Source organism: Strongylocentrotus purpuratus, unplaced genomic scaffold, assembly GCF_000002235.5.
Source record: "Strongylocentrotus purpuratus isolate Spur 01 unplaced genomic scaffold, Spur_5.0 spur5_scaffold_9, whole genome shotgun sequence".
NCBI classification, from domain to species: Eukaryota; Metazoa; Echinodermata; class Echinoidea; order Camarodonta; family Strongylocentrotidae; genus Strongylocentrotus; species Strongylocentrotus purpuratus.
The window spans coordinates 30,123,874-30,268,052 of record NW_022145615.1 but is presented as its reverse complement, the minus strand read 5'-3'; the positions used below and the strand labels follow the sequence as shown (position 1 = coordinate 30,268,052).

Here is a 144,179-nt window from a genome sequence, read left to right as displayed (position 1 = left end):
TGCATTTTATAATTCAAGCTCTCAGGTTTTGCGTCAACATTTCTGATTCGAGGTCTTAGAAATATGTCACCGCATGTACACAGGGATCGAGCGGAAGTCACACAGGCCGTGAGAAAGTTATTACGAGAAGTAGTGCAGGATGTGCTTGTCGGACAATTTTGTAGGTTTTTCCAGGAACTAAGAAATGAGAAAATGTAGGACTGGGCCCTAAGGATTTAAAAAGTATAATAATATATATTGATATAGTCGACGATTTTGCGGTAGGACTGTGTATGTTTAAACCCTGCGGTAAATTTTAAAATAACATCAACTGCTATTAATTGTTTTTTAAATGCTGACCAAATGTAACTTGGTAAACTGTTGGTGATCAAAATATCTGGGTTGGTTCATAGGAACATAGATAGCAGACACAATAGTTTCATTTTCACTGAAAACTGAAAATTAATTTTACAATCATTGTAGAATCTTTCCCCTCAGCAAAGTTCTCTTTGGTGCTGATAAGGAAAAAAGTTGAAATAGAATTATAACTCAACAATTATGCATTGTGGAGGAAAAGAACAATTCTCTGTAAAAGATCAAAGATCCTCTATAGGAGAAGATGCTGGAGTTCCCTCACAAATAAGCCGAGATTCATAACTGTTCATCTGCTTCCAAGAAAGCTATTTTGTCCTTGTTCACTTTTTTTAATGAATTCAGCTTACACGAGAGAAGAAACGAAAATTCTAGTTGAAGAAATTTTAATGGAAAAGTGCACATGTGTGAAAATATTCCTCAATAACCATGATGTGCGAATTGGGAATTAGAATAAACTGATGAGAATTACAATGTCCGAAATTATTAGGTCAGAGATGTTTACAGTTATGCAAAAGAAGACAAATGTCTATCTCGTCTGAATTTGGACTGATTTATGAAAACTCTTGGGATTTCATAAGAGTGTCCAATATCCTACATCTATATTGGGTAGAAATCAAATTAGAACAATTTTTTTGAAATTCAATATTCTGATTTATTCACACGTTCTTGGTTTGTGCCTATTCGGGTCTCCATTTCTCACTTTATTCGGACAGAAAAATCAATAAATTAATATCAAAATCATATTAAAACATACACATCGGTTTTGAAACGACATAATAATCAACTATTAAGACACATCTCTTAACAAATTTCCAGTCTGTCTCATAAAACCGTATAACTCACAAGTACATAACAATATTTGACTGTAGACATTATTAAAACAGAAATAATTCCACTTAATAATGCTTTTATCACGTTTATTCTCTTACGTTACATAATAAGCAAAAAAATAAGGTAATATATGAACCTACTTTACATATAAATATTTGACTTTAATAATATATAGCGCACAACTTTCAAACATTGATGAATACTTTTTCATTAGATAACTTTAACGTGGATAAGAACAAGTATCATACTATTTTCGTTAATATGCACAGTGATTTTGAGTCCACATGTCAAAGCCTGACTCCTGGAATCCATTAGGCTGGTTTCAACGATGTCAGAGAAAGTTTCATCAAATTAATATCCAAAAAATGAAAAAGAACTAATCAGAACAAACACCTATGAAATGGGACAATTAAATGATATTGCACAACAGTTATGAGGTAAAATACCGAAACCATTACTTCATTCATCACATTAATGCTTGATTTAAAATTAGTATAACAATTGTACCTACACAATGTCATCAGACGTACGTGTATGAATAATAATGATTTAGATAGATTTCTTCAGTCCCAAATTAAGGAAATATAAACCGAAATACATGTATAACACAGTTTAGTTTTCCCGCACACATCAATCAACCGAATTGATTTAGGTACATCATAGTAGGTCCTTCAGTTGCAATAATACGTTTGATATTAAAGATAAACTTGAGTTCTGGTAAAAAAAAGAAAATGAATTCTCACAGAATCTAACGAAACTTACACTGAATGTTCAAGATTACAAATAAATGTCATGTGCCGAACAATTTTGGAAGAAAATGTATACTGGCTGAGTAATGAGCATAGAAAGATAAGGAAATCAGGGTAGTACTAGCCCCGACACCATGTGTGTTGTCCCATATACATCTTTCTGTGTAAGTGATTGTTACTTTACCAAGACTCTGCTAAATTTATGATGATTTTAATGACTCCAGAACCTTGCATTACACACCATTACTTACATGTTATATGATCAACTTTTCTGATCCATTCCACACCTTTTCTTTCACAATGCAATCGCATTACCAGAACTCAAGTTTATCTTTAAGGAGAATATAGATCGATCTTTTCAATTTTGTTTTTGTGACTTTTATATTTGTACGTGCGATTTGCTCATATAAATTGCTCATACAGATTTGAAAACACTTCTACTTTGTATTTCATTTTCAGACTGACGCCAAGCATGCAATCTTCTAGAGTGACCAATTTATTTGATAAGATGGAAGACGAGATGACCTGCTTTAATACTGACCCCTCTGATCGGTCATTCGATGACCAAAGGCAATTCTCATATCGGATTCTAGAAAGCTTTTGGTTACATGTACATAGTGATGTTGTGTTTTGTTTTTTAAATAACTTTTTCACCGTTTGTTTGGTTTTATTTGAAATTTTATACTCATATCTCAAAAACACAATACTGATGTAAATAGAACAATATTTAAAAATTGCTAAAGTGATACATTATTTGAGTGTTGTATTAAATGGGTAAACAATAAGAAGAAAAAACAATAGATTATGCTGCAAAAATTCGTTTGTTATACAATTCAGGAACTTAGTGATATCTTTCTAAATGTTATTGTAATGTTATCATGAGACATTTATTATTGCTAGCAAGGTTGATTTCACAAGAAAATATTGGCAAGGCGGGGAAAATCCCTCTCGACCGTTATCCCTGTGACTTGACATATATCTTCTCTCGAATGACCAAAGGACCTGCTTTTTACTGAAGTTGATATGGCAAACAATAATTCTTTTTTTTTTTTAATACAAGGCAACGATACCTTTGAGTAAGTTCTTTTCAAGATATGGAGTTTTCATTGTGTCCTTGAACATTTTCTAATACTTGGTGAATATTGTAAGGAATAACATTGTATTCACACCCGACCATCTCAAACAAATAAACACACACACACACACACGCACACCTTTTCCCTACAAAATGTAATGGTTAATAGCCAATCCAAGCGCCATTTCTGCATTCTGTAGGAATTGCAATAGTCTGTCCAAATATGAAACTAGCATGTAAATTGGATTCGGTGTCCATTGTGTTACATGCGTGTTTGTATGATTTCTACATTATATTAGGGGACAGTCGGTGACAATTTTGAATCGAATTTACTTTTGAATTTGAACAAGGACGCTGTATTTTGACAGCGTGTTGCCTTTCATCTCCATTTTCAAACACATATATGGCGCTCGTCGTAATAACATTTCGCAACACAACTCATGCCTTCTTTTGACGGTGACATAATCAAGAAAGAAAGACAGGGTTATTGTCTTCTTTAGATATCAGTGTTTCCCTGGGGATTCCGATGAGGCCGATCCCTACTTCTGTATGGAATACAATCCCCTCTCTGGCTAACGACCTCTAGCACTCTGCTTCCTATCCTTTCTTATTTGCGGTTGTTTATTATCTGTTTTCAAAAAATTCTTCTTTGGTACATTCCGCACAATTGACATGGTTGTGCATTAAATACAATAAAGAAGTAATGCTACATGCGCTTCGACATAACACAATGTTGTTTGAATATACGGTTTTATTTCGTAAACAATATTACCCTAAACCCAACATAATAATTAACATTTTTCTTTGAGCTTTCCAGTTAGAATATACATTGCGTCCCAGGAAAAAAATAACCCAAAACAAACGGATGTTGTGAAAAAACAATGAGCTGTATGAATATGATCACAGATCCCTTACTTTTCATGAATTAGAAGTAATATGCTTGCAATGGAACATTGATGATATTAATCGATACATGGTTCACCGAACTACATCGTTTTGAAAATGACATGGCAAAATCCATTTATGCCGAATTCGGGTGACACAGTGAACAAAGTTAAAGACGTTAGAATCGCACATAAAAAACCCTAACATGATGGATTCTTAAATAGTTTTCATCTTTTTCTTGTAATAACGACGACAATATAATTGGAATCATCATAAAAATTGAAATAAAGGATAGTGGAGAAATATTTTCGATGGTTAGGGTAAAGCTGTAAATGTTGCACTTAAATGGGTCTGCAATTGCCATGAAGAGTGATTTAAGCATTTATGATAACTGCAAACTTTTTCAAGATCAAGGCAGACCGTCTGGAAATATCTCCAAAATAATCAAAATAAAGGGGCACCTTACATTGATGATGGGGGAAGGTATGGTCCAATGGGCACATAAGCCAGAAAAAAATCGTGATAATTTTAGGTCATTTTCATCTCATAATTGGCACCATTTTCAATCAGTACATGTGCACTTTTTCATCGACCGAGGGCTATTTATTTTGGGAAAATATGAGCTTATACGTCCCTGTAATCCTGGAAATGGGTTAATTTTCCCTGTTTTAGGTAGTTGATTTAATTTAAATGCACATCGTCACACAATGGAAATCTTGGATAATCATCTTTTAAAGTTTACATTTCCCCAACGCCGTGTCCGCCTGCAACACTAAGGTTTTTACTGTGTGACATAAATGGATTTTGACATTTTAAAAACAATGTTGCTCGCTGAAATTCGTATGGATAAAAGCAATCATAGTACTGATTGAAAGCATATTATTTCTACTTTATACAATTTATACAGCTAATACTTATCTCACAATGGCCGTTTATTTTCGGGATTAGCTTTTTCCCTGGAGCGCAAAATACTTGCGACGAAATAAATGGCCAGCAGTACATTGTATCTTGTCTCTCTATGAGTTCTGTTTACATTCTCAATATATCGGGCATAATTCTTCCTATGGCCCACTTTACCAATATTCTCCTTCAGTTTTTCATCAGTTTTTCATTTGATAACAACACGTGTACATCATCTTTCTGATCGAATTTGAAGAACCTCGTCACGTTGACATCGGTAAAAGGAAACATTGTCAAGAAAGCGAGCAATTGGATCCATTCGCCTCTGCTCTTTTATTCTCCTTGGCTCGAATTTGTTCTGAAGGATATAAAGATGACAAGAATATATAAAAAAAAACTTGAATAACACAAAATAGGCATAAGAATAGTAATAAAGGTAAATCGCGTAACACATAAAGTAGATGGCATTCTGGGGTCGAGGACGTTCATTCGTTGTTGTAATAGTTCCATTGCCGGATAGGATGATAGTGAGAAATCAAAGAAACCAATTTGACAGTTTGTCGGTACCATCAGATCTGATTTGTCATTCCATTTTGACCTGGGTACATTATTTGTCCAGGGTTTCTAAGAGCAGTGGTTAGCCCTCAACCAAGAGTCGGCACAATGTCTGCAGAGGTTGACATTTTACATGTTATACGGGTCTCTTCGTGGCCTTATTAACCGATATTGCGTATATAGCGTGGCACAGTTTATGAAACCCACTTTTGTGGAGGAGCCAACGAAGTGTCGTTATTGATTTGGTGGTGTGATACACATATATAAAAGCAATCGAGACTTCGAAGTATCCATTACCTCACAAGCAGGGCAGCATATTTATTTGATTTAAAGTATTATATCATAAAATATATAGGCCTATATTGCGTAAATGGTGCACAAACTTAATAAATGCAGAAGAAGCTTTAGCATTGGGGTATCCCATAACGTGGTCAATCGACCCAGCTAAAGCTGTGATTAATTTGTTTCTTTACCGTTAACAGCGATCCTCGGACTGACATTTCTAGAGCGATGGTCTCAATTTATTTATTTTCAACGTGACATAGCATACAGTGTCTTCGTAATTTATACACATTTGATAAGTACGTATCAACAAAAATGTTTCGCCTTATCCAACTTATGTGTGTACATTCGGGCGAACTTACAATTCGGTATTCATGGTTAAAAAAGGTACATGTATGTGCTTTTCACTTATACCTTACTTGCGTCATTCCCATCTCGGATGACTGAGATTCTTCATTTAAATCCTGCAAAATATCTATCTTGCTAAGTTTTTGTTTATGTATACATGCATGTATGGCTATACTGGATGTACTGGCATGTGATGTTAAGAATTCATTGTAGAAATATAAGAACGCCTGGAAACGTGCCGTTTCTCCGGTGTGTTTTCTTCGAGGAACAGCGTTATCTATCGGTGCTTGGGTACTTGAAATATATCTTAAGTCTTGTAAGCTTTATATTGCTAATTGTTTGAATCAGTAATAAATAGACTTTCATTACAGGAAAGTTGTCAACTTTTATCTACTTTTCTTTCAAGTTTTTCATGTTTAAACTGTTGTTTGTAAACTTATCTCTTATCATCTTCATAATTTCACAGTTTCCTTTGACGCAGTGAGCATTAATCAACTGATATATGGACAATAATTTTGGCTTTCCTAGCTGCCATCATCATAACCATAATATAATGCAAATAAGGGATCCGGTAACTTTGTCTTAGATCCTTTAAAAAATGATTTAGCTCATGCTGCAATGATAATTATAAACCTTTAGGTCAGTCGGGAACCCCTTGACTTTTACAAGCCGATCGCCTGTCTGATTATAAAGATATTTATGATTGAAAATCGAAATTAAATTTTGCGTTTGCTAAACGGTTTTCATAACACTATAGTCTATTGGGGATAACGAGTATTGTAAAACCAGTCACTCAAAGGTTTTTACTTTTTGAGGCACTCCTTGATCATTTTGAAGCACAATTTGTGTAGGGCTTCAATATAACACCATATAACAGACACCGACAACACGTAAGACCGTGCATCTCAGAGTTAACATTGTTAAACGATCCCTTTAAGTTGACTTCATTGCAAATCTTGGCAAAAGGACCACAAGATAAAACTAAGAGCCGATTATGAATACAACCTTTAAACAAAATAGGCCGTCTAAGTTGGTCACATTTATCAGAATGCATTATACAGCAAGAGTTGTGAAAAAATATTATTATTCATGATTTTCGATGAGCGTGGGATAACCACTGAAGAAAATAATGTAGTTAAAGGAACCTGGGATTATCGCCAAATCATCACTTCTCACATAACGACAGCTAATAGAAGGGCAGAATTAAAGTAAAGAAATACATCTATTTTGAAATGGTTTTTAAAGAATACGTGATGAAAATCACAAAGAGATCCGTACAAAATTGCTTTCCATATTTCCAGACTTCTCCTTTCCATATTCACTTCATGCCGCCCACGAGGACTGATCCTCAGCTTGCAAGTCGTAATAGCTCTTGCCCTCACACCACTTTGTGCTTTTTGTTCGTTATTCTTATAAAATATTAAATGTAAAGTTTCATCTTAAAGTCGCCAAGCAAGTCATGTTTTCTCGGTGGTATCGCAAAAGGGGCTCGACTTACCAGCTAACTTGTTGCAGTCAATGTTAGTAAGACCTTCGTAGAGTTCCTTGATTGGGTTATCCTCAAGCCCATGCAGCCAAATCAACATCATACGATAACCATGTTCCTTCCAAGCGTGTTTGCCTGCAAACAATAACAATAATTTGATTTATTTTTTCCTCTCTCATGCGGGCAATTTTTCCCATTTCTTCGGTCTCGCCAGGTTCTTTGATAAGGCAACTTGATATTTTCGCTCTACGAATTCCCAAATGTAATAGGATTGGATGGAAATATAAACATGTCACCTCTGGTTTATACAATTTTTGAAAGGGTATATATATTTCATACCGCAGACATAAACAACAAACACGCGTGCTCCCCCACCCACACACACAAAATCACGCCCACTTACGAAAGAATGTGGTTTTAGTTTTGGTCTTAATTGTCATGCCAGTCCCCCCAAAAAACGAAACTTCAAAAGCAAATGCTATCATTGTCGGTAGATCAGTGAAATGTACAAAACAATGTTTATTAGATGGTGCAAAGCCAATAGTTGTTAAAGCCCTACTGTCCTACTTGTAGCTACTTGCTCCCTCTATATAGAAAACTTCCCCAATCGGTGCCTGTTGGTCCCCCATGATCCTCTTTTTCTTATGTTAGTTGAGAGCTTAGTAATAATGAGATAGCCACCTGTTAGTGACCTCGCTGTGTGGTCTAATCCTATCTGGCCCAGTAGAATTGACGGTCTTTAAACTAAATTTAACATAGATTAACCACTTGACCAGAATCTCTAAGTCTTAATATACTTTGTTTCTAACAGGGTTAGTCTCGGGGTTCGTTAATGAGATTGCAAATCTAGGGTAGTGTTCCACATTGGACAATATTGACCGCAAGATCCATTTAGTCAAACCTACATCTAATGCTATGGACAGCGGATTGAGACGACTAGTCGCTGTCTATATCTCGGCGTGCAAAGAACTGCGGCCTGAGAACTCACATCCACAGAGAACTGTGATTCAAACCGACTCTGATACTGATCAGATTGATCAGGTCATGTTTAAAAAGAAATCGTGTAGACAGTCATGTTCTGAGTCAAGTCAGTAAAATATCAACGAGTAAATTATGTCTTTTAAACAGCATACACATTAAACAATAGGTTTACGGTTGAAACGTGTGAGAGAGAGAGAGGGGGTGGGGGAGGATTGGGGAGTCCTGAAAAGGACTGTTGGTAATCAGCATTTAGCCGACACATATATCGGTATTCTCACCTGTTTCCTGTGTTTCAATGGCCTCAATATGTTCAGGTTTGAACCCCCAGTAGTAGAAGAGTCTCTTGCAATCATCCTTAGCAAGTTGTTTCTGGACAAGCTTGTAGCAGATAGGACGCATAATTTCCTGTAACTCGGGGTCCTCTTTACGGAACTGCAGAACGTTCAGATCAGGGATGGCTCCTGGTCTCTTCTTGTGCTAGATGTGGTGACATTAGTTTTTAAGAGAGACGTGGAAACAAACTTTAAATATTTGTATTGATGGAGTTAATATAAGAAGTAATACGTGTCGTGTAGTACAAAAAGATTAGTAGGAGAAGAAGTAGCAGTAGTAGTAGTAGTAGTAAAAGTAGTAGTAGAAGTAGAAGTAGAGGAAGTAGCAGAAGTAGTAGAAGAAGTAGAAGTAGAAGTAGAAGTAGAAGTAGTAGTAGTAGTAGTAGTAGTAGTAGGAGTAGTAGGAGTAGTTGAAGTAGTAGAAGAAGTAGAAGTAGAAGTAGTAGTAGTAGTAGCAGAAGTAGTAGTAGAAGTAGTAGAAGTAGTAGTAGTAGTAGTATTAGAAGCAGAAGTAGTAGAAGAAGTAGAAGTAGAAGTAGAAGCAGAAGTAGTAGTAGTAGTAGGAGTAGCAGGAGTAGTAGTAGTAGTAGAAGTGGAAGTAGTAAAAGTAGTAGTAGTAGTAGAAGTAGAAGTAGAAGTAGTAGTAGTATAAGTAGTAGAAGAAGTAGAAATAGAAATAGAAGTAGAAGTAGAAGTAGTAGTAGTATAAGTAGTAGAAGAAGTAGAAGTAGAAGTAGTAGTAGTAGTAGTAGTAGTAGTAGTAGTAGAAGTAGTAGTAGTAGTAGTAGTAGTAGTAGTAGAAGTAGAAGTAGTAGTATAAGTAGAAGTAGAAGAAGTAGTAGAAGTAGTAGAAGAAGTAAGAGTAGAAGTAGAAGTAGTAGTAGTAGTAGTAGTATAAGTAGTAGAAGAAGTAGAAGTAGAAGTAGAAGTAGTAGTAGTAGTAGTAGTAGTAGTAGCAGCAGCAGCAGCAGGAGTAGCAGTAGTAGTAGTAGTAGCAGTAGTAGTAGTAGTAGTAGTAGTAGTAGTAGTAGTAGCAGCAGCAGCAGCAGTAGTAGAATTGATAGTCTTATATTTGTATCCTAAGCACACCAAAAAAATCCAAGTTTGTATTCTACATTCTTGGCTTTATCATTTCCACTACCTTTCCTCTTTCTGATATTCGTCTTTCTCACTTAAAGGGATCCGGTAACTTTGTCTCAGATTCTGAAATAAAATTCTGGATTTAGCTCATGATGCAATGATAATTATAAACCTTTGGGTCAGTCAGGAACCCTATGGCTTTTACAAGCCGATCGCCTGTCTGATTATCAAGATATTTATGATTGGAATTACAAATTTTTAAAACCGTTATTCTGACGGTTTTCATAACACTACAGTCTATTGGGGAAAACGAGTATGGTAAAACCGGTCACTCAAAGATGTATACTTTTTTTGAGGCACTTCTTGATCATTTTGAAGCGCATTTTTTTTAGGGCTTCAATATTACACCATATCACAGACACTGATAACACGTAGGGCCGTGTATCTCAGATTTAACATTGTTAAACGATCCCTTTAAGTGCTCTGTTCATCTGATTTTCTTTCGTTTCAAGAAATGAATAAACCAGCCATCACGACGATCTGCAAGTCGTTTCCATTTCTCTTAATTCCTTTTTTTTTCTTCTTCAGATTGCCTAAATCTGCTGTGATATTTCCTCACCTTTATGAAGTATCTGTCTGCTTTGATGATCATATCTACGATGGTGATATTATCTGCCCTGGCCGCCATTGATAAAGCTGTCTTTCCATTCTATCAACCATACCAGGGATAATAGGAAGAAAGGATACACTGATTTGAATTTTTAAAAATAGTTTCTACTGCCCAGAAATTGATAATTAAATGACAGCCCATAACAAAATTGTTTATTTTGCATGCGATTTCAACTATTTTTATCATCATCAGGAATAACTGTAATGCCTACTTTCTTTAAATTCAAACTATGCCAAGGAATAGCTAAATATGTATGCTACTGAGTATATCAAGAGAAAAACTCTCAATTTACTAAATCCTCCCTCTCTCTCTCTCTCTCTCTGTCTTTCTCTCGCTTTATCTTTCTTTATGAAAAATCCTAGAATACTCGAATACTAGAATAATTACATGATGTAATTCTGAATATGATTCCAATGTAATAATGTTCATCTCTGATAACATATTGCTCCACGAAGTAGTATGTATTATGAGTTAAGACAGAACAGATATTTACGTCTGTAACGAAAGGATCTATCTTGTTGTATAAACAGTTCAATAAAACATAGATGTTCATTGTGTTTTCCAAAAAATATTCATATATGCAAATATCTTAAATTTAACAAAGTAAAAAGGCAACATGAGACTATAGGCCCGTTCTCACATAAAAATTAGTGCTATTTGGATCGCGATGCAAAAATCGACCGTACAAAGACCGTACACACACAGGCATAATTGTTGATCGACGGCAAGCATGCGTAAATCCCGACGATGTATGCGCGCTTGGAATCCTGGGATTAAATAAATCGATATTCGATTCTCGATACCATTCACCTGACACACAGCGCCCGGCAAACTATCGCGATTATTCTGAAAAATCGCAAGACTTAGTGCAAATTGGCTCGCGCTGCGAATCGCGAAGATTAGTGAAATTATTTTGTCCACACATACATTTGTTAATCTCACTTTTTCTGTAGGTGCGAATGCCCTTAATGACGAATCGAGGTTAACTTGATTTAAGATTATTTTGTTGATGTTCTCCTCATTTCCCATTTTACCCTACATCCTTATTTCTCTCTACCGTCTGGAATTTTGAGCTGTATTTGATATTTGTTTGCTTTTATATATTCTAGATCGTCTACATCTGTTCTGTCCATCCGACTGTACCTGATCTAGACACGTTAATACCGCTGAAGCGTTAGGAAATGTTATTCAAAAAGTAACCATAGCAGAACGACTTGACAAGCACATCAATTCCCCTGAAGTCATTCGAAATCGAATCTAAACATTATTTTCAAAGTTCAGATAACTTCCAATTAAGAGAAATGGGTCAACCGAATCTTGATGTTTTACTAAATGTAAATGCAGAGAATAAATTAATCATAAGCGCATTAAAAGTACTTTGTCCCATTTGCAGGCCAAAGAAATAAAAAAGGTAAAGTTCCTTCAAAATAAAAGGGATTGAAAATGTCTTTTTGTGGGAATATAAATTCAAATTTATTCATGTTTCCAACATAACATTACAACTTAATTATAAGCATTTAAAACAAATTTAAGAAATACATGTTAGTTGTCGAATCGACTTTAGGGATTGCAGTCCTTTTAGTAAGTAGTCTGGTTTTCAGATCCTTGAACCCAATGGTCGTATTTTTTTGGCTGCGCAAGATTCGATCAGTTTAATTTCGGCTATTACAAGAAGTGGGTAATTGATGAAGACAAATGCCAATGTACCCTAGTACAGCTCATTTTATGTATGTTATTACCAAAGAAGAAGAAAAAGCCAGTCAGTCACTCAATAGTGTCCGACAGTGAAGTCTAAAAAGTAAACGGGTTTCCTTGCATAATTCAAATACTAGGACACTGCTAACGTTTAAGTTTCATAGTTCCTGAAAAGTTCTACAGAAGTCAATGTTGGCTTCAAAAGGAATACAATACCTTTAAAGCCAGGAATAACACCTTCAGACTGGTACTTGATAAGTATTTCGTGGTACATGGTTGATATTGACATTTGCTTTGTTTGAGCATTTACTACTAAAGTTATCTAATTTGTAAGAGTTTGGAAAAGTATACTGAAAATCTCCAATCAAACCTAGTATAGTTACATGTCCCAAACAGAGTAATCTCTCTCTCTCTGTTTTTTTTTCTGAGTGCCATTCTTAAACTCACTTGGGGTTTTTGAAAAATATTAATAAAATAAGTAATTTTTCAAATGAGTATTTCACCCGGTAATCTTCGTGTGTAATACTAAAAACGATAATTCGCCATGGTGTGATATATGAAATACTACATTGTACACCAATATAGTATCAATCACTTTTTATTTAATTGCTGTATGTAAATCAATTCGCATATTTTAAAGAAGCGATCATGTACTTTATGAGGAGAGAACATTTTCTCCCTTGTTTTATAACTCAGCTTGGAAAACGTAAGGATGACTTTAAGCTATTGAAAATGTATGTCAATTGAGGTCCTTAAATAGACAATGCGTGGGTGACGTTTTCTCTCCTCCACCCCTTCAGTTTTCTGAGGTTTTTAAAAATATATTTCATATATATATATATATATATATATATATGAAACTTGTTCTTTATATTTGAACAATACTCTCTCAGTATGACGTCTCGCAAGATAAATAGAAACTGTAATTGTTTTTCGGTATAAACGACACCTTATGGGGGCAGTCCTTACGGTGCCTTACGAGACTCATTTTAATACACAATTGTATGTCAATTTTCGTTATATATACACACGCCCACGTACGCACTCACGCACGCACACACTCACACCCACACACACGTCCATGACGCCCGCACTTATTTGCAATCAACCATGCAATCAACCTGTCTCTGTGGCTTGGTGTGTTTATCAAGAAAACCAAGTTCAGTTTCTGACGCGGGCGTTTTTAAATCGTTGCAGTTTTCCCAGAAGGTTTTTTTTAATTTAGGCATTATTCACTCTTTTCCTGTTACATTTGTTTCTCGCTGCCAATGCTGCTTGTATTGATTATTTCATGACAAATATATATCTGTCTATATATAGAATAATTGTTTAAAATTAAAAAACTATTGCTTCATGATTAACCACCCAATTCAAAATATCAATGATAAACGGATTACACATATATTTTTATATTCCTAAAGTAATCTTGTATTTGTGAGCAAACTCGTCTTGGTATTGATTTTTGGACATGTATGCATGAATACGGAAATATGAGATTGTGCGAAAACCACAGGCAGGCAATATGTTTTGCCTCTCTTTTCCCCAAATCAGTATGTCACAAATAAAACATTTGTTCTTTATGATATAATCTAATATCTCTCTATACGTAATTTTGACAATACAAGTTTGATAAATAAACTGAAATTTCCAGGAATGCCACTTTTTGATGTTTTTTTCTTCAATCGCTCAAATGCCGTATATCTTCCGTATCAAAGCAGTGTATGAATATTCGTTTACACGTTTTAGCACACATGCCCCCCCCCCCCCCAAAAAAAAAATAATAATAATAATAGGAGAAATCTAATTTGTTAAGAGATTAATTAGGGACAAGTGTGACACCGTTATTCTATCTTTAAAAGTTATCTTTAATGAAAGTCAAAATATGGCCCCATCTATCCCATTCATTCAACTTCATGCGCCCTTGAAATAATCACATTACTGAATCCAATCTCACATCAGACAGAAATCGACTATAAACTATATTTACTCATTACGATTAAAATGGGGCAGCAATGCTCATGGGTGAAGTGTCTGGATCATCTAAAATCCTGAGAGTTTAACAAAATGACAGGTACACGAACTTCACTTTCTGTCGTATTATAAATCGAAAATGTTGAGACATCGTATGAGGCACAAATAACGTTTTTGCTGATTTTCTTTGAGCATGTAGACATCACCAGAGGCTTGAGTACATGTTATACGTGTAAAGGATATTCGAAAAGTGCATCCCACGTTTACACATCCATTTTTGAAGACAAAAGTAATATGACACTTTTTACGACATGACCATAAACTCCCCTTCATTACATGAGCGTTAAATTTGCATTTCTAGTAAAAGTGCCAAACATATTTTACTGATTCAACCGATCAATTTCCAAGGCTTTTATTTATTTACTTGGTTTTTATGTTTTTATTTTGGGTGTCGTGTTTTGGGGGTGGTGTTTTATTCTTCTTGAATTTGCCTGGATAAAGTGTTTAAGCTCATAGCTACAGTCATGCGGGCATCTATCTACCTTTTTTTCCTCCCCCTCCACTAATTTGATCTGATTTGATTTGATTTGATAAGGTTTTATTCGAATATTCAACAATACAGCTGGAGGCTGATGCAAGTGAATTTACAAGGTAAAAATAATTCCATAGACATATAAATATAATTATATGTTTTCACACTTTTAAATGAATTCACCTCTCTCTCTCCCTCTCTCTCTCTCTCTCTCTCTCTCTCTCTCTTTCTCTCTTCTCTCTCGTACTCTGTCTCCCCTCAAAATTCCCTTCGATTTTTCATATCAGTAGTCAGTTGTCAGATGAGATTATTCCACTAAATATCATCTACCGGAATGAGATGACTACATTTTGGGGTCCCAATTTCAGATTCCGGTGCCTTTTCACATTACATTTTTGGGAGGCGTAATCGATTGAATTTGTCATATAGCTCCAGCACTATTATTTATGTATCGATATGAACTATACTTTGACACGCTTACTAAGCTTGATTGGGATATACATTTCTCTTCGCGGCTATTGATTTTTCAATTTTAGGAAACCCTGTCCCTCGACTTGTTTTTGAATTTCTATTATACCCTAGATTTATCGAATTTTTCCATGCGACATCCTAACATTCCGAAAAAAAGAGGTAGACAAAGTATAATCAATTTAAAAATACTTTACCTCATCAAATGAAACAACGATTTATCACAAAGTTACACAAAATAAAACTAATCATTCCCATTTAAATTGATGATACACTGTGAAAACAATACTTATCAGCCTATGTATCTAAGTTTTGAAGAAAAAAATGTTGTTATATTTTATTCCACTTAATATTAGTCGTCTTAAAGATACTTTGTCCCTTTTGCAGCCAACAACAAATTCTGTAGAACTTTGCAGGAATTATGAATATGTTATGTATGTCCTATCTGTGAAATTTAAACATTAGCAGTGTCCTAATATTCAAACTATGCAAGGAAACCCGTTAACTTGCTATACTTCACTGTCAGACACTATTAAGTGACTGACTGGCTTGTCTTCTTTTTCTGTAATAACATACATAAAATGAGCTGTAAAGGGTACATGAGCATTTTTTTACGTCAATAACCCACTTCTTGTAATGGGCAAAATTAAACTGATTTAATCTTTGCGCAGCATAAAACGTACGACCATTCGGTTCAATGTTCTGAAAATCAGACTATTACTTACTGGCTCTATAGCTCTGAAGTCGATTCGACAACTCATAGTCGTTATTTTCCCACTTAAAGACATTTTCAAGCCCCCCCCCCCCTTTTTTTAAATTTTTTTTTAGGGAAGATCTAAATTAATGTTATCTTTCAAATGCCGTTGGAATTTAACCTTTTAAACCAGAGGACTGTGGATCAAAATAGTTGGCGGTTTGAATCCTCTCTCGGAACTTACCGGTTAGGTCTGGTAGGAAAAATCCTTGAATGATTGTGCACCGTATCACAGAAGCTTTGCTAATGAAACGGAAATGATTTGTACTTACCGGAGATGGATTGTGTATAGTTACCGCGCTGTGTAAATGCATTCATATTTACTTTTAAATACATCATCTTAAAAGAAAACATAGATTTTGTTTTGTTCAGTTCTTAGGAAAACAGCAAATGTTCCTAACACATCATCTTGAATAAAATGAAATATATACCTACATTCGGACTGGAATCAATGTTCATTAAGCTGTAATCTGCTTCGAAAACATCCGAGACGGTATCCTATTTCCATCAGGGAAATTCCATGAAGTATACTTCCTCCCTCAGTGATATAATGTGATGTACGCATCGTATGAGTCTGTGTATTTTACGTTTTTTTTAAATGTTACTTCTTTCCATCAGGGAAATCCCATTGAATATACCTCCTCCCTCAGAGATTAAATGGTGTACGTATTGTAAGAATCTGTGTAGTTTTTATTTTTCTCTTTAAACTATGTGATTCTGTAAGCGCATTGGTACTTTTTGTTTAAACACTCCTAAATAATCAATAATATTGATTTTATTCACCTGTGCTTCTTCTATAAATATAAGCCATGAACGACATATATACATTTATATGCATTCAAATAATGTCATTAATTATGGCTTGTACTTCTGTCAGGTGAAGATATCGTAATGTTTATAGAAACGCCACCTTTCTTACCTTCTCTTGTATTTGCACATTAATTCCAGCCACGAGTAGAAGTTCCACGATATCTGCAAGTCCGTTTTCAGTCGCCTCGTGAAGAGCCGATCTTCTCTTCTGCGGAAAGAAAAAAAAATCAGTACTTTTGTTATTGTTGAAATTTGTGATATAATCTATCCCCTTTCATCTGTTACCAGCAAACTGTTCTGGCTCCCCCCCCCCAAAAAAAAGGGAACAAAGGCATTAAAACAACTAAATATCATACTAAAATGATATCAGATAAGACAAAGGTTTCATGGTCAGTAATGCATTATTATACATGCTTATTCTATTAAATTAATTGTTTCCACGTATCTTTAATATGATTTCACCATGTATGTAATTATGCTCATGTTAAAATATCAATATAAGTTTTCTAATAAATACAAAATACAAAATACAAAATACATGAAAGTTGCTTTGAGTAGTTGAGTGATAGATTACTAATGGTGCATGGAGTGTAAGATTGGAAGTAAGATGGTGGAATGAAGGGGGAACGTCAGGTGTTGTTGGTGATGGGTGCGGTTGTTGCATTGATTGTTGTTATGGTGGTAATTAAAGTGGTGTCAATGGCGATATTGTTGGCGGTTGAAGTTTAATGTTGTTGATGGTGATTATGGTAGGATGGTGTTGTTGTTGGTATTTGAAGTGCTAGTAGTGGTGGTGGGTGTGGTGGAGATAGTATGTTCTTTCTGAAGGAATTATGCATAGATTTGAAAGAAGAGCGGACGTCTCGTTGAAAATGCGATAAAAGACCTTGAATTAGCCACAATTCTTTCTATGGGGTTTTCAAATGTTTTATCGGAGGATTTTTCAAAAAGGGTCCCTCTCGAGACGATCTTCCCGATTTCAGGCTTTCAGATACTCAAGGAAAGATTTAAAGCCGAGCCGAGCCGCGTCGCACCACGACCTGATTGTTTAAGTAAAAGCCCACTCCAACTTGATTTTTGGAGTGCAATCGCGAAAATAGAAATAAAGGAGATGAAGATCGCAACAAGAGGTTCAAGAAAAGAATAGAGGCTGTACAGGCGAATAAATGTTTTACGCAAGGCCTAACAAAAAAGATGTTGTATTGCCCTTTGCGACCGACCTAAAAATTTTGAAATCGACGATCGGCTTGAAATGTATTCAAAACTGAAAAATATCAGCCCAAAGAGGGAGTTTAAAAATTAAAAAAAGTTTTTAAAAAAGAAAGATTTCCGACCGACCGACCCATGTTTTGGCACCTAAAGGGCAATACAATATCTTTTTTTAGGCCTAATAGATGGAGACATATTTCTCACAAAATCAGAGTAACCAAGCACTGCCAATAGTTATGAAAGACCGGCCCCGAGACAGGATTTGTGGTCAACAAGATGACGGATTGTCATTCCTCAGACACCTTTCTATGATCTCCGTATCACCTTACACGATTCATCAGTGTCATTAATAGGCTATTGTAAGAGCAATATCTAGTCTGATTGATTTCTTGATAGCCTACGGATAGCCCTCGGAGAAACTTAAAAGAAACTGTACATAACGAAATCCATCCAATGGGTCGCTTTAAAAGAAATCTAGAGACCTGTATAATATAGCCATATCACGGATATCATGCAACATCTATGATAGCCAGTGTACTTTTATGGAAAAAGATATGACTCGTGCATATTGCCAATCTATATAATCGTGTGACCCCCCCCCCCCCTTTTGCGATCTAAAAAGCAGGTTGTTTGTTTTCGGGGTTAAAGTTAATCGCGTACCAATCAAGGATTGATTTCCTAAGCGAGGCGAAATGAATATTTTGTTTACTTGGATATAGCCTGCCTGTAGAATGACAAAGAGTATGGACAAAAATTATGACAAATGTCAAACTTTCTTCATTATTCGAAATTTTTGCAGAAAATGAAAAATAAACTTTCTTTGATTGTTGATTACTCTAGAGAGGAAATAAATCAGTTCTTTTATAATTGTATATATATATATATATATATATATATATACATATGCTGAGCACCTAAACATTACGAAGTAAACAGTACGGTGGGCTGTACTGCAAGTAAAGAAGAAGAAATCTCTCATGCCTCGTTCAAATATATGTACATTGGTTGGATGAAGTCATCATATTTTTACTGTAATACTAATGGCGATAGTGAAGGAGTTCTTGAATCCTTAAAGAAAAAACAACTTCTTGTTTATCTTTTTAAAGCTTTTGTCGCGCTCTTATTGGGCATTTCTAATATTCACGTATGATAGACCTATGTAGGCTTATCTAAGACTATAGGCACGTCCGAATAAATAATCGATATGATCGACATTTTAAACTCTAAGTATGTCAGGAAATCACCGCTTATTGCATGATCATATTGCATAAAATATGAAATTTGGACTTCTGTAACAAAACATTACATTTAAGGAGTTAAACGAATGTAATATATAGTAGGGGGTCATACATTTGCCCAACACTTTTGATTGGGCACGATGTTAGGCCAAATTGTGTGTCCAACCAGCTTAGTGCATTCCTGGTACTTTAATTTGGATAATCTTTTGTCCAGTTAGAGTGAAAATACAGGGCAATTACTTCAATTAACAAATATTACCAAAGTTGAGCAGAAAAACAAAATGGATTGTGATGTAGTCATTGGACAACTCTCCCGTTCTGTCGTGTACAAAAATAACATTAATTTCATTTTTTGCTCAAGTGCCTTCTACCTTGGGCACTACTCAAATATATTATGGATGGAATGTCCCAAACTGGTTGGACACATAATCATTCTAGTGTATTTTTAAGAGTGTATATTTTCAATAAAACGACATGATGTATATGCCTCTTTCATCAACTAATTTTAGGTATTACAAGTCAATATTCGGTTTAAATTCTATTTAGAAATACGGAGGGTCAGACAGGTGTCATGTGTCAAATTTTAGCCCCAGGCGTGGTACATTGCTTACGATAATGATGTCAACAAGGCAATTGGTCATATATTTATAGCATCGTTACCATTTTTATTTCAGTTTACATGACTTGTAAAAGAGGTTGAGATACAAAAAGAAAAGTTTGGATCTGGCAATGGCAGGAAAAGTCGAAGAAAATGGGAGAAGAGAAATAAGAATTGTAGGGAAGTCTGTGGAGATGGCTGGAGAACAAAGGAAAGAAAGACCTGGGTAAGAGGGAAGTTCATGGCAAAGGCTTGAAAGTAGAAACAGAGAGTTGTGGAATGGCATGGTCACCAAAGCAATAGATGCGGTACGTAGAGATGGAGAGAACGGCATGTATATCGGTAATGACTGATGTCCTAGGGGGTAGTTATCCGGGGGTGATTGTCCAGGGGGTAATTGTCCTGTGTGAGGTAGACTGCTCATCAAATTTTACGACCAAAATTATATGATTATCAAATTATTTTTTAAAAATGACCTCTTTGAAACCTGCGATGTGTAGATATGCAAAAGTAGAAGACTGAATTATTATATATTCCACATAATTCTAAAATACTGATGACTATTACAATGGGAATATCAAATTATGACACAATATGTAATGGATACTATCAATTAATATTCTGTATTTATCAATATTCGGAACACAAACCATTCATACATGTAGGTGTTTGTTGTTATTATTATTATCATTCATTACTAAACCTACAATGACTAAGTTTGTCAAGCGATGAACGCTAGTCACGGACATACGTGTACAGCATGGCAGACCCAGAGACGGAAATGGTCGTCCCTCCCTACTGCAAAAAAGAATGGTGGTAAAACTAATATTCCTATTCTTAAAAGGGCTGTCAGAGACTTGACGTTTCTGAAAGTTGTCAAAGATTTCGGCGACACGAATGTTGGAAACTCTTTCGACCCTTAGGTCATCTTCGGTCGTAAGACATGGACTCACTGTGTAAGAAATTAAAGGTTTCATGAAAGACGTTGGAAAGTCAGGCATAATGTTCAGGTGCGTTGTTCATGTTGCAATAACATGAATAATCGATGTGGTTCAAATAGCAAGTATAACTGACTCACTCATAAACGGAATCGACACACAAGAGGCAATTTGAACACGGGAAATGTAATTATCTACCTCTGCCATCGATAACTTCCTCAAGGTTCAAGGTTCATTTTATTTCTTTCTTTCACAACATTTTTACATATAATAATAGAACAAAAAACAGCATAAGAAAAAACAATTTAAGTGCAATTTTAAGTCGATATATAATCCAAATGAAAGAAAGTGGAGACCTTAGAAAAGCTGGGCTTGTAAGAGCAAGGTCCCCATATAATAACATAATCCATCAATGTTTCACTTTTAAAAACATGTTAGCACGCAAGCGTATCACATCTAATCCATTATGACGTCACATTAAATGTGGAATGATGGGTAATTGGTAGGGCATTCAGTCGTGTTGTTAACCCTTCAATAATGTGCTAATGGCGTCTTACTTAATGGACCTTGGAGGCCATGGGGTTATTATGGGAAGAAGCGATTCATCAGTCTTGAAAGGAAACTGTATTCTGCCTCTTTAGGGTGTCCATCTTGTCTATTTTCTTAAACCCTAAGTGTAAAGTTTGCCTTGATTCCCACGATATTGATTGTTTGATTTACCCCGTGTTTGCCTCGTTATCGTTTTCTCTCCGCATGATGAAACACCCGTCAAGAAATAGCGGGAAAAAAATATATTCATGGCTAGAGTGCCCAAGTCTGTGATTAAGCGTTACTTCTAATAAAAAATAGATTACGTAATGAACACAAAATACGTATTCAACAACAACCACAAAAAAGTAAATATCTATTGAATCAAGTTTGATCTTAAACGCGGGTTTCCATTCGGACCACTTGTGGAGTTGCGTAGTGTTGCGTACCAACTACGCCGAGCGTACACTGCCCTACACGCAATCAATGAACATGTTTAATTTTTCGCGTACTTTCGGCGTAGACACTAGACGCGAAAAGTACGATTTTTTTACGCAAGTCTACGCAACACTATAAGTATGCTACTATACGCCATGCATACGCAATAGTACGCTACCCTACGCCGGTCCGTTGTGGCGTGCGCCTGTAATCAAGCCAACAATGGAAGTTACAAGGACGCAGGTTCGAAACTGAGTCACGCCTTTCGGATGGTGACGTTTAAAGGTCGGTCCCCAGACGTAAATATCATATCTGATTGATACACGTTTGTAAAAACCCAATACACACACACACACACACACACACACACACACACAGTGGCGTGAATGCCCTGCCTTAGTTAAGTACAACTTAAAGTCAGTATTAGTCTTTGTGAAACACTCCCCTGGTCGTGAAAAACGATCAAGTGCAGATTTACAGCTTTAGAATATAAATATCCAATTTTATTCAACTTACCTCATTGAGTACGTTGACTTTACACCGACAAGATAGAAGCGTCTTTACACTCTCGATGTGACCCAACGTGGAGGCAACGTGTAAAGGGGTGTTGTCGTACTAGAAATATAAAATGTCAAATAGAGGAAACACCTTTTTTATCATGGGAGACGAAAGAGTTCAAATTTTGTCATATCTACATCTACATAAAAAATTACCGGAAGGTTATTTTGAATTGGAAGTGTCGTTGTGAGTTATTATTGTTATCATTATTATTATAATTAATATTATCAATATTATTTTGATGATGATGATGATGATGATTGTTATTTTTATCTTCCACTCTATAATTACCACTATTATCATTAGTATAATAATGATAATAATAATGATAATAATAATAATAACAAAGATAATACTATTATTACTTTTACTGAGTATAGTTATGCTAATTAGCATTATTAATATTAGCGTAGATATTCTCAGTAAAAGTAATGGTAGTATTATCATTGTTATCATCATTATCTTTATTATTATTAATATTATTACCTTCATTATTATAATTATCAGAATTATAACTATCATTACTCTTGTTATAATCATTACTATTATCACTATTATAATTATCATAATCATTATTATTATTTTCATCATCATTTTCTTATCAGTGGCGTAGAGAGGACTTTATCATTGGGGCCACCGTTCCCGAATACAGTATTAAATTTCCTATATTGGAAACACTTACCATTGCCTTACTGTTGAGATTACACCTATTTGAGGCTAGGACCTTGATGACAGAGGGATGATCATTTTTCGCTGCAAAATGGGCTGCCGACATGCTTTTCTGTGGAAGAAAATGTTATTAAAATCTTTAAGCCTTTGACTAAAAGTGAAATACTGTCCGCAAATTATGCTCCTGTTTGTATAATTGGATTCATCTTCATAGCGTTGCAAAATGAATACTGATTACATAGTTACATTATCAGACAATTACTGATTACACAACTGGATATATAAGTACTTAAAATTAATACTGATTGCATAATTACATAAACACTAATATTTCTTATTTACGAACACAAGCATAAGGACACAACATCGTCAAGGGGTAACGTCTTTTTCTCAAATTACTACTGTCCCGTTTCTCAATTTTGCGAGAAAGCAAAGCAAGCGAGCAAATGTATTGACATTTTTCATAGAGACAATGCCAATGCGCCATTAAGATGCACCATAGATACGATGAACCAACCCGCTAACCGAAAAATTGTTAAGCGACTGTTAGTAATTTAAAAAAATTAGAGGACTTCATACATGCACCTCCCCCCAGCCTCCGGATCGGCCACATACCCCTATGACGAAAAATGAGCTGCCATTATAGCCATAGATACTTCACAATTTTGTTAGCTTCTGTTCTTTATTACCATTTTGGGGTTAATAAACTGTTCAGTTACACGACGTACTACTCACACGTACTTCTAGAATGATGCAATTAATCTCACTTAACGAAATGAGAACTCCGTGCTTTGCTTGAAATTTTCCAACTTTACATCAACCAGCGAGTCTTCCGTCACAGACTTTGATTACTAAACATGTATACAGCGTCCCGAGACAACCCCAAAGCAGCTTCACAATGGTGTAAATATTTAGAATTGAATGGGAAGCGCGGTAATAACTGAATAGACCCTGTTTACTAATGTAGTTAAACATTTATGCAAGTTTCTCTCCTGAATCCTTGGTTACCAACTAATTTATTCACCTCCTACGCATTATAGCATCTCTTTGGATGGAAATCACTTTGCATTGGAATCTAGAAGTTGTTATGGTATGGAGGGCAAGTTAACGCGTTTTATTCGTCAAGAGAAACTTTTGTTCAAAAGGTATCCATAGGTTTTATAGTAAACAGGTCTAACAACAACAACAACATGGTTTAATATGTAAGCATACGGTAGGCGATTATAGAAGCGTTAGTCTCAGATCGGAAAGTTAGGACCCTGATGGGGGGGGGGGACGTTTCTCGAAACCGTCATTAGTCTAACTCCTTAGACATCCCATTGGAACGTGTTTTATAGAATTAACACGCGTTTCTATGGGATGTCCACGAACTTAGACGTAAGACGGTTTTGAGAAACTTGCCCCTGTGTGCTGTGTGATGAAGTAAGCGTTTGTGCATGCAAACTACGTCTTACGAAGAAAGTGCATCATCCTTCTAAACCCAAAGTCGGTGTCAACGTTAGTATAACACATTATTAACTCTAACCAATTAACGTCAAACAGTACGTATACAGCATCAAAAACGTTCTAGGGCTACGTCAAGAAACCACTAACAATGATAAGCTGCTTGTTTGTTGAGCTATGAAAAACGAGAAAACATGCGTGGCATGACGTCGCATCCATCTTCAACATTAATTTTTTGAACATTAAAAAGGAGACATTGAACTCTAAGCGGTGTGTGAGGGGATGGTTAATATTGATCATATTGGCCCGAATTCACAAAGGAGGTTTGTCGACAAACCGAGGTTTATGTACGTCATATGACGCGTTTTGGCGCGTTTTTTACAAACCTGGTTTGTAAATAACAAAAGGAGGTTTGTCGATACAAGAGGAGGTTTGTCGACAAACCTCCTTTGTGAATTCGGGCCATTGAGTTTGTCCAAAAAAAGCAGTGCGTTGACAACCAAAGAGCAAAGCTTTAGACTAGACCGTTTATCTTTGTATCTCTTTTTCTTAAAGTCTCTCACACACTTTCCTGTTTATTTTCTTATTCCTCTCTCTCTCTCTCTCTCTCTCTCCCCCTCTCTTTACCGTATGTCTCTGTATTTCTCTTACTCCTCCTAACACGTTCTCTTACTTTCTCTCTATCTCATCTATCCCCTAGAATTTTAAAAAAAACTCAGGTTTTTATTTCTCCCTCCCTATTTTGTCATAAATCGAGTTTACTTCCTCACTCGCCTCATCATAATGAAGAAAAAAAATCCCTAGAGATTAATAACCATGCAACCGCGAAAATATAATCTCCGTGCTGCAGTTATTACTATTGTTAACCAATACTGGAAACATATCATATTCCCGGGTTCTTTTACTTCTAGGGCGAAGAGGAAAGTCAGTTTTGTTTGTTCTCAATTTTCCTATCGTAGCAGTTAATATCTAGATCTGATTTTGTAAAGACACGTCTAGTATTATACTGTGCTGTGTACCAATCTTGAGATAATTATGGCCTGAAGGGGAAAAATTTATTGTCGAATGACACTTCTTATTCTTATTCAAAATCAACAAGTAAATGTGCAAATTGTTCAGAGTCTGATGAACGTTCACAGGAGGAGGTTGATGAAAACAGATTTGTTTTTAACAAAGTTATTGATTTTAAGACTAACGGTATGCCAAAAAACAACGACAAGAACAAAAAAAATACACCTCACAAAAAAAAGAAAGGAGGGGCAGCTAGTTAAAAATAAATTGCAAAATATATGGCAGGAAAAATGTTATGAAGGCACGTCTAGTTGTGTATTCACGACATTCTTTTGGTTATAAAACCTTGTAGTTGTAAATTTAATTTGGTTATTTCGACCAGACATTCTCCTTCATATTTCGCGATTCAATAAACATTCTTCCTCCCCCCCCCCTTTTTTTCGGGGGGGGGGTCAATTTCTAATAAAAGGTTGTCATGATTTGGCGAGGCAACACCAAAGTGGGGCATAAAATTGGCCAAATATTGATAACACAAATATAATAATACAGTGAGTGATGTATTGAGGAAGCAACACATTGTACTCCTGTGTATATATATATATATATAAGTGCTGAACTCAATCCTCTCTCTTTCTTTTCGTTCTTTTTATTTAAAAAAAAACATTTTCCTTTCTCCTCCTCCTCTCTCTCTCTCTCCCTCCACTTACTCTAATCGGTACATTTCGATCTACACGAATTTCAAGAAAAATCTTTAATATTCTTTAAACTATCCAAACAACGCCCAAAGGAAGAAAAAACGGCGTGAATAACCATAATTTGCAAATCACATGAAAAAAAATGAAATTTCTCCTCCCAAATGAAGAAAATATGTAAATTGAGATACAGATTTTTATCCAATAAGTTCATAATCCTGCGTGCCCTTTGGCACGCTGGATATATGGGTTATGCATGTATTATGAGTAAGTGTTACGCCTTTATCAAAGGTGTGGTATTGTAAGGCTATGAAAACATGAGTAGTAGTAGCAGTAGTAGTAGTAGTAGTAGTAGTAGTAGTAGTAGTTGTAGTAGTAGTAGTAGTAGTAGTAGTAGCAGTAATAATACTAGTAGTAGTAGGTAGTAGTAGTACAACGTAGTATTAGTAGTAGTAGTAGTAGTATAGTAGTAGTACAATGTAGTAGTAGTAGTAGTAGTAGTAGTAGTAGTAGTAGCAGTAGTCTAGTAGTATGGTATTGGTAGTAGTAGTAGTAGTAGTAGTAGTAGTAGTAGTAGTACAATGTAGTAGTAGTAGTAGTAGTAGTAGTAGTAGTAGTAGTCTAGTAGTATGGTATTGGTAGCAGTACTAGTAGTAGTGTAATATAGACGAATTCTTATCTAACAAAATTATATTTGATAATGTGAGCAACTATGTACCAATATTGGATATAAATGCAGTTTAAGAAACATGTAAAAACAAAAAATAAGCAAATTTCTTTCTGTTTTAAAAAAGATTTATACGAATTTTGTTCGCGATTTTCTACGACCTACGCTCTCTGAGTACAGAATAGCTTTATACAAAATTGCAGAAGTTTAATTTTCATTTCAAACTGGAATCAGGTGATTTAAAAAGTCTATAAATGGATCGGATGATAATGAACATTATGACCAAGAAGCTGTAGGGTGTCTGAATGAGCTAATAGGGACTTTTAGATTTGAGTGGACTGATACGTGTGACGTCCATTCAAGGCAGTGCATTAAAAGGACGTCGATCGTAGCAGTCCAAGTTGTCGTTGTGCAAATCTAAAAAGTCCCTAATACCGCGCTGGCGTATTCAGAAGAAATACTGCTCTAGATTGCAAGATGGTTGATAACGAATTGTTTAAAATAGACTTATGCAGGAATGCATTTAATTGATGGACTAAGTTTTTCATTACACCTATTCTAATTCACTGATTTTGCAAGCAAATTGACGTAAAATCTTGAAAAATGAGACAAATTGAATTTGGATTTATATTACAGTAGTATCATACTTTGATCGACATTCAACGATGCAAATGTATATTATAGGGCGGACGGAATTCCAATTTACAGATCAAATTCTGTAGGTATTGTTATAAACTTAACAAGAAAGCATAAACTTTATCATCTTCAAAACGAGTACTTTTCTCATCCTACTATGTTACCTATGCTCTCCTCGGTAGAGATGGGCAATTAAATGTGAGTCTTTTCCCGTATTTCAACACACATTTAGGGAGAATTTCATCGTGTTTCTTGCTTTTGTAATGTTAGCGGCAATGCTAGTCTATGGCTCTGACGATATTCTAAAGCCCCCCCCCCCCCGGTTCTAGAGGGACGAATTGTCGTCTACCCATTGTCTTTGCTATCACTGTTCACGGAGACATCAAACAAAATAATGTAGAGCGAAATATCGTCTTTCTCAGCAAGCCGTCGACCATTGTATTATTATTATGGCAATAAAAAGCATGTTTAGTAAAGACGTTTTTGATTACATGTACGGAGACGAAATGGCTTTCTTCATGGCGCATTATTTTTGAAGAGTTAACCCTTACAGGAAAGGACCTACTTTTAGGGCTAAATTGATCACAAAATTTCTTCAATTTGGTAACAAAATGCTCTTGTAATGCTACATTGTTAACAATAAAATGTAATGTCTCTAAAAGTAATGTACATGGGCGTCGATGTTGTCGAAAAGTTTTTTTAAATGGCAATTTTTTTTATAAAAACGGTAATTTTGAATCTCTTAACATGTTGCCAATTGAAGGATTTGAAAGATTATTTCACATTGAAAATTGATGGTTTGAAACGCAATATAGCAATGAAACAGAAATGAATGCAGTGTGTGCAAAAATGTTCTCCCTTGCCCATGCATCTGGCATATTTTTAAATCTCTGAATCAAAAGTTATTGAGCCAAACCACAAAATGTGGAATGATTGTCGCGAAAGGGTACATGGACTATGCATATAGCTTTATCATGCACTGAATCACTACACGCTATATAGAGCTTGTTTATCAACTACTGTAACACTAAACATCAACTACAAGAGCCTAAACAAACATTCATCGTTTAACAGCACTGTCTATTCCACTATTAAATTATGGAGTACCGAAGTGCTAACGACATATTCACTCGTCATCCTGGTTATTGTTTCAAAACAACAGAGCCTGTGCATGAGGTTCACCGCGACATCATTCAAGCAACGGGCTGGAGCAGGGCAAATTCTGTGTTTGGCGGTGGTGTGATCACCACACCTCTATTTGGCACAAAATTGTTGGGACCACCAACCTTGACATCTTGACCAGTATGACGTCACATTTCGGTACTCAATCTATAATCATGATACCACGCCGATTGATTACTTTTATATTATATGTATTTGCATCATACCTGGTTATTATGATACAAATATCGGAGTGTAAATCCCCCCAAATCATTATTGTCTCATTTGGGAGGTAAACACTTCAACTGAGTGCTTGGTGTGGCCAGCTTTTAGACTGATGAATGATTATTGAAATAATGATGTGCGATGAGTCATATTAAGCGGATTAGTGACATGTATACTGTTAAAACAACAGATGGCGCTATATATCAGACACTGGCAGTGTCATCGCACCATCTAACCGCGGACCTACTACAGTCCATGATCTAACTCGGTTTTAAACACCAACTGTTGCTTTGTGGGTCAGCAAACAAGGCAAGGTTAAGGCTGCATGTAGTGCGTGTAACTGAAACTTGCATGTGAACTCTATTATTAGTGTGGTAATATGGTTCCCTTCAATTATAAAAAACTGTGTCGGGTAATGATCAATAAACATATTTTTCCTGGTTGATTTCTGCTACCCAACCTCACAAGGCCATCCAGTTTGTTAGTCATCACACACCAACATCAATAATCTATAACTATTCCATATTACTTACCGCTCTTTCCTGTTCACGGATCATGCAATGGAAATAGATATTACAAATAAATATATAGCACCGTTGCCATTTTTATGACATAATGAATAATAGTTGCTTGCGTAAGAAGGATCGTTTTCATGGCGGTTTACATGATCAGAATTGATTGATTTACTGATATTCAATTTGGAAATATCACGTTTGAAAGTCAAGGAGTTCGTGAAACCTTTCTCTGAACACAAAAGTGAATGGTTGCCCCGATATCGCACCTAAAGATAAGGTTAACTTCTGGTAATGATAAAATCGAATTCTTACAGAATCCAACCAAACTTACACTGAATGTTCAAAATTACAAATAAATGACATGTGTCGAACACTTTTGGTAGAAAATGTATAGGGGCTGAGTATTGAGCACAAAAAGATAAAGAAATCAAGCTAGGTAAGTAGGCCCGACACCAAGTGGTCAACACAGGTCACCATGTGCAAAATTAATGAGAGCTGTGGTTTTATTGAAGATGATTTCCAGCAAATTTGTGTGAGGTTGTTTTTATTTTACTGGTTCAAACGATCAAGCTAATGCAGAATAAACAATCCAGAATGAATTATAGCCATGTTCTCTCGACATACGATGTCCATACCAGAGCTCAAGATTACCTTAAATTCTGTCAAATGTTGATAACTGGATAGACATTTATCGAATCATAATTATGTTAGCCTAATAACAGCAGAGAATATCGTTTCGAAATGACATCAAACAATCATAATGGAGAGGATGCCTCGCAACATATTCAATGACATTATAAATGGAATCTAGATCATTTGAAACATCATCTTTAGAGAAGTAATATAAGTGCCATTAACAAAATAGTGGTAGATTTTAAAATTGTGAATGAGTGCCTGTTTGATTGATTGATTAACCAATTTATTTTATTTAATTTTCATGAAGTGACGGTAGTGAGGAAAATCGTAACGCAAAGTGAATGCAATTTGTATTCACTACCGTCACTTCGTGAAAATATTATTGATTAATCGGTTGACTGATTGATTCATTAATTGAATGTTTGGTTGATTGGTTGACTGACTGTCTGAATAAATGATTGATTGACAGACAGGCACGCAGACAGACTGAACAATGAATGAATAGAATAATCATGAACTTACGTTTGCTTGGGCATTGCCGTCAGCTCCCTTAGAGAGAAGCAGTTCAACGATGCTTGCATGACCCGATTCGGCAGCCATAAGAAGAGGTGTTTTCCCTTCCTGTACTCAAGAGATATTAACACATTGAATTGTATAAGCATCGCCTATGTGAATTTACTTATCCTTAAATCAACATATTTGGAGGAAAAATGGAGATAACGTAGAGTTCATGAAACGGATATAAATTAAATGGACAATATCTGCATGCATGTTGAGCATATGATCTCATTAATCTTCAAATGAACATATTTGGAAACTGTGAAGATGAGTACGTAGATTTCTTGAAACGGATATGAAACCAATATCTGCATGAAAGTTGAGTCAGTCTATATTTTATCATATTTATGAAAACTAAATTTATTGTGTTCCACTGTAATTCTGTGAATGAAGGCTAGTTTCGTTGCACGAGTATAGGCTAGGCATTTCCAGTGCAAACCAAAGCATATTGGCTCAACCCTAATTACAGCTATAACCGTATGATAGATTAGAAAACCTATATTATAACCCTTGGATGCAGGCGTTCTGACCAGTTTTAAAAATATATTATAAAACAGAAAATAATTCCAAAACCCAACGAATGATTTTTGTTATACAACGTACCTCATTTCTAATGTTAATCTCCAGTTCATACTCGAGGAGTGTGGAGACCATGTCAACATGACCATTACCCGCCGCTAGATGGAGTGATGTAGAACCATCCTGTTTGTGGAGAGAGAAATATCAAACGATACTTATAGCTTGAACAAAATGCCTATAATTAATTATGTATTTAAATTGTGAACAGTATAAACAACAGTTTTCACCATAGTTTTGTTGTATTATAGTATAACACGAAAGGGAAAAATATAACCCTAGTTGGTGTCAATAGGCAGAATCGTCGTTTAATTCGGGTGATTGAATTGAAGTAAAATTATTGAATTTTTTTTTTTTCCTTTTCTTTCTTAAAGGTAGTATGTCCCATTTGCAGGCCAAAAAAATGAAAAAGCTAAATTCCAACTGCATTTGAAAAATAATACTAATTTAGAACTTCCCTAAAAAAAGTGGGGGTTGAAAATGTCTTCAAGTGGGAAAATAACGACTATTAGTTGTCAAATCGACTTTAGGGTTATAGAGCCCAAAAGTAATAGTCTTGATTTTCAGACAATTGTACCAAATGGTCATACGTTTTATGCTGCGCAAAGATTCAATCAGTTTAATCTTGGCCATCACAAGAAGTGGGTTATTGATGTAGACAAATGCTCATGTACCCTTTTACTCTTTTCATGTATGTTATTACCAAAGAAGAAAAAAGCCTGTCAGTCACTCAGTAGTGTCTGACAGTGAAGTCTAGCAAGTAAACGGGTTTCCTTGCATAATTTAAATATGAGGACACTGCTAACGTTTAAATTTCACAGATAGGACATACATGACATATTCATAATTCCTGCAAAGTTCTACAGAATTTGAGGTTGGCTGCAAAAGGGACATAGTACCTTTAACGTAATTTCATGTTCATGTTATAGCTGTATTAAATTGCATTCATTCAAAGTATACATGTACATCAGATTACACTAACAACTACAGCATTATGATCAATCATTTCAATTATTAATCAGTCTTCATGTATGGAAATGTGCATGAAGATAAGTAGTGATATAGACCACGCCTAATGACATTTTGGGAAAATATGCCGAAACAGTAATTAATTTCAATCTAAAGATAAGAAAATGGAATGATGTATAGTGTGAACTTACGTTTGCTCTTGCAAACTTGTTGCATTTGACTTTAGCGAGATACTCGAGAGCTGAGACTTGGCCGTGTTCAGCCGCTACGTGAAGAGGAGATTTTCCACCCTTGAAAATACATACAAATAAAAAGGAATGGTTGAATTAGAGTCATAGTAATTGCAGTCGACAATCATATTTATTCATCGTAGGGTAGTATATGAAAATGTACGTATTAGTTAAACACTTTCATATAATACCTAACGTGCCCTTTAATTTTTATAAATGCGTTGTGGCCTTATATACAAAATAGTAATACGATCCTAAATTATTCATCATAGTTTTGGTCAACCGCAATATGGAAAATGATTGATTAATTGATAAATAGATACGTAACACATGTTTAATTAAACGTGAATATTATCGGGGGAAATTATTGCAAATCTCATAATGCAAATATATCATTGCATCACAAACTTTATACCTTACTTAAAATTTCATTTTTTTCCCACAAATATAATGTAACGAAATGTTGCGAGTCATTTGGAACTACAGTTCCTTATGATTAAGACTAAAAATGTGAAATAACTCATTTTACTAAAGAAAGGTGCTAGTCTGTATTATGTCATTTATTCATTTACAGCTTTCTTTTAGAAGGTCTTTATATATCAATTATACACAAATGTAAGTAGTGTTTCTTCAATCAAATAATTATTTATAATGCAGTATATAAGAAAACTGATACAGGCATAATTATTTTAGCGAAAGATGCTAAATATGTGTTCATAGTTACAGCTATATTGATCGCACAAACCTCCAAATCTCTACGACACAACATGCTGAAGAACAATTATATGCAATACAATGATCTCTCAAACAATATAAATGCATTGTACGATACGCACTACAAGTTGACATTGAATTCGGCAAGGAAAACATGTTTGACTTATGCTAATTCCATCTTACATGAATAAATGAGATCATGCAATAAAAGAAAAAAACATAAACAAACCACGATGATAAGTAAATAGCGCAAGGGAGAACACACTGAGTCCTTAAATTGCATAACTGGGAAATAGACTGAATTAAGAGAAGGAAGATACTTTTTTCCATTTTGCTATATGCACTTAAATGAACGTATATAGCTTCAATTGCATTTCTTCTTATAGTCAAGAAAGTTTTTTTTTTTTTTTTTTTTTTTTGGGGGGGGGGGGGTATTTTTTTTGTAAATTTAATTTCAAATTGAAATTGTTTAGGTAATTAACTTAATAATCTGCATCTTACACATATGTGATAATGTTCTAGGACAACCGAACTGTACCATTACCACAAGCTTTGTAGGCCTACGGATGTAACAACAATTATGGTGATGTGATGGAACAATCATTTGATGTGACGACATGCTACAGTATAACACATTCCTGACACGATGACATCACGGCTACATTTTTCAAAAGAACACATCGTCATGCAATACCAAAATGAACCCCGTCGACTGTATCCGTACAACGAAGACCCGGTCAAAACAGCGACAAACAGCGACATGCCGGTAACAACCGCGTCAAAGCATGCGGTATACCTCCTTTGATCTCTTCTCCAGTAAGGAATCGGACCGACGCCTTTTCTTTTTCTTCTCATGCGGTTCCTTTTCAGGTTGCCACCGTCCTTTTCTGACCATTCTCTGTGAGAACGACTCCTCACGCGGTTGCTCTGGTGTGTAGTTGTTATAATAATCATAAGCCTCACTCAGTTCCTGCACTGAAGACTCATTCAGGCGACGGCAGAGGTTGGGATTAGATGAACTTAGCTCACTTTGAGCCGCGATCAACGACCAGCCCGATGACGTCGCGTTGTTCGAGAGGCAGTTCGCGGCCAGCGATGACCGACGTCGAATTTGGTCGAGTTCGTTTGGATTTAACAACCTCTGATAGTGGGTGTTGAAAGTAGTATATTTAAAGAGAAGAATGTAACCTAAATGTAGCTCAAATTTGGGTTCCACAATCCCAAACTCCATAAAGAAATATTTGATTTTCATGTGAAACAGAACATTTTCATCACGAACCTCGTGTTAAATTCTTTGCGGTTTCATAAACTTTGACAATTATAAGACTTATAAGAGGGATGGTTCTCAGTTTCAAGTATCTTTAAAAAGGAGGAAAAGATAGGATGAAACTTTTCATGCATGGACCTACCTTTTTAAAGTAACATTTAAAGTCTCTCTCTCTCTCTCTCTCTCTCTCTCTCTCTTTCCACGCCTCCCTCACCCTCTATCTCTCCAAACGGTTATTAAAATATTTGTAAAAATCCACAGCATTTCAACAAAACACAAATAACACGAAGAGATGTGGATGATGGAGTGAAAAGGGTCACGTCACACAAATTAATACAGGTGTCTTAAAGATATAGACCGATAATGTTAAAATTGCGGTTCAAGGGTTTTGGGTGCAAAATATCCATTCAATATTGTTTAGATATTGCCTTCAGAGGTTTAGATGTCAATATCTCAACCTAAATTCGCAAAAAACAGAAATATATGACCAAATGCTCAATATTGAAGTGCATAATAATTTACCAAATATATCAATTAGTAGGCGGTGTCCTGGCAAAATTTGTATCATCACGTATTTAGTCAAAACATATTCTTTCACATGATTGGTAATAAGAGCTTCCATTTCATTTTAAGAGAGGGGGGCGTTTCCAAAACTGGTCTATACCTTTAGACTCACAAAACACCAACAAGTGTATACTTACCATTCTGTAGATTTTGATCAAAAAAGTAATTACAAAATGTAATAATTATTTAAAGATGATTTCTTTTTATTATATATAATTAATTGGTATTTAGACTCATTGGCAGCTTATGTTTTTGTTCAGTGGCATTGTAATTTACTTAGCAGCAGTGTAAAGTTAAAATATTAAACTGATCAATAAGACAAGGCAGACTCTCTGAATCAAAACTCTCTACACGAAAACACTCTAAATATGTTCACTTCTGTCCTGCAATAGACATAACGAAATATAGCATAAACATCAGGTACATGATGAACACAGACCTAAAATATCAGATGTGGTTTATTGCATCCCCTGTTTTCGTAATGAATGTGATATCAAACATTGGCCTGAACAAAATTTCAACATCTTTGATTATGACGAAACCTATTTTGTCCATGATTTGAAAGCAAACGAGAAAAAAATAATCAAAACAAATGATCATGAGTTAATTTATGAACTATATAACTGACGACGTTATAACCCATAAGGATTGATAATTACCTCAGTCCAATGTGATTTTTAGACAACATGTACTGAAATATATGTACAGCAAACTTGATAGTCGCCATCGCACCTCTATTATGTAATATTCATAACATTATGAAATAAAATGAATAACCAAAGAAACAAATAATTGAATCAAAATCGAACGAAATGAAATCAAATTTTAGAAAAACTTACGTCGTCTTTGTTTGTTTTTTTCTCCGCGAAAGAATCTACGCTTCTGGTCTTCTTCTTCACTTCTGTCGGTTTACCCATGGCCATGTTGCCGATGTTGCCCATCATGTTGCCTGCTGCACTAAACAAGCCAGTCACCTTGTTTTGTATAAGTTAAACCACCACAATGTCCACCGTGAAATGGCGAAGTTAGGTAACCATGTACCAAGAAGATATGTTGTAAACCATGATGTTGTGTACCATAATGTTGTATATCACCAACGTGCACCATGGATTTGTTTTTATAAGGTTTTGTACCATGATGTTGTTCACGATTACGTATACCATAATGTGGTATACCATAATTTTGCACATCGTGATGTTGCGTACCATGATGTAAATGTATACCAAGTTGTTGTATAGCATGTTGTTGTATAGAATGTTGTTGTATATGTGTACCACAATTATTGTTTGTCATGAAGATGTATATCATGATAATGTTTCACATGAAGTTTTGTTCAATGAAGTTGAATTAAATGAAGTCGTATACCGTCATGTTGTGCATCATTACGGTGTTGTATACAATGATGTTATAAACCACGATATTGTATTCCATGATATTTAGGCGAATGTTTTGAATGAAGTCGTGAATTATTTTTGTATTATGATGGAACGGAACACGACACATTACGAAAACAAAATGGTTGTTTACGATGGGCGTGGTGAGAAAATTACCATGCAACAATACATGACAAATATAGTTACATCAAAGACGAGTGGTATAGAGATGGTGATGTTAGATAATTGTTTTAATAATGTTGATGATGGTGATGACGTCACGGCAAATATTAAAGTCATTATTGTCCATGCAAATATTTGTTGAAAGTTAGTGTGTGAAGTGTTAGGTTTAGACAGACAGGGCAAGAAAAGGGAAGAACAATTGAAAACGTTCAATTAACATACTGCAAAGAATACACTTATACCTATTATATATGATACTCAAGAAATATAAACAACTGCATGTATATCTTATAACCTCAGTACACGTAAAAATCATAATTTATACACACAAAAAGTGTTCTATAATTAGCAAAACTGAAATGAACATGACTAATATGACAGCAGGCGAACAAGGAAATAATTATGGTTATGACTGGGTGTTTTTTTTTATCTAGCCTCTAAACAGTCTGTTGAATAAATGGTCCATGGCACGATTTTGGCACTTTATTTGCCTAAACAGTTCAAATTTGTGATATACCAAATCAATGATATACCATGATACCAGAGAAATGTCCATGATTGTATATAACCAGGTTATGTAGTCGTGGCCGACGGTTCCGAGTCACAAATATTACTTTCAATTGGCTTTGTGCTCGTGACTCGGTCCGATGCCAAGACCTGGGGGTGTTTCACAAAGATCCTAAGTCAAACTTAACTCTAAGTTGGACTTAAAAATTATGGAGAGCCATTTGTAGCCTTAAAATAAAATATATTCAAAAGCAAAATTTGAAGTATTTTAGACTTTTCATAAGTTCCACATCAAGAACATTATATTTTTTTGACGACAGAAAAGATGGATGATTTGAATCAACATGTTATGCCTTTTAAAATCATTTTTACAAAATATTTTCAATGATGCTAACGGCTTCCCATAAAAGTCCAACTTAGAGATAAGTTCGACTTGGGATCTTTGTGAAACACCCCCCAGGACCACTAAAAAATATGCCATCTAGGCCGGACTCGACGACATTTCTAGAAGAGAGCATTCAATGTCATTCATGATTATGTGACATCTTTGGTCATTCAATGATATATTGCCCTTATAATCAAATCACATATTACATGATATCAAAATAACACATGATATCAAAATAACACATGATATCAAAATAACACATGATATCAAAATGACAGTACATCAATAATCTACAGCTTTGGCAGATTCCAACATACGGTCAATATCGATATTGCAAACATATTCCTGTGAAAATATGGCAGTGTACTGGATATTTTGGTACCCAAGCATCCCATATATTGCATAATTAATAAGTGCCATTATAAGCATGGCATAATTATGAAGCAAAAGATTAAAATAAATTATGCACTTTTATTTTGTTCAGCAAAAGCATGGAAATTCCATTATCAAGCAACTATGAATATACAATCTCAATCGCAAGGTAGCGAGCAAGAGCATGCATTTGTTTATATTTAAGAATCGAACAAAGATGTACAAGTAGCACAAGAATTCATTGTATGAAGTGAAATTTGATAACAGTATTAAGCAAATTAAGTATATTTATCATATTTGGGCATTTAACATAATCACAATCGAAATAGACATGAGCAATGGTGTAGGTGCAAAGGAAAGTACACCCATCCCCTCCACCAAATTGCAAAGCAAAAAACATTTGTATGAGGTAAAGAGAGAAAGACACGTTGACGTGATAAAGTACAAAAGAAGGGCAAGGAATGAAATATGCTAAATGTACCCCTTCTCCTACCCCCCCCTTCTCTGTGCCGCCTGGTTGCCGTGCTTCCTCGCGTCGCATTGTATCCACCTAGAGAAGGATTCGTACACCCCCCCCCCCGCCTCCCCGACATCCAGTGGCCCCTTAACGCCACTGCAAATGTTATTTTTTTTTACACAACCAAGTAATGATACAATAAATGCGAAACAAATAGATATAGTCCTCTTTTGCAGCAATAGTAAAAACACCAATCAATGAAGCACTAAGCAACAAGGGCGAAAAGCATTTTTGAAGACCTTTATTTGAATGAATGGCATGTCTACATGATGGGGATCTTACCTGTTAAACAAAATACGTGAAGCCTCTTACAAAAAAAGAATGTGAACTTACATTCATATATATTTTTATCAATTCTTTCTGTCCCTCATCAATTTTTAGCTTTCCCTTTAGAAATATGATTTCAGTTCTTTTAAGAACTAACACATCTCTCCAAGAAACAATATCCCAGTCATTAGAAGGACTACACACATGGTGTACCTGTTTACAGTATCCTGACTCATCTCCCTCACTATGCAAACCTATAAAGAACACTTGAATATGATATTCATAACCATTGACGGAGCTCCATAGGATAAAGGATCATAAAGACCCTTCCCCCCCCCCCCCCCAAAAAAAAAGAGAGAGAAAGAAAGGAAGGAAAAGAGGGAACATGGAAGAAGATGAAAAGAGCATAGGATCATTATGACCCCCTCCCCCTCCCCAATCGAACGGCGGGGGAGGCAAAATAGAGATAAAGAAAGGTAGGGAAGGGGAACATGAAAGAAGATGATACTGTAGAAGCATAGGAGCATAATGACCCTTCCCCCCCCCCCCCCTCCCATCGACCGCGGGCGGAAGGCAAAAAAGAGATAATGAAAGGAAGGGAAGGGGGAACATGAAAGAAGAAGATAGGAGCGATCGCCATGAAATGAAGCAAACCAAAAACCAAAAACCCGCCTGATTTCTTTTCTCCTCCAGAGGAACCCTGATACACCCAATGACTACCGATCACCGACCGATTTTTACCCGATTCATATTTGACGTAGGCCGTGACAAGTCTTCATGGCTCCCACTCCTATTGTTAAGCACAGATACCACTCCGGGGAAAAAACTTGAAGTTAATGCTGACGCGATATCCTGTTGAGAAAAAGTGCCATTTCTACTCATTCGTCATTATTCCAACACCACATGTGTCTATCAGACGTTATAGCGGACCGGTAAGAAAATGAGAAATAAAGGTGAGGAATCCCATTTCGTGCAAGACATTTCCAAAATCAAGAAGAAAAAAACCTGCCGCAAAACATTGATGAGAGTCCGAAAGCTTCGTTCTCTGACGTTTATACCTCCTTTTTTGTTTTTTTGTTTTTTAGTTTTTTCATTTTTTTAACCAATGAAAGATAAAAGAATCGATAAACCTATGATAAAACAAACAACTAAAATAAAACAGAAAACGTAAGATGAAGCCTCTGATTTCTCATCATTGCTTTATAGTGTTTTGTATAATTTCAGAAAAATTTCTTCCCCAGATTTTTGTGCAGGGTAAATACAAATGGAAGAGAGGGAATCAAGATTAGTAAACATTCCATTTCACCGCGCCTTACCTTTGGCTTTTGAAACCTGGCAAGATCCTGACGATATTTCTCTTTAGCCTCTTCCAAATCAGTCTTGTAAAATTTGTCAATAATACTATAGTTATTCGTTACAAATATGACTTTTGTTTTCTCAACATTGTATATATTATATCTACATAATCAGTGTAAGCATAACGACGGGGGCGTGGCCACAGGAGTGTGACCCTCCCATTTGAATTTGTTTACATTTTTCTGTTCGTAGCACTTTCATTTAATTTCATTTATTTTGAACATTGTTTCAAAATAAACACTAAAAATGACCTTTTCAGCCTTCATTAATTTCATTTCCTTTCCTTTTTTGGGGTTTAAACAAGATTATGAAACACTGCAAGCGTGGTCAGAACATGTGAAAATCTTGATAATGTAAAGTTCTTTTTTTGTCTTGCCTGGAGGGGCTTTAAGCTGAATTTTGAACAATATACATTGTAGGTCCCCGCACATTCAAAATAGTAAAGCGACTTCCGTCACCATGGAATTGGAAATAACATGTTATATTCTACACTGTTTTCAGTTGCAAAAGACCAAATGGTTGAGAAGTTATATGAATTCTCGGGAAACACTAGCAAACAATATTCGTCATGGTAATATTTTAATAATGATAATAATTAAATAATAATAATTAAAATTTAATTTCCGTTGTATTTGGGGGAACGGTAAAAAGTTTTCAGAGGAAACAAAATAGATATAATAATGAGCGTCCTGTAAAGAAGTTTTTTTTATTAATATCGCAATTGCATTCTAAATAGACTTTGATCAATATTTTTAGAGCACTCATGAAGATGCTAATCCTATTTTATTTTTTTTGCTGCTAGCTTTAACGCAAGAAATATTAGCATCATTAGTCGCAGAGAATAAGAGACTTTTCACGCACAAATCTCCAGTCAAAAGTCTTCAAGAGACGAAAAATCCAATGAGGATCAGAGATTAGAGATCGACTGGTTAAAAATATTAACAGAGATTAATCAGATATAAGAGTCATGTTAAGGTAAAGATAGCCGACAGAAATATTTGGGGTCGAAATTACTTGATGATACGTGAAGTATACATTGTTCACACCTATATGATAGTTTAGACATGGAAATAGTAGTATGCTATAGACAGCGACAGTAATAGTTTGGATCGAGATACGCAAACTAAATAGGATATCTCTACCTATATGGTATATAATTCAGACAGTGATATATCGTAAGCGACAGAAATACCTTTGATAGAGATTATATGAAATTGTATCGTGTTTACAAATCTGGCAGTAAATAGTACGTTTCTATTGAATGCATATAGTTTAGAAAAGGAAAATTATTATTCTATAATTAGAGACAGAAAGGTTTTTTTGATCAAGATTATGTAATAGTTAACCCGCAGTTAATAGTCTTTATACCAGTGCAAGATAGTTTAGACGGAAATATTTTGCTATATTGATAGCGTGAGAATATTTACAGAAATACATAATTGCTGAAATTATTTTGTTACAGCGTATTGCTTTATAATACGTGACAAACATGAATAGGCAGATTTCTCTATGTACGATAATTTAAACAGGGAGATTTTCACTTTTCCCACATTGACATTAGAAAATTGATAAAAATGATAAGAAACTTAATTTGTCAGCAGGGCATACTGCAAGTGGCTAATTAATGGGCATAGTAATAAAGCAGCGAAATCATGAAAATGTCCAACTCGATACGTAAGTTTCACAAAGTAATAAGTGGAACCTGACAAATCATCCAAACCGGTGTAATAATTATTACCTATTATTTAGGTATAAGTTTTATCGAATTTACCTCCAATCTCTTACATCATATGGGAATACTGAAATTGTAATTGGTTAAACGGACACCTCAGTTTCCACCCCCCCCCCCTGAATGTGGTATGATTCATATTACTTTAGCAGAAGGGTTACTCTTGAGGATAGAATTTTCTGCAAGTCTTCCAGCTCTTGAGATTATGATAAAATGTGAAGATTATCTTACCTTTCCCGACACAGCATTGAGACTGATTCCTCCACCGTCATCCTCTTCGTAGTCGCTGTCCATCGGGTCCTCGTCGAGGAGTTCGCGTACGATGTACTCCAGGACGTTACGATGACCTCGCGATGCTGCACAGTGGACGATATTCATCCCTTGCTGTATGGTTAAGCAAAGTTGTGGTAATAATGACAATCTTCTTGATTGATAGAGCACCCAATGGTATATCAAAGCGTTTACAAAACATGACGGTAACCCCTGTCATCAGATTTGAGGCTCGCTCACATACATTTTGGGCACATTCTTCACTCCATGGGGAGCAATACGACCAGGGAGGTGTTTCACAAAGATCCTAAGTAGAACTTAACACTAAGTTGGACTTAAAAGTTATGGACAGCCATTGGAGCCTTAAAATGAAATATATTCAAAAGCAGAAATTCAAGTATTTTAGACTTTATTTATAAATTCCACATCAAGAACATGAAATCTCCTCGATGATAGCAAATATGAATGATTTGAATCAACATTTTATGCCTTTCAAAATAACTTTTACAAAATATTTTCAAAGACGCTAACGGCTTTCCATAATTTTTAAGTCCAACTTAGAGACAAGTTCAACTTAGAATCTTTGTGAAACATCCCCCAGTTGTAAGTTTTCAAACACGCATAACGTTAACCAAGGTAAAAGCAAGGAATTATGTGTTAATCTCACCGGATACTTATTTATTTATTTTGGTGACAAGGAGGAATGTAGATCATTAACTGAATAGAATATCATGATAGTATGTGTTACACTTGTATTTGACGAGCATATTTGGATAAACCACAAACGTTTATAATGCAAATGCATGATTAAAGAAGCTTACCTTTTACCAGATACTTTCTTATTCTTCAAATTTATATCTATAAGTTAATAAAGAAGTAAACTAACCTTGTTTTCTGCTTTAACGTCGGCTCCTGATCTTACAAGTGCTTTCATTGCTTCGTGCTTCCCAAACCACGTCGCCCACAAGAGGGCGTTCATCCCAAACTAGAGTAAATAAAACATGAAAGGAAATATAGGTATGTGGCCTATATATTAAAGTAGATTTAGGGTGATAGATTATGCAGCATGGATGGTGACTTTATTTCACATGAGGATAATGATGAGGAGGATGATGATGATAATGGCGAGTACTACGATGATGATGATGATGAGGGTGACGATGATAATGGCAATAATGATGAGGATAATGATCACGGCGATGATGACGATGACGATGACAACTATGATAAATATGATGACGATGAAGATAATTCTAATGACAACGACGATGGTTTGGAAGTTGTCGTTGTTTTTAATGATAACAATAGTGCTGATAAGGAAGAGATGGCGGCGAAAAATGATGATAATGAGGACAACCAGGACGACGACGAGAGCGCCGAGAATGTCAACGATAATGAAAGAGAAAATGATCGGGAAAATGAAAATGATGGGAATTATATTAAATCATGATCATGATTATGTTTGTGATTATAGGCTACCTCCTTACCTTATCTGCCAAATCTATTCTAGCATCAGCATCAGTAAGCGATTCAATGACCTCCGTATGCCCTTGTCCCGCTGCCAGCTGCAATGGTGTACGATCCCGCTGTAAAGAAATGGTAGGTAATAGTTTTAAAATAGCTTGTATTATTATTACCTATTTTCTTTATTAACAAGATTATTTGCTGTAAATAGTATGTGCAATCTGAGTTTTATACAGGTTTAACTAACAAACTTTTTAGATGTACATCTGACATACATGATTTGTATATTATTCTATGAGGTTAATTCAATCGAGATTCTCAAGCATAAAAAGAAAACAGAATGAAAGAGAGAGCGGGAGGGAGAGAGAAAATAAAAGTGTTCTCCTTTCTCCATCCATTATCACCTTCCATAAAACCATTATGGTCCATAAACTCCAGCAATGACAACACCACCACAATGCATCATCATCATCATCACACTCGACCCAGGTGAGGTAAATGGGTACCTGGCAGGTATTAAATCTCTGAAATGCTAGTGCTAAAGCTGGGGTAATAATTGTCATCATCAAGTCTGACAGACATGAGAGCTATACAAGAACCCACTATTATTATCATCTTCATCATCATCATCATCATCATCATCATCATCATCACAATAGCTAATTTATCCTAAATCATTAGGGCACAAAATATCGCCACAGTTACCTCCACCGCAATCCCCCCACATCATCTCACAAACAACACTATAAAAATCACTGTTTTCAACAGTAATTTAAAAATAATTTAGATATAAAGATCAGTACAGTTGTTATAAATGTTTGTTATTAAATTCCTTTTGATAGAAATGCGAGATTGCGCGAAACCAATTACCTCGGAAAAGATCTTTCTTTGATTCTATTTGATTTGTGTTATTCCTTTCCTTTCGAGTTTCAAGATATTAAGGTATCCCAAGAGACACAGGAAACTTGTTTCCGAAAAACCTTCGTACAAAAAACGAGCAGGTTTGTCAGGACAGTGCCAATTTAGAACTGACAGGACTTGGTAACCTGGCATAATACTATTCTATCTTTTTTTTTTAATATTATAATTATAAAAAAAAAAAAAAAAGTAACTGCCAAAAAACAAAAGAGAAGTCAGTTGTATTATTACATATGATTAAAAAATAAAATTTTAAAAATTGTTAGTGATAATAGTCAAAATTGACTGATTGCCATAAAACAATAATCAACTTAAACAGTCAACATGCAATCACCCCTTCTCTTGATAATGATAATTATGATGCACTAGAGCAGGCCTTCTCAACTGGCGGCGCGCGCGCCACTTGTGGCGCTTGCGGTCAGACGAAGTGGTGCGCGACTGTTGCAACAACAAAACAAAAAACAGAAAGAAAGAATATTTTTTTGAGAATCAAATACTCAGTTAAATCAAGCAGTTGCAGTCGAATTTGAGCCCCAAATGCCTGCTTAACAAACAGGAAGAAAGTGGAATTTATCGTTTTTTACTATTTTATACGACTCTAAACCTAAGCTCTGAATAACAATTAGCTTACGATGGGTTACCAATTTTAACATTGCCAATCTCTGGAAACATCTTGTTTTTTGTTTGTTTGTTTTTCACTTCATTTTGACATTTCCCGTGTTTATTGCACACAACAAACTACATATAAATATACCTCCTGTGTAATTGTACACAGGAATTGTACTAATTTTGTTCACATCAATATGAAATTATGATTGATTATATTGTGGAATGAAATGGTGCTAAAAATGCCCCATTTGGGCCTTTAGAAAGCCCTAAATCCACCAGCTTCCGGGGGCTCCGCACCCTGCTACCCCCCCCCCCCCCCCCCCCCGTTAGGGCTTCGCATCACAGTCAACAATACAGGGTGGCACTTCAACTACAAATTCTTTTCGTTTTTGGCACTTCTAATAAACTAGTTGAGAAGGCCTGCACTAGATGGTCTTACTTCGTCCATGCAATTCACGTTGATTTTCTGTGCAATCAGGGCGTCCACCAGCGCAAGGTCCCCTGTCCTAGACGCTTCATGAAACTGCTTCTCTTTGGGCAGAACTACAGGAAGAAAGGAGGAACATGAAACAAGGAAGTATGATATAGGTACAGTGAAACCTGTCTATAAAGTCCTCCCAAGAGGGACAAAAACAGTGGTCTTTATAGGCAGGTGATCTTTATGTACAAGTTCCTTTAGTACACGTTTCAATTAGAAACCATTTTCAAGGGAAACACAAAATGTGGTCTTTGTAGACAGGTGGTCATTAAAGCAGGTTTGACTGTATTTTTTTTAAACGTTACCTACATTAATGCTTATATAATTATACTCCAATGCAGTTGTATATAATTATGTACTATTGATTGGTATTTCTAAGGAGCTTCACACATTTATTGCTTTTTCATGTAAATATGTTCAAATGAGACGAGTAAAATTCGGGTCAGATTGTTTTCCCCAACAATATGAAACTTAGCATATCGATCATGTCGATAGAAAGGATATGATATTATTTATTTCAATTTACATTTCACATACAAGCACAGTTTTTTTTTTTTTTACTGTAATCATTTTTGACGATGAATGTCTATTCGAGTAATACAGCAGAAGCGCAATCTGTCATTATATTTAACATGTTCAGTATTCACGTAACTTTCTCAACATTATGAAGAATTATGAAGTATAAGAGATTATCTGGGTGTGACAGGTGTGATCACTGGCGTACCTATGGGGGGGGCAGGGGGGGCAGAGTGCCCCCCTGACGGGCTCCAGGGGAAAAAAAGAAAAAGGGGAAAGAAAAGAAAAGAAAGGAAAGGAAAGAAAAAGAAAAAAAGAAAAGGGAAGAAAAAAAGGAAAAAAAGAGAAAAAAGGAAAAAAAGAAAAAGGAAAGAAAAAAGGAAGAAGAAGAGAAAAGGAAGAAAAAGGGAAAAGAAAAGGAAAGGAAAAAAATGGGGAAATTTAAAAAAAAAAGACCATGGCCGTACGCACCAGGGGGGGGGGGCAGTTGACCCCAGATATTTTGAAAACGTACAGTTTTTTCCTGAAAATGTAGTGTAGGCCTATACCAAATCCTTCAATTCTACTTTTGAAAATGCAAAAGTACCCTCATGACCAGTTCGGTCGCTCGAACTCCCTTCACTCCTTTTGCTTTTGAGATTCTTCGAAAACTTTTAACGCATCTTTCCCCCTCCCCCACCAGAAAAATATTCCGCATACGGCCCTGAAAAATTAAGACAAATGAAAATAGGAAAATATAAGTGATATAACAAATTCGAAACTCTTCGCTGGCGCGAACTGCTTGCTAGCCTATTTTGTATTAAATGTTTTCACTGGCTCGTCCCCCTAAAAAAAGAAAAGGATTAGCATTGCCTAGAATACAATTGTGCCTGCCCCGACGGGCCCCGACCTGCAACCATGGCAACAATAACACACAATGTATGTACCAAATGTTACTAAAAGAGAGTAATTCATTTTTCTCGCTCGCTACACTTGCTCGCGAATAAAATGAATAGATATTGCTTTGGAAACAATTGTGCCCACCCTTGACCTGCAACAATATCATTAAAAATGGAAGAGTTTTTTCGCCCTCTCGCCAAAAAGGAATTGAATCGCGTTAAACGCGATTGCGTCCATCCTGACCTGCACCAATAAAAACAAGTTTATTTATTAATTTCTATTAAAAGAGAATTTTGTTTTTTGCTTGCTCGCTATGCTCGCTCGCCAAAATGGAATTGACACCGCTAACGTGCCCGCCCCAACCTGCAACAACCAGTTAATAATTATGTACCAAACGTTATTCAAAGAAGTTTTGGTGTGCTCGTGCTCGCCAAAACGGAATTAACATCACCTTAGACATGATTGTGTAAGCCCTGCCCTGCAACAAGAAAATATGAAATTTATTATCATTACAAAAATTTTGCTCGCTCGCTACGCTCGCTCGCCTAAAAAGAAATAACACCGCTTTTAATAATCACGTCCCTGACATGGAACAATGAACCCAAGTTTATGTACCATATTTTCCCTATAAAAGAGAAGTGATTTTTTTCGCTCGCTCGCTACGCTCGCTCGCCAAATTAGAAATAACACCGCTTTTAATAATCACGTCCCTGACATGGAACAATGAACCCAAGTTTTATGTACCATATTTTCCCTATAAAAGAGAAGTGATTTTTTTCGGTCGCTCGCTACGCTCGCTAGCTCGTGGAATTATGTGCCCACCACTAACCTGCTACAATATCATTAAAAAGAGAAATGTAGAGGGTTGCCTGCCCGCCAAAATGGGATTGACATTGTCTTAAACACGATTGTGCCCGACCCCGACCTGCAACAATGAAACGAAATTTATATAGCAATTCATTGAAAGATGTATTTTGGCTCGCTAGCTAAAATGGGTATAAAATCACCCTAAACACAATATTGTTCCCGCGCCCTGCATGGGACAATTGAACCAAGTTTAAGTGGCAATTATTAAAAAAGAAGTGATTTTTTTTTTCTTGCTCGCTACGCTCCTTTGCAAAAAAAATGAAATTAACGTCGCTAACAAGTGAATGTTCCCACCCCCAACTTGCAACAATACCAGTTTATATACCAAACGTTACTTAAAGATTTTTTTTTGCTCGCTCGCTCGCCAGAAGTGAAAATTAGCATCGCCTTTTTTGTTTGTTTCGGTCGCTTGCCCCCCCTGACGGAGTACCCCAGGTACGCCACTGGGTGTGATGTACTTTTCATATTTCCATCATGAATATATACTTCACATTTCAACAATTAAAATCTCGCTTTTATAATGTTATTGAATAGATTTGCAATTTTATTTGTAAATATATAACATTCTATTTCATATTATTTCTCACTTCGTTGAGAATTTTGATGCAACGACGAGAACAACAATAACAGTTAAGTCTATATTCATGTAAAATAAAAGCAGGCATATAGGCCTACAACTCAATGGGTTCATTAACACATGCATTTAATTGGACGTAGATACAATTAGGAGTATTACCTGTCAGCATGTGAAAAGAAAGTTCAATAGAACTTGGAAAATAATAAACAGGTACTCCGTCACGAAATATTGGGATACGAACTTATCTGTTATAATGATTTACACCTGTTGCTGCATACTGATTACTCTCATTCAGTTTGTTATTGATGATATTCAATTATTATTAACGATTAAAAAGGAGTAAAAATACTTACGAATCTCATCTTCATCGTCATATTCCTCCTCCATATTCGACACTTATCGTCACAACTTGACAAACTTGTAATGCAAGTATATAATACTATTTCATTTGCTGGTCCCACCTCATCAGATTGGTGTCATGTAGGAAACCCACCTGTTGCTGCGATCAATTATTAACAAGCATATGAATAACAACAGTTCGTATGAGACATGTAGAATTGTTTGTCCTTTCTTTTCTCGAGGCAAGGTGCGTAAAAGATTGTATCAGGTAGTACTATGCTGAAGAAATACTCTACTTTTCCTCTAATAAATGCCGGTACTTATACAAGATAAAGAACAAGTTATAGGAAATCTACGTTGAGTTAAGGCAGTGTGAGATATTATTGAATGCCAGGATTTGTACTCATTGTGACGAAACGCAGTGAAGTGTGCAAAGAGCTGGAGAAAATTCCAGCGGAGTTGTCTATTGTGTGAGCAAACAATAAAACTGATTTGCATATGAATGATGTATTTGTTGTGTTGAGTGGGACAATCCTATAATGTATGTATGGACTGAGAGGTGGGTCGAGTTTCAGAGGGAAAGAGAGAGGGTATCGAGTTGGAGGGGAAGGGGTAAGAGGGGAGAGTGGTGGAGAGACATTGCATGTGAGAGAGGATGAGAGGGGGCAGATAGATGGAGAAAGAAAGCAATTGAGAGAGAGAGAGAGAGAGAGAGAGAGAGAGAGAGCGGGGTAGATATATAAATCAATATAGAGAGACACACATACACAAGGAGAGAGAGAAAAAGGGGGTGAGAGAGAGCGAGAGTGAGAGAAAGAGAGAGAGAGGGAGAGAGAGAGAGAGGGTGAGAGAGAGAGGGAGAGGGGAGGGAGAAAACAGACGGACAGACAGGTAGGCAGGCAGAGAGAAAGAGGGAGAGATAGAGAGACGGAGTAGAACAAGTGAAGTGAGAGAAAACCTACTAGGTCCATGGTTCAATCAACAAATACAACATGTCTTTTCTGCTATTCTCTCATTAATCCCGTTATTCATCACATATTCATGGATGCTGGCTGATGTAGTTATCGGAAAAATAAAGGAATGTATGGTTGTGGAAAGAGGTGCATGAACCAGAGTGTTACCAGACAAATGACATGCCCATATTATATAGCCACTTCTGGAAAATTACGCAGAGAGCTAGACAGAGATAAAAAGAAGTAATGGAGAGAGGGGGGAAATTAGGGCAAAAGGGGCACCCTGGAGAAAAAAATTAATGTCACGGAGTAAACAATTTGGCATGATTTCCTTTTTTAAAATCTGCTCACTTTAGCATGTTTGGAAAACACGCGAATAATCAAATAGAACGTGACAACAACCTGTTCTTGCTTTTGTTTTATTTGTTGCTCTAAAATGTACCATGAATTCCACAATTTTCTGTTTATTTCGATGATTCAATTTGATCATATCAATCAAGGCCTCCATGTGTAGCCTACTGACCAGGTTTTGATACTGACACGTAGATCAGTGCTCTCTCTATATCCACGAGCTATGTCTCCAATTGAAATAGCGCCATCAGGGGTTCTTCGAACGACGGTTCAAACCGAAATGTTCGTCTTAAAGGTACTATGTCCCATTTGCACGCCCAAAAAATGAAAAAGTTAAATTCCAACTGCATTTGAAAGATAATACTTATTTAGAACTTCCCTAAAAAAGCTGGGGCTTGAAAATTTCTTCAAGTGGGAAAATAATGACTATTAGTTGTCAAATCGACTTTAGGGCTATAGAGCCCAAAAGTAATAGTCTTGATTTTCAGACAATTGTACCGAATGGTCATACGTTTTATGCTGCGCAAAGATTCAATTAGTTTAATCTTGGCCATCACAAGAAGTGGGTTATTGATGTAGACAAATGCTCATGTACCCTTTACAACTCTTTTCATGTATGTTATGACCAAAGAAGAAAAAAGCCAGTCAGTCACTCAATAGTGTCTGACAGTGAAGTCTAGCAAGTAAACGGGTTTCCTTGCATAATTTGAATATCAGGACACTGCTAACGTTTAAATTTCACAAATAGGACATACATGACATATTCATAATTCCTGCAAAGTTCTACAGAATTTGAGGTTGGCTGCAAAAGGGACATAGTACCTTTAACTGGGATTTAAAAAAAAAAACACGAATAGACCCCCCCCCCCTACCAAAAAACAAAAACAAAAAACAATTATAATAATAATAACATTATGAATTTAAAAAAAAATAATACTAAATCTATCAAGCTAATAAATAAATCGTAATTGTAAATAGTATAGTAATAATAATAATGATAATAAAATGATGATAATAATAGCAATAATAATAAAAATAATAATGATGATAACAATAATCATTAACACGGGATTTGGGGTGCAGTGGGCGTATGTTTACAATGAATAGCTTATACATTTCGTGATACCCTAGAATGTCCTTTTCTCCACGTAATTAAGCATTGCTCATCATTATGATCCCGTGTGACAATGTCCTCTGCGCTGTCTTTTCCCCTTTCATCTCCTATCTATATATATCCATCTGTTGGTTTAATTATGTGGTTTTATGCCGCAATGTCATGAAACTATATTAGATAAACATATAATTGTTTGTTCAATGGTACTTTCCGTTTTCACTTTAAAAACCTTAACCTGTCTACAAAGTGGCATTGACCACTCAAATAGATCACAGATATGTAGATATATATATATGTGTGTGTGTCTAATATCACTTTGATCGAATTCAGAGAATTAAAGATTGTTGTAAATATAAAATAACTACATGTTTCTTTAACATATAGGAATAAGCTCTGAGTGGTGAGCAAAATTCAGTGAAGTTCTAAATCACAAGCTTCCCTCGATTAACGGGGCTGGTGGATTTTGAGGATTACCTGAATAATTTTGTATGAAGTCAAAATATTATCTGTATAATTATAGGAAAATACACTCAGGAATTTTTTTTTAAAGTGGACACTACTTATAAGTAAGATTTGTAAGTAGACAGTTGATATAAACTCATCTTTTGTATATCAAAATAAGCATTAATTAATCAACTTAAAGATGGTATTCAATCGGAATCATTCCATTCACGTATGAGTGAACTTAGCCACCTAACAATAAATGAGTCTCTGCAAGAAATTGCCAAATATGGGGAATTTAATCATTTAGGTGTTGATGAGGATTTCCATCTAGTACGTTCAAATTAAAATAATGAAGACAAGAAAATCACTAGAATCACGAAGGGATACTTGGGAAAATCTTGCATTCCTGAATCCTGAGACTGCAGTGGTTATCTAGAGAAATCAGAAGCAGGAAGTCTTTACTGATTTTTCTAAATCCAATTTTCTCTCATTGAAAACATGTTTCAGTGCAAAAGAACTGTACGTACTCAACTCGCAGTAAAACTCAATAGAATGGGAATACATGGATTAAAGAAAATATATATTTATAAATCCTCTAAAAAATGTCATTGGGTGATGTGTTTAGGATGGTGAGAAAATGCATGCATGCACAGATTTTTGTTATTTATAGTAAGATAAATGTTGTATCTTCGAGAATTTTAGAATGAAAATGTCAAGTTTAAAATGTTTTTAATGTATTGTTTGCATGTATTGATTGTATAACACACTGTACATAATTTAGTACTCATAATTTCGAAATGAAAGAACAATTTTGACATTTTTTTCCCAATGCATAGATTAGCTCACATTCATAACGATACATCGCCTGATCATACATTATGAGGAGTACTTGTTTTACTATCCATGCAGTCTCCAAGTACCTAAAATCATAAGATCATCAGAAAATTATATTAAATTCGAAAGACAATGTTTGTCTGCTTGTTTGTTTTATCTTAGCACTGTGGCATACTTCAGTCAAATGGCTGTTCTTCAGCATGGCCGTACATGGCCATGATATAGACCGGCATATGGTTAACATTTTATTTCTAATCTGTAGAACCAAGATATATTTTTGTACTTAGAGGTTATTGATCAATACTATATCCTGTTATTAAAACAAGAACGGCTACCCGCGTGCCCAAAAACAGGAAATTTCATACATTTCGATTTGCATTTTGGTGCATACACTTGAAGAGATACATGCTGTGTTTGCAACATTGCAGGGGATTTAAATTAAAAACAAATTATGAAGAGAAGACCAAAGCAACGCTTATCATGATGTACCAGCTTCTGACCGTAATACGACAAACAACCAGTAATATGTTTGGGACATTAAAAGTGTGCAGCCCTCGTCGCACAGCAAGAACGCGTAACCTTCTTTACCATCAAACTCTATATTTTACAGACAGAAACTAACATGTTTGTAAAAATGAAAAATGAAAAAAGCGAAGCAATATATACTTTGCTCTTTAAAGTTTCCGTAAAACAAAAGTTAACTCTATAACTCTTGCACAAGGATAGCGGGTATCCCGGAAATATCCCCAGGGTTCCGCCCCCCATATATCAACTTTTGAAATATAGGGCAATAACAGAGCAAATGGCAAAACAATCCCTTTCTCAGCGCCGCCCCACCCCCTAAAAAAGAGGCCCATAAATATTGGCCTCCTGAAAAAGCCCTTTAATACGGTAACGACGGCAAGTGAATTTAAGTAATTTACCGACAAATAGAAGCCTGCATGCCTTGTCGGAGAGAGGGGAAAAGAGAGAGTTAATATTAGAGAAAGAGAAAGAAAGAAAGAAAGAAAGAGAGAGAGAGAGAGAGAGAGAGAGAGAGAGGGGGAAGGGAGGGAGATATATTTTATTGCAACTGGTAGATCGCAGAGTTATATTTTGTATCTTTTATGCACAGAGTCGGCATTGACATTGATCTCAAATAGAGATGAGATTGAGCGCAACTCACTATTACTTAGACGGTGAAAATTGTATTGCCCATGAATCCCTTTCTTGTAGTATAAAGACAAGCGCGAGAGTTATCATGTTTAGAGCCAAATAAGATAATTCAATATGGTAAATATAGACTTTTGGATATTTCAGCAACGGTATAACATCAATAATACTTATATTGAACATCCCTGGCTGAAGCAACTCCCTCGTTCTCTCTCCTTAATATCCTGATCAATTTAGAAAGGCAAGACAGTTGCCAAGTTCGAAGGAGGGTGTGAGGAGAGGGGAGGGGGGGGGGGGAGGAGGAGATAGGGGAGGGAAGATGGTGAGGGGAGGGGAGAGGTGAGTTGAGGTGGGAGAGCCCTAGAGGGGAGGGGAGAGGAATATAGAAGGGAGGGAAGGGGAAGGGTTTTGATGTTGATGATAATGGTCAAGGCCGGGACCCCATTTTATCAGACTATTCATTAGACAAATTTGACAAAGAGTATCTTCATACGTTGGAACTCCCCCATCGGGATCCAATTTTGGGGTGTAACTTATTGTGCAGGTCTGCAGGAGCACTTCATTACGTTGTATTATATCAAATGAGGTGTTTAAAGGTGTTGTTTGGATGGTCCAGTGAATAAGTCTTCGGACTGTGAACTAAAAGGTATGGGGTTCGAATACCTGAAACAACGCTATCGTCCTTTGGCAAGACGTTGATCTTCATTTGCCACACTCTACCCAGGTGAGGTAAATGGGTACCTGGTAGGATTATTCCTTGGAATGCACTGTGCGCGGATAACGGCTGCCTGAGGTAGAGCTAGGGTAATAATTCATTTGGAAGCGCGTAGGGACTTTTGATCAATGGGTTATGCGTCTACAAGAACGGATTATTAGTATTATTAAATAACGCGATAGTGTTGTCTTTGAATATTAGATTGACATCGACGACAGTTGAAATACCACTTTTATATCTTTTACATTCTTCTGTTGTTAATTCCTCAGTGAGTATATGGGGTCTAATGTGGTGCTATGTCGGAGCAAAAGTCTGGAATTCATCTCAAGATAACGCACAAGATGCCTCTTGTAATGTATGTAAAAGAAGAAAAGAAAAACAGTTTAAACGTGATTTTATGTGACAGTTACGTAAACATAACAAAACATGATCTATGAAACTTTGTTTGTAACCTCATTGTGTAACTTTGTATATATGATTTAAATCATTGTACTCATGATCCATATTGACTTGTTAATGTTGTTATCATTGCACGGCCTTTTCATTTCCTCTCTAACGACATTGAAAATCATGAAAGAAACCATAAGTTAAATGACATACATTTTAGATGTGATGTGAAAAGGGCATGGCTAGGGAGGATCTGGTTATAGGTACGATAAGGAATTTCCGTTGGAGACAGTTATCTTATTTCCTGTTTCCGAATTAGGAGCAGTTACACAATCTCTCTAAAAGCTTTTAGTGTATTTGAGATGTTCGATTTTTATTTAGGAGTATACCGACATAGCATTTCCAAGTAAATAGAATATCCGCAGATTTCCGTGTGTCTCCGCCTGAGACAGATGTGGTCGCTAAGTTAAAGTGGGTTTAATTGTGTTTTTAATCGTGTGTGTGCTTTTAAAGGGATAGCTCAGTTCTTGTTTAAGACTGCAAATGCCTTCAAAGTGCATGGTCATTCCTCTTAATCTTATTTATGACATTTATAGTGCCTTTAAGGACCTAAAATTGTTATGACGGTAATGTCAGACCCCAAAATGTGTGAAATTTAAATTAAATACAATCATACCATTTCAGCCCTATTACAAAAAAAACGGTGGCAGTTAATTAATGTTAACAATACAAGGGTTGGCTGGTTTTTCGTATTACAATCAACCCGAAAAAGCCAACAAAAAGCCAAAATTGGGATTGGCTGGAATAAAACGTATAAGGCGCTATCTCGTTTTTTCAACGGATGCCGGTTCATAATTATTGAATATTTTGTGGGGCCCCACAAATATTAGAAATGGTTATATTTATGGGTATTTTAGCCGTCTCTTTACCGATTTTGAACAAACAAAGATGATTTTGTTATTTAAATTGTATGTTTTGTTCAAATCTGACACTCAGTTTTTCATTATCTTACAAAAGAATATTTTGTGTAGCGCCCTCTGCAACAAAACTCAATTATCCCTTTAATGTCAGGCCTCGTTCTCTTTATATTTTTATGAAGTCTGTTATAGTTCGTGTTTTCATTTATCCCTTTTCAATCGTAACCTCATTGACACATTAAGCGGTATCTATACTATTTACCATTAGGCCAAACACCACAGTCAGGATATGCAGCTCACCACATCAGCTCTCTACTATTGATAAGATTTCCTTAAATCAGCTTCTCAACCTAAGATTACAAATATTGGCTCACCTGAACCAATTCAAGATTAAATAAGAAGGAAAGTGATTAATTCAATGAGGCAATATACTCCGCCCTGTCGTTAGGGAAATGTTGCAGACAAATTGATCTGATTAACAACAAAATCTAGGTTAATAATTTGCTTTTTGGCAGGTATTACTCTATATCACATACAAACAGGACGCACCCAGCGTGTTAATAGTCTAGCGGGGCATTGAAAACAAAATCGTCATGATAAAACAAAAATAGAAAACAGCAGGTACTTTACTGGGTCATGTAAACACCACTAGACACGGTTATGTTCTATTTACTGATTTACTTGCAAAGTATAAGAGTTTATACCTCCCCTATTTGCTATGTTAAATCATAGGATTATTGAATTTTTTTAAAAGGATTTTCGTAAAGCAGTCTAAAAACATAACAAAAGTGAGCGAATCGTGGTGTCACTCGATCCCCCTGTCCCCTTAAATCAGCTTCTCATATTTTGTCTCATATTATTTTCATATTCACTTTTTTGAATAGACCTATTATCATGGAAACGCTGTCTCAAGAAGCATCGACTGAAATAATTAATATGAAACACATGCAAGAGGGAGATGTTCTTTCATGTTCTATTTTAACAGCATGAATAAAATCTGGAAGGCATATACTAGTAGATCTATTAAAAATAGTTCATTATTGTGTCATTATTATCATCAAACACCGCAAAGACAATGTAATCAAATTCTCTCATTTCGCTTTTGATTAGCAAAACGTTATTTAAATTTTTGAAAACCCCTCTGCACTAGTTTGGCCAGGAGGGATTAGACCTCCCTGCAAGGTCACTGACAAGTGGTTATCTCATCAAGAAAATGGGCATCATGGGGGATCAACGGGTACCGCTTAGGCATTGTTGGCTGTAAAGAGGGCGGATGTAGCTATACGTAGTGCAGTGGAGCTTTAATAATAATAATAATAATAATCCGTTTTTATATAGTGCTCAATACACCGATCCAACGATGTGCCTAAGCGCTTTACAGATATATCATTACCCTGGTCATCGGATTCAGGCTTACCCGAACACAGTGTGTGCACATTTTCCACTCCCTGGGGAGCATTCCAGCCAGTCGCCATTTTACAAGCGCACACTTGCTCGTCAAACCACATGAACGTTCGCATCCTACCGGGTACCCATTTAACACCTGGGTGGAGAGTAGCAAGTGCAGGTAAATATCTTGCCAAAGGATATTAGTGCCGTGTCGGGATTCGACACCCTCGACCTTCGCATCTACAGTCAAGCGCCTTAAACCAATTGACCACGACACTCCCATATTTGCTATTTTGGTTCCTCAAAGGTACTATGTCCTTTTTGCAGGTCAAAAATGAAAATGTTAAATTTCAACGGCATTTGAAAGACAATACTTATTTAGAACTTCCCTCAAAACGAAAGGGTTTGAAAATGGCTTTTTGTGGGGAATAACGACCTGGTCCAATAGTTGTCGAATTGACATAAGTGATTGCAATCACTTAGGTAATAGTCTGATTTTCAGACCCTTGTACCGAGTAGTCGTACGTTTTGTGCTGCACAAAGATTTAATCATTTTGATTTTGGCCATTACAAGTAGTGGGTTATTGATGTAGACAAATGCTCATGTTCCTGTTACCATAGTTACAGCTCATTGTATGTATGATACTACCACAGAAAACAAGGTGTCAGTCAGTCACTCAATAGTGTCTGACAGGAAAGTTTAGAAAGTAAACGGGTTTCCTTGCATAATTTGAATACTAGGACACTGCTAATATTTAAATTTCACAGATAGGATGTACATGTCATATCCATAATTCCTGCAAAGTTCTACAGAATTTGATGATGGCTGCAAAAGGGACATAATATCTTTAAGCCTCTATTTGGTTTCATTTCCTTATATTATATAGGAAAGTGAATGCTAGTTCATTCATGAATCCAACTTTGATAAATTTGCTGTATAAATATCCCAGGTGAGGTCGTTAAGATTGACAGGAAGCGCGCCCTATCTAAAACCCCCGGTACAGACAAGAGAAACATGTCTCTGTAGGGTTAATAGCTCTCATCATTATCTTCTTCTTTTATAGTTCGTTCACATTTTGTTATGAGTACCGGCAGACATTTTGATGTTTCCTCAACCAAAAACAATAACGAATAATAAAAACTGTTTCCTATTTGCATTTCGCGTGACATTAAACAGGAAAGAAAAGTGTTTTTCACATTGAGAAAATATTCCTGTCTACATTATATATGACCAGCAATCAACAATATAATATACCCTAAGTCGGTATATAGAGCGTGGGGCACAATATTAATGATTCCAAGTGTCTCGTCCGGATTTTTGTCTTCAAAAGTGATTACGGGGTCCATGTTGTTTAATATTTTTCCTGTCTAACTGGTACATTCACTATACGCAGGCTTAAAACAAGCTGAAGGTGCATTTTGTTAATGATTTCTGTTAACTCCATTGTCTAGAAGTTCTGAAATTCTTTTTATATTTCATTTTAGAACGGTTATCACATGTTATATCAACAAAGGAGGAGGGGAAGAGAAAACTAGATGTTAATTTTGCGTATGTCACCTTAATGTCATATCTATCAGTGACAAACCATGACCATGACGAGAAAGGAAGGGTTTTTCAGAAGGTGGCTTTCATGAATCATCGTGCGATTCCTCTCATCTTACAGGAATATCGTGCTGTTCGCTCAGCTCTGGCTCTCTAGCAACCCCCTCCATCATCCGTTCATCTTCAAGTTGAATGTTCTTCCCTCATTAAAGGTAAGCGTCATATTGAAGCGATTAAATGAAACTGATCAAGTTCTATCTCACAATTTTAAGGGACACAAATGGCCCATGCCCATTTTAAACTGAATTTCTCAGAGAGAGAGAGAGAGAGAGAAACGTTCTGCTTGTCGGAGATTTGTTAGGCATCGTAACCCTCTCCTTTTCACAGAATACAGGATTTTCCAAAGGGGGGGGGGGCGTTAAATTTACGAAATTGCGACCTCGACGGAAAATGTATGTGAATATTTCTTAGCATTGTATTGTATTGAAGCGATTGGACCATTAGTGCCCTATGTTGGTAGAAAAGTGCACACTCTGCACCATATTACAGAATCAGACTGTCACATAACTTTACCTAGATATTTCAAAGGATTCCCTTTCTTGATATTGTATAACAAGAGTTGAAGTGTTACTATCTCTATCCCATTAATATGTATGTGTTTTTTTATTGGTCTATTATAGATTTATAGTGTCTCAATATCCACGGGAACGAAAATTGTCTTTGCAAAGTAAACATGTGTGTTTTACTTTTTTGGCGTACAAAACGAAGTAAAATATTCAACGCCCAAACAAATATTAGAGGAATATGTTGATAAAAGAGTTGATACATAACATAACATGTCCATTCACCAATGCACATAAACAGTCACGATAGTACTAAGAAACCTGCATTGGTATCACAGGAGCGGGGAAATGGATGATTTCATTTGAATTATTGTGCCATTGAAAAGGAAATCATGAAGAGTCTACATTTTCACATTCATTGAAAACACAATAAGTTGATTTATCCATGTGTTCATGTGGGCATTTTCCTCAAGGCTCCACTGCATAACTCTCATATCCCTGGCATAACTGAACTCAAAATTCGGCACAATGTATACTTTAGTTCTCTTTCATGGTTCTCCCTTCAAAAATACCCCCACTCCACCCAAAGTTTGCCCCTCCCGAGGGATCGCCTAGAATTCCTGCGTAAGTAGGGGTAATCATTCCCCCCAAAAGAGAGTGTGCGTTCGCTTTAGGAGTGCTCCCCGCGAGAGCACGTACAGGGGTGCATTGTTACCTCCGCTATCCTGTATGTGTTTCATACCGTACCATGCCTGGAACACGGCGAGGAGTCCATGCATTGCTGTGGTAACGATTGGATAATTTGAGTTAGCTGCAGAAAGAGACGCGTTCTTCTTCGATTTTTCTGCATCTCGCAGAATAGCGGAGAAGTTTACTCCACATTAATTGAGGCATCGAGTGGAAATACTTCTGAAAGATTCAAGGTCCAATTGTATTGGAGGGATATCTACCCATGACTCTATTTTGATAGAAAGTGACTGATAATTCTTCTCCAGTTTCGGCGTCTCTCCATCAACTTCAGGTTTACCTCTTTATACCATTTTATTGGAGAAGAAGGGGAGGAAATCCTGTATAACCAGGCGAGTGCTCGGAGCTCGGAGATAGGTTCAACCTCCAGGGATAAAAGGTTTGTTTGAATGTATCTACTTGTATTTGTAAACTGATATTTTGTTTGGATTTATGAGGAATTCAATCGTGCATTACAGTCGATGTAAGCCTTAAATTTTAAGGTTACAATTTTCAGCCCTGAAAACTTTGCACAGGCTAATAAAAGTGATAGGTTTACAATTTTCACTACTCTAGCTAGTTCTTCGGTCTAAGAAACTTAAGCAAGATGCATTGTAATCATTATCTTAGTTTAATACTTTATGCAGTCGAGTTTGAAGAGATGAAGTAATTAGTAAATTAATAGAAAAGTTCAGGAAATCCCTCGGAGAAGCCATGCGGGCCTTGGTTCGGGAAGCCATGCAGGCATGGGTGAAGCATGAAGAGGTATATAAAGAGTAGCATCGCAATGTGAGAGAACTCAGAGAAGTAGACAAAGAATGTTTGTTTTTATTTTCACATACACATGACAATGTGTTTTAACATGGCTTCTTTATACATATGTAAGCCATAAACCGAAGAGTCGATGAAAGCTGGATGAGTGCAGGAAAACGCAACCAGAGCATTCTTCCGTTTCGTCTATATACATCAGGCAGGAGGCCTTGTGAATTGTTTGTTATCTAGATTCCATTCTGATGGGACTCACTGAAGCCCTGCGTGTTCTCTTTTCGTGATTACTTTCACAGACACGCTTCACGCTACCGATCTGAATGACACATTCTGCATGACAGTTTATTTGAATCTCTGAAAGAAACCTTGGTATTGGTAAACCAATTTCCTATTTGTGTTTATGTCGAACCTTGTTTTTCCACTCGTGTCTTACAGCATGCAGCATTGTGACATAGCCGCGGCCTACAGCGATTGTTTTCTAAATGTGTTGTTTGAAATAGTTTCATAACTATTTCAGTTCTTCCGATTTCAATTCATCTAAGTTCATTCAGTGTTATAGTGAAAGTTTCCCCGTAATCCTTTCCCCCCCTTTTTTTTTCTTTAGTTTATTTTATTTAGTATTACATTTTCTTTGTCGCGGTTCTTTTCCACTTTTGCAGCATTTTAGACATAAAACTCCTCTCCGCTCCTGTGTACCTTTTTGTTTTTATTTGTTGGAACTTACGTTTTCTCTAAATTTTGATTATATTTAATGAAGGTGAGCATTTACATGTAGTATGTTTCAATTTGAAAGCAGGTAAAATAATGTTCATGATTATATTGAGTAAACTGCAACTTATTTATTGCGACGCTGTCATGTCATCACTTATGGTGTCATGAAATACGCATTTTATTCTTGTCTCCCCTTTCTTTCTTTTCAATCACCACCTTTTAAAGAAATCTATCACTATGCAATATCCCGAAGCGATCTGACTTACAATGTCTTCCCTTTCTGAAGTTTCTCCCCCCCCCTCCCCCCAAAAAGACAGTGGTAGAATTCGTTTTCTGTTCCACTGTAATATGCTCACGTAATGCTTTATTGTGATAAAAACGAGTCCTTTTATCCCAAAGCTAAAGTCTAGATCTACCTCTCTTTCATCTCCAGCACAGGAGAGCCTTATGTGTATTTGTAAAAGAGGTTTTTGCCCCCTTCACGATATTCGTTCGGCAAACATACCGAGCCGAAGCCCTTTTCCAGGGAAGCCCGTCAAACATTAAGTTTTTTGTAAAAGCGAACCAACATTTAGATTGGGTCTCCCTGAACAAACAAGTTGTGTTAGAGGGATTAGCAGAACTGGTGGAATCTCCTAGGCATACAAAAGATGGGGCAGAGTTGTGCTCCCAGCTATACCGCAATGGACTCTGGGAGCTCGGAGAAGGGGTACCAGTGTGCAATTTGGCTACCCGTCTACCATATTTATTTTTAGTTTTACCCATTCATGTGGTAATCTTGTTGGTTTTGTACTATTGCGCTGAGTTTTCCAATAAATAAATTGTGGTATAGTTCAATGAATCGTTAAGCTATTATATTACGTAAACGTGATGCAAGAACCAGTTCGTTAAATGATGAATCAGTGCAATGAAATACACTCAAGGAAAAAGTTCTCATTTCCCCTATTTCCCCCAAGAACATGATAAATTTAACCCTCGAAAGTTAGATTTATTTTGTCTGTACGACCAAAAACCACCCCAACAGACTTCTCCTCCATAAAATCATCTTCTTTTTTCTATTACATGTACTGTAGATTCCCCTGTAGATATGAGGACCTCGTAAAGGTCCATTATAAGAGTGAGTTGTTTGCCTGTACTTGTGTACACCTGTTGGTAGGGGATGAGAGATTTGCTGTTCGTTTGAAGTTGGAGCTAGATGAAGTAACCATCGAGCATCTTATGGAGGAGTTTCGAAGATGAGATTTCATGAAGGGGTGGTCATGAGGTCAGGGAGCATTTGACGTTTCTTCATGGCACAGACCTTGCTTTTAACTCAAAACTCACTTTCTGAAGACCCTCGTTTTTCCATTTTGAAGGAAGATTTCATAGTGGTCGCTCCACTGAGGCTGCATGATTATTTACTCAGTTAAACCAAACCAGTTTCAGAAACATCTTTGTAGAATCATGTTATAGTTCAGTTCTCGAAAGTCATTTTCGTCTTTCGTTTACTTGGTGACTATCTAAAGATTTAGATATAGTCACCAAGTATACAAAACAGAATTATCAGTATTATGTTTGTTCAGTGTAACAAGAATAGAACGTAATCAATAACAAATATCTCACATTATATTTCAATAAATTGACCTAAGAAATTTCTATATTATCTGCGTATGGAAATTCTATGTTCAGGAAATGTACTCACTGCCGTCAAAATCAGACGAAAAATGCTGATCTTAAAAGTAGTTAGCGCTATTTACTATTTAAAACTATTAGTGATTTTTTTTTAGTCGATAGAAAGTGGAAACGGTAATGGTGCAATATCTAGCGGTGTAGGGCCCTGTTTAAAAAAAAAGTTGTGATCGATATCGATCGTAACGTTGTAATAGATAGGAGACTGCTAATTTGTGATTGATAAGAAGACTTGCGATTGATTTAGAGCAACCGCAACTCTTAAGACGGGGCTTAAAATAGAATACAATGTAGTCCTAACCTAAAAAAAAACTTTAGACGTCCATTGTAAAGTGTCCTGTACCCATCAACCCGCCAACAAGCTATACCAGCGGTATTTGAAGGATTTTACGTTTAATTGCTGGGGGTTTTAACATTCCAAAAATGATGTCAAAAACTTCGCAAGGACACGAAACAGGTGATGATAAATTGCTATGCAGATCGTGGTTGACGACCTTTCAACGGAAGTTAAGAAAGTTGGTCTCAAAAGTATTTGGGGAACTTTTTGAAATATGACGACGAAGTTTTGCATAGATTCCAATGAAGTAGGCCATAAAATTACTAGAAGACAACATGTCAGAGATGGGGAACATTATACATGTACAGTACACAGTCGATGCTTAAACCATGACCAAAAATACTTTCAATAAATGACCTCAGGGTTATTTCAATAGTCAATACCTATGCCATGACATGGTTAGTATTGCCTATATTATAGAAATCCAGTTAACATTATGTTTTATATCGTTGTAATGTTCGCACAGTAAATTACAATCATGGCTACTGAAATTACCTTAGGTTGTGTAATTCGTGTATTTAGAAAGTGTGTGCGATCGTCGTCTAAGCATGTTAAATGATATTACAAAGGGGAATGTATGAACGATGACGGTATAGGACCACTTCTGTGTAAGATATAATATAATGTACCCGTGTTCTGTATTTGCTTTACCTGTTATGCTTGTCAGTTTAGGCAAAAGTGGTTATCTCGGGCTGACCTTTTCCAAGAACAACCCAATATTATGAGGATTCATGATTATATTCTTTACTAAGATCACCATAACTGTAAGCCATGGCCCATCGTGATACAGGGCCATTTACCACCAAAAACTCTACACCTTGCCTTTAACTTCAGTGCCCCGGATGCCCTTCCAATTTCAGCAAGGTATTTTTAGTCCCTCGTTTACGACCAGGTTATAAAAGGGCAAGAAAGCTAAAATAAGACCTTGAGATTCAATTTCAGAATGTTGTGCTGTCAGCAAGAAATTATACAAATTCAGTTACCTCTCTTCTCTTACCTTGAAAGTGCATGCGCCAGCGTAATTAATTTGTTTTTTAAATTATCTAAATTTGTCGTCAGTTACATCGTGGACCTAGGTCCATGGTTGCTTCAAGGGGGTACATCCTCTTGAAAGTGTAGTGACGTAAATGTCTCATTTACTCGTTAGATGTGTACGACCGTGCAGTCATACAGTAAATCGTCTTTCTAGAGCGAGAAGGACGTTAGCTCACCCCATTTTACACAGAGGCAACGCCCTTCTGGTTCCAAACAGATAAAATTGTGGTGGGAGTTAGCCAATCCATGAAGGTAATTATGGTCGTCACTAAACCACACCAGACCAGGGCCAACTTGAGCGGAGTATATTGTGAGGGAGGTTACAGTTACATAGGTCCATGGTGTGATGTGAAAAAAGCAATGTCCTTCCGCATTTAGGTCCGGGTGGGATGTGCGTGTGTGTGTGCGCGTGTGTGCGGGGGGGGGGGGGGTCGCAAAGTACACGACGTGTGGATGTGCCAGTCACCGAATTGCATGAGTACCCCCAACATTTTCCAACCAAGAGTTGATGGTTTGGTGGTTTGACGGTTTTTTATTTATTTAAAGGTACCCGACTCCTACGGAAGCGTGTATGAGTAAATTAAGAGTAATTAACCAAGCGCAATCTCAAATCAAGCCAAAGTACATGTAATACTAATTTAATTAGAAACTAAAGCAATTTGTGACAAATGGGGAGATAATGATACCAGGGATATGAGAGTTAAAACTCTCATAATCATATCCCTGATGATACCTGGACGAACGTATTGTATAAGCAGAGAGTTAGCAACTCTCTGGTATATATATATAAGCCAATCACGTAACACACGCTGTCTACTTCTCCTACTACAACGATAGCGAGGATTCATGGCACTTGTTTGCCGCCAAATTACCAGATATGCATGTAGTATTGTAGTTCACACTCTTCAAGGAATCCCGAAGTAGGGCCTATATCCATAGACTCGTACAGTGCGAGCAACAAAGCTTCAAAACTTTGCTCATCATGTAAGAGTGTTTGACAACATGTTCAGAAGTCAGAACTGTTTGACCATGGACTTAAGTTTTAAAAGTCTATGGTTTGACAATTTGTTTCAGAATTAATTTTGCGGACGTAAGCGGAGTTAGAATTCACGGTCGAATATTGTCTTGGGATGCCCTGTTCCATCGACTCGTGACTAGAGTTAATTTAGGTAAGGGAACGCCTACATCATGTGTGAGCGATCCTTGAATTTACATGATTGTGTCAGTTGTGATTACGATGGCTTCGACATCTTGGACAGTAATAGATGGAGAGGATAATTTATATCCAGGACCTATAGAATGACAAGGCAATAGTCAAGTCCGCAGCAGCGATAGCCCAGTGGCCAATCCAGCATGCATGATTATGATGAGGACAATGTAAGCTCGATCGCCCACCACCCCTCCCCCCTCCCCCACCCTCCGATGATGAAGAACCGAGGGGGGGGGGGGGATATCATAACAACTTGTTATGCATGTACTTCCGGATTTATAAGATGGGGGGGGGGGGGGTATAGGAGGAGGCTCCTTCTACCTCCTAGATTATACTTTATTGATATGTTAGCCTTCATGACTAAGAATTCTCACTGAAATGGCTGTTTCTCAATGAAACAGTCAGTTTAATCAGAGACATGATTGTCTGTGATGAAATAGTTGTCTTCGATGTAATAGTTGTTTCTCTATGAACTAGTGAAATAGTTATTTATCGATGAAATAGTCGTTTCTCGATGATACCTGTTTGTCGATGATATAGTTGTCCCAACGAAATAGTCGTTTCTCGATGATGAAATAGCTGTTTCAGAACCTATGAAAAATGTACCCGGATGATTGATATTTGGCAGGCCAATTCTCAACAGCAAATTATTATTTTATGTTGTACACCTGTCACTTCGCTGCTTCGACTTGGGGAAACGTTGGCACTTGATCAAAATGAAGCCTCACCTTCGTTTCTATATTTGTAAACAGAGTTAACAAACAGTTTGAAATATTGATGAAGACATAAGTGTCAGAGCATTTGAAGGGGGCTCACCGAGAAGGGGGCGCTGTTTCCGTAAAGGGGGTCTCCCGGCTCTTTGCCACATGTATAGTTACACTCTTTTATCACGCATTCAATGCAATCGCATTGTTCATATCAAACTAGTAGATAGTTATCAACTTATCATCCACGATCCATTTTTGACAACGTTTTCTTCAGCTGATGGTCTCCCTTTCCAAATCATAATAACTACGCGTTCAAATGTTATATTATTTAACTATATTAACTGTTTAACTATTATAAATATATGGATTCCTAAAAGTTGAAAACAAAAGGTATATCGGAAGAAGTAGAGTAGAAAAGAAAAGATTAACGAACTTTTTGGAAGAAAGTATTTTGAAGGTTGAACATGTTATTGATAAAGGAATTGTTTTGGCGTGCATGACTGTCACTTTATAACGCGAAGTGTTATCTTTAGCTATCATAGGCGTACGGGAACGCGCCCACTTCCAGCGTTTGTATTTTCGAGGGAGCAAAGCTGCAGTGCAAACAATTGCCCTTATAGGCCTCCTATAGCAATTCAATTTCTTTCTCAAGTAAATGATACGGGGAAATGATTTTAAAAAATCAAGTCAACAACTTAACTGCTCGAATATGATTTTCCCTTGTTCGTGCATTGGTAATTTCAAAACTCTCTGGGAGAGCCACGCCCCAACCCCGCCTCGTACGCTGTTGTTGACTATTCATTTAATTTTATATTATTTACAAGATAGGCTAATGTCAAATACTGAACGATGGAATGGCCAGTTTCCGTCAATATAACCTTTCTAGGAAGGCTAATGGCTGGAAAGCGCGGTGAATCACAAGGAAAAGCCCAGGCCAAGGAATCGTTACCTTACCCAGTTCAATGATCTATCAGTTTCTTTATAGCGATTCAATTTCTTTCTCAAGTAATACGAAAACATGTTGGAAAATCTAGTCAACATCTTAGCTGCTCGAATACGATTTTCCCTAATGCGTGCATTGATAGTTTCAAAACGCTTTTGTGGACTATTCATTTGATTTATATTATTTACAAGACAAGCTAATGTCAAATGTTGAACGATGGAATGGCCAGATTTCGTCAATATAACCTTTCTAGGAAGGCTGATGGCTGGAAAGCGCGGTGAATCACAAGGAAAAGCCCAGGCCAAGGAATTGTTACCTTACCCAGTTCAATGATCTATCAGTTTCTTTACCCCCCCCCTCTCCCCTTAGAAGTGTTAGTCACTATTGCATAATTGCACGATGTCTTTCCGTTGTCTTTGGCCTTTTGCTAAACGTGACGATTGATGATGTGTCTTGTATAACTCTTGTTCTTTCCCCGAATATTCTAACTATTGATTTAGGGTTGAAATTTTCAATTTTTCATGGAAAAGCCATGAAATGCCATTATTTCACGTGTCCTTATCTAGAATTGATACGTAGCGAAAGTAATGCTGTCTTTAATGTCTAATTGTCTATAGTCGGAATCAAATGATCAGTCTTTTGTACTCCCCGGGAAGTGGAGCGTGTGCACTGTCATGTGCGGATTAGCAATTGAATCCAATGACCAAGTAGTAATACTTACAACGTAAAGCGCTTATAAACGTACCATGAAGCACTTTACAAATGAGACTATATTATTATTATTTGTTGTTGTTGTTGCCTTCATTGGCAACAAAGGCAATAGATAATGATAATGTAAAAGGACAGCGAAGTTCCATAATTTCCTTATTTCAGTTCCCAGGCATAGAACTTTCAAAACAGTACTTACGGAATGAGCAAACAGACTACCTTTAATATGGTGTCCCACTTTGCGTGTTGTCTTCATTGAATATGACATTACGAGCCTCCTTCGGGTTTCTTATTAATCTGACTCACTTCTCCCTTGAGATAACTTGTTACTTGTTTTCAAGTCAAACAGCAAGATTTGATCTCTCTATTTGCCAAAGATTACTCGGCTAAAACATAGCCGAAAAGAGGGAAGAGGGTAAGGAAAGGGAAGTATAAGCAGGGCATGTGAGTTAAAGTCTCACCTCCCTGGTATAAGTAGAGAGGGGGTGAGCTGTAGAAAGAGAGAAGGAAATATTGGAAACTTAAAAGGGAGAGAGGGGTAGCAGAAAAAAAAGATACACTGGCAGATGGTAAGGGAGGAGAGGGGGTATAGAGAGGAGAAAATATTGCAGGAAGGGGAATAGGGATACGATGAGTCCAGCGTGTTGTTGTCGTTTGGTGTGTTTGTTTTTGTAGTTGTTGTTGTCGATATTGTTGTTACCCATGTTGTGACCTACTGCACAAGGAAACTGACTACCATCCCCCTTTAAGTTCCAAGAACATCAATTAGATTAACCTAGTGGGACTCTGGTAATTCTTGGAACATGTTTGAAGGAGTTAACCTAGATTTCACTTGTGGTTTAACCTAATTACATGAATCATAGAGCTAAAACACATACCTCCACGCCTATATTGGTTTCAGATTCAATAGGCATCTAGCTTAATTGCAATAAAAAAAAATAGGTGAATATACAACTATCATTATTATACAAACATCCTTATCTCTGACTCAATGGCCTATTTTTTGTAGGATGAATTGGGAAAACTTTTAAAGAAAAAAAAAGCCTCAATTGCTATGAGCCTTGTTTTATTCGTTTTTAAGTAACATCCCCGATTAATTATTTTATTATCTGAGTTACACGATGGTAATGCTCCCCTCCCCCTCTCCCTCTCTTCTTCCTCCCCTCCCCTCCGCTCCCCTCTCCTTTTTCTATCTCAGCATCGATATGTCTATCTCTCGATCTGATTTTATCTCTCGCATGCACTCTCTATGAATCATATCAATATGCACAAAATTAATGTCAAAGATGAAGTGGGAAATACTTTTCAAAGCTAATCCACCATAAAATTTTTGTGCTCTAATTTAACGCCAAATTTAGCCGCTTATTAGCAAATCCTCTAATGGATGCTTTTTTTCTTGTTCTAATCTAGTGAAGAAACTAAGAGAGAGAGTTAAAAAAGAACATGGGAAAAACAACGAAGCTCTAACTAATGTTGTGTAGAAATACAGAGTGGTTCATTTAAAGGCTCACCCGAAGAAGTCGTGAAAGTGAGATATTTTTGAAACTCATACAAAGTAAATGGTTTTATTGGTTTATATACAGATATATGGCTACTTCGGACTACACAAACATACTTATTCTACTCATATTTAAAGTAGGCCTATGAGAGCTTTTTAAGAGCAAATATTCTTCACATTTTTAATTTTTTTTAAAAATAGTTGAAGCGAGATGGCGCCTTTAATTTTGATAGCATAAAGTTATACACAAAAAAAAGTTTAGGGCAAACTACACTGTTATCATCATGATGTTGTTTGGTTGTCGCAATTATATTTAGATGCAAGTATATTAGAAGTATTATCGCAAAATCATGATGTTGATATCGCGATGCCAATATTATCATTATGTTAATATCACGTTGCTAATAATATATACCATACTGTTATTATCATGATGTAAACGGGGCTATTGTTTATATAAAAAAAAAGTATCATGGGCTACGCCCCACTATTATCTAAATTAAAACATGTCATCAACAAAATAATAAGATGAGATAAACAAATCTCGAGAAAAATATTTGTCTACTCCCAAGAGTCGCAACATTGTATGACTGCGTCTATCCATACCGGATGGGAAACAAAGAAGAAAAAAGTACATATACCACACTAATGGAACCAAGCGATGGTCATTCGAATTTTCACCCCGTTTTTCCAAGTAAAGTGTAAAATAGATTCCCGTATTCAACCACTTCCACCATCTGATGTATTCAACATTGTCTATGTATTACTATTAAACATCATTGCGGCTAATGGTAATGAAATTAAGACATTTTCTGGCTTTGGTCATTATGTTTTACTTATTCCTGTATTCATGTGGTATAACCCTATGACCCGTTAAATGCATCGTACTATTTGATATTTCCTCTATACCGTTACTGCATTGAGTGAAATAAAAATGGCGACAAAAATGCGTGCGCTTTTGAATGAATGTAGGCCCATAACCAGAGAAGTATTGTATTGCTATAAAATGTGTACGACTTTTGACCCTTAAATTTGGTTCATGACATTAGGGTTGATTTTCGAGGTTGCGCTCATTTGAAAGCCATTCCTTGAAGACAAGGAATTGTGTACAACAACATCTGTTTGTACTCTGGAGACAGAATTGTAACAAATCTGAATAGTGAAGTAAAAGTATATCAATTTAGCTTCATTACTTCATCATTCAACGTTAACCTAGATCAGCTGAATTCCCAAAAGAAATTTTACCCAGATATGCATGACGTCATTGCTTTCATTTTCGACATAATCTATGAGGGTTCAATAACCCGTAATGAACGAAATAGAAATCTACAAATGGGATTCCGGAAGAACTTTTTGCTTGTAGCAGGATTAAATTCATATTGTCCTTGGGTAAGACATTAATCTACATTTGCCACTCGTCACCCAGGTGTGTCAAATGGGTACCGGTTGGAAGGGACTCCTTAAATGTTATGAGAACCGAATCCGGTAGCCTAGCTATAGAGCTGGGGTAATATTGTTGCGCCATTAGCACCTTGCGTGGTGGTAGTGGAAATGCGTAAAAAGATATCCAGTATTACATAGTTCAACATTTTGGAAGCGCGTTGCGCTTGTGTTTAAACAGCATTAGGAAGGCTACGAGACAAGTAAACAAATTTTTGAATGAAAGAAATCGCACCACCGCCCCTCCCCCGGGTCAAAAGACAAATGGTATGAAGGGGAGGTTGCTTTTAATTACAGTGTGCATCCTATAGGCTATATCAAATCAATCAAATCAAATCGTGTTTTTTTAAAAAACCCGAATTAATTCTTAGAATTGACAAAGTGCATGGTTCCATCATGGACCTACTAACAGTTCCATGGTTCCATCAAGAACTGTCTCTGTTTCTTCGAATTCTCCTCAATACGCTGCTGTTTGGCGACTGCATCAGAAAATTGTCGAACGAAAGAAAATGGAGATGAGAAGCAATAAAAATCCATGACAAGTTCACAGGTTACGACCTGTATGCGATATTTACATCTCAAGGTCGTGGGTTAAGAAAAGGATATGGCGATCATGGTCTGGATTCGTATTGATTTCTATCACGTTTTAACATTTTGCTATGAACATTCATCGTGATGTCCTTCCATTGCTAACAAATACGAAATGAAGCAATTTTCTCGCCCCACCCTTGTATGTTTTCCCTTTATCGCCTCACTCCTTCTACAGCCATTCACAGTCGTATTTGAAGGGGAGAGGTATTGTAAGAAAGCTGCTAGCGTTTGAATGCTTTTTTAACGAAATAGAATGGACATAGAAACTATTGAAACAGATAATTGTCATGTTTGTCGTCGACTTGTTGTCGACGTCGTCGTTGATGTTTTTTTTTTCTTTCTGTTTTTCTGTCTAGGAATGTAATCTCGCATTCCGCTTCCTTATACAGAGCTCTGTATGCTACAAACAGTCGTTTCTTCATTTCTTCATTTTTCTTGTGTACTTTTTCTTTAAACTTTGTCAGATACCCTTCTTATATAGGCCTGTATTTACAATTCGTTACGTTACAGTATATGATTTACACTGAAGGAAGTTTTTAATAATATGTTGTATGTACACATCAACAACAACAACAGCAAAAGCAGCAGCAACAATAGCAGAGATAATAAAGGGTTATATAACCAACAATCCCTGTTTTTTGTATTCTTTTTTTTTTTTCGTCGCTTTTTTCACGTCCTAAACACATGATCCCACCAATCTCTCCGCTTCAGATTTTCATTCTCCATTCTCGTGTGCCTAAACGGTGCTTATTATTGAACTCGAATCTTACTTATGTTGTAGGATTTAGTTTCCTTCAGTATTTGTATTCATGGTAACACCCGTTTTCTTCCATACGATTTGACAAATCTCTCGTGTGGCAGTCTGAAATTTCATCATGTCTTGGAAAGCGCAGCGAACCACAATGAAAGAACAATGAAAGTTTTATGCAATGGATTGTTTGTATGTGGTGTTGCCCTAAAATTGCGCAAGGTATTGAGTCAAATTACTCGACAGGGATTAAATTTGGAATACTTCCCATGAAACATTAGATAAAGTTACACATTCAACCCGAGTACTAGCTCGTGTTAGCAGGGACAACTTTCTCAACAGTACAAAAATCGAAGATGGCTTCCCACAAGCTCAAACCACCCGATCCACGGACCAAGGATTGCTGTAAATCCCAAAGGTTTCGGAAAATGTTTAGTTTGGAATGCAATACATCATCAACAATAATATTTTTCGACTTTACCTTTGGATCCAGCTTATGTGTCGCGAATTTCATCACCTTCTCTCTCGGCTCGTTTTTCAGGGAAGGTCGAACAAAATATGAGAGAATTTTTTTTTTACTCCCACTCGTTTGGATTGACAGCAGGAAATGCATTTATGAGATATATCACGATAACCGAATTTGTGCGTGTGCTTATTTCTGAGGTATATAGCCTCAGGAGAGTCTAGACGTAATACTAAGCAGTTATCTTATTATGTCTTGAAAGTCAAGCCAAGGAGAGTAATGATGTTGAAACTTTTTTATGCAAGAAGAAAGTAGGAGAGGAAGACAATAACTGATTCTAGTCATTTTTTAGCGAGAAAAGTAATATTTGATCATTCTTTCTGGCAAGTATTCAAACCTAAGCAAGCGAAATATTTAGAGTCATATTTCTCGTGACAAAAAAGAAAGAAGTGATTTTCAAAGTTTATCGGATGCAGCTCCGTACCGGACCGGTTCTATTTTTGTCTATGGCTCTCCTCGTTATCCAAAATTATGATATATTTGCGAGTAGAAATTTGTGTATGTGATATCTTCAGCTTAATAAAGATCAAGAGTTCCTTTACTTCCTAACATGATATGAACCTACCCTAAATATTGGCGTTTTATTAATTGAAATAGTGTTGTTGATAATGTCGGAGGTAAAGATTTTGCAGTGAGTTTATATATTAAATGTTTAAATTTCAAACGTACGAGTTGTTTGTTCATTGAAATTCATATGATAAAGGATAGGCCTAGTATAATATTTTGGTCTGATGCAGTTGATGATGTGTTTTGCTACCATATTTTGTTTGTTTTGTTCCAACATTTGTCAATACAATAATCAATGGCATGTTTCCTTGTTTTTTCTCTTTGCAGAGGTTGGCCAGTTAATATACTTACATATCGAAATCGTCCTTCATTGGGTGAAGAGTTTATTCGTCACCTAGCAACTAATCACCCCTAGCAACAAGATGCTGCGGTCATCTTTGCTTGTGCTTCTGGTGTGTCTGTCGACCGTCGTAGTCGCTCAGTCGAATGTTATCAATGGGTAAGCCAAGCATTTAACCCAACATTAATCAACTATTAATCCATAATTAATCTGCTTTGAATTAATAACTGAAACAAAGGCGATTGGTCTAATGGCATATGATGATCTGTCCCCTCCCATTTTAGCCAGGTGCAGTATACGCCTTCGAATTTAGAACCTTTCTTTTCGGGAAATAGTCGAAAAAAGATACATGCATGTATGTAAAAATTGAAACAACGGGTTCTTTTATGTAATGATATACTTTTTCCCCAAGTAACTTTAGCTTTTTTCTATCCATCTTGTCTAGATTAAGACAGGGAAAGTTTGCCGATGGGTTTGTTCTAAATTTGTACCAGGCCAGCATTTAATTAAAACAAAACACAGTCGTCTCCTACAAATTTTGTTTCCAAGGGCGAGTATCAAAGGAAACAAAGCCGTGACATTCGTGTCAACCCCAATCCAAGTTTGACATGCATCATCCATGTGAAAACGTTCAAAGACACCTGTTGGGTAATTTTACAGAGACCTGGCGTGATTATGAATTTACATTTGTCAACATCGATGAAAGTAAGTCATCAATCTGCTCAAACAATTTTGTGGTTGATTTTCTAATAATTCTGCTGATCCTGTTTACATAAGAAGGATGATGAGGAATCGACTACGCTAAGATCAGTCACACTCATCGGGATTGGGTAACCAGGGGCAGGGGAATCCCCCACACCCCCCCCCCCCCGATATGTAGAGAATTTGTCGGGCCATTTTTTCTTCTTCAATTATTACGGGAATTTGTTTAAATGCCAGTTATTTTTATTCTTATTAACTTTTTGGGCACGTAAATTGCCCCAATTCCCACCCTCCTCAACACTCCATTGTGAAAAAGCTAGATGTACTCTCATTCCCACCCTCCTCAACACTCCATTGTGAAAAAGCTAGATGTACTCTAAAAAAAAAAAAAAAAAACGATGTCCCATAGGCCAACTTTCTCCCTTTGTCAAACATTCCACCTCGACTTTTAGCTCTTGTTAAATTCTTTGAAAAATACATTCTAGTACTGTTCGATGTTCGATGATACCAATTATTAGGACCTACTAAGTGTAGTCTAGTATTTATTAAGGCCTTAAAATATTTTTAGAGCGGTTGCCAAACATTTCCCTATTTTACTGAAATTGTATGATCAGAGCGCCGTATTTTAACAGCTACAATGAATAGCACAACATTTGAATTACTAATGATAATGGGAATCGATCCTGGCCGAAAGAAATTATTGAGAAGAACGCGAGCTACAATGAATAGCACAACATTTGAATTACTAATGATAATGGGAATCGATCCTGGCCGAAAAAAATTATTGAGAAGAACGCGAGCTACCAAGTAGACATCCTTGGAAAGTACAGTGATTTTGATCATATCAGATGAATTGTAATAAAAAATTTCTTTCCCTTCTCTTGTATTAATATTGTATATGATAGTGTAAGAAAGGCTCTATCATAATATTTGGTCCATGGACAGAAATTCCAGGAGGAAGTGATCAAATGAAAATGGCAACCAGATTGACCAGAAGGTTTGGTATAAACTACCTCCTTGGCATCAATCAGTCCGATCAGGTCGTCTGTCTGGACAATGGCCTTCTGAAACTATCCCATTGAATAAAGTTTCCCCGTTAGATTCAGAAGGACAATTAGAGTAACTCGTTGACCTATTGAACGTAACCTTCCTGGAATAATTGCCCTACTTTGCGTGAGAAAAGTTTGATTTGCACGCATAATAAGAATCATAATTCGTGCATCTGATACGTTTGTTTCTGTAAAAAAAAGCCCCGTTTCTTAATTAACAAGATAATTACTACAAACAAACTCGCCAAGTTCCAACATTAAATGGTAATCATAGCTTTGTCTCGATTGAGTCACGTAACGTGTGATCATAACAAATTGGTGTCACGACCTGTTGGAGAAGTAGAAGACAGTAATCGTTTTCAACACGTCGCTTCCACTAGTTGCCTGTCTTTTGTGTTTACTTCCACTGAATGTTGTTGTTCTGCCTTTTCCAAGCAATATGGAATGTCGTGGAATGTAGGAATACGATTAAAGCAACAACTACAGGTACTCCTCGATGGCGTATTCATCATAATATGAAATGAGGGTGTGCCCCCCCCCCCCAAAAAAGAGAAAAGTTTGAAGGCCTGTGTAAAAATCATAGTAAATTGATAAAATTTATGAGTCAAGAATACGCAAGGATGCACAGGTGCAGGTTTTATGATCCGTCAGAGCCATCTTGGCCAACTTGGTTTCACTGTGTCACAAACATGGCGTATATTCTATTGTTTTGTGCTTGCCCCAAAAAGCAGTAGTCGCAATAATGTGTCCAACTCAAACCGGGTTGGCCAAAGTATGTGTACAAATGGCGCTGGATCCCATCCCCCAACACTGCCGCCATCGGGAGGAATATATCCCCCAATGGCGTGTAACACGTTCTTTTGGATATGCCAATTTCCCCAATTTCGCTAAGCCCGTGCTTTGTTTCGAAACCGAATGCTGCATAGATGGTTATCATCATGATCATACATATCTACTCCAATTCAGAAATGAATAGACAAATCTTTGCCTGGAGTTCGTTAGCCCCCCCCCCCCCCCCACCAGCCTGGATTCTGTAATTTTGGTGACGACAATCAACAACTGCAGACAAACATTTGTTGATTGGAGGAACGAAATGACAACCATACACCATCTTTATGATCTAATGAGAAATGACCTGAATGTGCCATTAAATTACTACAGCAATACATCATTTTTTAAAGTATTATTCTGTTATTTCGTTTGTATCAACCTTAAACCTCCTATACAACAGACTTCTTCGACTTATTCCGTATTCGTTATCCTGACCAAAACTACTGCCTATGCTCTAGTATAGTAATATGGGAGACGAAATACATGTATAGTATAAAGCATTTTAGACTCTTCAACTCTCCATCATCTCTTCTCCATGTACTCACTCTGGAATCACACATGACCTTCGACTTCAGGACATATTTTTTGCCTTCGACCTCGAAAGATATTGTCAGGCATGATAAAATGTGGCTCCGTGTACATGTAGTTCAGCACAAGTTATAGGGCCTACAATCCTGCATATACATGTAGTACAAGTAAGGTCTTTGACGAGAGTTGTTAAGGTAGCAGAGCTACCCTTGAACTTTTTGAAAGATTTATCTCTTCGGTAATGGTTTCTGCAGTAATTTACAGTCGAAACACGAGCTTGTGGTGTCTAGAGCCGTAGAGACAAGACTAGTTATAATAGTAGCGTATTAGGGAGAAGAAAAAAAAATGTTCAACAAAGTTAAGCTCGACGTAACTTTGAAACAAACACCTGCACCTTTAACGAATGACCCTTTTCGTTTTACGAAATAAATCCCATTTCTTGACGTAAATGTTAGATCCCAAGAGGAAAGACAGGGGAGAAAAAAAATATATATAAAGGAAAGTAAATTATAAGAACTTGCTGAAGATACCTTTGGCATTTTTATAATGATACCATTTATAATATACATATAAAATAAAATACTGAACTTATATCGGGCCAAGTCTAAGACAAAGAAAAGGATTATGTGAAATAAAGTTAACCTGGCCCTTTCTTCTATTTTGGTACTTGCATAAGATCCAGTTCATATTGTGCTCTTTGCAAAGTAACGACTATTCTTCTAAGCGAAAATTATTTTGTCTTCGTAAAAGGAAAAAAAAGTTAGAGAGAGAAGAGGTCTTTTCCCCCCTAATATGACTGACATTTTCGGCATACCAGGATAGAATGTCAACCAAATCCCAAAGATCATCAAAGCCATTTCCGATCTATCAACAGATCTAGGAGTGGAGGGCCCCTAAGAGGTTACCCACCAAGAAATTGGAGAGATATATATCCACGAATACGAATATCACATGAAAACGTTTGAAGTACATCCTTACTCAATGAAATAACTATATGAGCGAAAATGCGAAAGGTCTTTTCTCTCTCTTTTTTCTAATCAACAGAAAACTTCATCTTTTTTTCCTACAGAAGACTTTAAGTATATAATTCAGATAATATTCAGTACATGTCTTCCCCATCAGTCTGTGTTATAGAAGATAGGTTTGTTCAGCCGAATATTATCTAGCCTATTTCTCAATCCTGTCTCAATGCTCAGGCTCAGGACGGATCCAACATGACCAATTTCCCCCGATAATATTTCCCCCTCATAATTATGATTAAGGAAGTCATGCTAGCCCCCCCCCCCACCCCCCACCATCAGTCAATATTTTCCCCTCCCTCGGTCGGTCTCTTTCTATACTCTGCATGGGCCTAGATGTGTGACTTCAATTAACATTCTGTTGAATTATATGATATTGCCTAACAATATTCCTTCTGAATATACCCCAGTTCATATTTTGGGGGCACAAAATTATCATACCAGAGCGCTACATAATAGGCCGCCAGATTTGCCCGGGGTAATAATGTTGGAGTGACTGGAGCCCTAATAAAGCCACCATTAGTATTATTAATTATTTACCTTTCTTTTTGTGTGTAATTACAGCCCGAATGTTTGTGGTATGAGATTCTATTCATATTGTTGCCCTGGATGGCGCCTTCATCCAAGAACGAAACAGTGTGTGGTCCGTAAGTATTATCTGTTTTCATCAGTATTTCATCAACTTAATTTAAATCAAAAGTTCCTAAGATGATAAAAAAAAAAAAAATAGCAAATCGTGAATATAATAATAGTGGGCATTATACTTTTAAAATAAAACATGATAAAATATTATCCTTCCTTTATATGCCTAAATTGTAATCCGAACCATTATGCTCCAGTCTAACATTCAGTATCTTCAAGGCTTTATACGCATGCTAACAAAAGAAGAGGGATACGATAGACATTCAATTCAGTCAATTTATCCTTTTTTTCTTAGATTAATATGTTTTTAAAGGTAGCCAAAAGGTGTGATTCAATATTGAACCTTTGGTTTTAAATGATAATACACAGATTCAGTGAGCTCCAACCACGAGCTGAAATGATGTGAAAACAGTGGAATACTGTGCAGGAGGTTCACGTTTCCTGTGTTACTGAAACTGATACAGACTGTTATTTTGTTGACTTCATCAATCGAAACTTAAATTCTAACTTGTTTGATTTGTAGCTGTTTGCAATCGTCCATGCGGGTCGGGTTACTGTCAGCGTCCAAACTCCTGCTCCTGTCCGGGTGGACAGATCTCAGTCAGTGGATGCGATGGCTACTCTGGTAAGTAGAGAAATTACCAAGCAACTTGCTCGATTCTCCTTCCAATTTTATGATCAAGGATGCCATCGCCGATTCAACGAAATGTTAAACACTAAACAGAAAGGACATTAAAGAAAATGAATATTGCAAACTGGATTTTGAGAGAAATCTAATATTTTAATGGTAATTCATATACGCCCAGGACAATGGTTTTGTGGACAATTTGCCGGCTAATTTCACCAGTGTTTGGATCCAGAAGTCCAGAGAACTGTTTTTCATTTGTTAAGCTCCGTATTCACAAGTAGAACGCCTATTATCTTGAGAAATGAAGAAAGAAAAAAAAAATCTACAAAATCTATTTAGAGAAATCTACCTATGATAAAAAATAATTGTGCCAAAGACTCCTACATTATTTACCCGTCGATCGAATGATCGATAGCTTTCCGATATGCCGTCTGCTTCTGGAAAACGTCAACTAAAGGCAAAGACGTAGAGTGTGATTGTTTTCATTTTCACAGTCGCAAGTAGATTCAATTTACATGTTTCTTTGTTTCTTGCATTACTCTTGTAACTTGCTATTTGCGTAATGTTTTATAAAGATGAAATTTCTATCTGCATTGAGGTATAAAAATCAAAATTCATGTCATCTTGTACAAGATGGTTCTAGTACGTGCCCACTTGTAGAATTTTATGTTGTAAAATGTTAAGTGGTTTAGGTAGGGGTCTATTCTAGATCTATATCTGGTCCCGGATCTGGTCTTAAGTTTACAGCTACGCTATTTAAAATACACATTACACAATAACAAGAATGATGATGATGAAGATTTTTACCATGTTGTGATGATGAATTATGATATCGGGTTGATGATGGAGTCAACTGGCTGGTTGATGTCAAACTCAAGTCAAGGTCAGAAAAAGGAGAGAGAAGATGAAGAAGAGGAGAAGGAGATTATGGTGAATAATAAAATAGTCTTATCTACCGTAACACTGCATCAACTATATTATCAGAATATGTTTACTCTAAAATCTAAATACCAGTGAAATACCAGTGAGGAGGCGAGTTGGCTCAGTCGGTAAAGCGTCTGCCTGTCGAACCAAAGATCCCGGGTTCGACTCCCACCCAGGCGGATGACTGAAGCCTGCGTTGTGTGTTAACGTGCCCCTTCCCTTGTTCATAGATGCAGGTTATGTCAAGTGGAAAACACTCCGTCCCTCGGATAGGACGTTAAATGGAGGCCCCGTGTACAGGAGAGTCACCACCCTTGCACGTTAAGAACCCATTGCACTATTCGTGTAAGAGTAGGGGGAAACCCCGGTGTAATGGTCCACCTGCATACCCCAACCAGGCCGAGTATACGGCATCTGCAAGAATCTTCAGTATTGAAGGAGGCAGATTATCTTGAAGAAGAAGAAGAAGAAGAATAGATTGTAAAAATATAAAAAGGAAGTATGAAATTTAACTTTCCTTATGAATCATTGTAGGTGGAAACCCATGTACTACGCAGTGTTTAAATGGAGGGTCTTGTCAAGGGAACTCCTGCAACTGTCCCAATGGATTCTCGGGAACTAATTGTGGCATGCGTAAGTTTAATGCATGACCATGACTCTAAATGTTTAATACCAAAACTTGTTTATATAAACGCATATGGGGTAAATGTTGGTAGATCTCAGATGAATGAAGGAAACAGACATTTTGAAAGAAAAGTGACCAACCTTTGTTGCATTGAAATATATTTAAGGGTATTCTCCTCTCACAGAAAGTTAAATGCTTTCTGCTATTTAAGAAAACATCAAAAGTGCAATTTTGCTCGAAAATATGAATTCAAGCTTTTTGATGCCATAATCACTATTTGGAAATAACCAACAGTTGGAAATAACCAACAGAGTTTTGCATGGTTCATACAAAGAAAGTACATTTAGATTACCGGTAGACATCTTTAAAGCAATTTAAATAATGCACTTTCCATTTTCCAGTCAGAATCACATTGGTATGAAATGATTGGAGCCAAGTTCATTATCTTTGCTATGACTATGAAGCAAGAGCTCTGTAAACTCTTTTGTCCTGTTTAATGCAGATTATGAGATTTGATACTCAGCCCATGTGCAATGGAGGGCTATTGATGACAGGAAACTATTAAAAGTGGTAGTGGGTATATCCTTCACTTGTCTGTTACCGGTCTTTGTTTTTGTTATGTCTCAGCCACGTGCAATCCGCCCTGCCAGAATGGGGGTGAGTGCAGCGGAGGAAACAGGTGTTCATGCCCTCCCGGTTTTGGTGGGAGTCAATGCCAGACAGGTAAGAATTATAATCTCTGTATATTTAAAGGTGACATAAAGTTTTAGTAGCGATTAGGAGAATTGAATGAAATCAAAGTTGTTGAATATGGTATTAATTTCATTCTATATGTATCGAGAGCTCTGACAGCTTACTGTGTTTTTGCATTCTTTCCACAGGAACAACAACAACATCATCAAGAAAACTAATCACTTACCTAGATTGACTGAGTAATAGTTATTGAATATCAATCAGTCAATGAATAGATAATATTGCTGTTTTTAAAATTTATCACAATTATAATTTTCTAATCATGGGCATATTTTCCAGAGCCTGTAAATACTAGAATTTCCACCAAGTTTTCTACACAACATATTTTGTCCCAAGGAAAATAGGAAAAACAAGTATAAGGTGGAAATTTAAAAGCTTGCCTGATATAAATATTCTGATGATGAGGCAGTATACACCAAGGTTTGTTTATGTTTCAGTTCTTGTTAAGTTTTCGGCCAGTATCCTTGTCTGTGTCCAGCGTTATGCAGGGCTAGGTCTTTGTGCTGTTTTGTACTAAACATGTTTAGTCAATAATGCACATTCTGTTTCTTTCCTTTTGCTTCACTATCGTTTGTAAACACACTAATGATATGCATGGAAATTAAGGGAAGTTGTGAATATTTTGGGAGTGTATGAAATCATTTTGTCAGTTATTGTATAGGCCTTTGGAATGTCTGAGAAGCTTCTATGAAAGGAGTGAATTACAAAAATATATTTATATACTGGTATGTGTTTTCAGATTTGTTTCCTTTTATTTTCGTATTTCCATCATTATCATTTTGTTTTAATTTATTTTTTCTTTATTCATTTATTTTATTCATTTGTTTTTATTATCATGCAAACCTGATCTTTCTGTTGATTCTTATATTGAACATATCTTCTTTCTATAACTACAAATAAGAATGTAAACTTGAAATTTTAGTGCTGTTTACCAGTATCTGCAGGATGTATTGGTTTGCATTGTTTCTCTATCTTGTTCTCTCTTTCCGCTTTCATGGATGACTCTACACGATTGTTTCCTATGAGTGTCCTCTCCGCCATATGTGTCATCATTATTTATTAATGACTATTCCATAACTTAGGAATAGCTACCAACCTTTCTGGGGGACCAGTTAGTAAAACGGCAATGAAATGAATACTGAGTGACAGCCACCTTGCCCCTGTGCCCCTTCCAACTAAATCAATTTATACTGAATTCCCCTCGATAGGAATGTTCACACTTCATTTCTCTTGTTGGGGTTTGAGATGTTTCCCAAAAGTTGCTCAAGAATTCCATCTTATTTTATTCAGTCACAAATAAACATTGTTGATAGTCTGTAGTTTGATATGTTATGTACATGTACATGTAAGGAATCTGCCCTATATAAAGTTGTTATGGTTTGAAATGATTGAGAAAGTCCAGCTGATATCTGGGCCTTTCTTATGTGTTTAGCTGGCAATCACATAAGGGAGACTAACCCACAACACAAGCACACACACAAATCTGAAGGTAACATAAAGAATTTATTTGAACACTTTATGTTTTAAATGAATGCTATATGTTTCATTTATATTTCTTACCTGAGCAATGATACAAATAATTGGAATTTCCTCCTTTTCAGTCTGTTCAGTCTGTTCAACACTGGTGAAGAAGGTATTACCCTTTTTTTTGCCCGCAGAAGTGATAAATTAACACGTTGCCTATGGAAATCATATTTCCCCTGTATACAGTTTATGGGAATAAGAGAAATCAGGAGTCAGTTGGTTAAGATCGGGTTCAAGCATGCTACTTTGTTTACAATGTGAACATGTTTTCTGAGTAAGACATCCACTGGTTTCCCCATCAAAAGCTCAATGCAAGTTTTAATGTGATGTTATTATCCAACTGCACCAGCTGTTTAATACATCTAGCCTAAAGGGAGAATGGACAAGTGTAACAGAGTTGGCTTTGATCCTAGTTGTTAGAACCTCTGTTATGTGTACACACAATACAGGCCTACACTCTCCGACAAGGTTTCAACAAGGCTACCTTCACCGAATGATTAATGAATGAGAGTTGTGCTTTTACCTTGGGCCTCTTTCCTTCAATTTTCTTCTCGATTTCCATTGGGATTTTGTGCTACAGTGCTTGAAAATAGTTTGTGTATTCCCCCTTATCTCTCTCTATCTCTCTCTATCTTACTCTCTCTCTCTCTCTCTCTCTCTCTCTCTTTCTCTCTCTTCCCCATCTACCTCTCTCTTCTTTTCTTTATCATCTTCTAGGAACTAGGTTAGAGTTAAAGTTAGAGTAAATGTAGTTCTAAATTTAAATAATGTAGCTGTTATTTTTTTTTAGGATTGTATGTATAACACTCAATAGTAATACTAATCTTTCCAAGTGCTTTACATTGAATCATTATCCTTCTCCATATCTCTTTCCTAGACTACAGGACAGGCGTGTGCTACCTCCAATCAACAAGCAATGGCTACTGTTCTGCCGGAGTAGAAGGCTTGCATTGCACCAAGGCATTATGCTGTGCTACCATCGGCCAGGGATGGGGGGACCCATGTGAAAACTGTGATACCTTTGATAATCCATGCGACAGGGGTTATATTCTCAATGGACGAACTGGACAGTGCATTGGTGGGTATATTAAGTTGTAAATAAATAAATAAATCAAATCAAATCAAATCAAATCAAATAGCTGCATGTGATGACGGAGATGTTTTAACCTCTTTGTTGTTTATTGTTTTAAGAGCCTATGTATCCATTTCATGGTCTTAAAATACTGCAAATTAAATGATTGTCACATTTTTTATAGAATTGCTTATCATTACTATAAATTACGCAATCATTTAATATCATTCACAAATCTTTATATGTTGATATACAGATAAAATAGCCTTGATATTTCCCAAAATAACTATTTGTGTAAATTGGCTCAATGGTGATCAGCAATTCTAAGAAGGAATATAGAATGGAATACATGGTAAATTTCCCTCTTAGTTTGCTGATGAATGCCTGATATTTTAGGTTAACTTTTCCGTAATTCATCAGAGAATTTTTTCCTCTATTAAACTTGTTGAATATCTTTTGATTTTGGTATGACACACAATTTGCATAGAGCTTAGCCAGACATATTTTGTGCACCACAGTGCAAGCAAATCATATGCCTAATTTCATCTCCTAGAATACCAGTATGAACATCCCATGAAGCAACATTTCTTTTCAAAGGGATAGGGTAACTTCGTCTCAGATTCTGAAACTGCCATGCTGCCATAATAATTGTAAACCTTTAGGTCAGTCAGGAACCCCATGCCTTTTACAAGTCGATCGCCTGTCTGATTATCAAGATATTTATAATTGAAAATCAAAATCAAATTTGCGTTTTCCTAACGGTTCTCATAACACTAAAGTCTATTGAGGAAAACGAATGTGGTAAAACCGCCACTCAAATTTGTTGAGGCACTTCTTGATCATTTTGAAGCGCGATTTTTTTTTTTAGGGCTTCAATATTACACCATATCACAGACACTGATAACACGAAGGGCCGTGCATCTCAGATTTAACATTGTTAATCGATGCCTTTAATTACCAAAGAGCTTTTCCTTTCAATTTCATCATCTTCTAGATGCTGACGAATGCTTGATGATCCCAGGTCTCTGTGATGGAGGTCAATGCACTAACACCCAAGGGTCATACGCCTGCCAGTGTCCCGCAGGCTTTGAACTGAGTATGAGTACTCTATCGTGTGTAGGTAAGGCAATATCATCCATTTCCTCATACCTCACCGTCTTCCTCTCTTGGGAGTTAGGGATGTGCTCATCGTTGATACAAAGGGTGTTGCTCTGGAATTTAACATTTAGATGTCATCATGTGATTGTTTTCATGTGGATGTCATCAACCTCTAAACCCCATCTTGTTCACAACTTTAATAGTTGCCAGTTTACGTTTAACCTTAGAAGTTGTTGTTATAAAAAATTTGATTCATATTCTGAAAGAGAAATACAAATAAATTGTAGTTTAGTTGGCCCTCTATTAACATCTTTAGAGTGTGTAGGCTGGCTGAGTCGTTGCAAAATTTCCGGCGTATTTTTAAATTTTAAAACGATTTAAATTGATGGTTGTTTTTTAACACATATTCTTTTTCTTTCGATAATTGATGGTTGTTTCTAAAAACAGTTATTCTTTTTCATTGGAAGACATGAATGAATGTCAGACAGGTTACCTTTGTCAGAATGGACGCTGCATCAACACACAGGGGAGCTTCAGATGTGATTGTAATCCGGGATATTTCTTGGGTCAAGATGGTCATCACTGCACCGATATTGACACCCCAAACAGTGAGTATATTATATATTATCCAGTGGAATAGGAGCTATATAGAATGCTAGTATAACTTTTGTGACTGGAAACTTTCAAAAATCATTAACCATTCTTTTTAAACGGCAATAATCTTCTCCAAATTATTGAAAAATTGATGTTGTAAATTCAATCTTTTCAAAGTGCAAATTCTCCTTGATTCTTGAGTCTTCTAGATCACTCACAGATTGTGAAGTTATGGTTTTGAAAAGTAGTTAAATACTGCTGTGTTATTGTTATCCCTTACAGTAATTGTTAATCTCATCGGGAATTAAATTTTCAGCCTCTGTTTGAGGTCAGTCCAAGGCTCTTAGGTTTGACATTGTGGGATATTAACTTTGAGAGTTTGAGGTTGTTGTTCATTAATTTTCAGTGATTGATGTTCCTGAACTTGTGAAGTGCAATTTATTTGCTTTTCATGTAAGTTAAAGAAGATACATTACTAGCTCAAGAATTGTTGGTTTGGTTTATCTTATATGACAAATGTTGAAATAGAGTGATGATGCAAGTGCACAAGTATGTCAACACCTTGGCCCGAATTCACAAAGGAGGTTTGTCGACAAACCTCCTTTTGTTTCGCCAAACCTCCTTTTGTTCTTTACAAACCAGGTTTGTAAAAAACGCGTAAAAACACGTCATATGACGTACGAAAACCAAGGTTTGTCGACAAACCTCCTTTGTGAATTCGGGCCTTTGAGTCTATACGAGATGCAAGGAACAAGCACAGATGGGAAGTATAGGAAAAGTGTATATTGTGGAGTTTTGGGCCTTACCATAAAGGCCTTTACCATAAAGGTATAATTATATTGATGGGAGCTTGAACGTTTGTCATATTGGGCCTGTGATGAAAATTATGAGTGGTGTAGATTCAAGTAGGATTCACACCATGAAATTTTCAATAATTTGAAGAAGATTCTTGCTGTTAAAAAGGCTAATGTTAGTGATTTTTGAAAGTTTCCTGTCTCAAAATTATACTAGCATTCTATATAGCTCCTATTCTGCTGGATAAAGTCTTCTACTATTCCCAGCATGAGTATAAGTTCTTCTAGACAAGTCTAGATTGTATTCCTCTGCCATGGCAAGCCAGTGCAGACAATGTTGGATATTCATGATGACAAGATTTATGATCTGTTTACTTTCAGCCCCTGTCACTCCTGAAGAGATTGGTTACTGCTACATGAGGTTCCGTAACAGGAACTCTCGGGGTACCTCCTGCAGTCAAGAGTTGGCTGTGAGGATGAGCTTCCTCGACTGCTGTTGCTCAGTGGATCACGCCGAGGGCTGGGGATTGTCAAGAAGTGACTGCAGTCCATGCCGGACAGAGAATGAGGGTGAGGAAAATTACACCAGGGGGGTGTTTCACAAAGATCTTAAGTTGAACTTATCTCTAACTAGGACTTAAAAATTATGGAAAGCCGTCAGCATCTATGAAAATATTTTGTAAAAGTTATTTTAAAAGGCATAACATGTTGATTCAAATCATTCATATTTTCTGTTATCAAGGGGATTTCATATTCTTGATGTGGAAATCCTATGTGGAATTTATAAAAAAGTCTAAAATACTTGAATTTTCGCTTTTGAATATACTTTATTCTACTTTGTTCCACCAAGAATCTTTGTGAAACACCCCCTGGACTATTGACTTATGAAATGACAAAAATAAAAATTAATAGCAAATAACATGTAGTAGATTGATAAGTATTTGTTATCAGTCTGAGGTAATTTTAAACAAATAATGAGGTACTTATTTCATCAAATTGCCTACTTGAGATATTTTCTGGCCATTCTACAGTAACCCATGTGATGATGGGCAACTCTACCTTTAGGTGATTGCCTCTTGCAAGCTATTTAATGAAAGACTTACAGTTTTTATATCAATTCTGTTCCTTTCTTACAACATATATTCCAATTCAAGTGTATAACCCTGGTATTTTTCATAACAAAGATATACCAGTTCTCAGACTTCTTCCTGATTTTAGACCTTGTCATCTGTTTGCCTCAGGCTCTTTTTTAGGTTTTATATCGTACAGAAGCTCTAGGACAATAATTTCTAGGGCTCTAGCATCTCTGATGATGTGATAGTATTAACCAATACACTTAGTTTCTAACTCTACCTATCTTATTATTTCAGAGCTTTACCGAAGACTGTGCGAAGGTGTAGGAGAACTTACCACACCCCAGCCAAGGAGAACGCCCAACCCACAGACCAGGACCGATGGACCTGGAGTGGTAACACTGACCCCACCCACAGTCACCCCTCCAAGAAAGATTACGCCCCGCCCTGAAGGGATCTGTCTCATGGTGCCTAACATATGTCGCAATGGTCTGTGCGTGTCCCTGGGGGGAGTCATGGAGTATCGTTGTGAATGCTTTGAGGGGTATGAGAATGCTGGCAGGTACACGTGCCAAGGTAGGCAAAGGCTCCACAATTTCTTCATCAAGTAATCTCTTTTCCTATTATCTTCCATTTTTTCTTGTCCTTCTAGTATATACATGTTCCTTATTCTAGTATATAATTGTATATTTCATCATTGTGTTTTGTAATTTGTTGTGTTTTTCATTATCTTCATTTCCTTCTCGTTTATTCTCTCTACTACATGTATTTTTTTGATTCCTTATGCTCAATTTAAAGTTATGAATATGCAGTAAATGTTCCCCTGACTATTTCAATTTTATTATTAATCTCTGTCTTTAATTTTGACACAGTCTTGAAGTCATTTTACTGTTTATCACTTTGTCATAGAATTACAATCCAAAAAATTCCTTGAAATTTCTAAGAAAATGATCAAAGTATAGTATCCAGAAAAAGGAAAATGAATGTTGATTGTACAACAAGAATTATATGCTATGGCACAAATTTCATGATCGAGGCTATCTTTTCATGTAATCCTGCTACCCACAGCCTTTTGGACTGGGAAATACAGTACTAATGTTATGAAACATTCCATATTGTCCCTTCTTGTTGATGTACTCGTAAATGATGTCAATTTAAGATATAAAACTACTTTAATTCATCATCATACAAAGAGCTGACAATGAAACAAAAGTATTCACATTTCTTCTTGTTTATTGTTGACACTAGATATCAACGAGTGCCGAGACAGGTCCCTGTGTAGGTATGGAGCTTGTGAGAACACAGATGGGAGCTTCCGCTGTGTGTGCCCCAGTGGATATAAGTTATCTCTCGATCAGAGGTCATGCGAAGGTAAGTCCTGATAATATCATTGCACATGTAACCATACACTTTGAAGTGATTTCCACTTCAGATCTTGACAGTTTGTCAGATTTGTCCATTGCTTGGTATATTAGTGAATAATTGTGTCAAATGCGGTTTAAAACTAGGCATCCTTGTGACATAGAAAGTTTCGTGAATTGTCTAACCAACAGCCAATTTCACTCAATAAATTATGCCATTTTGCAAAAATTCACTGCTGTGCCAGTTGTGATTCAATTATTTTGTTGTATGAAACTTTGGGGGTTTGAATTGCATCTTAAATTCCAGAAAGTTTGTTGCACTAGAAGGTTCTGTTTTTACTGAAAACAATTCAAGTTATTTACATTTTCAGCAATTGTTAGGTACTCTAATTGATATATTGATGCAGTCAGTTAAAGTTTAGAAACATATGTCAGGAATGTGGATTTTTTAATGTTTATTCAAGTTTCGATGTACAATGTAAGTAATTACAAAAACATAATCATTGTAGGATAGCTGTTATTTCAATGCCCAACACTTTCATTTTAGAATTCCAGTGGAATTTCTTTCAAGGGATTAATTTTGATTGTTTTGCATTATTTTCCTTGTAGATGTGGATGAATGCCGTACCAACCCTAATGTGTGCCACCACGGTACATGTATGAACATTGTCGGCTCCCATACATGTGATTGCTTCGAGGGCTATCAGAAATCAATAGATGGACGTTACTGCATTGGTAAGTATTTTTGCACCTCATATGTTTGATTTTGATTTACCTTTTTACATTTGTTTAACTTTGTTATTTTTTCATGATTATTTGAGCGTTGCCTCAGGGAACCAGGTAATTCACACACAAAGCTTGAGGAAATGAAAGAATCCAGTAGCCTATGGGTTAAATGGGATAGAAGTTCATCATCACATGACCTTTCAGTTTCAATCACTTTCAAAATATCATCAACCGTTTGAGCAATTTTCCATAATGAATTTTTTTTCAAAGAATTGTAGATATGAAAATGACAAAGAAAAACAAACACAGACTTCTTCTTCTTCTTCAATTGGAGTACATCCCTCTTACAGAGTATTGTCATATTTTTGGCCAAAAAAGGTGCACGGTCGCAGGAACACGTGCAAGGGAAGTGCAGATTTGTTGTTTTAATTGTTTAGCAAAAACAGAAGATACATTGATTCAAACTCAGTTTATATTTGATATTCTAAGAGCAATATGCCTCATCTGTTTGTATTCCATTAGTGAAAAATATTCCTTAACAGAAAGTAAGCAGTTCTGACAATTTATTTTAGTTCCTATTCTTGTCACTCATATGAATGGAATACCGTTGACCCACTATTCTCTTGATCCTGTTAACCTGTGTAGTTGTTGGGGAGTAGAATTTGTAAATAGAAAAATAGGGGAAATCCCCCAGTGGGTTCACTGTGACCTTAATATAGCAAGGTCAATACTATTGAGAGCTGACTAGGAGGTATACACTTACTCATTGACATGTGTACATACCTGCTGTGGACCAAATTCAAAGAGGAAGTATCCTAGTTGACCTACATATGAATTGGCAAGATAAGCTTCTGCAATAGGCCATAGGATATGTTTATATTTCATTTTGTTTAATGAATAGTGTTTTTAGAACTGTCAATTTTAGGACTATAAGAATTGTGTATGTTGTGTTGTTTATACTTCTGATTGCGTAGTGGTACAACATTTTTGCTTCTTTCAAAGTACTCATGCTCCTGACTAGTGAGATTTTCTTTTTCTTTTTTTTTTCTATCTGGAAGGGCAATGTAATTATGTCATCAGGGAAATCATGCTCCCAACATTTGTTTCATTTTGTCACACAATGCACCTGTTACGTGCCCTCTGTAATTGAAAGGTCAATCCATTTGCTTTCTATCTGACCCCCTGGTCAATTGTTTGATCTTTATCTTCATTGATGTGACCTCGGGTTGCTGCCATAATGAGAAACACATTTAAGAGTTGAGCGTAGAATGTGAGATGCTATTCCTGCAGATGGTTCCTTAAAGGGATAAGGAATTTGTCAAAGGAACCGGAAGGAATTAAAGTAGATTTTGTTCTTTTGCTGTTTTCACTTTCTGTCTGTCTTCTTATTCCTTCTTTTATTTCTTGTTCTTGTTCTTGTTCTTCTACTTCTTCTTCTTTTCTTCCCTTTCTTTTACAGTTTTCTTGAGAATTCTTGATTGCTCCTCCTCTACTTATGATTCAATTTTCACATTTTCATATTTATTTCCTTCTCATTACCTAAACATTATAATAGATAACATAATCAATGGCAAATACAGTATATCATTCAGTTAATGAAACAATGCAATATCCCGGAAATCAAAGCTTGTATTTGAAACATGCAAGTAACCAACCATTTTTTCTATTCCTCTCATCTCTGCTGTTTTCCAGATGTTGATGAATGCACATTGGGCTCACATAGATGTAGGAATGCAGAATGTGAGAATCTTCCCGGTACCTATGAATGTATCTGTACTGAAGGCTATGAAGCTATTGGATCATCAGGCGTCTGCATTGGTGAGTGTAGCACATCGAGAGATGTTATGCGTTAGAGGGTTATGTGTGCAACAGTTGAGCGATATTTGCTCCTGCGACAGTTGTGTTACATCAATTTCCCGTACCAATCAAATTCGTAACTCAAACTCTGGCGCAACACCTAAACCTAACCCTAACCCAATGCCTTCTACAAACTTAAGCCCTAAGCAATTGTCGCTGGAGCAAATATCAGATCACCATGACACCTGACAACATCTATAAACAAAAGTAAATGTATTATATCATGATATTTATATCCATTGAATTTACACAACTAAGCGTTGTGACGTGCGCCTGTAATCCAGCTAACAGTGGAAGTTACAAACTGATTCAGCCGAGGACGCAGGTTCGAAACTGAGTCACGTCTTTCGCATGGTGACGATTAAAGGTCGGTCCCCAGACGTAAATAATCATATCTGATTGATACATGTCCGTAAAAACCCAATACACACACACATAGTGGCAGGTTTATAGAAACATTATATGCCAGAGGATGTCCGACTCTGATAACTGATTTGTCATTCAAATACAAGCCTTGTTGTATGTTGTCTTTTTGCTTGCTTCTCCCTTGATTTTTACAATATTATGTAACGCTTTGAACTTTGAATGAATTGCTCATTTGTGTGGCACTAGTACATGCAGCTGCTAATTGAGAGGTTTGTTATCAACATGACTGTTAAAGGATTCGTTCTTCTAAGCATGTAGTTTCACATTCATTGTTTTGAGTACCTTATAGGCTTTTATAAATGATCTGATACAAAGAAAGGTTATTTTCCTGCATAGTGCCATTTCAACTCTACTCTGAGAAGTTTAGGTGATGTATCCCTTTTCTGGATATTTTATATTATTAGCCCAAATGAGCGGTGTCGAGCTTCAATGCAGATATCTGCATGTAGGCCAGCATGTACAAGATAACTTGTCCAGTACTCTTGAATACTAAATGTTCATATATTAGAGGTATTGAATGTCATATAATCATGATTTATAGGCCTAGACATTCCGTCATGTAGCCTGCTCATAAAGATATTCACACCGATCAATTTGATTCTTACTGTAATGTGAAATATGCGATACAGATCATTACTATCTGAAAATGGATGCAGCCTGGTATTCAGACTTTCAAGGATCAAAGTTGTCAGGTTCCCATAAATTTGGACGAATGTTTATTTACAGATGTGAGAAAATGTTGAATCCATTGTTGTTAAAAACAGGGTAGGATTTTCCACTTTGAAGGTAACCATTACCCCCAAGAGGGATTTTTTCCCTTTAAGCCAGCCACCCACTCCTCCAATTCAATCTACTATTTTAGATATTTCCTTTGGCCTCCCATTATCGAGTCCTGCTTCTCTCTCTTTGACTCCCCATACCCTTCACTACATTTGTGTACAGAAAATGTTCATTATACTACTAGATCATATGCGAGAAAGAGTGAAAAAGACATAGACTGAGAGAGAGGGAGAGAAGAAGAGAGAGAGAGAGAGTGTGTGTGTGTGTGTGCGAGAGAGAGAGAGAGAGAGAGAGAAAGATAGGTAGACTGAGACAGAGGGAGAGAGAGAGGAAGAGAGAGAGAGAGAGTGGGGGAGAAAGCTGAGCTTCTGTGTTCATGTCAATCACTTTGACCTTTAACCTATGAAAGCTACTGGGATGAGCCTGGAATTCTTGTTGCAAATCGATACAGGTGCCTGGGGACCTAGTAACCCCAGCAGACTCAGTCTTATAATGAGTTATACGAACAAAACTAGGATTTTATAGATTCCTCCCCTCTTTCTGTGTCTCTATGCATGGACCTAGTATGTTCTTGCTCTATGTCTCCCTTTATCTGCCTCTTGAACTTATGCTCCCCCTTTTAACTAAGTCTCTCTTCTCCTCTCTCTCATTCTCTCTTCTTCTTCTTCTATTCTGTTCCTTTTCCCCATCACTCTCTTGCACTTTCTTTCTCCCTCTCTCCCCTACCTCCATCTTTTTTTCTTCCTCCCTCTTTCTTTCTTACTCCCTTTTTCTCTCTGTCTCCGTGTCTAGAGCTCTTTCTGCCTCCCCCCCCCCCCTCTCTCTCTCTCTCTCTCACTCTCTCTCTCTCTCTTTCTATCTATCTCCTGCATTTCTCTCTTTAATTACCTTTCTCTTTTCCTTTTTTTTTCTTATCCTCTTCCACAACATTTTGTACTAATAAACGAGCCTTTGTGCCCTGTATTTATATCAAGACAACTAAGGCCATTGACTATCTAATGAGAGCCAGAAGGGCATTCCTCTATATCACATTATATTATATATAATATGTAGTGCCCTACAGGCTCACATTGGATGATAATATACAATCATAATTCTATAGGAAGACCACCACCAAAGAGAGACAAAAAGTGGTCTTTATTAGCAGCTGGTCTTTGTAGACAGGTTTACTTTTACAAGTTCCAATGAAACACATTATTCCAATGAAAGAAAAGAAATGTAGTCTTTATAATGAGGTGGTCTTCATGAAGGTTTGACTATATACGCTTCTCTTTCCTCATTTGCTTCATGAAGGTTTGACTGTGTAAGGTTTACTTTCCACATTTGCCTTAAGAAGGTTTGACTGTATAAGTTTTTCTTTCCTCATTTGCTTCATGAAGGTTTGACTGTATAAGGTTTACTTTCCTCATTTGCTTTAAGAAGGTGTGACTGAATAAGTTTTTCTCTCCTCATTTGATTCAGATGTGAATGAATGTGCTCAGGAGACCAATCCATGTCCTCTGGGTTTCTGCATCAACACGTTGGGAGGCTATCAATGCCAGTGCCCTGTGGGTTATGCAACAGGACAGGATGGCACCTGCGTCGGTAAGTAATCATCAAATTGGGTTTTTAGATAGTAGAGCTGGAGAATAAGGTCAGGTAATTATTGTTTTAGTACAATAAAGTATGAGCAATTTGAGAATTTTTCAATAAAATTTACTTTGTACCTTTTTATCTAAGTGTCTTGCTTGAAATGCCTTGAAATACTAGGAGGTTTGAAAACCTTGTATTTACCATATTACTCAAAACAATTGAATACTTAAAACACGCAAAACTCTCAAAGTATTGCTTAATATTTATAAAGAGAAGGTTAAGTTCTAGTAAAGGTGATAAAGAACTTGTGAGGTTTCACGCTTTCTTTATATTAGTTTGGAAGAAAATGGCAGAAAAAAATGCGCTCTGAAAATGATTGCTCTTCAATACCAACACTTTTAAAATATGAAAGCTAGCTATTAAACAAAGTGTGGACCAAAGGCTCATGCCACACATGTATGTGGTATAATGGACATGTACTCATTTCAGTGTGCAGTGTATGAGTTTCGGAGAAAGTTCAGTGAATTTCTCATTCAAATTGAACAATGATTCCAAAATTCCACAATGTACACCAAATCCAAACATATGTAGATGTAGAAAGTTCAGTGAATTTCTCATTCAAATGGAACAATGAATCCAAATTTCCACAATGTACACCAAATCCAAACATATGTAGATGTACGTACGACATGAACAATCTTTTCCCAGTTGCTTTGAGACAGTGCATTTCAAAATGTACATTTAATTTCATTTTGTGAGTCTCCATAAGAACTCATATAAGAGAACTCACCTTGCGTATGCGCAGTCAAATCACTTCTTCGCATGGTTTTACTGAGAAGTAACTTCTCAGAGCTGCAGTCGAATTTTACATGAAAATTCCATTTTTTCTTCGTCCTACCGAATTGTTTCTTTCGAGAAACAAAGCTTGTTTACAGATTATTATCTGGATATATCTTTTTCGACTACTTCAAGAGCAATTTCGAGCTCCGAATCTTTTTCTGATTATGTAATCTCTTCCTACTACTCTCCCATAAAATAAAGATCAAACTTCAAACGGTGAGTTTAATCTTTCTATTATATCACATGTACTCAACTTTATCTGTAACTAATGTCGTATTCAGAGAACCGTCGTGGCTTCTGTTTCTTGGACGGAGACCTTGGCCGATGCACCCACCAGTCTATGGGTCAGATGACCATCTCATCCTGCTGCTGTAGTGCTGTCCTACTCCAAGAGGCCCTGAGCTGGGGACCAAACTGTGAATCCTGCCCCCCGCAGGGTACGCTGCAGTTTGAGCAGCTTTGTAAACATGGCACCGGGTGGACAAGCCAGAGAATCAGTAAGTCACCTCTACAAGATTCAGTCGCTTTAATCGTAATAAGTCAAACCTGTCTATAACGGCCGCCCAAGGGAAACACATCAAATGGTCTTTGTAGACAGGTTCCTTTAGTACATGTTTCAATGACAAACCATTTTCAAGGGAAACGAAAAATGTGCTTGTTGTAGACAGGTGGTCACTAATGCAGGTTTGACTGTACCAAATCTTAGATAACCTGGACTGGAGTCTGGAAAATTTGTTCAATGTCCAAAATCAAATCATATCCAACAGGCTTATCCCACTCAAAATAGTTCATGCATGCAGACCTGTTGGACTGCTTTCTTATAAAATAATTTTGTTTTTGGAGCAGCAAACAACAAATTTGTTAGTTGTTGTTGATTTTATTTTATTTGTTTTATATTTCTTTCAATTTATTTTATGTCATTTCCAGGAACATAAAGAAGTATAATAATAACAACAAAGAAATCAGAAAATAAAGCACAGTAATGAATACAATAACAAAAGAAAGAAACAATCAACTATTAAATGCCTGTGGATTACCAAAAGAGCAGTAAAATTACAATAATTGTTGTTCCTGTGTATTAAATAGTGGTTAACCATCATATATTTGGAAGATTAACTGCCTTCTTTTGTGTTGCATGTAGATATCAATGAGTGCACACTGTTCAACAACCTGTGTGACAATGGCGTCTGTGAGGACTTGACTGGTAACTACAAGTGTAGATGTAACTCTGGATTCCAGCCCCAAGCTGATGGCAAGGAGTGTATTGGTAAGTTGGTAAACCTTGCTAATGGTTTATAGTCCATGGGCCAAAAGAATCTCCCAAAGGTCCCCTCCCTCCTTCTGGCATAATTCTAGAAGACTATCTTGTGTTAGCCAGGACTCTAAGCTGTCAGAATCTGTTCATTTACCATAAGTTAGTTGTAGGTAAACTGTAGTCTTTCCACATTGTAAGTGCTGCCACATTTCTGTCACCTTGGGAGGTGTTTTCATAACGCACTGTTAAACAATGTTATGGCTATGATTCAGAATTAATATCTCACAATAGCTTTGAGTTTTAACGATCTGGTTTTTGTTTAGAGAGAGACTATTTTTTCATGATAAAAGTCCATAGTTTTTATGCTATGGTTGTGATTCTATCAGTGTGATATAACAAGATGTCCACTGAGTTCTGTAATTTCAACAAATCATTAAGACCTGTTTAAGGAAGAAATATATACTAGTGCATGATTGCATTGTCTTACTTAATTTCCAATTTGCCCTTTTTTCAGATGAGAATGAGTGTTCTTACAACAGACTACTCTGTCACAATGGTGCCTGTAGAAACACCCCAGGAAGCTTTGTGTGTGAATGCCCAGATGGCTATGAATTGGATGCAAGGAGCTCAGTTTGTCAAGGTGGGTTTTCATGATTATAATAATCTACTCATATTAATCAAAGAGAAATTACAAACATATTGATGAGAAAATATATGTGTGTAACTGTTGGGCATATTGTTACAGAATTAGATGTTCCAGATGTTAGAAGTGTATTTCTAAACTTTTTTTGACCAGTAATAATGTGTAAATGGAATGTCATTTTGAATATTGTGAATGAAAAGTGTATGTGATGTGCAAATAAATGGAAGCGTTTAATATTATAATATAAAACGATAGTTATTTTAGTTAAGCACCTTAATATATATTTTTTTCTGTTGTGTATTTAAAATTATATTGACCAGTTTTAAATTAGGGAGGTTGATTTGAAAGAGAGGTTTAAATATCACATAGCTCAGAATATGCAAACTATTACATTTCTAGAAAAACCTTATTAGATGATTAACAGTATTCTTTGTTCATACATGTACATTTCCTTCTCAAAGATGTCAACGAGTGTCAGAATCCAAGTCTATGCAACAATGGTCGCTGTATCAACACCAGAGGGAGCTATCGCTGTGAATGCATCTATCCCGGCACTGAACTAGACCCCACTGGAACAATTTGTGTCGGTAAGTCTCAAGATATCAGGCGAAGGGTAGTTGTTGGCAATGAATTATTAACTTCATACATGTATTCGTTCAAGTGTAAGGTCAAAGAATTGAAGGCACTTTTCAATTATGCTGTGATTTTTTCCTTTCATTTTCCTGCATCCCCATTCTTCTGTTTGTTTATTTATTTTGCTTTATGTTCTGATTATACCTGCCTTATTTGTCCCTCTCTCCAACTGTTTCAATCCATTGGATCATTATTGTCTCCTCTTGTGTTATTGTATGTGTATACTTGTCTATGTTTCTCCATCAATATTGTTTTCCTTGCCTTTCTCTCTGTCCTTTCCCACCTAATTTTGTTTTATCACATGACTCCTCTATTTATTTATTCATTTGATCTCTCATTTCTTTGAATTCATTTTGTCAATTCAATTAATGACTCCTAATTTCTCTGTGTCTCACCCGACAGATAACCGCATTGCCACTTGCTGGACCCGCATCAGTAATGGTCAGTGCGAGGCCGACATCATGGGACCTATGAGGAGAGATGAATGCTGCTCTACCTTTGGCCGAGCTTGGGGTAGTCCCTGCGAAGCCTGCCCTCTTGCTTTTGGTGACTGTCCTCGGGGCTTCTCTGAGATCAACAGTGAATGTGTTGGTGAGTAGTAAGACTGAGAGAAGGATATTGTCCGACTATCTGCAATAACAAGAAATATGTGACAAGACATTGTTGTGTTTTTACACTGCAGTAGCTGAAATCACTTTCAAATATTTACATCAGTGATAGAGTAAACCCTGATCAGTGATCCATGATGAAAAGACTGGAAGATGAGAATGATTAAGCTTGCTTATTTTTCATCCTAGGTAAAGGTGCTTTTTGATCAATACATAGATAATGTTACATTATTTCTTATCAGTAGTGTACAAGAAATGTGTATACATTGTGGAGCGTGTGTGCAGCGCTTTGTAACCGCAAGGTAAAAGTGCTATATCAAATATCTCTTTGATTGATTGATTATGGATTGTTTATACATCACTTCTTCATATAGCCAGCTAAATCAAATTGATGAGTTCTCCCTTTTGGGAATAAGAGTGAAGCTACAAGTAGATTTTTATATTGCTGTAATATCACAGTATTTATAAAGACAAATCATGTATTTACAGTATATGTACAATGTGTGATGTTGTGATGTTTATGTACTTCAGATCTGAATGAATGTGAACTCAACCCGATGGTGTGCAACAATGGACTATGTGAGAACACTATGGGCTCCTACCGCTGTGTATGTGAAGAGGGACTCACCCTGGATACCTCCGGAAGAAACTGCGTCGGTGAGTTAGCTCTTTATATTACTTGTTTGAAAGCTTCGCAATGTAGAGCGAAATTACAAGTGCACTGCAACATTTTTACTGGCACTATGTATATACATGTATATACACTTTTCCCCCACATATCTGTGCATCCCTATATCGCCACACACATGCACTTATACATATGCAAGAATCTTTAGCAGTGAAGGAGGCAGATTATCCTGAAGAAGAAGAAGAAGAACTGAATAATCCCTTTCTTCTCAAATTATTGAGAGAAGAGAGAACAAATGGTAAAAGAAAGGAGGTAAAGAAAATAGAAAGAATTATGTTAAGTCAATCAATGTGTTGTAAGTTAAATGAGAGAGTCATATTCAATTGAGTGTGTATGTAGTCAGGAAGAAAGAAAGAAAGATTACTGACAGTCCCTTTTCAGCATCTAAAAATACCTCTATTTAACATTTTCTTTAATTCACAATAATCTCATTTTTTGTGGTTAATTTTCTGAATATCTGTTTATACTATTCCTATCCTCTCCTTTGTATCACTGTCATGTTTTCTCTTTGCTCCCGATGTCTTTCAGACCTACGTTCTTACGAGTGTTTCCTGGACTACTCTGAAGGCCAGTGTTCCAGTCCTATCCCTGGTCTCTACAGGAACTCTGTATGCTGCTGTTCATTGGGTTATTCTTACGGTGACCAGGGAAGATGCTATGAGTGCCCACAGGAGGGCAGTGGTATGTTAACCGTCATACAAATGTTTCTAATATATTGTGTAGAATGTTTGGCTTTGAAAAGGATATGTTTTTCACCTATTTTTATTTCTTATGCTTAAATAATATATTTATTTATGCAAATTTCAAAGTAAATACCGACTTATATTTACTGTAATAAAGATCATGAATATCGTATTGCAAAAAAGAAAAACAAATTGCCCTTGCACTTTACAAAATGGAAGTTTGTCTTATAATGTTGTATAGGTACATCTGCATGTAATTGCTTGCATCTTAGTGTAAATTTTCTTTTTCATGAAGTATTGATCTATCTGTTTTACCTTTTTGTAATCTTTTTTATGATAACTTGTAAATATTGTAATTGTATTTGATTGTTTCAATAATACACATTTTAAAAAAAGAGAAAAAAGAAGAAGATATTGTGTAAAACAGATAAAATTGGTGAAGGATGAAAATATACAGCCAAAAGTACAATCTAGTGCTGTTTAAAATTGTCTCTGTTTCTGTTTATGCACTTTGCGAAGATCAGCACATACTTTGTTTTTGTTTTAAATGTTTATTTTGTAAGGAAGGTTATATATCAATGATTTATTCACATAGTAAGTTGTTAGACTAGATAATTTATTGAAGAGTTTGGAAAAGATGGCAGCAGAACAAGAGGTCGCCCTCAAATAATGTAGTGTTTTTAAAAGTCAAATTTGTCAAAATATGTTGAAATTCTTTGGATAATAAGCATTCTAAACCCTTAAATGGAAAAAAAGGATATTCAATTGCTTGATTGTTTGTGACATATTTTTGTCAAGTGTCTCTTCTCTTTTCTTTTTAATCCTGCCATGTAGTTGAGTTTGATGTCTTATGCCCAAGAGGACGTGGTTTTGCTGATACCAGGCCGCGCCCTGATCTTTTGGATGGCACTGTGTACATCAACGGTAAGATACGGATTACAAGCTGCAAAGTTGAATATTGGTTAATTTTCTTCAACAAGTTGCAAACTGCTTTTAAAAATTGAAAAGATGTACCGGTATTATCTTTACAAAAAACTGTTTTAATGAACATTTAGGGCTCTCCAACTAATGTTAGTATTCAAATATGCGAAAGTTTACATTTTGATTTATTCTTGTTTTTAATTACATGGATTGTTGATGTTTATTAATAGTATAATATACAAATTTCACAGGACCATTTTGGGGATCTTTTTTTACATGTGATTTTTTCTTGGAGATGATTTTTATTTATTTTCTTCACATTTTCCTTCCCCGAGTTCTCTTTTAGATTTTTGGTTTAAAATGCTCTTTACCCTTGTGTGCTTCTTGTCTTTCATTGCTCCGTACATCGTAAGCACAGTTACTTGGCAAAATGTATATATGCAAAATTCTAAGTTTTTGTAATACTATATTTTATAACCTCTCTTTGCTTCTTTTGTATACAGACATCAATGAATGCAACGCATACGATGGAATCTGTAAATATGGAGAATGCACCAACATCATTGGGTCATATGACTGTGTGTGTGATGTAGGCTTTGCTATGGATGAGTTTGGCTATCAGTGTGTGGGTAAGTCTAGAAATCATGTGCAACAATTGTGCAACAATTTATATTTCATTTTTGTTCTTATTCTCTTCAACTTCTCCTTCGTTCCTCTCGCTGTATCTCTTTTTCGCTCTATTTTTCGCTCTTACGTTTCTTCTCTCCTCTCTATCTCTCTCTCTCGAGCTCTCTCACTCTTATACACACAGTCTCTCTATTTTATACTTGTCTCTTATTTGTAAACTTGGTCGTGATATAAATGGTATTGATCAATTAAAAAATAATACTGTAACTTGTGCATGCTATTGATGTAGATGATAACGATGTTGCTGTCTAGCTAATATGTTAGGGGTTAACAAATACTTTTTCTGAACTTGTAAAATATGAATTTAAATATGGGAATATATTGTAATGAGCTACATGTAACTTACTTTACTTAAAGCCCCACTGTACTACTTGTAGCTACTTGCTCCCTCTATATAGAAAACAATGCCTAAGCGGTGCCTGTTGGTCCCCTGTGATCCTCTTTTTCTTATATTAATTGAGAACTGAGTTGATGAGATAGCCACCTATCAGTGACCACACTGGGTGGTTTAATCCCTCCTGGCCAAACTAGTACAGACAGGCTTTAAATTGAATCCTCCCGGTTTCTTGTGATAAGATGGTAGAAAAGATGATATAGACATGAGCACTGAGGATAACCACATGATTAAAGATGGGGTTACATGCAGTTCTCCTATGTATTAAACTTTACGCCTTTCTTTTCTTTCTGTAGACATTGATGAGTGTCGGATTACCTTTGGTGCCTGTGGGAATGGATCTTGTGAGAATACTCCTGGAGACTTCAGGTGTAACTGCTATGAAGGATTTGAAGCTCATCCAGTCATGCGCTCATGCATGGGTATGTACATGTAGGAACTCATCATAGGCAATGAATTTCGCTATTCTTCTTAAAAGTGGCATCACTAATCATTTGTTTCGTCAGTTACACAGCAATTTTCTGATAATACATGTATGTATATATTTTTTTTAACACCAGCATTGTGTTTGGTGAGGTTATGCAACGATTCTATTTGTTTTTTTGTTTGTTTTTTATGTAAGTTTTTTCTTTCTATTATTGTTGCTGATGTCTTAAATTAAAATTATAGTAATGAAGGTCTAGAATTTCAGAAGTCATCATATGTGAGAATATTCATGTTTCCAGTAATGAAATCATGAGCCACTAATATTAATCACTATTACAGTATGTTGTATTTTCACGCCAATCCCTTACCAGTTCATGTAGCTGTGAACCAGTAAACACTATCTTCCATTTCATGAGATTATGAGCAATGATTTGATCTTTATACAGTAGGCCTAGGCTTGCGGTTGCACCATGTGAGAGAGGGGGAGGATTGGGGAGACCTGGAAAGGACTCGCGGTAATCTTTCTTTCTCAAGAAAGAAAGATTACAGAGAGTCCTTTCACCATGCAAGCCTGTACTTACAAGCAGGATTTGATCTTTGTTTTCCATCATGGTAGATATAAACGAGTGTGAGACAGTCCCAGGACTCTGCCGTGGTGGTTCCTGCACTAACCTACCAGGGATGTTCAGATGTGACTGCCCCTTGGGACAAGAACTCACACCAGATGGACAGGCTTGTAGGGGTAAGTAATCACAAATTTGATTTGATTTATTTATTTCTGTTTGATTTTCTTTTTCTTTTGCAGTTTTACAAATATATATCAAACAAAACATTGCAAATTTACACATGACAAAAGAATATAGGTAGAATAAAGTAAGGCTGGCTGTAACTAATCGAAAACATCAAACAGGAGGGTTGACAAAGTAATCCAAGCTTTATAGCATGACTACCCTCAATAGTAGGTACATAATGATACAAATATGGAGTGAAAAATATTAAGAAAGGGGAAAAAGAGAGAAAAAGAAAGAAAGAGGGGGTGTACACCAAGATTCACAGATGTGAGTGGTAGTTGGATTTTAATTTGATATATGAAGATAAAAAAGAAGATGCACATTTGTATATTGGAAGGCCAACTTGGGATATATTATAGAATGAGAAGACTCGCGAGGTCTTGATTCATTTTTTATAATTTGATCGGATAATTGATTGATTTTTGTATCATTGGTTGATTGATTGGTTCATTGGTCGATAGATATATGGATCAATTGGGTTAGTTTCAATGCAACTTGTTTGGTTGGTTGTTTTGGTTTTGATTTCATTTGGTTTGAATGTGTGTTTAATCAAGGCTATCATGATAAGAAAGCAAAATGGTATATTTACTGATACATGTAGCAACGGATTGACTTACAATAAATGGCTAAAACTCTGGGGAAAAAGGATTTGTAATGCACTGTAGCACCAATATTATGTGTGAATCTGAATCCATTAGATTCTCAAACCCTTGCATTACACCTATAAACTACTGTGCCTTATTGAGAATTTCATGCACCTTCAGATATTTACAAGGCGAGTAAAGGAAGATCCAGAAGAGATATGTACAAGTTTTTATATCTAGGTGGAAAGAATGTAGTTAGTTTCAAAGTTTACGTCATCTACCATTGATGCATATTACATTTTGAAGAACCATGTTAATACCAAGGTCTGTTTTGTTTTTATGAATTCCAACAGATATCAATGAATGCTCCATCAGCACAGGTATTTGCTCAAACGGTGAATGCCACAACATCGTTGGTACTTACCGATGCATGTGCAATCCGGGATTCAGGCCAACAGCAAACTACAGGGCATGTGAAGGTAAGTTCAAGTTTTATCCATTTACTGTTTCTAGTTTGAATATTGACATCCTAGTTTTAATTAAGGTAGGGATTAATTACAAAATAATGTATAAACTTGAAACCATTTATTTGGAATGTAGTAATCATAAATTCCTATTAAACAATCATATTGAATAATTGAAGGTGACAAAGTCATTACAGGTTAGAAATACATAAATGATCTAATATTTTGCAAAGATAATTGCATTTTAACCCCTACAAGCAATTTAATTATTAACAAGGCACTACCGGTATTTATTTATAAGACTTCCCATATTTTCTTTTGTCTTCTCTGTTGTAGGTCTAGACACAACTAAATTTTAGAAGTGTAATCTTAGGTGTATGCATTCCATGTAATAAGAAAAAAGAGCAACTCCTACATAAACTGATTTAAGTATTGAGCAGGGTTTTTACACTTTAAAAACTGAAAGGGTTAATAAAACTTGTATTTGTTTATATTTTACATTTGTCACTGTCTGTACAAGGTTACAGTTTGTATATTTTTGATTTATTTTAGTATCTTTCTTGTAAAAAGCTTTGTGTTCCTTGTTTTTTTTTCTCTTGTAGACATGAACGAATGTGATATGGACAATGGTGGCTGCGATCATAACTGTGTCAATTCACAAGGAAGTTATGAATGCCAGTGCCAATCTGGATATTCATTGAGAGTCAACGGCAGAACATGTGTTGGTGAGTTGCTTGCTTCTATGGTTCTTTTCTTTGCAGTGGACAAGTGATGACAATATTTCTACTATTTTATCTAATATCTCCTCTTTTAATTCTTTTAAAGTCTGCATAATTACACAAAAGTCTTTCTGGATGTGGATTTAGTGTCATAGAGTGCTGTAAAATGTTTTTTTAGCACTTGCCATTTTAATACTTGTCTTTAATCTAGATTGGTGTAATAATTACTGTTTCAGCTTCCAGCTTTTTTCTTACCATGCGCATGACTTTGCCCGACCAGCAGTCCCTGATGTGATTGCCTTGATTGTTATGACAATAATATGCTTCTTCTTCCAGTGTAAGTGCTGCTTCAAGGTAATGAAGACAAATGCTTTCAGGAATGTAGGCACTCTTAATGTGCTTTTAAGATTAAGACATCAAAATGGTTCTCCTAGATGTACATGAACATTAATATTTCATATTAAAAGTGTCATTTCGTGTTTTTCTTTGGTTAGTTCAACATCATTAATTTAAAATTCTTGGCCCTTGTTGATTCATTGATTGTATCATTTTGTATGAACTTTTCAGATATTGATGAGTGTGCTGACAACCCTGATATCTGTGGTGGTGGGCAGTGTGAGAATCAAGAGGGAGGCTACCTATGTGATTGCTTCGTGGGTTTCAGACCAGCAGATGACTTCAGGAGCTGTCTAGGTAAAGATAATGTTCAGTTCAATCGGCAGAAGTCAAATAATAATAATAATAATAATAACAATTGGATTTATATAGTGCCTTTTCCAAAGGATACAAGGCGCTGTCTCTTAAGACTATCAACAATTTAAGAGGTGTTGTACAGGTATGTTTTCAGTTCAAGTGTTTTTTGAAGAAATCTAGTGAAGTACTATTTCTTAAGAACGAGGGAAGTTTGTTCCAGAGATGTGGGGCTAGGGACTTAAAGAATTTGAAACCAGCCTGTTTACGGTATTTGTGAACGACAGAGGTTGGAGCTGTTGGGACTGCAAAAGTTTTATGCCAAATTTGAAGTGTAAATATCCCATGTTTTGCATAGTTTGATAAAAAATTATTGATTCAAATTAAGGAAATTTCAGCTTATGCAGAGTTTACTGTATTTCATTTCATCTACTGAAGGTTTTCGATAGGAATATGGAGATGATGTTACTATCTTGAGATCTCTCACTGCTCTTCTGTCCAACTTTCTTTACTTAGCATTCTCTGCATTTTCTTCTTTTTTTCTTCCAGGAAACATGAAGTGAATATTGGTTCAGAATATTTAAGTCACATGTGTGTTTTAATAGGAGAGAGAGAGAGAGAGACAGACAGACAGACAAATATATATATATATAGAGAGAGAAAGAGATTGAAATTATCTTGAATTGATAATATACAAGTAACAACTGTAGTCCACTTGTCAATTGTCAGATGTTAAAACAAAAATTCCTTTCCATTGCCTCCAAACTAATCGTTACTGACCACATTTGCTTTTCTTTTGCAATATTCCTTTGACATAGATATTGATGAATGTAGTACAGATGCTGGTGTCTGCGTTGCTGGTGTTTGTAAGAATACCCGGGGTTCATTCACCTGTCAGTGCTTTGAAGGATACTCTATGAAACCAGGCATTCCTGGATGCTCAGGTAACTTACAGTTGTTTCTAGAATAAGAAATAATCAACTGATGGGAAATTGTTTCATCCTTTATTCTTTAAAATAAAAAAATTGAATTGAATTTGTGTCATGATCTTTTTTATTTCATTTCATTTAAATTCTTTTTATTGCATCCAAATCTCATCTTTTTCAGAAGAAACTCATTGTAAAAATGTGTACAGTGTATATAATGCACCGGTAGTTGGTATCCCGAATAAAGCAAGTAGTGAACTCACATCACTTTTGATTCTAAGAATGTGCATATAAAGATGAAATAGTTAACTTGTAACAGCACCATTAATGCTATCACGGAAGTAAGCTCCATTGGCACATCACTAGGCTGGAATGACATAATACTTTACTCAAAGCCATGGAGGCCTCGACTTTGAAATTGTTTCAGGACCAGTGTTCAATCTTGTTCTTTCCAAATATGTTACATTGGTGTATTTCATTATCTATATTCATAATCATTTCCTTCTAAGACATATTTAGTTATGCTCTAGTCAAAATAAAATAGTCAGAAAATAGTTTAAAAACAGCACAGAAAATATGTTTATGTTACTATTTTCAACTCTAAATATATTCTTCATCTATCTGTTGTTCCAAATCCTTAGCCTGAAATATTTTTTGTTGTTGTCTATTTTACTTCTTTTTTTCCCATAAGAAAATAGAAGATTTTTTTCTCCCCCTACCATAAATATTGAGAGAAAATAGCAACCCCAATTTTTTGCAAGTGAAAAACAACCAAGGTTAACATTGCTTTTTTCTTCAATCTTGTTGTCTCTGTAGACATTGATGAATGCATGCTACAGATGCACCAGTGTGCCATCAACTCACAGTGTGAGAATACCATCGGCTCCTTCCAGTGTCGCTGTAACCCAGGCTTCATCGTTGATGAGAATGCTAACATCTGTATAGGTAAGTCACAACCCATTCATTATCCCATCGAGTTATACTGTGAGATTTGTTCAGGAAATCACAATTCTGAAGAAAGAAGGAGAGATTGTCTATATATGATATGCTGTATAAGTACATGTAGGCAAACGCTTAATCCTATTGGATCAATCTTTGATCAGAAAAGTTCTTTGAATCACAGTTCTTGTTTTCTTTTTTTAATCCAGTCTTACTCTTAAGTACATGTAGGTGATACCATAGATAGAGGAGATTGAACTTATTAAATATTTAGATTTTACTGTCTATGTAGCATTGACCCCTGTCAATATCTACCATACTGTAGCTGAATTGATATCACAATTTCTCTTGTTGTAGAAAGTTGCATGCTGTTGAAGAAAATATTGAGGGGTTTTTACATGTACAAAATCTTGCACTCAATTTACCTACTAAAGATGCAACAAATATCTCAATTGTAATTCAGTATGTATCTTCATCGTTTTATTTCTGTGAAGCATGCAAAGACTCCAAATTAACTTTCCTGGTAAAGCACTAAATACTTACTACCAGTATGTTTCAGAATGTGAGCTTGTTAATCTTGAAGACCTCTTTTCTTTTCCTCGTAGATGTGGATGAGTGTGAAAGCTCCAACCATGACTGTCATGAAGATGCTCGCTGTGTGAACATCCCTGGCTCGTACCAGTGTCAATGTAATCAAGGATTCATTGGAGATGGTCTATCGTGCATAGGTAAGTTGGTTTAGTTTCCATTTGTTTTTAAATTGAGTTTAATGTATAAACTAAAGGCATCACATGGTCAAAATATATTGCATTTTTCACTGGAATACATTTATATCTGCTACTATAGGTGGTGTATCCATATTAGAACTGGCTACAACATTTGTTGCTATTTAATTAGATTTTTTTTAAGGAGAAGGCCTCCTGTTTCATGTATATTTTTTGTCTCTGTCATGTTTTGTGTTCTTTGTTATAACATTGAATAGTTTATAGTCTATTGAATAATTCCATGACATAAATGTATCATTGATTGATTTCTTTAATTTGATTTTGTCTTCTTTACATCCATAAAATCGCTACAACAATTATTGCTATTTCATGGAAATTTTTCAGATAAAGAGAGGGCCTTGTATCAGTATTTTTTTGTATCTGTCGAGGAAATTGTCATGTTTTGTGTTCTTGTGTCTATTGAATAATTCTATGATAAAAACGTTTTATTGATTGATTTCTTTAATTTGATTTTTGTCTTCTTTCTATCTATGATATCTGAATAGATGTGGATGAGTGCATGCAGAACCAAGCCCTGTGTGTCAACGGGCAATGTATCAACAATCCCGGTGGTTACGTGTGTGAATGTGAAATGGGATTCTATCCAACCGAGCGCAGAGACAGCTGTGAAGGTAAGTTCTACTCCAATTATTTCTTCACAATAATAAGTGGAGTTTATCACCATTGATCTTTACTTTTAAGCTAGCAAGTGTTAGATGGCTTATGGAAGATGGCAGTGATGATCTGAGTGTTGGAAAGAGGAGGCAATCGTGTTCCTATTCCCGAGATAGTTGAATACTAATCATCTGTTTGTCTCCTTGCTATACGTAGTAACCTTTTAAATTTGTTCATCTGTTTCCGGGCCCGTTGCACAAAACTTACCGTTGATGGTAACTTTGCCATCAATGGCAACTACCATGGAAACCTTGATTTTGATTGGTTGTTGAGCCTTGTTACCATGGTAGTTACAAAGTTACCATCAATGGTAAGTTTTATGCAACAGGGCCCAGTAAAAAAAGACAGTAATCCCTGCCCATTATCAATTGTTAGCTTCATTGTTCTTTCCAAGATCCTTTCTAGTTGATTTTCTAACAATTTCAGTATCATATTCTTTATATAATATCTTTTTGTAATTGTTTAGACATTGACGAATGCTCCAACTTCCCGGATATCTGTGTGTTTGGTCAGTGCATCAATGTACCAGGAACCTTCCGATGTGAATGCAACCCAGGATATATGCTGGATATAGGAGGAGGCAATTGCACAGGTATGTCCATTCAGTGTATCCCTTATATGAAGAGCTCGGTTCCAAAAGGTACTATATTCATTTAAGTCATGCATTGTAACTTGCATACAGTATGAAAGATTTTAGGTTCCAAAAAGTACTACATCCAATTTCGGTTCCAAAAGGTACTACATCCACAAAAATTAAAAAAACAAAAAATTCACGAAAAATATTTGTGCAGACTTAGATTATTTTAAAGAGTGTTTCATACTTGTATCATACAATAGTATAATCAGCCAAAGTATTATTCCAAACTGACATTGCTGACTTTGATAATGAAAGAATTGTGTTATCAGAACTTTAATTTATTGATGTACATGTAGTACCTTTTGGAGCCGAGCTCTTCATATGTACTTTGATATTTAAAAACAAAATCACTGGATGTATACTCGTTGGTGCGTCGATGTCCCAGGAACCTGCTGATGTGAATGTTACCCAGGATATACATGTATCATTGGCTTCTGGCATGAAGGCCTGAACTGTCGTCGACAATGTATAGCACTTATGGCCTTTTTGCAGACATCGTACGAATTACAAATGAATGTAGAAGGAGGCAATTGCCTAGGTATGTCGAATCGATGCATCCTTGTCTGTTTTTTCATATTGAAGACAAAGATTAACAGCAGAATACCCCACCATGCATCAGTACTACCGGTATGTTTTAAGGTCAGGGTCAGGGTTAGGATTATTTATGTGGTGGGATATTTTGTAGCTGTTCCCGAAAAAAAATGCTCAAAGAGGCTTCTGAATTCAAGATATCAAGTTGTAAATAGATAAGTTAGGATGTTAGACTGTTAAGATTTCCTTCTCATTTGTCTTTTTATTTTCTGATTTTATATATCAGTTTGGACAGTTCTGTTATGTGAGCCATCTGCTGTGGGTGCTTCTGTGACACACAGTGGCACGAAAAAGGCTTTTGTTACATGCAAAAGTACTTTCTGATTCAAGAATTTTAGTTTATGAATACTTGTGTTTTTTTGTCTTGATTTAGATGTGAATGAATGTGAGGACCCTGGCACATACTGTGTTAGTGGCCTCTGCACCAACAGCATGGGATCCTATGTCTGTGAGTGTCCTCCAAACTGGGTGCTATCTCGTGATGGAACAACTTGTGCTGGTAAGATTAGTCTCTCCTCCTCCTCCCTTTTGTCCCCCCTCTCTCTCTCTCCCTACCCCTCTCCCCCTCCCCCTTCCCTTTCCCTTTCTCTTTCTCTATCTCTCTCTTTAGACATGTTGAACAACTTTATGATAATAATAATACATTTTATACAACACCTACGTCGATCCCTGTCATTTGATTGGAGGATTGTTGGTCACATGATATTCAATAGATGGTATATTGCACGGTCGTGCATTTTTGGTTATATGCAGACTGCGTACCTCTCTGCCGTGCGCGCGCGTATCCCTGCTTGTATCTGACGCAAAGGCAATCTGAATGTAATCGAGAAGGCTTGAATCCAACTTGAATTTATCTTTAATATAAGGAGTAAAGCATAATTTGTTGATGAATGTTCTATTAGATCTTCTTCGATGTTGTATAAAACAAATAATGAATGTTTTTCATTCGTTCAATGGTGCGAATATTTGCATTCGTTGAAAGATGAACATTAATTCTATTCAACTCAGCTGACGCCTCGTTGAATAGAATGTTAATCTATCAACTCATGAAAATATTCGCACTATTGAACTCATAACCATTCATTATTTGTATAACATTTATAAAGTGCTTAATTTTAATGTTTATAAGCGCAAGAAAAAGAAGAAAGGAAAAGGAAGGAAAAGTGAGAGATACCACAGAAACATGTTAAGAATATTGAATTACAAGTAAACGGCAAAGAAGAATATGACATTACACAAAATAATGACTACATCAAAATTATTTGAAATTATAGATAAAGTTTGTGTCATCCATGTCTACGTTCTGTCTTTCATGTACTTTCTGCTCAATATTCTCTCAATCTGTTTTTTTTTCTCTCGCTCTCTCTCTCTCTCATTCCATCACTGTTCTTTCACTCCACCAAATATGGAAGTTAAAATGCAAGGATATGCAGTGAGATGGAAAAAATGTGACTTGCTTTCTCTCTCTCTCTATCTCTCTATATCAATCCATCACTGTTCTTTCACTCCTTCATATATGGAAGTTAAAATGCAAGGATATGCAGTGAGATGGATACAAAAAATGTGACTTGTTTTTTTCTTCAGATGTGAGAACCGGTTTGTGCTACGCCCATGGCCCAGGGGCGGAGTCTCGACTTGATGTGAACGAATGCAGTCTCCTTCTTGGTACCAGTATCCCAAGGACTAAATGCTGTTGCTCAGAACTTGGCAAAGGCTGGGGAGATCCCTGTGAGCTGTGTCCTCTAGTCAATACCAGTGAGTTCAGTCTAATTTATGTTCACTTATTCTTATCAAGTCAGAGCTGTCTTAAAGAGAAGGTTGAGTTCTGGGAAGAGGTGAACAATAATTTGTGAGTGTTATCATTGTATTATGCAAGTGGAGAAGAACATCAGAAAACAAATGTTCCCTGAAAAGCATGGCTCTTCAAATGCCTTAATATTCTAAATATGGCATGTAACATCATAAAAATCGAACAAATTTCTTATCATTTTGATGATTCCATAACATGGCAGTACACACCAATACTTATATGCTAGATGATCACCCTTTTCTGATCGATTCCACAATGTTTCTTTCACAATGCAAACGCACGTCCAGAATTCAACTTTATCTTTAAGGGTTGGTCAGACCTCACCCATAACCATAACTGTTGTTTATGTGGAAAAATGAATTGGAAATTGTTTTGGTAGGTCAGAACTCAACTATTTATTCAAATGAGCCTCCCATAAACATTTTATCGCTCGGCCATCAATTTCTTTTAGGGTAAGTAAAGCCTCGACGATAACATCTGTGAGCTAAAAATTGCACTCCTTTGATGTGATGTCAGTGGTGGAAGAAAGGATGGAGGTTCTGTTCATAGCGTTTGATGGACAGAAGCAATGCATATCAGCGAGGTCTGACCGGGGCTTTACCATCTATCGAAATATAAAGACCATTTTTCATGTCTTCCTCAAGTAATTTTTGTATACCAACAAAGCAGAATGATATGAATTGATGGGATAATTCAAAAAGAGTTCAATAAAATTGTGATTACATGGAACGGTACGAAAACAATTAAACTCCTTAATGTCATCTGCTTATGATGTAAATATAGCTTTCAACACAACTATGATGTTCTTTCTTTCCTACAGCTGAATTCTTCTTGCTCTGCCCATATGGAATCGGTGTACATATTGATCCTAATGCCACCCGCCCAGTCAATGGTATGTACAAAGATTTAAATGCTGAAATGTAACATTCTTTTTTTTCTCTCTCTCTTAAAAAATTATAAATATATATACAGTCAAACCTGCTTTAGTGACCACCTGTGGCTCTCTACAAAGACCACCTGTCTACAAGGACCACATTTTTTGTTTCCCTTGAAAATGGTTTCTTATTGAAACATGTACTAAAGGAACCTGTCTACAAAGATGACATTGTGTTTCCTTTGGGCGGTCGCTGTAGATAGGTTTGACTGTATTAAAAAGCACATGCGCAGTGCTGATCTCATTAAAATTGACTTGTGAACCTTTAGAATGTCTCCCAGGCTGTCTGATAGATGTACATCGATAGGTCATATCTTACTATTATAGCAAGAAAGAAATCGGGGGGGGGGGGGGGGGGGGGGGGGCGTCAGCGTTATTTCATATCCAAACAAATTTAGCTAGCTGAGGAGAAATCATTTCTCAAATCATTACTTCACAGAAAAAATACCATATACAAGACATATAAGTTTTTCAGGGCAGCTCTTAACAAAACTGTATGTTTCTATGGTAGAAGAGTCTGGTTCCTGCATACTAATACCCCCATCGAGTGATAGACAAACAGGAAAGAAGAAATAAAAAGCAAGAAAAGTGAAAAAGCAAAAGGGAGAAGGGGAAAAGTGCACCCTCCCCCTAATCAGTAGCCTTATAAATTTGCATGCTATTTTCCTAGTGATTCTGTGAGTCGATGAAATATTGTTTCCTTCTCAGAAATCAACCAGTGCCGGGACTTCCCCAACATTTGTCGCGGTGGAGAGTGCCAGCAGGTGGAAGGATCCTTCAGATGTGTGTGTCCTACAGGATACGAGTATGACTTTGAACAGATGATGTGTATTGGTAAGTACTGTGCCATGCTGCTTAGAAAGAACCTAATGGTTTTATTTGCAGTTTCCCCAATTCATTTCTATTGCTGATTAACTTTGTATAATTTTGTAGACATGTTTTCCATTTTGTGTGTTTCTCTGTTTTCTATATTGTATATAATCTGTATCTTATGTGTTTTTTATGGATTTGAATTGAAATAAAACTTGAAACTTGAAACTTGAAGATAGAATTAGAAATGCCCTCATATGTGCATGTTCCAGAGGAGGAACAGATATGTGTGTAGGCCGGTGAGAAGAAACATGGCTTCATACTTCATAAAGAAAGATGAAGAAATACCTTCAGATGTGTGTACACAACACGCTTTGAGTGTGTTGCAAATAGATGTGAACATGTTGGACTGATATTGGCATTTGTATCGTGCAAAGGTAGGCAGTAGTCAGAAATATAATTCTTTTAGTATTTGTCCATTGAACCCCTATCAGATGTTTGAAGGGTAAGCCTGATCGAACCTTGCATGGTGAAAATTAAGCCTGAAATTTACCTTCCTATGCTTATTTCAAGGGTTAATGATACAAGGTATACTTTCTTAATCAGTTTATTGTGCACTTGGATAAGAATTCTATAATGATAAATGCTATCAACATTAAAGTATTCATAATATTGATTTTTTTTTTTAATTGGTTTCTATTGATTTCAGACATTGACGAATGCCAGCTGAGTGCTTATATATGTGGAGCAGGAACGTGTATGAACATGGAAGGCAGTTATACCTGTATGTGTCCAATGGGATTCATGTTCATGAACATGCCTACAGGAAAGAACTGCATGGGTGAGTATTTTATTCTCATTCTCTCCCTCTCTCTCTCTCTCTCTCTCTCTTTACCTCTCTCTGTATCTCTCTCTCTCTCTCTCTCCCTCTCTCTCTCTCTCTACTTATCTACCTATTTATCCATCTCCCCCCCCCCCCCCCTCTCTCTCTCCCCCTCCCTCTCTCTCTCTCTCTCTCTGTCTTCCTAGAGTTCATAATACAGAATATTTGATCAGAATCATCATGAATTTGGTAACAATGGGTTTATCTTGGTGCGTCCAGTCAGCATAATCTTTCTTTGGACTTGTGCCACTCTGACTGGCCAAAACACCCTGCCCCTTAATATTGATGACAGTTTATACCTATGATGATGATAATTGTGTTCAATCATTCAATGTGCATTATTTACATACCGGTTCAGTGTATTCCTACTGGTCATGATGTGTGTTGCATATGTATTGTTGAATTTGTAGGTTTATTTGCACTCCTTTGTTATGTTTAATATGTAATTGTTTATCAGTCTATTTTGTTTGTTATAGCGCTAATAGAGACTTCGGAGGTAAGCGCTTTATAAGCAACGTTTTTCTTATTATTATTACTATTATGATTAATGATGGAACCATGTTCTTTTCTTATGTTCCACCACAGACATCCGAGAGTTGACATGTTACATGTCCTACAACCAGTCAGCATTCCCACTGCCAGAGTGTGGGAGTCCATTGATGACGAGTCTCACCAAGAAGGTGTGCTGCTGCAGTGCACTCATGGCTTCGGCATGGGGAACTAGGCAGGAGTGCTCTCCTTGTCCTGCTCATATGACAGGTATATTATATACCAATAATACACAGCAGTAAGGGCATTAGTAAGAATTCCCCACACGAGGTACCTTTCATTTCATTTCATTTCATTTCATTTCATTTATTTAACCAGTATAAAAACAATTTACAATGAAAATACAATATACAATATACAATATAATGGTTAGGACCCCTAAGAAGCAGAAATCTGCTTGTAATCGGGGCCCTGCAAACAAACAATAAGAAGATAATGCACATAAATTAACAATACAAAGTAAAGGACTTAAATAATACAAGAACGCACCCGTACATCAACACACACGCACGTTCATAAAGAAGGTTACAGAGAAAGAATAGAAGGAAGCGAAAATAGGGCAGAAAGAGATAAAAGTAGAAAAAAGATGGGAAAGAGAAGTACTTACTCAACCATGGATTGAAAAATACTTTTTTTATACATTGATTTAAATCTGGTAATTGTAGAACTTGATCTTAGGTCATAATTCAAGGAATTCCACTCCCGTACCCCAACAAATGATATAGAATTATACAGTGAAGTTGAACGACAGAGTGGGTGATGTAAATTTAGACGTTGACGAGTGGGGTAATTGTGAATAGAAGAATTTGTGTGGAACATATTATTAAAAACAGATGGTAACAGGTTTTTATGAAATTTAAACATAAATATACATGTATTAAGTTTGATCAAATCATATACAGGAATAATTTTCAGTTTAATAAATAGTGGTAAACTTGGAGATATATAATGACTATTTGTTATTAACCGAGCTGCACGTTTCTGTAACATATAAATCTTGAACAGTTTTGTTTTGTAAGTATTACCCCAAATGATATTGCAATAATTTAAGTGGGGAAGAGTCTAACATGCCTGAGGGTGTTTGCTTTGTTTTTAAGGTACCGAGTGTGGGTAATTTTACTAATGCCCGAACAAAATGATGTGTATTATTTGTTTTATAAGATTATGTTTTATAACATAATTTTGATATTGACCGGTCATTACCATTAGATAATGACCTGTCATTATCCAAATTATGCATTAGGCAAAATAAATGCCTGGTCACTTGTATGCTTTCAACCAATCATTTGTCATGGTGGTGGCTGTGGTAATGAGGATGGTGCTGATGATAATGATGTTGATGATAAAGAAGGTGATGAAGGTGAGGAGGAGGAGGAGGAGGAGGAGGAGGAAGGGGCAGTGTTGTCATGATAGCAAACTCTTTTGATTGATGAACATAATTTAATAAGTGTATTTTTTTTTTGTAATTTGCTCTTCTTTTCTTCTTTCAGAGGATTATTACAGGATGTGCGGAGCTACTTCACCTGGTTTTGTTGTAAATCCAGAAACCGGCCTTCCTGAAGGTAAAGCCATTATATGCAGTGAAGAAATAAACTCAAAATTCAAAGTGAACAAACAAGCTCAATTAATAAGGATTGACAGACCCTGAGAGAGTCAGAAGTGTATTTGGGTCCTGGTTACCTTTTGATAATTGGATCTACATGAAGGCTACCAGAAACCACATGCCAAAACATGGTATCACTTAGAAACGTTTGAAATTGGGAATGTATGAATACTTTGTCACAGCTCAATCTAGTATAATGATTTCCTTCAGTTTACAAGTGGGCTAAGATGATCAGGACTGCCAGGAGTGTCATGTATGACAGACATGAGCGCAATACAAGAACCCACTGTTATTATTATTATTATTATCTGTCATACCTGCAGATTATGAATAAGCTGTACAAGCAAGAGGAATATTCTTGTTTTGTATATTTTATATTCATACAGATTCAGGTTCTTACTATAATTTTTTTTTACAAAAGTACAATGAAGATTTATTAGTCTCTCAGTCTCTGTGCGTTTTTCTATGTGAACACAATGCTATTGTACTGTTTAACTATAGAACTAATCAAATCTCTTTGCATTGTTGTACATAGATGTGGATGAGTGCAGGCTTATAGATGGTATCTGTGCTAATGGTATCTGTGTGAACACACCTGGAAGCTTCCGTTGTGATTGTCAACCAGGCTACAGGGCAAACATGGCTTCACATATCTGTGAAGGTAGGAGAATGCTTGTTCCATCTATGAAAACATATAGGCCCGATCAAAATTTTAAACCAATTCTAGGCTTACATACTTTTTCAAATAATCATAACTTTCTTATTAGTTATCCGATTTTGCTCAAACTTTTTTTGATTGGTCTGTCTGATTTTTCTGCTTCTATTGAGAGTAAGTTATTTTTGGAGTGGACTTGGCCTTTAAGTTTTTGGTCAAGATGTGTTAACACAGGAAGTTAGTTTAAGGTCTAAGCTTTCCTTTTTCATACAGGATTGTAGACCCAGGGTCGGGTTTAACTGGAATAGTAGAATACGGACCCATGATATCTTAGTATCTTGTGATTATCACATGTTAAATTACATTCATATCTAGCCATAGCTTTCCCTTATTCTTTTCAAATTTCTATTTGTCCTCTCCCATATTAAAGCAGTTGAAAATAATGTAGCTTGGAAGTATTTTTAACCAATTTCGCTCAGACTTTGTTGTGTTTCTGGATTTTTACTTTAAAGCAACCAGCTGAAAAGGACATTAATGATCATGACACCCATTTATAATGTAATATGAAGATACTTTGTAAGTGCATCTCTCTATAGTCTCATAAGGGTGATGTACCATGAATTTGATACTTACAAATGGCCACGTCTGTGTTTCCTCTTTGTTACCACTTGCAGACATTGATGAATGCTTTGAAGGCATGCATCGATGTGTAGGAAACTCCATCTGTAGGAACACACCCGGCAACCATGAATGCATCTGTCCTCCTGGATACCAACTCTCTGTTTCCAGATTATCCTGTGATGGTAAGTGGATGATGATGATGATGATGACAATGATGACAGCGATGACGACAATGACCTTGACGATGATGATGATGATGATATTGATGACAAACATTCAGAGTAGACCGTCACCCGTCTAGAATGGATATGGAAAGAAAATAGGAAAGATTGTGATGACAATAGTGATGCTGGTGATGGTGATTGTAATGGTTATGATGATGATGATGATGATGACGATGATGATGATGATGATGATGATGATGATGATGATGATGATGATGAGGATGATGATGATGACGTCGATGATGATGATGATATTGATGCTAATAATGAGGAGGAGGAGAGGAGGAGGAGAAGAAGGGGAAGATAGCAGTATTTTATTTGAGATTTTATAGAATGTTTTAGGGAATGGTAGCATATGATGATTACTATTGATGGTGACAGTAAGGAGGATGATGATTCTCATGGTTATAGTAGATCATGGCTGTTTAACTGTTATGATGATGATGAATAAAGGTTGTAGCAAGAGATGAAAGATGAAGACAATGATTACAGTCCATGAAACTGCAGAATGTTGTAACAGATGATCATAGAAGATACATTGAAACTATTTCCCATGTCTTGCTGCCTACTTGATTTTACTGTGATTTCAACTCCACCCTGTTGTCACTAGATATTAATGAATGCTTGACCAGACCTGGTACCTGTATAAACGGCCAGTGCACCAACCAAATTGGCTCCTTTGTGTGTGTCTGTGACCAAGGCTTCCAACTCTCTGCAGATGGGACCCAATGCAACGGTAAGTTCATGTTCCAGATAGAAAGTCATAACAAAACAGTTTTATCAAATTTCTACTTAACTGTTTAGTTTTGATTGCTGAAATTATTGTCCCTCTCAATAATTTAGACAATACAGGGACTGAAATATTGTTAGTATATGTAGAACAGTCTAAACTTTGGATTGTGTTTTCTATAAGTGTACAATAACATCCAGTATTCTTGGATTCCTTAATAATTTGCTCAACTCTAACGTTGAGTTTCATCATCGACAGCTAGTGATCTTGGGATCATTTTACAAAACCGTCATAAGTACAAGTTCACCGACATCCCATTAAAACGTGTGTATTGTTTTTAAAACGTGTTTCAGTGGGATGTCGGTGAACTTGTATATTATGACAGTTTCATGAAACGATGCCCTGAAGACTAACAAAAGAAAACTTTTAATCAAGGCCCATATTAAAGGTATTACAAAGTTTTGGTATGGGGTCATGAATTTGGTTCAAATTAACATATTGGAAGCATATGCGTTCCTACAATATTCATTGATCGTTGTCGCGGTTGAAATCGAGTCATAATGTTATGAAATTATAAATAATAAACTCTTTATGTTGTATAGCTCCCTCTCAAGGTCAAGATATTAATTTAGCTATGAAACAATGTTTCTTGACTAAAATCGACTGATTAGCTATTCCCGTTTAGAAATTATATATCACAACTACATATTCTGAGATTTTCATGGTCGCAGCTACCATTGTACGACCATAGGCGCTATTTGAAATTTATCAACATTTACCGGGAGCACCGGTAAATTTTTATATTCAATTTTTCTCGAAAGCAGAAGTGTTTTAGGGGCTAATTTTTTTAGTGCTTATAATACATCTATAGGGGCATCTAAATATATCAAAATTGTAAAGATTCACTATCCACCAAATTTTCAAAATTTCCCAAAACTTTGTATTACCTTTAATGTGCATGGTATATACAGATATATATAAAGTTTAAGTAACCAAATTACATTTATATATATATATCAAGATAGGACAATAGAATGTAGATTAAATGCACTGATCGCAGGATGGCTCTGGCTGTTTTAAGCTGATTTTAGAAATGAGTATATATTGTTCTTTTCCACTGATATACCTGTACAACCCCACAGTATAATACTGTTATGTGTAACATTTGCAATAGATGCCTTGATGCAAAATGATATGTTGTTATATATGTTTGCACCAATTACATTCTTTAACCATTTAGCTCTACATTAAGACACTTTAAAAGATGCCACTATTTTGATGATTTTCCATCCGTCCGTACTCACAGATATTGATGAGTGCTTCCGTTTCCCAGACCGATGTGGAAACGGCACCTGTCAGAATGTGGTGGGAGACTTTGCCTGCAGCTGCAACAGAGGCTTTGAACTCACTATCAATGGAGACTGTGCAGGTGAGTGCTTTCAGTTCAATTCAAGTTTATGTCCACAATCTGACAAAAATACAAAACAATCAAAAGACAAACAAGAATACAACATGAGTATAATATAACAGATAATGGTGGGATCAAAAATAGGCATACAGGCCTTTCTATGGTCAATCCCTTGAGTATATACATGAAAGTCAAATTTAACAAAAACATGAAATAAGTAACTAACAATACAAAATCAACAACTACAATGACAAAACAAAAAAGGGCGGGGAAAAGGATTGGGAGAGGAAATAGGAGTATTTACCAAGTGTTATCTCAAGCAGGAACATTTTCATAGCAGTGTTGATATACTAAAGTAAACCTAAAGTCAATAAATCGGCCATACACTGAGTGCTTATATAACGCAGTGTACATGTATGTAATGGCAATGTGCGCGACTTTAGAGTGTTTTTATCAGGGATTCCCTCTGTAAACTCTGTCAATGGAATATATGCAGTGGCATATTTTTATATATTCATTCGTGGCATTTGCCAATTGTCATGACAATAAGGAAAATAATAATGGCAGTAGTGATATGAGACGAGACAACCTTTGACACTAAACTGCCCATATGAAGGGTAGGAACCAAAACCAGCACCAACTTGTGGGTATTCTTATTTGCATTATGTATTTGAAGTAGTGAAGGTTATAATAAATAATAGTTTGTGCCACACTTTTCCCCTAAATAGTTGATTATGGATACCATTCTTTCATTACAGCCAGCTTGTTTGACAATTCCTTGTACCGTTAATGATATGAGCAGACCTGCCAACCAGTACGATTTAGTCGTATTTAGTACGATTTTTAGAAGCAAATACGACAGTACGATTTTCCTTAATAAAATACGATTTTCAAAAAAAAAATATATATATTTTTTTAAATTTTTTTTAAAAATATTTTTTTAAATTAATATTTTGTGTGTGCGTCCGCCATTTTCAATGGCAAAATGTCCATTCTGTCCTGTAAAATATCCTACAAGCATCTCACATCGGCAATTTGGGGATGTTTATTGGTTCATCGAACACACCAGCCGTGACGAAATAATGCATATTCAACCAATGATCAATAAAAAAAAACTCTTCCTGTAAATAGAAACTGTAAGAGGCATTGATCCGCGTAACAATCCGTTTTTATTTTCAAGAATACAACTTTTGTCAGTAAAATACAACTTTTGACACTAAAGAATACAGTTTTTGAACTCCAGAGGTTGGCAGGTCCGTATGAGAGATTGTATCGAGCAGATGTAACTGAATTCCAAACACTTACAAATCAGAAGTTGTTTCATGGATATGCTTGAATTAGCTACAGCATATAATCAATCAAGGCCATGTATTATAAAGCCTTTTGATTGATCGTAAGTCTATGGCTCATCGTAAATTGAAGATAAATCTTAAAATCAATTTTGGGATCTGTCCCTCATGCAGATATCAATGAGTGTGCAACGATGCAAGGCACATGCCCTAATGGTCGGTGTGTGAACACTCCAGGCAGCTTCTTCTGTGATTGCGTTGAGGGATACGTTCTATCTCTATCAGGACTACGATGTGAAGGTGAGGATTAGCTTCTGATTTTCTTGTTTTATTAAAATGATTATAAGTTTATTGCTTCAAATCAGAGTACATAAAAAAGTAGTTTGTGAAGGACATTTACATCAATATAACAAAAACATAGTAATGAAATATAGGGTATAGAATAAAGCGTAGATAACATTGATAACAATATTACATATTGGTTATGTTTTACATACTGATTTTCTTCTTGTTTGTGTTTGAATATTCAGTAGCTATGAGTTTAAACTTACAAATATAGAGATCCCAAAACAGACCGTGCCCAAAAATGCAATATATTTACGTTCTTCGATCTTTGAAGTTCATTGGCTGTAACTTGAAAAAGAAAGAGGCACATTTATGGATATGCAGTGTTAACAATAATGCTGACCTAGTTTAAGTTCAAGTTGCTACATGACCATGCTTGAAGATTTTATTCAACCCTGCTCATAGATCTACAAGATTTTGCAACTAAATATACTTGTATACGAATGTTGTAGAAATCCTGGACATAATGCACTGTCCCAGAAAACAGGGCATCTGCTATTTTATTGAAAATTAGACAACTATATTACATGAAGATAATTTTCTTTTTTGGGTGCTTGATGCATGGATAAAAAGAAACCTCCATGTATAGCCAATTTAGCTATACAGACTGCCTGCCTGTAAGGTCCCCTTGTTTCCTTTTAATCGGCTTTATATGGATTAGATTCATGTTAATGACTGTTTCATTTGATATTGTTTTAGATGAGAATGAATGTATCTCAAGGTTGAATATCTGCCAGAATGGTCGCTGTGATAATAGTATAACGACTGTTTCATTTTGATTGTTATAGATGAGAATGAGTGTATCTCGAGGTTGAATATCTGCCAGAACGGTCGCTGTGATAATACTATTGGAAGCTTCAGGTGTTCCTGCTTCGATGGTTTCCAACTTTCACCTTCTGGTCAAGAGTGTATTGGTAAGAACATACATGCCAATTTCTTTTTAATTAGCTATTTTATTGAGTTGTATACAGTTTAACCATGTGATTTGGCAAAACTCGGCATGATTGAGTCACCTACCCAGATAGTTGAAACATAGTTTATGACTGCATTTTGAATTTATTACTGTTACTAAAAAAAAAAATCTTATTTCTTGTATCTTTTATGAATTTTCTGCATTGACATAATGTCAAATTGATACAGTTGTTGCCCTTTCTGTTGCACTTTCCCAAACTTCCACAAGTTGTGAACATTTCCATGAACCACAAAAGATACCTAATTTAATAATGATTTTGATACCTCACATAATCTAACCTAATCCAATCCAACAATCTCTCCCTGTTTGTAGATACCGATGAATGTGTGATTATTCCTGACATGTGTCGCAATGGTGTGTGTCAGAACACTCAAGGAAGTTTCCAGTGCACCTGTCCTCCAGGCTACCTACTCAGTAGTGATGGGCTCATCTGTATAGGTCAGTACAACACCAACAACTGTGTTATCAGTTCATAAAACTGTCATGAATACATGTACAAGTTTGCCGTTATCCCATTAAATCGTAGCTTAATTTTAATACATGCTCTTCATGGGATGTCGGGAAATGTGTGTTTCATATCCATTTTGTGAAATGCTGCCCATATTCATAAGTTATTTTTTCAGTAGTCCTGGTTTATTGTTATTCACTTATTATTGAGTGTTGTATGTTTACTGCTCCAATCCATACTGATGACTTTCACTCTGTGGAGAATAGATTCAAATGTTAAATGATAAGTGTTGTTCCATGAAACCATAATAACTATAAATAAGCGTCTTGATTTAACACATGCTCTTTAACGAGATGTCAGCGGTTTTGTATTTATGTGAAATTAATGTGAAATGCTGCATATATTCATTAGTTCTTAACCTGGAATAAATTAGTCTGCTGACACTTTCAAAGGAATTGGTAGTCTAATTCTTAGTTTGCTTTGGGCATTCTTATGCTTCTCACATTTCTTCATTCTCTAAACAGACATGCGTAGAAGCTACTGCTACAATGATTTTGTCGGTGGTCAGTGTACTGATGCTAGGGCAGGCAATGCAACTCGTAAGGAATGCTGCTGCTCTCTTGGTGCTGGCTGGAGTTCCCCCTGCAATCTATGCCCAAGACCCTCAGATGGTGAGTCGATCATTCAAATTATTTTGTATCTTTGCTTGGTATTTTGTTTTGTATAGCTCCTTGAGTAAGTAATTAGAAAAGTGCTTTTTATAGATATTACTTATTATTATTATTGAATATCATGTTTGAAGCTTTTGACAAATTTCTGGTAATTTTTTCCTGACCTCTGACAGTTTCACTGATCTTTACTTCATTGGCACTGGTTTTTCTTGTAGCCTATAAACAAATCTTTTTGTTTGTAACATACTGGTAGTGCATGCATTGACTTCTATATGTTTGTACAATTACATTTTCTTTTAAATAAATTAGCTCAGGATGCTTAAATTCTCAATGACTACTGTGTCTAAAACTCATGAAATATATCTTATCATAATTTTACAGCAAGCTTCACTGAACTTTGCCCCGACGGTCCTGGATACGCACCGAGCTTGACCCCTGACCTCTACGAGGACATCAACGAGTGCAAGGTGTTCCCTGGAATCTGTGAAAACGGTATATGTATCAACACAGACGGGTCCTATCGCTGTCAATGCCAACCTGGATTCATCCTCGATACCACCGGTCGCATCTGTGTCGGTAATGAATATGCACAACTTTTATGGTCAAGTTTCTCCATCAATAACATTATTAAAATCATCAACTAGTCAAGGATTCACTATGAAATATTTATTCTCACACTCAGATGCATTGAAATTAATTGAACCATGCATTCATTTAATGAACAGTTGAAAATTTTGTTATTTTGGTAAGCATTTTAAGTCTCAACGTGTACATGTAATTGTATTAAACTAGAGTTAGTTTGATTGAATAATCAGATAAAGATATTGTTTGATGAGGATCATAAAATAGTGCATTACCTTACCAGTCAAGTTTTTTTTATGGGAAAGAAATATAGAGGTTTAAATAAGGTGTGCAGGTGAAAATGAAAGTCCAAAGAAATTCTGTTAGGAATTTTTTTTAAAAACTTTTAATATTTATAGTCCAATATTAACTAAGTTGTTCTGCTGGGTAATCAAAGATTATCATTGCCTCACATATGATCGTTCTCATTCTTTGCACCCACGCTTTTGACAATAAACGTGTTCTCCCTATCTTCTTTTTAAGATCGCAATGAGTGCCAGGAGAATTACAATGTGTGTGGCTTCAACTCCACCTGCTACAACACTCTGGGATCATTTGAATGTAACTGTGGAGAGGGATACCAAGTAGGAAGGAGAGGAACCTGTGAAGGTGAGATAATAATAATAACACTAATAATGATAATAATAATAATAATAATAATAATAGTGTAAACTTATGGAGCGCCCACACCATCCAGGGACGCTCATGGCGCTAGCTCAGCAACAGTTCTCTTTAATACATGTACAAGTAAAGTAAATTAAATGTTTATTTGATAATAAAGAGATCATGTCATAAAGATAATTATGGATTAAAAGACAGAATATGATATTCTCTGCAGCTGATAGATAGAAATGTATCAATAGCACCTTATAGATTGTATCTCTCCTTCTGTTTCAAATCGTTTATGGGCAATCGTAGCCATTAAAGGGCAGTAGTAGTCAATCAGTCAAAGATTTTTAACATTTGACTATTCCTCTGTTCACAAAAACATTGTATTTTCCAATTTGTGTTTGACCTGAATGGGATAATGCCCTATTGCAGTGGATGATAGATCAATATCTTATTCTTAAAGCCCCACCACACTACTTATAGCTACTTGCGTCCTCTATATAACAAACAATGCCTAATCGGTGACCATTGGTCCCCCATGATCCCCTTTTCCTTATGTTAATCGAGAGCTGATTTGATGAGATAACTACATGTCAATGACCATGCAGGGAGGTCTAATCCCTCCTGGCCAAACTAGTGCAGAGAGGCTTAAAGAGCTTTGTCTCTATTTCTTATTCGTAAGGGCTGTATATAATTTTGTACCTGATGTAAATCTACCATCTTCGCTATTCTTTGTTGTAGATATCAATGAGTGTCGCCGAAGGAGAGGCCAGTGTGCATTCCGCTGTCAGAACCTCCCTGGATCCTTCCGATGTCTCTGCCCTAATGGATACACCCTCACTGATGATGGCAGGCATTGTAGAGGTACGTGGGTATTCCAGAGACTTGCATACCACATTATTATGCAATGTTCCTATATGAACTTACATAGAGAATTCTGAAATTAACAATGATTATATATGGACCTTGGGTAGTGGTACTTTTGCCACCTGAAATGACAGAAAAAGTTGTGATTGATTCCAATCAATTACAAATTGAAATTGATTAAAACTCCTATCTCGTAAGAACACAGTTGCAGTTTCTTTCACTTGCGATTGATTTTTGAATCAATCGCAACTCTTTATAATACAAGGCCCTGGAAGCTTTAAGCGTGTAAAGTTCTTCATTTCCCAAAAGCTGTTGCTCAACAGAGTACACCTTAATATTATATCCCAAATAGTGTAATGGATAGGTTTGCTGAAAAGCTGATTGATCTTTTGTCTTGTCATTCATTGTATATGAAATGCTGGATAATTATGTAGAAGTTGACTTGTATATCTCACTGTTTTTCTTTTAGATTTGGATGAGTGTGATACTAACCTAAACACCTGTCGCTACCGCTGCAAGAATCTCATTGGCAAGTTCATGTGCCAGTGTGATGAGGGCTACACACCAATTGGTGGAGATGGAAACAACTGCAGAGGTAGGTAGATAGGATTTTTGATGGATAGATGAGAGGGATGGATGAGAAGGATGGGTAGATGGATAGATAGACAGATAATAATAATAATAATCTTTTAAAGTCCACTCCAAATTTTATTAAGTTAAACCAAAAATGGAAATTCTTTTTGCCCAATTGATCGTCAGTCCGGCAGCCACTGAGCAGCGCCAGATCGACATTGCTCTATCCTTTATTGTTGAACACCAAACTACAAGGTAGCAGCAACTCCCATCTTTTAACGTCTTTTGGTATGACGCGGCCGGGGTTCGAACCCACGACCTCCCGGTTGTGAGGCGGATGCCCTACTGACTGAGCCAACACACCGGAAGATAATGGATGAGTAGATAGTTGAGGAAGGGATGAGTGGATGGATGGATAGATGGATAGATGGATGTCACTAGATCAAGAGGAAGATGACTAATTGTAGAGATTGGTGTACAGAATTTACAGGCTTCTGTGGTGAAGGCTTTTCATCCATATTATAGATTAAAATAACTGCAGAGGTGAGTGGGTAGATAGATGGACAGAAATAAGAGTACATGTACCGGGTATTTAATATGCTTGGACGGATGGAGATGCAAGGGAAAATAATAAATGGACGCATATTGAATCTTTACATATAGCATAGCTGCCAACCAATCCTATTTCGGAGGAATGATTCCTATTTTGAGACCAATCATACAAATCATAGATTCCTCTCTTATTCTGAAAACTTTTGTGTAAAAGTCATTCAAAATGACTGTATTCCTAATTTTGCCTTGAGGGTTTCCTATATTTTGCTTTGAAAGATTGAAAGGTATACATTTAGTAATCAATATCAGTATGTCAAGTACATTAATGATTTTGTTATTGCATTTTGTGCCGCATGCAACTCAGAGGTAAACTTACTGAAACCTCCCTTTTATTTACCAGATATCAATGAATGTATCACCAACCATGGTGTCTGTCAGAACGGACGCTGCAGGAATACAGAAGGCGGCCACACATGTATCTGCAACCAAGGATTCACACTTGGTCCCTCTGGCAAAGACTGCATAGGTGAGCTGTCATCTTTGATGAAACCAGGGCCCGGTTTCATGAAACTCAATACCAATACAAGTTACAAGCTAATGTTATAAGCTACTGAATCCTGGCGTCTGATTGGCTGAGAATAAATTTGTCATAGAAATTTAGTAGTTGTTATAGATAACAAGTTTTATGAAACAAGCCCCTAAAGCTGGCCATCATTAGTGGCCCTTTAATTGAGATGACGTTTACAGATGAAGCTTTGTCAGAGAAATGCAAATAACAAAAAGGGAGAAAGTACAGATGAAATGTATGTTCATTCAAGAATGTTTTAAGTACGTATGTTGGATTGATTGTTCTTCCATCTGGATGTATCTGTTCATCATACATTTGAGGATGTTGATATTTCTTTCATTCATCATATCCTAAGCCAGAAGTATCAAATTGGATTCTACAAGCATCTCTATTAAAATATCAGACTAAAATACAAAGCTTTTGACTAAATCAATCCAAGGATGAAGATGACTTATGCTGTATTGAATTGAATTGAATTTCTTTATTGTCATGCACAAAATAAAATGAAGGCATATGCTTTCCTTATTTATGTGTATACTTTTTAAGAGGTTGACGTTCATAAGGCTAATTGCCCTTTTGTTAACCCCACATTCCCATAAAATTTTGTCTGCTCCTTCCCTTTGTATTTTTCTTGTAATCAACTTTTTATCTGTATACCATGTTTGTTTTTTTTAAAGTTTTTTATGGAGAATGAAATAAATGAAATGAAATAAACATGTTTCGACCATGACATGACAGATCGACGCACAGGTTTCTGCTACGCCTACGTGCCACCCAGTGGATGCGAGTCCAGCCAGGGAGGTATGCAACCAGTCACTATGGAATCATGCTGCTGCAGCGGCGGAAGGGCTTGGGGATCCACGTGCCAGATATGCCCTGTATATGGAACAAGTGAGTTTGTAGATGTTGGCTAAAAACCATATGTACAGTTTAAGACTAAAGCTATGGTCACAAAGGTTCGTACGAACGATGCATTGGTACGAATCTCCCTGTTTTTCCATGGTCTGAAAATGGTTTGTACGGCATTCGTAGCAGTTCGTCATGGCATATGTGACCGAGGCTTTAATCATTCATACCCTTACCAATTTTTTTCAATTTTTTATGTATGTGAAAAATTGATTTGTCCCTAATTTATAATATATTTCATGAGAATGTGACATATGAAAGCTTACATCTAAAAGTATTCAATAAAGGCCCTAATTCAACCAGTTACCCTTTCATTGTTGAGTTATGAAAAGAAAGAAAAAAGAGCATCAAAATTACAAGGGGTATGAATAATTTAGTTGTTAACCCAAGTTGCAGTCACACCTGTTAAATAGTTTTATTCTGAAACTAGAGATTCTGATATGCCACACTTGTTGTGCTTTTAGAACAATCAATAACATCTATTCAGATAAATCATACTTTTCACTATATGGTGCTTTTTCAACTTTGATGTTATTGTTGATACCGTTATTTGTGTAACGACTGGAATAGTTGAGTTGATAATGAAGAACCTTTAAAAAATTCCCTCAATGATAGCATATACACAATATATACATTATCAAAATAATTCATTATTGCTGCTGCAGTGGAATTAAATGTGTACCTAATCAAATTCATTGATCATTCTCTTTGCAGTTGAATACAACCGCCTCTGCACCGCCACCACGCCAGTGGATCCATGTCAGATCGTTCAGGGCTTGTGTGAAAACGGGCACTGTCTGGGAGGCTCCGGTGGATACCTTTGTCAGTGTAATCCAGGATACATCCTTAGCCCAGATGGCACAAGATGTGAAGGTAAAGGAACAGTTCCAAAGCTGGAATAGTCAAATGATAGATTAATATACAAATGTTGATTATTTTGAGGGGCATGGTTAAAACTATCACCCATGGCGATCTCGGAACTGTACTGTGCCCCGGGATTAAGGTATGAAGGTACAGGAACAAAGCTGGAAAATTCACCCATCGGATGATAGATAACTATAGACATATTGATTACTTTGAGGGGCACGATTAAAGCTATTGCCCTAGATGATCTCAAAATTGTACTGTACATGCCCGGAGGCCAAGATGTAAAGGTACAGGAACAGTTTCAAAGCAGGAATGTTCACTCATGGAGTAAGATCATACTAGATCATTACAAACCCGAGGTAACTTGGCTGTAGTTTCTGGCAAATAGATGTTTGTCTTTTGTTTGTTGTAGGATAGAGCAAAAAATGGAGAGAGAACATGGGTGGAAGTATAAGATAGGTTGGCCTAAAGGTGAAACGTAAAGGGAGAGGAGCAATTTTGAATACCGTAAATCTCCGTGTATAAGGCGCACCTGTGTATAAGGCGCACCCCTGTTTTTTTGTTTTTTGTTTTTTTGTTGTTTTGTTGCCGAAAACCCACGCAGGGAAGGACCTTCATTTTACATCGAGGTGCAGTAGAAGTTGTGAACTTGTCACAAATAATAGTAACAACAGTCTAAGGCTTCATGATACCAAGTGTCCCACATCAGCCTCTTCACATCACCTAGCAGAAGCACTGTGTTCTATGCCAAACATCAATAGTCATGCATGATATGAATAGCATCCTCTATCTTTCTAATAATGGAGTACCTAGGATAGAACCTTGTGGTACACCATTTGATATAGAAAACATAGAAAACATAGGCGACATTGCCAGGCATAGCGCCATAAATCGAAACTAAAAAAAAAAACAAAACGCACCCCCGACTTTCAAATTTGTTCGGCGGCAAAAAAGTGCGCCTTATACACGGAGATTTACGGTACTTTGATTAACTTAATATTGTCTACATGTGCTTGCCCGTCATTGTGGTTTAGATGAAGTCAAAAAAAGTAAAGATGCTAGCCAAAAAGTCATTCATGCGTCTGTACTCAAATTCTATCATGTACAAAGAGGTTAATGATGGAGAGGAACATGACTATTCAGCAGACTGTGAGTGAAGGCAGGCACGGCCTTCAGACCATGCACGGACCATCTTCTGAGCTCTGCCATGCTGGCTGACACATGCACTGGGAGCGACCTGGCAGAGGCCAGCGAATTGGCTTTTACTTTTGCTAGATATTGGGAAGATGTCGTATGATGACTTGAAATGGTGATGACTAGCTATTAATTTATCTTTACTCAAATTAATGCCAAGTTGAGCATTAATATTTATGTTTAATGATAACCAGTATGGTTGATATGATTTCACTCTATGTGTCTATAATACAGACGAGAACGAGTGCAACCGTGTACCTCCTCCATGTAGCTACCAGTGTAAGAACACTCCAGGGAGCTTTAGATGTGGCTGTCCACAGGGTTATCTGCTCAGTGAAGATGGACTCACATGCAGAGGTAGGTTTCCGACTACACTTCGACATCAATTATACAATTATGCAGCACATGCAGCCAGTGACTAATTTCTGTTCTCACCCCCCAAAAAAGTTCTGACCTTTGACATATTACATATAACAGTCATGCAATAAATAGTAAGGAGCTTTTGCTTCTGCTCCTCTTGCAACACTTTTCTCAGAGGAACCTAGCATTGCATGAAAGTTATAATGTTATACATGGCTCATTTTATAGTGTGCGGTTAGTAGGAGTAAACCAATACTTTGACTCAATTTGATATAATACTGGTGTACCTAAGAATATTTACATGATTTTCAGATTTTCTTTAACATGCTTGATGCCGATATGATATGCAGATATGCTGAAGCATATTTGATAGTAGTAAGAAAATAATTTATGCTTATATTTGTAATTAATCTTTGTCATTATGATCTCATTGCTTTAATTAACATGTTATTACCTATTTTGTTTCCTGTAATTTTGATGTTTGCTTTTACCATTGTACAAAACCTGTAATTCGGCTTTTTGAGCTGTGATTGATTTTTATTTCAATAAACCATTACCAATACTACTACCACATAGATCCTTTGGATGCTCTCAGATGGGGTTAAAGTGTCAACTTTTAAAAACTGTTTTCTTCGTTTAATTTCCGTTCTTGTCTACTTGCAGAGAAAGACGAATGTTCAATGGGAATCCATGAATGTCAGTTTGAATGCAGAAACACTCTAGGCGGCTTCCGATGTGTGTGTCCAGAAGGATATATACAACATGGATCTACATGTATTGGTATGTACAGTACATGTCGGCATGGCATCTTAGTCTAGATAGAAGTAATGCTATCACAAAGAAGAAATCATGTCATTTATGTATTCTACATACACAGTTGTTATGAAGAAAGTGAATTTAAAACATTGAACTTTCATTAAGATAAATTACGTGCATTTTAGGTACAGGCCACGGATGTAGATTTGGAGAAAATAGATTTTTCTTTAAATGTCTAGAAATGGTTGTAGAGTTAAATAAATGGTTAGAATATGAGAGTCACTAACCAGATCATCCTTGTTACTGTAATCAATTAACGTGAGAGTTCTCATACAAATCAAAGCAATTTCTCTATACAATTTTACAAGAATCCTATTTTGCCTTTCCAATACAGTGCTATAGTTTGCAATGCACAGTGAAATAGTTTCTTGTTTTAGAATTTCCATAAACATTAATGTAGTTTTCTAAGTACAGTTATTCTTTACTACTTTCTAATATTGTATTCCTAGATGTGAATGAGTGTATACAGACTCCAGATATTTGCGGTGCATACGGTACTTGTCAGAACACACAGGGTGGGCATAGGTGCGAATGCCAGAGAAACTTCAGACCAGATCCATCCACTAACACATGCGTCGGTAAGCTCAATTCATTTCAGTTCGCAGCAATTCAATTTGGTTTATTTTGTTATACCAAGTAGTTCCTGGATTTATTGTCTGCAATGTAAAATGAGAACATCAATAAAAAGTTAAAGTACATAATCCATTCAAATGGAAATCTTACTTGAATGAAATGCTATCTTTGAAACAAAACATTCCTAAATATACAAAATAGAAATAAAAAATCGCTCTACTTTTGGTTGTAGAATTACTATAAACATCAATAGAAGTTATATATTAAAGTATCCTTTGATAATAGCAAATGCTGTCAGTTGTCAGGCATTTATTAAAAATTCATCTGCTGCATTATTTAATGTGTAATTGAATCTGAGAATGAGAATGATGTGATGGTATTGCAGATAATAGGATAGTAATTATGATCTGAATCATGATTAGGAAAATAAAACATTTACATGTTGATGATAGTATAATACTGTGATGGATTGTGTATTTACATATCAATTAGAAAAGAAAAGGATACATCAATAACATTTTTCACAACAAATAATATAACAGATAAAAGAATAGTAATGATGCAGAATCATGATGAAGACAATAAAGCATTCATGTGTTGATGAAAGTATGTACTGTGATGCAATGTGTATATCAATGAGAAAAGAAAAGAATACATTAATGACAATTTTCACAGCAAATGAGAACCCAACATCCCCTCCCCCCTCCCAACAAGAGAGAATAAAAACAAATTGTAGACGGTTTGGCTTATTTTCTTATTTCACGTTTGTCTTCTTTTTTAGACATCAATGAATGTGAGGATCAACCAGACATTTGTCAGTATGGCTGTCAGAATACCATTGGTGGGTACAGATGTGTGTGTCCAGATGGCTTTGAAGAAAACTTCTATGGAAGGTGTATTGGTGAGTAACAGATACTGTAATTTCCTGCGAGACATTGGTGTTAGACACACAAATAGCTGCTGTAAGGAACCCAAATAATAATAATAATAATAGGCATTTCTATAGCGCCGTCTATCTAGAAATTCTATTCCGAGGCGCATTTATTATTACCCCGGCTTTAGCCTAGCTGCCATTACAGCGCTCCAGCATTTCAAGGAATTAACTGCCAGGTACCCATTTACGCCACCTGGGTTGAGTGTGGCAAATGTAGATCAATATCTTGCCAAAGGACATTAGTGCCGCGGCGGGACTCGAACCGCGAACCTTGTGATCGACAGTCCGGTGAGGTATCCACTCGACCACGAAACCTCTACTCTAGCAGTTGTAAAGAAAAACTCAGTTTTCTATAGTGAGCTCGAAATTGTTGTGAGAAATTCAAACAAGTGGTATGAGAAACTCATAATAGTAACTATGAGGAACTAGGTTATTGCGAGAAACTCACACATTAAAGAGTAAGCAACATGGAAACTTACCCTCTGAAATCAACATTTACTGTGAGAAGCTCAGACAGTTCTACTCAAATATCAATGTATGTATTTTTAATGAGCTAACATATATCAGTATAGATAGGAAAGGATATATTGAGGTCTAGAAGCTGAGTGCTTTGAAAAGGTCCTTGAAAAAGCTAAATCATTCTCTTGCTGATAGGCATGTATATAAATTTGCCAAAGACAATAAAGAACTATAATGTTGTTCGTTCGTTCCTGTCTCCTTAGATCAAGATTAATGTAACTTGATCTTCGGAGTAGTTGCTACAACCGGCCGTGTCAGACACGTTGCCCCAGGGTGCGAGACAGGACTCTTGTAGCGTGCCCCCGTTTAAAACAATTATACAATAACAGTTAACATTACATTTAATTAATAGTATGAAACTATTAAAATTACTTTCATGTTACAGGAAAAAATATGATATATATATATATTATGAATCAATTGATTTGGTCGATCCAGTTCGATGGCACAAACACGGCACTAATGATATAATGTTGTAGAACACGTACTTTGACAATGAATGTGTATTTTATGTTGTCTATATTATGTTTGTATTTATAGATAACAATGAGTGCAGACAGTCCGGTAAATGTGGTCAAGCTACATGTTATAACACTCAGGGTAGCTACCAATGCGGATGCAACAATGGATATGCATTTGATCAACAGAATCTTGCTTGCAATGGTATGTCAAAAAATGGTCATGTAATTCATTTCTATAAAACTGGATTCGTCGTTTTATCAGATTATTTGATCCTTATCATAGGTTATTCACCACTGGCTCTGTATGAATATGTTCTCATTGAAGTGAACCTTACTCCTTCTATTTAAGTTAAACTCTATTATGCATATGCTAGCAATGGGGGAAAGGAAATAAGCTGTTGTGAAAATAGAGTTGATTCATACAGGGCCTTGTGGATTTTTGTGTATAGCGCCATCTTGTGACACTGAGGTGCATTACCCAGAAATACAGGGTAGTAATATTTGTGTCATCCATTAGGTTATGGTGCTTCAAACTTCCCCATTTTGCCAAAACACATTCCACTATTCTATATTATTGTTATAGGTGTCACATAGTGAAATCAATGTCAACAATATTTCCAATGGGTTATATCAACTAATTTTTTCGTTTAAATGGGAAAATAATGTATTGGTACTCAGCACACAATATACAACTAGATTTTGATTTTGTTTTGGTTTATTTATTTATAATGGCAAATAGACGGATGTGAATGAAAATGTACCGGGTACTTTGTCCTTAGACCAGGCTTTTTATTCACAGTTGTTTCTCCATACCCAGGAGAAGTAAACGGCTAGCTGGTAGGATTTATTATTTGCAATGCACTGGCTGTCAGAGCCAATGCATAATTCTCAAAAATAATTTAGAAGTGAATATTATGTTTCAAATGTGAAATTACTTCATCACCATTATTATTATTTTTGTTGTTTTTGTTGTTGCAGATGTGAATGAGTGTCAAGGGTCATATGGCAATACGAACAGTCCATGTCAGTATAGCTGTGATAATACAGATGGTAGCTTCTCCTGCGGCTGTCCTCCAGGGTACACCAGCGTGGTGCAGGGGTGAGTTCACACTGTCATCATGCATGCAAGGTTATGAAATATATGATAAGATTGTATAAAAGTTACTTACAGCCCCACTGTCCTACTTGTAGCTAATTGCTCCATCTATATAGAAAACAATCCCTAAGCAGTGCCCATTGGTCCCCCATGATCCTCTTTTTCTTATGTTAATTGAGAGCTGAGTTGATGAGATAGCCACCTGTCAGTGACCATGCTGGGTGGTCTAATCCCTCCTGGCTAAACTAGTACAGATGGGCTTTAAAGGGACTTGGTAACATTGTTAAGATGAGAGAAAAAGTGTGTTAAGGTAGTGACTTCAATGCTAGATGTACAATGAAAGATACTCTGAAAGTTTGAGTGAAAACAGACCATTAATAATTGGGAAAAAGTGATTGGATCGATTCCAAAATTCTGCCAACTATATTATTATAATTTATATAAATTTTATGTGAATGTTAATCGTCACAAAGCAATGAATTTGCCTTATATACCTTTCCAAACATTTAAGTGCTGACAGATTTTAAAAAGCCTGTTCTATGTCATATTTTCACGGAAAACAGTTGGGATACCGGTAATTCAAAAATTGGTTGTGAGAATTTTCTGTTCGAGGCTTTCTTTGATGCTTTCAAACAAAACCATACGAAACTTTGTGGTTTAAGAGAGAATTTTTTCAGGATTTATTGCATGTTAGAGAAACTAACCCTCTAACATGTAGAAACAGTAGAAAGAATACAATTAGTAACAGTAATTCATACAAAAATTAGCCAGTTTTTTTCTCCAACTTTCAACAATGTTACCGATTCACTTTAAGAAATGTCACCAGATGGGAAAGCACATTACATTTTAAAAATATGGGACTCTGGGGACTCTGTGAAGATTTAATAGGGGCAACAGATATTGTTTTCTAGTTTCTACATGTATATTATATGTGAAATGTAGTTAGTTTTTAACATGCTTTTTGCCGATCAAAACATTTCTGAAGACTTCTCTTCTTCCTGTTCTTAATTGCAATTTTCCCCAAAATACGATGTAGATTAAGAAATAAGAAAGAAAGAAAGAGAATACTTTTTTGTCTGCGTTGTACAAAGTATAGGCACTCCCATTATAGGCCTAGCATTTCTAAATCTTGGACAAAAGGTCTACTTCCTACATTGTAAACAACGACCATAATACTTTTTAAAGGCCCTGTCTGAACCATTAAACGGCTATTAGCACACTGCAGGAAGCTCAAACAAAAGACAAGATCTTTTAAAAATTTAGTTTTTATGGACTTGGGACCTATCCAACCATGATGACAAAGGCCTTTGATAGAGGGGATTAGCTGGGAGGGATGTGAAGAGTTGGGGGCACCTTACTTGCTTGCATGCCTTATTGCCAGTGTTTGTTTCTCAGGAAGTTTCAACAAAAGATATTGGAACAAAGCACTCTTAACTATTCAACTCAAATACATGTATAAAGCTTACACTCTGAAGTATTATACCTGCAGGCAGTTGTAGGTCCCAGTTAAGTTTAATACAAGTTCAGCACATGTTACAAAATTCATTTTCACCAGCATGTTTATTTCACATTGTTGTGCAAGCTAGTGCAGAATAATATAGACAAAGGGCAACAAACTTCCAATCATGTGATATACACTTATGTTTCCCAATATTCACACTCTATGTCTTATTTTATACCAGTACATGGTAACAAGTAAGAGGAATTTTGAATTTATTTTCTTGACCGAGTATTGATTAAAAGGGGAGGAGGGTATTTCTCTAGAAAGTAATATATACAAATCATCCCTGCACAGTCAATTTTAGACTTCAAGTTTGTTTAGAGCAGTTTAAATCTACCAGCAATCATATTTGCTGGCCAAACCTCGATTGATGTGTACCTCGATTTTTTGCATGTGAAGATTTTATGTAGAGCAATTAATTTGTAAAGTACTATAAGAGGGTATGCCATAGAGCATCAATACAAATTTTTATCTACCAGTTTATATTTCACTTTAAGTAGACTAATAAACAAGAATGACCTATGAACTGTGAGGTATCTTTGTATGTCAGTGTGTGTAAACATATCAACCTCCAAACGATATAGATCATGGACAGTTTGATCTCTAGTCAACATGCTTTTCTTTGTTATCAATATTTTAAAAGCAGGGCCAGTTTGATCCAGTTTGATCCAATGACCCCTTTTTTGTTTTACCTGAGAGAAACTTTTAGATTTTGTTAAATCGTTTTCTATGTCATATTTTCATGTTCATCGCTGTCCATTTCTTTACCTACTTATCCCCCCCCCCCCCCAAAAAAAAATATATATATATATATATATATATATATATAATGATAATAATAATAAAATATTAACGAATCAAAGAAGAAAAAAAGAACGAAGTAGGAAAAATGGCCATGTGTATCAGGTTAATAACGGTAACATCTATTCATTTACTACCAGCAAATCCAGTCTTCATATGTGGAAGTACAGACCTCTATGCACTGTACAGATTTAATTTAAAAGCACACCCGGACATTATGCAAAAACAATATTGTCCATCCTTGGGTAATCTCCTAAGTCTGTCTGTTTAGAGACCAAGATGTTGATGCTTTGAAGATAAGCATTTTACCTAATAAACACAGGTATACTGATTAACTTGAAAAATGGTCATCTACTGATCAAAAATATTTACAAGAGATGTAATCTTCAAGATAGTGAGATGTTTAAATTGTTTTTTTTCTCATTTGTGTACCCATATAGGAGGACTAAGCTCAGTCAGGGTCTCCATTTACAAAAATTACTTAATAACTGGAGCTTTAGTTATTTAAAATGTGCCCAGGGACACATGCTGTAATTTAATTTCCAATCAAGCCTTTGTTTGTTGTACGTTTGGCTAAGGCTTTACTGGCAAACGTTTCACAGGAAGCTAGGACAGCTACAGTTTCCTGTGTACAGGGTTTTGACATGCTAACAATCATAATAACCAGCAACAGTGAGAGGCTTAGATGTGTCATCGTTGACAATCAAAGAGCGGTCTGAGTAAACTATAGTCATATTAGAATGAAGATCGAACATACATACTAAGACTTCAAACAAATTCCTCAATCATACATGTTTTATTTATGTTTTTTAGCATGAAATGTGGTTTGTTTTTATGTTGATAATGAAATGCAAAACTCTCCTGCAACCCAACAACATTTACACTGAAATAATAACTGTTCAGTACTACAAATTAGTAAAATTGTGACCAACAAATTGCTAGGAAATTTGTGTTAGCTGTAAAGTAATGAGCAAGGAAAAGCACTTAGTAGATCCAGAACTAGTACATGTAAATAATTATACATGTAATGTAATTACTCAAGTATGTGTGTTTTTATGTTTTTTCAGTGTATGTGATTTTGTTATAATTTTTTAAAATTCTTTTATCTATGTTTTTACGTTTTGCTTATTCAAAACTTCTGTCTACTATGTGTCAGTGTGCAATGAATAATTCGAAACGATTTCAGCCAGTTTCTTGTGAAACACATCCATTTCTAGTATTAATAATTACTGCATACTGGTAAAGTCTATACCCTCCATTGTTAGGAAATCACTGCATTCTTTTGAATATCCAAGGTACTGCATAGAGCATGCTGATTTTTTTTCTTTCTCTCCGATGGCACAGATAAGAGCTCTAACCCAAATATTGAATTTGTTTTATTTTGACAGAGCTTGTGTGACAGATCGAGACTCTGTCCAACCGTGCTACAGCTGCAATAGACAACCAAGACAGCGCAGAAGTGCTACAGAGACTAACGACAAGGAATCAACAATGATATCCAACAACACCGCCATCCTGTATCATATCCCGCTCTCCAAAGCCGTCCCCAAGCAACAAATCGCTAAATTCAAGACCGGCTACACCAGGGTCGTGGCCCGCTACGAGTACGTCATCCTGAGCGGTAACGAAGACAACATCTTTATGATGAAGAAGAAATCTGATGGCATGTCCCTGCTACGATTCAGCAAACATGTGAAGGCCACGGGTCTCTATGAACTTGAAATTGAAGGTGTGCTGAAAAGGAAAAATGACACGATATTAGCTGAAGTTCAAACTGTAGTAGAGGAACCTGTTGCAATGCAGATTCAAGTTCAAATAGTAGCAGATGAAGAAGAATAGAGTGTCTCCCAGTAGTTATTATGTTTTTCATAATTGTTTTGGCTTAAATATTGATTCAGAATTGCTCTATCCAACAAGGATAATGCATGGAAAACATACCAATATGTGATGGATACGGTATAGCACGTCACATATCAAGACTCTAAAGTATGTAGGTTAGATAGAAGAGTTACTAGACAAGCAGAGGATAAGAGAGAGTTTTGCTTACTCAACAACAAAAAAAGACTTATCGGTATCTGGTTTCTGTTTGTTTGAGTGGCAAATATGAATAAGTAATTTCGGATGATGAAATTGAATTTTTAACACAAAATTTGGAGACTTAAGAAATTCCTGATTTTTTAATATTTATCTGTAGAATGATTTTAAAGATAATCATTAAGGTTAACAAAAACCAATACGAGAGAAAGGAATTAATATTCGTGGTGCATCATTTGGGTAATTATTACCAGTGATCCTGTTGATGCATGTAATAGCACGAAACAATTCTGTACACTTATTATAATTAAAGCGAAGGGTATATGCAGTATTATTCGGGTTAACAGATAAGGCTGACATTAAGTAACGTAGCAAAATACTCTTGACATGCTCAAATACTGCCTAATCTTCATATGTGTGCTATTTCTTTCAATCACCTGTTGTATTATATGTACTGTAGGTAGGACTATATATATATGGGTTATGGGCTGGGAGCGTTATGACTAAAAAAAACATTTGTATCATTGTGTTTGTCTATTATGTAGTAGAGTTTTAGATACTTAAATATTCAGTCATGAAAAAAGAAGGTATATCACCAATAATGATGATTAATACAAGCTTGCTTAAAGAGTGAGTGTATTTTTTAAAACTAATATGCATGTACAGTTATTAATATGTGTTTTTGTTTTCATTTATCTAACTTATCAGTAGATGGCTATATCGGGCATTCGTTTACCCGGATATGTCTGTTTTTTACTCATTTGTTTTTTACTCAGTTGATATGATTCGTATTCCAAAGGTGCCTTCAGTAATCATTAGTGTCTTATATGGAATATGATTATCGAGCAATAAAGAAAACAAAGTTTGATGATGAAAAATGATCTTCCATTTTCTAACTATGACAAATATTGTTCACTTTTCAAACAATTATAGCTACATAAAACAAACAGTACATTGTGAGCCTTCAAGCACATTGTTTTTTGAGAAACTTGTTGAATTCAAGTCGAACCATTCCATTGATTAGCCCAAACATTCCGCATCTAATTAACTCAAAGTGAAGTATTACAATGCACTGCACATCATATTTGCTGTCAACTATGCAAGGCCTCCTCTATTTTAATCATATTGATTTTGTATCCAAATTAGCTGTGGGTTGTGGGATTGAAATTAACTCAAACATTTAACACATAATGAATGTGATTAATTGTCAAAGATGTCTGTGCATGCTTTTTAGAGGCAATATTTATGTAATAATAATAATGTTTTGCATAGATTTATTCTTCCGAATAGCATGGACAGAACCATCATAATTTATACATGTATCTACACATGGCAATATGAATGAGGAAGTAAACTACGTTATCAAAAGTAATCGAGGAATTGATAGAACAGTGTTTATAGCTTTATCCTCTTTCTCCATGCAGTCACTAACATTGTGGGGAAAACCATTCTATTCTAACATGAGTACGATGAAGAAGAAGGACAAATTATTCATCATTGTCATTGTGTTCAGATACAAGCAAGGATGCCAAGATATGAACTCAAGACACTATCTGAAAAGATTGTTGTACTTTAGAGTCATTAAGTGATAACAATATTCATTGTAACAGTCTCACAAACAAAGGTGTACATGTAATAAAATGCGTGAATAAATAATAAATGAAACAGTTTTATGACTTGAAAATTTAGTGTACTGTCGTAATTTTGCAGTGAACTGCATTCCGTTATATGTATGGTCAGACACGACTTTATATTTAACACACCAACAGAAAAGGCATACAAAATTATTGATTTAAAGGTTTATTGTTGTTTTTTTGGCTTTTGAAACTGAATTATTTTTTTATTTCGCAGTGAATTGAATGTAACATTTTTTTCCTGAAATTTTGCCAAACAAGAATTAGTATCAATCGCCAATGTGATGGTACTACATTGTACTTGAAAGGTGAATTGCTGTTTAGTCCACAACCAGTTCATCTAATGTTCACATGGTCTATCTAATAATCATTTCATCAACTTATCATTTTGTATGACAGCCATTTGGTCTAATCTCCATTTAGTCTATTGCATGTTCATTTGGTAGAAGTGCTGGGTGTAGACCATATGGGAATAGACCAATTTGGATAGTAGACGAATTGGCTGTAGACCAAACGCCTATAAATCGTTTGGAATTAAGGGGGATTGTTTGTATATCCTTGAAACTAAGACTATAAATCAAACCTGCCAGCATTACACAAACAAAAAACATAAATGGTGAACTATACATAAATGGGACCGAACTCCATCAAAACATGTTTTTAGTTCAGGGGAAAATGTTTATCTTAGGGAAATTCAAAGAAATTATCTTTTCCGCATAATGAATATTTGAATATTATGTCTATTAAACCTATCCTTATTTTAAATTTTCCCTAATAGATACAATTTAGATATAGTTGGTATCCGGTATATTCAATGTTCGCCTACAGCAAACTCGGTATTATAATTTATATTCATACAATTTTCTTCATCGTCCCCCAAAATATATAGTTGCAACGGGAAATGGAAATATACAAGTTACTTGTAATATCAAAAGATACCAAACCATATCATGACACAGAGTCACACGGAACTTACAGGAAAAGATTTACTTCTATTATGACATAACAGAAACGAATGTCAAAGACTGTTAAAATTATGCTGACGGGAGCATTTCTTGATATTTATTCGCCTGTTCCATATTTGGTTCGCTTTTTGCAATGTTTGTTTTGAAGTACGTCATCAACTCATAATGGGACAAACATGTACTGGCCTATATATTGGCTAACCACCGGGTGGAGAGGAAAACAAATCCGCTTTTGACTGCCTCGATTGCCCTATGAAATCCTGAAATCTGATATATATTTTCGAGTAACATAGTTTCTTTATCCATCGTGTACTTCATTGGAATAGATTTCATATATCCTATACGCACAACATACAGTTGTTGTTTTTTAATCTTAAAAGGAATAACACATAATATTGCTATACCGTCATGCATCCCCCTTTGGGTACCTCAACAGACTTGTCTGTACTTGGTTTGCCATGTATATGCACGTACCACATCAAATTGTCCGTCAACCTTGATCGGCCTCGCTGATTAAACAGGCGGGAAATGTGGACCACCGACATGCAATCCAATGGCATATCAAGCAACTGCTAGTGACAGTCGTGGTACTCGGGGGAGGAAGGGGGGGGGGGGGGTTGAGAGTTCAATCACCTTCTCCCCCATATATCAACAGTAAATAAAGAGAGAGTGAGTGAGAGACAGAGAGAGAGATATATATTAAAAAATAAAAAATAAAATAAATTTAAAAAAAAAAAAAAAAAAAAAAATACTTACAATAAAATACTATAATTATAAGATAAAAAAATAATTTGAAGGAAAAAAAATTAATTAAAGAAAAATCTAGCGCCCCGAAAATCATTCTCCTGGAACCGCTCCTGATTATGAGTCGTTGAAAATATCTAAACGGATACAATGGGGATCGATCGATGGTGCTTTAAAATGGCTATGACCTAATCTTATTTGCATTGAATCATTATTGTATGCAAATCATACGACCAAAACTCAAAGTAGGATCCATTGTTCACAATGTCATGAATAATATGCTGCAATGAATCATGCTTCGTGTATTTGGCTCCCCGCCTATAGAGCTCTTTCTTTTCCAATTGTGCCTACATGTATTATGTTTGCTTGTCAACAGACATGTCTTCGCTCATAATGTACAATGATATATAAATGAGTCACATTGCCAAATTACATGTAAAAACATGCCTTTGGTTCGTAACGTATGGGCTACGTTTAATTATGATGGACAGAAGTTTCCTTTAAAAAATAAATAGGACCCACTGCTGTCTGTATCGCTGTGTCTGTGTTATCTGTAAGATATATTCCTATACAATAATGGCTGCAATGGCATAATATTCAATTCCTATATCACTATATTACCTTTGGGTTTTCATTATGCGTTTCTTACTAGTCCCGACTATATATATGATGTAGGCCTAAATCGGCCTACATACATTTCTCACTATAACACAATCACCATTCGTTTAAACACAGAGAGAGAGAGAGAGAAAGAGAGAGAGAAAAAGAGAGAGGGAGAGAGAGAGAGAGAGAGAGAGAGAGAGAGGGGGGGGGGGGTGGCAGGACAGAGATATAAAAGAGAGAAGTGGAAAGTAAACAGTAGAATAGAGGGAAAGAGAGAGAGAGAGAAGAAGCAAAAGTAACAGATGAACAATGTCGACCTATTTGGGCGCTCTCTCTCTTGTCGACGTATCTTCAAAGGCGAGTATTGAATAGAGATAGAATGATGAAAGGAAAGAGGTAGAGGGACAGAGATAAACAATAAAGAAAAATATAAAGAAAAGAAAGAAAGGAGAGGGATAGAGAGATAGAAAATAAAGAAATATAAAGAAAAGAAAGAGGAGATGAGAGAGGGACAGACAATAAAAAGAAAGGAAGGAGAGGAGAGAGATAGAATATAAAGAAAAATATGTTAAAAAAGAAAGGAGGAGAGAGGGGCAGAGAGATAGACAATAACGAAAGGAGAGGAAAGATAGACAAAGATAAATATAAAGAAAAGAAAGAAAGGAGAGAGATAGACAAAGATAAATATAAAGAAAATAGATGAGAGACTGACAGAGACAAATCAATACACGTTTCACTCATACAGCACCACACTATACTCCATGAACTTTATGCTAGTTTATAAGATGGAAAAAATAAGGAGAGAGAGAGAGAGAAAGGAGAAAGTCCAATATCAAACACCATACAGAGAAACATTTCATCCAGATAATCAAAAAAATGCTTTGGCACCAAACTCAAATACATTTTAAAATAAAATATTCACATGTCTTTCACTCTAAATACAGTTGACTCTGCATTAGTCGAAGTGTTGCTTGAAAAATTAACTAGGAAAGCATAAATAACAACTTTTGCATGGTTTTCATATAATCAAAAACTTTTGAATGGTTTGGTCCAAAAGATTGAT

General features: G+C 36.1%; 2 protein-coding genes across 7 annotated transcripts; one reads left to right on the top strand and one right to left on the bottom strand.

Moving 5' to 3' along the window:
• Positions 1 to 3,443: 3,443 nt before the first annotated feature.
• On the bottom strand, positions 3,444 to 48,783 carry LOC115918398 (ankyrin repeat and death domain-containing protein 1A-like). Of its 3 annotated transcripts, XM_030976694.1 has the most exons (17): positions 48,422 to 48,782; positions 45,191 to 45,294; positions 43,248 to 43,346; positions 42,647 to 42,745; positions 41,722 to 41,874; positions 35,638 to 35,772; positions 32,215 to 32,313; positions 31,082 to 31,180; positions 30,443 to 30,541; positions 29,303 to 29,311; positions 22,948 to 23,046; positions 22,224 to 22,322; positions 16,868 to 16,966; positions 10,478 to 10,567; positions 8,725 to 8,923; positions 7,478 to 7,600; positions 3,444 to 5,152 (listed from the first exon to the last, which is right to left on the bottom strand). In XM_030976694.1, the coding sequence occupies exons 1-17, from the start codon at positions 48,453 to 48,455 to the stop codon at positions 5,088 to 5,090; spliced, it is 1,704 nt and encodes a 567-aa protein (XP_030832554.1). In that variant the 5' UTR covers positions 48,456 to 48,782; the 3' UTR covers positions 3,444 to 5,087. The 3 variants fall into 3 exon arrangements, with proteins under 3 accessions (XP_030832554.1, XP_030832555.1, XP_030832556.1); XM_030976695.1 differs by lacking the exon at positions 29,303 to 29,311 and having other exon boundaries at positions 48,422 to 48,783; XM_030976696.1 differs by lacking the exon at positions 35,638 to 35,772.
• Positions 48,784 to 59,495: 10,712 nt separating this feature from the next.
• Positions 59,496 to 139,861, top strand: LOC577106 (fibrillin-2). 4 transcript variants are annotated; one of them, XM_030977429.1, is made up of 63 exons: positions 59,496 to 59,895; positions 73,217 to 73,388; positions 77,923 to 78,005; positions 78,524 to 78,625; positions 80,087 to 80,185; positions 80,805 to 80,900; positions 83,332 to 83,532; positions 84,521 to 84,646; positions 85,092 to 85,232; positions 86,394 to 86,582; positions 87,383 to 87,661; positions 88,334 to 88,456; positions 89,056 to 89,181; positions 90,865 to 90,990; positions 93,697 to 93,819; positions 94,929 to 95,144; positions 95,789 to 95,914; positions 96,417 to 96,542; positions 97,007 to 97,132; positions 97,581 to 97,769; positions 98,318 to 98,443; positions 99,003 to 99,155; positions 99,992 to 100,081; positions 100,582 to 100,707; positions 101,456 to 101,581; positions 102,202 to 102,327; positions 103,314 to 103,439; positions 104,027 to 104,149; positions 104,711 to 104,836; positions 105,652 to 105,777; positions 106,576 to 106,704; positions 107,304 to 107,426; positions 107,969 to 108,094; positions 108,604 to 108,729; positions 109,739 to 109,864; positions 110,950 to 111,120; positions 111,996 to 112,067; positions 112,818 to 112,943; positions 113,629 to 113,760; positions 114,388 to 114,561; positions 115,842 to 115,913; positions 116,490 to 116,615; positions 117,284 to 117,412; positions 118,065 to 118,190; positions 119,491 to 119,613; positions 121,056 to 121,181; positions 122,015 to 122,140; positions 122,512 to 122,637; positions 123,172 to 123,318; positions 123,700 to 123,894; positions 124,423 to 124,548; positions 125,290 to 125,412; positions 125,885 to 126,010; positions 126,941 to 127,066; positions 127,847 to 127,999; positions 128,729 to 128,887; positions 130,310 to 130,432; positions 131,099 to 131,215; positions 131,701 to 131,829; positions 132,606 to 132,725; positions 133,818 to 133,940; positions 134,717 to 134,837; positions 138,525 to 139,861. In XM_030977429.1, the coding sequence occupies exons 2-63, from the start codon at positions 73,312 to 73,314 to the stop codon at positions 138,973 to 138,975; spliced, it is 8,520 nt and encodes a 2,839-aa protein (XP_030833289.1). In that variant the 5' UTR covers positions 59,496 to 59,895; positions 73,217 to 73,311; the 3' UTR covers positions 138,976 to 139,861. The 4 variants fall into 4 exon arrangements, with proteins under 4 accessions (XP_030833289.1, XP_030833290.1, XP_030833291.1 ...); XM_030977430.1 differs by lacking the exon at positions 80,087 to 80,185; XM_030977431.1 differs by lacking the exons at positions 113,629 to 113,760; positions 114,388 to 114,561; positions 115,842 to 115,913; positions 116,490 to 116,615.
• The last annotated feature ends 4,318 nt before the right edge of the window (positions 139,862 to 144,179 follow it).

What these genes read in the sequence shown, in the direction of transcription:
- LOC115918398 (XM_030976694.1), bottom strand. Translation starts at nt 48,455, where the DNA reads ATGGAGGAGGAATATGACGATGAAGATGAGATTC. An exon ending in TCAATGCTGTGTCGGGAAAG is followed by an intron (nt 35,773 to 41,721) that starts GTAAGATAATCT and finishes ATACAAAACAAG; the next exon opens with GTGACTGGCTTGTTTAGTGC. An exon ending in TGACTGCAACAAGTTAGCTG is followed by an intron (nt 5,153 to 7,477) that starts GTAAGTCGAGCC and finishes TATATCCTTCAG; the next exon opens with AACAAATTCGAGCCAAGGAG.
- LOC577106 (XM_030977429.1), top strand. Translation starts at nt 73,312, where the DNA reads ATGCTGCGGTCATCTTTGCTTGTGCTTCTGGTGTGTCTGTCGACCGTC. An exon ending in AGTCATGCGCTCATGCATGG is followed by an intron (nt 101,582 to 102,201) that starts GTATGTACATGT and finishes CCATCATGGTAG; the next exon opens with ATATAAACGAGTGTGAGACA. An exon ending in AGATGGTCTATCGTGCATAG is followed by an intron (nt 107,427 to 107,968) that starts GTAAGTTGGTTT and finishes ATATCTGAATAG; the next exon opens with ATGTGGATGAGTGCATGCAG.